Below are 144,179 nucleotides of genomic sequence, written 5' to 3'. Positions count from 1 at the left end.
ATTCTTTCTTTCTGCTATGCCATTTTGTTGGGGTGTGTAGGGTGCAGTTACTTCATGTATAATGCCAGAAGATTCACACAGATCTTTCAGGAAATTTGATTCATACTCTCCTCCTCTATCGGATCTAAGTTTTTTGATCCTTTTTTTCCAACTGATTTTCTACTTCATTTTTAAAAACAACAAATTTTTGTTCGGTTTCACTTTTTGATTTCAATAAGTATAATTTTGTATATCGGGAGAAATCATCAATAAATGTTATATAGTAACGCTTACCACCTCGACTATCAGTGGTCTTAAAGTCTGCTAAATCAGTGTGAATCAATTCTAGCAAAGTTGAAGTACAATGTTTTACAGTTGAAAAATATGTTCTAGCAAATTTTGCCTCAGCGCATGTTTCACATTGTTCACATGTATCATTAGACAAGTTTGGCAGCATATTCACGTTTTTCAGTCTGTTTAAACATTTTGTACCAACATGTCCTAATCTAGCATGCCAAACATTAACTGATACAGTAATATAAGCAGAAGAAGCATTCTAATTATTACGAGCAGTCAGAGAAGATCCAGATACATCAGAGTGATTTTTAACTATAGAGACATCTAGTACAAAAAGACCTCCACGCAGATATCCCTTCCCAATGAACTTCTCACAACGAGTCATAACCAGACGATCAGACTCAAAAACCATCTTAATTCCAACCTTATTTAGAAGGCCTCCGGAAATCAGGTTTCTTCGAAGGGAAGGGACATAAAGCACATTTTGCAACAACAAATATTTTCTAGAACAAAGCAGTAATTCTGCTTTTCCTCTACCACTTACCTTGGAAACGCTGGAGTTCCCCATGAAGACTTGTTCTTCTCCACCAGTGATAGGCTCAAAAGTTTTGAATAAAGCTTTGTTGTAGCAAAAGTGTCGTGAAGCTCCAGGTCCACAAACCATTCGTTTGGATTTTCTACCACGTTGGCCTCAGTTATTACTGCAGCTACTAAGTCAGCATATGATGTGTTCTCTGTGAAGTTAGCTTGGTTCTTCGGCCTCTCGTTGTTTGGCTTCTGACCATTCTGACTCGTGGCCCCTTTGCGGTGATAGCACTGGGCAGAACGGTGGCCTCGTTTCCCACATACATAACATTCACTAGTACTTTTCTCCTTTTTTCTGAATTTTCCCGCTCTTGGCACGATTGGAACTGTTATTCTTATAATTTTTCTTTTGGTTTCTAGAATTGTCACCAGATTTTGACTTGTCAAAACTAGAGTTAGTTTCAACAATATTAGCTTTAACATTGTCAGTAAGAATAACAGACCTTTGAACCAGGCGGTTTTCTTCCTCGATATTCACGCTATTTATCAGTTGTTGTAGTGTAGTTCCTTCAGTCATGTTTCATTTTGTTCTTGAAGTCCACCCATGAGTCGGACAGTTTGTCAATCAAGGAGTCACATAGGACAACTTCATTAACTATTCCACCTTCTGCTTTCATGTCACCGACTAGATTCTCAAACTCGTGTACCTGTTCGATTACAGGCTTGGTATCCACCATTTTAAAGTGTAACCAACGACCCACAGCATATTTGCATCTCCCCACATCATCAGCACCATATTTCTCAATCATTAAATCTCAAATTACTTTTGCAAATTTGTATTCAGAAAACATGTCAAACAACGAGTCACTTACACGTTGGAGAATGGTTGTCCGAGCAGTCTTGTTATCTTTCTCGTATTTGATGTGAACTGCCTCAGATGCTGATGAAGCTTGCGCGCGCTGATGATGACTTTGGGTCTTTGGATGCATATGTAGACTTCGGGTCTGTTGAAGCAGATGAAGTCGTGGTCTGCAAAGCAGGCTGTGTAGCAGCCACGTTAAACTTCGTAGGATCTTAAAAAAGGACGTAATCCACATCCTTCGATTCCAGGAGCATGATCATTTTTGCAGCCAATCTCATGTAGTTTAAACCACCAGTGAGTGGTTGAAATGGAGTAACATCAGACACAGTGTTTGCTATTTCTGACAATTTTTTACTCGACTTGGTGATAAATGCTTTTAACTGTTATGGACAGCAACATTGTGGGAATCTGGGCGTGGCTGGTTTGGAACGAAAAAGGATAAAGGTTCTTTATCGTGTATTAAACACTACCTTAAAAGCATTTACGACCAGGGATTGAGTCGCATGCTCTCGACAGGCATAACAGAACGAACAGGCTATCTCCCTGTTTACTCGCAGGCAACATTAATGAAGCAGGTTGCTGGCAGTATGGTTTAGGCACAATTTTGGCGTGAAAAGCAGAATAAAGGCAGCAGGTTTATATAGTAGTGAGTTGTAATAGCCCACCTCTCACCATCCACAATTGTAAAGCTATAAACTAGCAAAGGACCAACTCTGCACACTCATTCATTGAGTTGTGCGGACAAGGTCACAAGATGATCCACAAAAATAGGGTGAGAAAATTGTTTTGGTAGCAAAACGTTGACCCCACCGCGTGCCGGGACGGGCCGGCGGCGGCGGCGGCGTGCGCGCGGTTTACCTCCTTTCCCTTCTCATAACACTACAAACCATCTTAAAAGTCTTGGAGTATATAAGTAGAGAAAGAAGATGTTATTTAACCATTGTGGGACAACTTGGGTAAGCGACAAAAAGCCTTTCCCTTTAAATGCTCCCAACATGAGTCTGCCACACACACACACACACACACAAGATATATGTATATATATATATATATATATATACCGATGCTCCTTGATGCTAGAAGTGTGGGAGACATATCGGTCTAAAAGATAAGAATCCATGGAAAGCTAAATTGAGTAAAGAAACTTAACTTTGTCACTCTTTAAATCTCTTGGAGAATTATGTCTTAAAGACGTTAATCCAAAAGGTGAAAAACCTAGTAAACTTATTGGTACACCAAATAATCATAATACTGAGGATGTGAAATGACTAGATCTAAATATTTTTGGGAAATGTCTTAAACCTGATTGACTTAGAAATTTCCATGAACCTTTATAAATATGGAAGAAATTTATGAAAAGATTATAGTTGTTGACAACAAAATTGACTTTACAAATTGCTCTTGTTATATGATAATTTGGATCCAGAACTAGGCACCAGAAGTGTCCTGACTATTCAATATATAAAGGAACAATTAAGGCATAGCTCAACTCGCTAAAATAAATGTATTTTTTTTTTATAATACGTACACTATCCAATGTTAACCATGTAGGTTACAATGAATGTTTGTATGAAAAGGCCATCTCCCGTGGAACAATGTGGAGCTAGGAACAGGGAAACCAGGGTCTAGGTGCAACGATGTTGAACCACCAAGTAGAACCACTAGAACCACCAAGTAGAACCACCAGGATCTAGGTGATGTTGAACCACCAAGTAGAACCACCAGGATCTGGGTGCAACAAGGTGGAACCAAAGAATCAAGACTAGCCAGGTGGAACCAGCGAGTTTGCAGCCCAAAGGTTCACGCAGAGACTCAAAATTAGTTTTGAACAAACACAATATGCTCTCACACAATAGATGACATTAAGTTCTGCTACATTGGCAGTTGTTAGGCACATTGTAATTTATATTTTGATGATTCCAAAAGTGAAGAAGTTTAGTCCCCTAATTTTACCTAGGGTTAGAAATCCGAATGGAATTTAGCGAATGGAACTTTACCCACCAAAGAGTAATTAATCCAGAAAGTAAAATCAATTCGAGAAGTAAACCAAGGGATTTTTCTTCGAGCATCCATCCTTGTAAGGCTTCGAAGGGTAACTTAGAGAATAAATCTTACGAACCAGAAATTCAACTAACCGGGAAGTAAAATGAATTCAAAGAGTAAACCTACGAGAAGTCAAATTAGCCTTAGTCGTTTGAGACCTGCAAAGAGTTACATTACGAAGAGTCGAGCAGTCAAAGCTACGAGTAGTGAATGATGAAGAGTAGAAAACTTGAAGACTTAAAGACGAAGAGTTCAAGACCGGAAGGATTTGACCGAAGAGTGGAAGGGTCAACCTTAGCCGGATAGTAAGGGGACATGGAAAGTTAACTTAAAATGAGAAGTTAACTTCCGAGTAGTAAGGATTGACTAAGGAAAGTCAAATATGAATGGTTGCTAAGGTATGTTATAAAGAGTTGCTCTTCATAGAATAAAAAGGACATCTCGTACGCTACTGTTCGATTCTCTAAGCGAACAGTCAATAAGCTCAAAAGTGTAAGAAAAATATTACCAATACAAAAGGTGTCCTAGGTACAATGGCACATTTCTCAAGGAAGATTTCTCATAAAGGCTAAAAGAGTTTCTGTACAGATAAAAGGTTTATAATTAGAAACAAAACTACACCAACGGTTGGAAATCTGACAAAAGCAACCTACTATGCTCAACACATTGGATAAAAGGCATGTGAAATTTTGTTTCCCTCCAACGGACAAATTCTCAATGGTAGTCTATAAATATTTGTATTCAAATCTGAATGAGGGCTGGCAACCTTAGTAATCAAGTGATAAGTGCGATCTAGCTTACAAGCAAAATCTAGAAACCAATGAAAGTGAGAAAGCAAGAGCTTCAACAAATTATCAAGTTCAAGACTTCGACAACAAAGCGTGAAGATTCAATGCCGAGTCAATAGTTGGAGAAACCTGAACAATCTTGTGTTCAAACCAGCATTCTGTACTTGGTTTAGTAGAAAGAGGCAGAGTAACAAGTATAGCTTGTGAAAATCATAGGCATTTTATGCCGACTTTGTGATCAATGCTTAAGTGGTCTCTCATTGTACTAGTGATTATAGTTCAATCCTCCTGGGTGTTTAAGGAGAAGAGCAGACGTAGGTTGGGTTTTGGCCGAACCACTTCAAAAATCTCTCTCTCATTCTCATTATTTATTGTCATTTATTTTCAAGCTTAATAACCAATCAAATCCAATATTTACAAGAGAAAAATACGTGCAAACAAAGTTCAAAAAGGGGTAACAACCATTTTCTACTGTGTTACTTTGAAAAAGATTTCAAAACTATACAAGTGTATTCACCCCCCCGCCCCCTCTAGACTTGTACCCCTGCTCATCGGGACCAACAAGTGGTACCAGAGCTAGTAACCTTGAACTGTTTATAAAGTCTAGGAGAGAGAAAAAATTGTTGAGTTTAGGCATGAAAATAATGTATGATAATGAAGAAAAATAATAATCTATTGAATTTATAGAACTTAAATAGGGGAAAAGAATAAATAGATTTTAGATAGAGCGAGAGTGAAAGCATTCAGAGTTAGAAAGAAGAAAGTTTAAAAATTTTGAGGTTGAGGGATAGAATTCAACAATTTATATTTGAGAGAAAAAAAAAACTACAGAAGTCCTAAAATAAAGTCTATAAAAGTTCATAACTTTTTGAATGCCACCTAACTTTTAAAGACTGATTACGTACAAGTCATAATCGAATACCACCACACTTTTAAAAACTCTTTAAAAATCTTAATCGAATACCACCCAACTTTAAAGATTCCCTAAAATTTTGAATTGAATACCTTCACACTTTTAAAGTTTATAAAAGTTTTTAAAAGTTTATGAAAGTCATGATAAAATACACCGCCTAAGTCTTCTTAATGCGATATTAATGAGTTAGTAAAACTTTTTTTTTTCTTGTTAAAAGTAACATGATTATAATAGGCTTAATGATGTTGTCAAATAGTGATTAAATAGTTATGCAATTAAGTTATAACATATGAATTCATAAGTTTTTCTTGTGTATATGATTGAGACCTCAATTGTTGCTATACGCGAATTATTCATCTTGTAAACTCTTATTGATATTTTGAAATATTATTATTTTTCCTATAAGATTGATTAGATAATGAAATTTTTGCAATTAAATTCTTAAATATAGAGAAATTTTGTATCATACATAGTATATCAGCTTGTACATTTTAATTAAATCAATATAGATTTGGAATTAAAAATTAAAATTTATTTTACAACAAATAATGTTAAAGTAATTAAAGAGAAGACAATGTCTTCTTAGAATAATTATAATATGACATTCATATTATTTTAAGATCGATGTAGATTCAAAAAATAAAAGTTTTCACTTTTTTTAATATATAATTGAAATAAAAAAATCAAATTAAGTAAATATTATTATATTTTAATTCTTGCCACAAAGAAAAAATAAGTTGATCAAATAATATAAAAAATTGACACAAGTTCCATTTTGTGTACACTAATTTAGTATTATAATAATATAAACAATGCACATAATTGTTAGTGTTGTTTTTGTTATAATAATAATAATAATAATAATAATAATAATAATAATAATAATAATAATAACAATAACAATAACAATAACAATAACAATAACAATAACAATAAAAATAACAATAACAATAACAATAATAATTAAAATGTTAGAAAATATTTTGCAATGAATAAGTTAAGAATAATAAATACTTAACGGAATATTTCGTTACTAAGGTTTATACATAAATGAAAAAGTAAAAAGTGAAAGATAGTAACTTTAAAAATATCTTATCATACCAAGACTATATGGTCTAATGGTACCCGAGTTGGACTTCCATTTGGAAGGTTGTGAGTTTAAACCTTAGTGGAGGTGTTATTGGTTTTTTTGTGTTTCAGTAGGTTGAGAAAGTAACATAATTTTTATTCTTAATAATAATAATAATAATAATAATAATAATAATAATAATAATAATAATAATAATAATAATAATAATAAAAGTGGTGGTGGTGGTGGTGGCGGCGGCGGCGGCGGTGGTGGTGGTGGTGGCGGCGGCGGCGACGGTGGTGGTGGTGGTAATAATAATAATAATAATAATAATAATAATAATAATAATAATAATAATAATAATAATAATAATAATAATAATAATAATAATAATAATAATAATAATAATAATAATAATAATTCGGAAAATAGCTTGAAAGAGAAATGAGAGATAAGAGAGAGACGAGATAATAAAGAATTCGGAAAATGTTTTCCGACTAAAAATCTAAAAAGAAATTTTTTGCCAAATTTGAACGTTTTGTCTATTATTGACCAAAATGAATAATTTCTTTTGACTTCATTTTCTTTGGACACCGAAACACAAACAAATCCAAAAAATGATTTTCAAAAGCCATTTTTAAATTTTCAAAATCACCCACATTAGACATTAGATTTAGTAGATAAAAAATTAAAAAAAAAAAGGTATAAAATTTTATAAAGTATACCCTTATCTTCACCTTAGAGGAATTATTATTGAATTAATAACTCTATTCAACACGCAAACATTCAAACAAGAAACATTGTTCTTTGAGGGAAGAAACATTCTAGTTCTGAACTTTTGACATAGTTATAATTAATAATTAATTAGTACTTAAATTAATCACCTTAATACTGGGTAAAATCTAAGTTTAATGGTTTGGTTGTGATGTATGTTAATGATGGCTGCGGAGACTCAACTTTATACAAAGAAGTGAACAACAGCAGCCTTCTGCAGACTTCAAGTGCCAACTATGATTGCCTTCAAGTTTTATTATTCAAATTTTTTAAACAAATAAAAGAAAAAAGTTAACTTTTGAGATGTTTTCCATTAAAAAGCTAAAAAGTAAAGAAAAGGAACTATTGTCACTTTTAATCTTCTGATTATTCACTTATCATAGTCTTTAACTATTATTTTTATTTTTACATTTGATATACAAATATGCTTTTGTTGTTATATTTGGTCCTACTCTCCAAATTTTTTGTAGTCACCGAGAAATGTAAACTTTTCATCCGAAATTGTTATAATGACAAATTTTAACAATAGTACTATGTTTTTATATTTTAAAGGATAAGAAAAAGTTTTCCCCTTGTAGCAATTCTAGATAAGAAAAAGTTTACATTTTTCGACAAATAATTGATGGATATTTGGTTGATCGGATCAAATGGGACAACAAAAACATATTTAATACGCACCAAATATTATACAATTAATAATTTGAATTTAGAAGTGAATAATAGTTAAGGTAACAAAAGTGCAATGGCTCATCAAAAAGAAAAGAAATCGTTTCACCTTGGGAAGAAGTTATTCTTCAATCTTTCATGGGCTATTAGGAGATTTGTTGAGGTTCGAGGAGAACTATTACGTTTTCTTTATCAGATTATTTGTGTGAATAAAAAAATAATGTTATATGATAAATTTTTAAATTAAAATTTGTATCATTTGGTGTTATTGTTTTTATTTAGGAAAAATTGTAATTTATGCCCCTCCATAATATGTCAATTATCAATGTCACCCCTGAATTATTAGTAGTATAAATGTTGCCCCTCAAGGATTATGTTGATCGGTTACTACTGACCATCAATACAGTTGGATTGCTAAGAGCTCACCCATGAGTGCGAGTCATGCTAGATCTTTGCAAAGGCACTGGGGTGGTCGACAACGTTTTATCAACCAGTGAGCACAACCATCCCTTTTGCTCGGTGGGGAGTCGATATTATAGAACCGTTTCTTTTGAGCTATCTGGGCAAAGGAAGTTCATTATAATGGCTATTGATTATTTTTCAAAATGGATTGAAGTCTAGCCTTTAGCCACCATTACTTCCTAGTAGTGTGCCAGATTTTTGTGGCGTAACGTTATATCTAGGTTTGGGGGTTCCCGTGCATCTAGCCATAGATAACGGGATGCAGTTTGAGAGCCGGTATTGCCAAAGCTTCTTGGCGATAGTCAGGACCAAGTCTGTCCGAGTATTGGTGGCATACCCCTAGGGAACAGCCAGGTAGAGAATGCGAACCGGAATATCTTGGATGGTTTAAAGAAAAAAACTACACTGAACTGGTCAGTGGTGGGTTGATGTGATGCCTTACATTATGTGGGCATACCGGACAAGCCCTCGAGAAACAACAAAAGAAACCCCATTTACTTTGGTCAGTAGAGCAGAAGTGAGGTTTCTGATTGAAGCATGGATTGGAATGGTTGTGGAAGAAGGACCGATCGGAAGGGTTAAGATGACACGGGAAAGAGAAGAAGGAGAGAGGGAAGGATTGGGAGTAGAAAGTACAGCTCGGGGTGACTTCCCATGCCCAGAGGACCTGACTTCCTCGTTTGCGGGGGGCGGGGCGACGAGTCGCTGGTCGGCTTTAGCATCGGCAGCTCGGGATGACTCTAGTAAATCCCTTGGGAACGCATCGATCTCCCGGATGGTTTGTCATCGGTGGAGACTATGAAGGAGCCGACCTCGACCTCATCGTCATAGTCTTAGCCCAAGACGTTTTGGCTGTCGGAGTTTGACATGCTTTCTCCTTAAATAGTAAGGAAAGACATTTTAGTGTGAGGCTCGGATAAGACTACATGCAAAGTGCGTTTGAAACAAAGAAGCTTTAATGAAAATTTTTAAAGTGCGAAGCTCGGAGAAGTACTTACTGGTTGATTTCGCGATAGGTCGGAAAAGCTTGCGAGAACGAGAATCACAAGTGTAGCAGCTTGGTAAGCTCCGTTCTCAGATTAGCGAAAGAAAGCGTGAAATGCAACCCCTTAGAGTGTCGTATTTGTAGAGGGTAGTTAGGGGTAAAAACTTTTCAAATTTCAAAATCGGGAAAGAATCCTGAACGTGCGGCAATGACCGACACGTGTTCGTTGGACCCTGTGAACGGTGATCAGCACTCTGGCCGTTGACGTGTGTCGCACCCAATCCGTGAAAAGTTGCGGACTATATTCGAGTTGTAGCTCGAACCCTTCTTCCTGGACCATCGTTAGGCTCTGGGCTAGGGGGGCTTTTATTCCCCGACAACTGTGCTAATACGATGGTCGGTACTGGACCTTCTCTATGAGCTGAGACTGGTCCGACCAGCACCGACCTCATATTTGCACGCTCCCGACCACCTAGCTTACCAAGCTCCGTTAAGGATAACTTGCACTGTCAACTCTAACTTATTTGCATCCTGACCTACTCAGGCCGGGATCGACCTACCGACTAAGTTTCAATGGCAGTACGTAAGGCTTTCAGGAATATCAGAGCATGTGGCCAAGCCCCCTTGGGTCCAGCCTGAACCCGTGCATGTGTTCCACGTGCCGTGCATGCCGCGAGATAGGAACATGTTCTCTCATCTTCCCAATAAATACCGCATTTATTGCTGAGAGGGGGACTTTTGGCTACTTCGAGACGTTGAGGTTAAGCTCGAGAACCGTAAGGGATTCGAACCCAGTGCCAAGTATTCTGAGCTCTAGCACTTAAACCAACAAGCATTCCGAGCTCTAGCACTTAAACCAACAAGCATACTAGGCAAGGGATCCGAACCCAGAACTGACCCTAGAACCGTATATATTACATCAACTAGAAACTAAACTCAATCTGTAAAGTAACCTCAGGATAGTTAAGTTTCAAAAGGTTATGAGCAGTAATCATCAAAAGGTTAATCTTCGAGAAGTCAAGACCAGAAAGCTGGAGACCAAGAAGTAGAAGACTAGAATAATTGAAGAGTTGAAGACCGAAATGTTAATAGCCGAAAAGTGGAATGTCCAACCTTATTCGAAAAGTTAAGGGATTGAAAAATAAAACTAACAGAATAGTTAGTTACTTCCGTAAGGTAGTAGGATTGGCTTTCTGCAAAGTCATATCAAAAAGGTTGCTTAGGTTGTAGTGTAAATTAAATCTCCAAAAAAGTAATAGGTTTACTTTATTGATATATCATCGGACATTCCCTAAGCGAACAGTGATCAACATCAAAGTGCATGTCAAGCAAGAAGAATGTTACCAAGGCATTTGAAGTCCTAGGTACACATCCCAGGTTATGATTTAATTTGTCATTTAATGCTATGATTTTATATTCTCCTACACAAATACCTTAGTACTTAGGCAGATATTTTACAAGGAATTGAAAATTATTTTTCTCATCCTACAATATTGTCAATTCTCTCTTAAAATTCTTTGCACGCACATCCTACATTCGTTGTTCATGTTCGCTGAGGGTAGTTTAATTTGAGTGCGAGAAAAAAAGTTTCTTATATATATATATATATATATATATATATATATATATATATATATATATATATAGTCAAAAAAGAAGGGGGGGGGGGGGGGGGGGGGGGGGGAGGGCATTTGCTTGAAACAACACAAACTATTTTACCATAATTCATTTTATTCTAAGAGACTGACATTACAACAATCCTAGCACATCAATTTTTAAAAAAATTGTGTTTACTAACGACTTAATTTTCCTTAATTTAGTTCTTTTATGTTTAGGTGATTATTTTTGCAGATATTAAATCTCTTTATATATTCGCGTAATGTTATATAGTCTCTCCAACCGACTAGCGTTTCCGTAACCCAGTGTTTACTCACCTAATTGAACTACTTAAGTGTATCTTCTACTCTAATTCAACTGGGTTTAGTATTGAAGATGATGTACACTTTTAACTTTGAGTTAGACTTAAGTAGAGGAAGAAATCAACGTCAACAGGTACAAGTTGTTGACCCAATAAGATTCCATCACTTTGCACGTACTAACGTTTAATAATTCAACGAATTATTGATTACAATAATATTCCATGTTTTATTCTCCGACAAAAGTGATTTTTTTTTTAATTTTTATTTTATTTTACTAATGAACTTGTGATCTAGGGACATAAAATGAGTTTTTCAAATGGTAGATCATGATCGAGTTTGAGCTCTAGTGAAGGCGATATTGACTCTTTGTGCTTCAGTAGATTGAGAAAGTAATTATGAACAAATACTATATTGTAACAGAGTCAATAGTAGTACTAAAAAAATGATTTTTTATTTATTTTTTTATTTTTTAAGTATCATCGTTCGAAATTAAGTTAAAATAACCCTCACCTACCACCTCCACTCTGAAAACCTACCTTTGAACCGTTGGATTGAAATACACCTCTTACTGATGGGTGAAAAAAAAAATCATTTTAATCATCATAGCACCGTTATCTATTAAAGAGAATGCATTAAAATAGAAATGCATATAGTAACTTATTACTTTGTGGTCTATGAAGTTACTCTTTCAAATGAGAGGTTATAAATTCAAATTTTAGAAAGGATTCTATTGACTCTTTGTGTTTCAATAAGTTGAATAAATAGATATAAACAAAAACTACAATTTGACAGAGTCGATAATACTTAAAAAGAATATTGATTATTCATTACCCCCAGTGTTCCATTTTATATATACGATGTAATCACTATCCTATTTGTTGGTCAAATAATTCATTATTATTTTTTGTTTATGTTTACAAATTTCTTTAAATTTGTATTTTTGTATTTAAGAACTATTATTTTAATTCTAAAAATATAAATTTTATTAACTATAACCAAATAAAATATAAAATATAAGGAAAAATTAAATGGTATATAATTTTAATTTAATTAAATCTCATTGTACGAGTATAAGTTATATAAAATTGGATTGAGAAAGTACTTTATTGTAATTTAGAAATTAAAGATATTGTTTCACAAAAACTTACAGGGCATTTTGTCGGAGGAAATTTAAATTCAATTCCCACTTAATTCCCATCTAATTCCAAATACCACTAAATTTCTTAGTTTGGTTGGAAGGAATTGCAATTCCCTTACGGCACGTTTGGTTCACGGAATGAATTTTGAGGTAATAAGAATGCTATTCCATAAGGAATGGAATAGGCAAGGAATAAAATAAGAATTGTATTCTATTGTTTGGTTCGCGGAAGGAATAGACTTTAGGAATTATATTACAGTTTTTGGTTGATTTAATGAATAGAAATGAAATATGTTTTAAAAGACATAAATACCCTTATAAAAATATGTGATGGTGGTAGTGGTGGTGGTGGTGGCGGTGGTGGTGATGGTGGTGGTAATGGTGGTGGTGGTGCTGGGGTGGTAGTGGTGGTGGTGGCGGTGGAAGTGGTGGTGACAGTGACGGTTGTGGCAGTGGTGGTGGGGGCGGTGACGGTTGTGGCGGCGGTGGTGGTGGTGGCGGCGGCGCGGCGATGGTGGTGATGGTGGTGGTGGCGGTGGCGGTGGTGGGGGCGGCGGTGGTGGTGGGGGCGGCGACGGTTGTGGCGATGGTGGTGGTGGTGGCGGCGACGGCGATGGTGGTGGTGGCGGCGGCGGTGGTGGTGGTGAAATAGGATAAATTTATATATAGGATAAAAAAATTAGGTTAAAGAAAGGGGTAAAAAAGAAAATAGATTTTAAAATCTATTCCTGAGCGTTCAGTAATAGGCTAATACCAGGGGGGCCTAGTAATAGCTATTACCTTATTTGAGGTAATGGGCTATTACCAGGAATATTATTCCTGGTAATAGAAATGGTTACCAAACAAAGGAATATGCCTATTACTGGGAATGCTATGCCATTCCCGACATATTCTGTGAACCAAACGGGCCATTAAAGTGGAGGAAAATGTTGTTTTCTTGTGTTTGGTTCATGGAATTCATTTTTGTTAGGAATATAGCGGAATAATGCGGAAGCGAAGAATCAAAAATTGAGAATTATAGAAGTTAAATAATAGGAGAATATATAAAACGACAAATGAAATGCTAAAATGAGAAAAATATAAAATATATAAACTATATATATTTATGTAAATGCTGCGTGAGATAGACAAGGAAAGAGCATATATTGATGCAAGAATGAGCAAATTACAAGCAATAATACTACACTATTTATACATTCAAAATTGAGACAAATGTGCATGAAATGTGGAGTGATGCGGTAATTGTGGCATGCAGACATACACTATGGAGGCACGTGGACATCAACAATAAGAAATGGTCTCATTGATTTTGAGCCATACATTATTTCTAACAATCTCCACCTAATAGGATGAAATTCACTGTGAAAATTAACAACCGGAACAACCAACTAAATTCAAGCATTGTTTGAACTTAGTAATAGGTAGAGGCTTGGTGAGCATATCTGCTGGATTCTCTAATGTATGAATCTTCTGAATGGTTATATCTCATGCAGTTATAACATCTCAAATAAAATGGTATCTGACATCAATGTGTTTGGTTTTGGCATGATATGTATCATTCTTGGTGAGATGGATAACACTTTAATTTGACTATCTGAGAACACAACGGTTTGACCTTGTGAAACACCAAGTTTCATAACCAAACCTCGTAGCCAAGTAGTTTCTTTGACACCCTCTGTGGCTGCAATATATTCCGCCTCAGTCGTAGATAACGCAGCAATAGACTGAAGCGCAGCTTTCCAACTGATAGCACAATTACAAAGAGTGAAAATATAACTGGAAAGCGATCGACGTCTGTCAAGATCACCACCATAATCAGAATCTACAAAGCCCATAATGTCAGTAGATGCAGAAGAATTTCGATCAAAAATCAGCCCAAAGACGAAGTACCCTTTAGGTACCGTAGAATCCATTTAACGGCGTTCCAATGTTCCTTGCCAGGGTTATGCATGTAACGACTCACAACACTTACAGCATGAGCCAAATCAGGTCTAGTGCATACCATAGCATACATAAGACTTCCAACAGCACTAGAGTAAGGAACTTTTGACATATAACCACATCAACATCAGACTTAGGGCATGAACCAGATGATACCTTAAAATGTGCACCAAGTGGAGTAGACACAGGTTTACAATTAGACATATTAAATCGATCAAGCACCTTCTCAACATACTTTTTCTGGGATAGATAAAGTTTACCCGCTTGACGATCCCTGTGTATCTCCATGCCAAGAATCTTCTTTGCTTCACCAAGGTCTTTCATCTCAAACTCATTGCTTAGTTGATACTTCAAGTCATCAACCAGAGACATATCAGGGGAAGCAATGAGCATATCATCAACATAAAGAAGCAAATAGACAAAAGACCCATTAGAAAATTCTTTAAAATAGACACAACTATCATACTGGCTTCTTGAGAATCCTTGCCCCAACATACACGCATCAAACCGCTTATACCATTGACTTGGAGCTTGCTTTAGCCCATAAAGAGATTTTTGTAGACGGCAGACACAATGTTCCTTCCCAGGAACTTCAAATCCCTCAGGTTGGTACATGTAAAGTTCTTCATCAAGCTCTCCATGTAGGAAAGCAGTCTTTACATCAAGTTGCTCTAGTTCCAAATCAAAAAGAGCAACAAAAGCAAGTAGAACACGTATAGAAGTATGACGAACAACTGGAGAAAAAATCTCGTTAAAGTCAATACCTTCACGTTGATCAAAACCTCGAACAACTAACCGTGCCTTCCACCGTGCTTTCTCAACCCCAGGAATGCCTTCTTTCTTTTTGTAAATCCACTTACAGCTCAATGGGCGTTTACCTTTCGACAACTCTACCAGCTCCCAAGTCTCATTCTTATGGAGACTTTCCATCTCTTCTTGCATAGCAACCAACCACATGGACGAGTTGGCACGGGAAATAGCCTCAGAATAGCAGGATGGATCACCATCAACCTCCTGTGCAACTGAAAGCACATAAGCAACCAAGTGGGTTTCATCGTCACTAGCGTACCTAGCAGGTTTTTTAATTGTCCTCCTAGGCCAATCTTGGGCAATAGAGTACTCTCGCTGTGGCTCGCGAGAGGTGCGGTACTTGTAGATGCATCATCTTTAGTATTACCATTAGTGGTAGTAATACTCTCATTAGGCCTGAACTCAAACTCCACCTTATCACCAGTACTCTGCATCTCACCTGTACTGGAATCTTTTCCAGAAGAAAGTAGTGCATTTTCGTCAAAAGTGATATCTCGACTCAGAATGATTTTATGAGAATCAGGAGACCATAGACAATACCATTTTGACTCAGAGGCATAACCAAGGAAAATGCAATTGACAGCTCTCGGGTTTAATTTACCCGTACTGGAATGAGCATAAGCAGGACATCCAAAAAATCTTAAGATAGAGTAGTCAACAGGATTACCTGACCAAACTTCCTCTGGAATTTTGAAATCAAGGGATGATTGTGGAGATCTATTTACCAAATAGCAAGCAGTAGAAACGGCCTCGGCCCAAAAATCACGCCGTTTCCATAACCCAGCATTAGAGAGCATACAACGAGCTCTTTCCAATAGTGTCCTGTTTAGGCGTTCGGCAACACCATTTTGCTAGGGTTTACAAAGCAAGGTCTTTTGCCTGGCGATTCCATTTGCCGCACAGAAGTCATTGAAATCTGACTCACAGAATTCCAAGCCATTGTCTGTCCTGAGCTTCTTGACCTTTTTCCCTGTCTGAGTCTCAACAAGTATTTTCCACTTTTTGAAAATAGGAAAAGCCTGATTTTTGTGTTTCAAGAAATAGACCCAGACCTTACAGGAAAAGTCATCAATAATAGACATGAAATATCTATAGCCTCCCATAGACTGGAATTTAGTCAGTCCCCATAAATCGGAATGTATATATTCCAATACATCTTTGGTACGGTGTGTAGCAGTAGAGAAACTAACCCTCTTTTGTTTCCCAAAAACACAATGCTCACAAAATTGTAATTTACCAGTACCTGAATCACCAAGGAGACCTTTCTTGCTCAGGAGATGCATGCCTTTCTCACTCATATGCCCCAGACGCATATGCCATAGTTGAGTGAGATCTGCATCAGACATCGATGAGGATACCGCTACTGAACCTGTCACAGTACTGCCATGCAAGACGTACAAGCTTCCAGAACGAGAAGCTTTCATGAGAACAAGATAGCCTTTTATGACTTTCAGAACTCCACCTTCAGCTATGTACTTGCACCCCAGAGATTCCAAGGTGCCCAAGGATATCAGATTGCATTTCAAATCAGGAATATACCGAACATTGGTAAGAGTCCTGACAACATTATCATGAGTTTTAATCTGAACACTTCCAATTCCACTAACCTTGCATTGGGTATCATTACCCATCAAGACAACTCCACCATCAACTGGTTCTAGAGAGACGAACCAGTCTTTGTGAGGACACATGTGGAATGTACAACCAGAGTCCAAAATCCACTCAGTCTTGCTCCGTTTGTCACCGGAGCTAACAGATAACATAACATCGCATTCTGAATCACTTTTAACAACACTAGCTTCAGTAGACTTCTTTTCTCTCTCTTGCTTGTTTTTCAACTTGAAGCATTCAGTCACATCGTGACCCTGTTTCTTGCAGTACTTACAGGATTTGTTGGACTTACGCCCTTTGGACTTGGATCTAGATTTTTTATTGCTACTCTCTGTTTCAAGTGAGCGACCCCTTACAGTCAAGCCTTCACCTTTGTCATCAGACTTAATTTCAAAGTCAAACTTTTCTTTGGACAATAGGTTTGACTTAACATTGTCAAAAGTAAGGGTATCACTATTATTACCATACAGCATAATTTCTTTGAAATGCTTGTATGATTTAGGGAGAGAGACAAGCAATAAAACAGCACGATCCTCATCGTCAATTATGATATCAATATTTTCCAAGTCCAATAAAATAGAATTAAATTCATCCAAATGAGATTTAATTGAAGTACTTTCCGTCATACGGATTGTGTACAGGCGCTCCTTCAGGCACAGCTTGTTCGCCAGAGATTTGGCCATATAAAGCGACTCCAGCTCAGACCATAAATCTGACGTAGTCTTCTCACTCACCACCTCACGTAGAACCTCTTTAGACAGGCATAATTGAATGGTTGAACGTGCCTTGTCATCCAAATCTTCCCAATCTTCATCTGTCATTGCAGCCGGTTTCTTCTTCTTCCCAGCTAGCGCTTTCTTCAAACCGTTTTGGGTTAGAACGGCTTCCATCTGAACCTTCCAGATAGAGAAACTAATTTTTCCGTCGAACTTCTCGATATCAAACTGTGTAACAGTTGACATCTTTGAAAATAACTCTCAATTAAACTGCTCTGATACCACTTGTTAGGAATATAGCGGAATAATGCGGAAGCGAAGAATCAAAAATTGAGAATTATAGAAGTTAAATAATAGGAGAATATATAAAACGACAAATGAAATGCTAAAATGAGAAACATATAAAATATATAAACTATATATATTTGTGTAAATGCTGCGTGAGATAGACAAGGAAAGATCATATATTGATGTAAGAATGAGCAAATAACAAGCAATAATACTACACTATTTATACATTCAAAATTGAGACAAATGTGCATGAAATGTGGAGTGATGCGGTAATTGTGGCATGCAGACATACACTATGGAGGCACGTGGACATCAATAGTAAGAAATGGTCTCATTGATTTTGAGCCATACATTATTTCTAACAATTTTCCATTGAAAAATGAATTCCTCAAATTTGAGGAAAACAAAATCCTTGGTTGGACCAAGGATTTTGTTTTCCATGGAAGATGGGAAGAAAAAGTGAGATGGAATGCCTATTTTACCCTTGTTTACCTTTTTTTTTTTTAAAATTATATTACTTTTATTAATTTATAGGGATATATAAGTCTTTATACTCGTTATTTCTTACAATTCCAAATCTAACCAAACAATAGAATTAGTATTCCCAGTAATTCTTTTTCCACCAACCAAACAATGAAATTCATCTTCCTAGTAATTGTTTTTCCATGGAATTTCAATTCCACTTCCCTTAAAATATTTTCCGCGAACCAAACGAGCCCTTATTTTCATGGAATTAAAATCCCATGCCCCCCTTGGAATTTTAATTCCATGAATTTTAGGAAGAAAAAAAAAGATAATGATGAGACAAAATTACCCTCCCTTTTTTAAACCTGAAATCGATGCCTGACAACAACAATGAACATTTTGGACTTTATACTACTTATTCCCTTTCAATTCCCATGTATACCAAACATTAGAATTGAAATTCCCAGTAATTTTATTCTTGTAAACCAAACATTGGAATTTAAATTCCACTTTATTCCCAAAAATTCATCTCCCATGAAATTGCAATTCCTTTCCCGCGTAATTCCCCAATTCCAATCAAACGCCCCGTTATGTGAGTTTATTATAGATGAGACAAATCTTAAATATGTAATATTTTTGGCAAAATTTAATATGTTTTTTATGAGTGAAAGAATATTATATTTCACCAGAAACGATTATATTCTCATTAATACTAGCATTTTAAGGAACAAGTAATACTTATACGGGGAAATGTAATATCTTTTGATCGATAAAAAAAAAATAACAATTTTACTAAAAAATATGATATATTTGAGATTCACCTTCTCATGTGAGACAGTGCCGCATAAGGTCAACCATTGTTTAATTTTAAAGGTGTATTTTTGGCTCATGCTATCACATTTTTCGGTATCATATTCCAAGAAATATAACATTCCTTAAATAGTTGGAGAAAACATGATGCTATACGCCATATTTGGCAAACCTAGCTGAAAATGTAGCTAAAAGCTTAAAACGGGTTGAAAGCTAAAAAGCTATATAAGCTAGGAGTTGAATATTGAAGTGCTATTAAGCTAGATATTATGCTGGAAAGTGTTTGGTAAAATTAGCTTTTCGATAAACTAATAAATGTAAAAAGACAAAAAAATGACATCTTCATAAAATTTAAAATAGTTTGTTTACATATTAAACTTTAACATTTTGTCTTTAAAAAAAATTAACAATTTGAAATAAAATTATTAGCACAAATGCATAATCATGATCTAACATCCCATAATGAAGTTGCATTATTGTTGCGAATCTCCTTCATCTAATAATAATAATAATAATAATAATAATAATAATAATAATAATAATAATAATTGCGGTGAAATTGCGGATAAAGTAAAAGAGAAATGATTTTAATCGAGAAGGATAAAGGAGGTCATTTCTTTAAAATAATAAGGATAAAGATGAAAAAAAAAAAAGTTATGAAGCTACTAGCTTATTTTGAAACGCTACCTAAGCTTATTTTCAAAATAAGCTCTTACTTTAACCTACAAGTTTATTTTAAGAACATTACCAAACAGAGCTTATAACTTATTAGTAGCTTAAAATAAGCTATAAACTCCTAAATAAGCTATGTCAAACAAACTCATAAAGGTCCTATTTGGTAACATAATTAGCTTATCAATCAATTTTGAATTGTTTGATCACTATTAGTTATTTGACTTGGTTAAATAGGCAAATATGAGTGTTTGATTAATTAGTTTTTTGTAGCAAATTATTGTTCCAAAAAACTAAAATTCAAAAAGTTGCTCAAAATAATTTTTTCAATAAGTTTTTTTGAAAAAGTCATTTTGCATGTAATCGACTATCAACTAACAACTAATTTACCAAACATCTTTTTACAATCAGTTAATGCTATCAACTAGTCAAACTCACTAACACAATTAGTTAACAACTATCAATTAACTACTATTTACCAAAATGAAATAAAAAATGAACTACAAAACTAAAATTTCATACTCCCAAACCAAATAAGGACATACATTATTTTCTTATATACAGTAATACAAGATTTTTGAACACATAATGAGAATCTAATGGATGAATGCCCACACAATCATAAATTCATAATGACAGGTAAAATACCAATCACTTGCGTGGTTACATGGACCCTGGGCTCTAAGTATCTGCCCCGGTGTGTACAGAAAGTACATATATAATTTAAGTAAATTTCATAGATTGTTCGATATGTCTAAATCTTGTCCACACAAGCTACAATCAAAGCACTGCAGAAAATGAGGTGACAATAGAAAGCTAAGGGGAGAAAAGGACCTTATAGATATGGAATGGAAGGTAGGTAGATAGGTCCATTTATTTGTAATTAAAGATTTTTTATAATCTTATACCGACAGACAAACTAAATAGCACAACCCTTTCATGAATCATGCTCATTTCATTGAGGATTAGGACTTATGGTGCCGGGTCTATTTTGGAAAAATTATCAGCATTGAATGCTTAGTTCTATTCCATGAATTGAAGACATTTATATGTTTTAATAAAAAGTTTAATAGAAATTTTACACATTTAATTAATCTTTTAATGTAGTATAAATGTTTGTATTTATTATTCTAATTGGTTTCAATACTAAGATTAATAAACTAACAGGTTTTTAGTTTCCACTGGGTTCGGTCATAATACCATTCCTTTGGAATGATAATAAAGATGCCATTACGTTACAGAGTAGTTGGTAGAATGGTAGGTGTTTAGTTTCTTTATTGAGCATTTATTTTATTTTCAGTGATGTTATTGTTGTTGTTTTTTTGTTTTTTTTTTTTTAAAAAAAAAAAATTTAGGTGATTCCAACTTTGTTGGACTAATCCTAAGCACACAAGGGGTCCTCTAGAGCCTCTGAGGATGTAAATTATGAGTCGGGCAATCAGCCACCGGTAAGATCCTAGTCTTCATGTGGACACAATGAATCCCAATCATTGTTCTATGAACTATGGTCCACATAGTTGTGTGGACCACAATAAAAGTACATTATTTGTGTACATAAAAGTACATTTTGTATACTATCAAATAATGTACATTTGTACACAAATAATGTACTTTTAGTATATTAAAAATATACCTTGTATTTAGAGAAAGTATATTATTTGAGTACTGAAAGTATATTATTTTATATAATGTACATTTAGTACACAAATAATATACTTTTAGTATATCAAAAACGTACTTTTTTAATGGCCCACACAACACTGTGTGGACCATGGTCTACATAAAAATTTGCCAAGGAATCCAATCTAGACCTTTCAGAATTCTTGGGCCACAATAGATCTGCCTACTTTGATCATAATCTCAATACTGCCGCTGTCAAGTTTCAAACCTAGGTCTTTTCTCCCAAATACTACTTACTGGACTAGTGAGCTAAGCCCGTGCGTGCTAAATATCTAGCAAAACGTATTGCGTTAGATGGGAGAAGTTTGAGTTGCTTAAATATGAAGTCGGGAGTTTGAACCCATGACAATACTCTAGAGATGACTTATGATCCCATGAGAACACACCCAGTGGAAAACAAAGAACCAATCTTAACCTTGCATCTCTAAAAATTGGACGGTTGAGATCAAATTATTTTTTTTAAAAAAAAAATACTGTGACATTTTTGTAATTATTGTCAACTTTAAAAAAATGCGGTGGCATTATTGTAATTATCCCCAACATTACTGTACAACTTTTAATACTATACTATACACTTTTTAACAACATAATTTGCATTTCTGGATAACTTTCAAAGATATCAACGAAAAAAAGTAAATTTTAAACCTAAATCGTAAATGCTAAACCTTAAGCAGTAAAAAGTGAGCTATTAAACCAAATAAAACCAAAAATATCACTCATAAACTTTAAAATCTAAACCCTAAAGGGGGCGTTTGGTTCAGGTTATATAAGATAACCAAGGTTATATTTGCTTGGTAATATAAGATTCCCAGGTTATGTAACTTTCTCAAGGAATCTCAGATAACTTCCGGATTAAGTTTTTAGCTATTGGAAGGGAATGTGAGATACCCTCCAATTTCTTAGGTAATCTCACATTCCCTTGTCTCATTACTAATGTGGGGTTTTGGATGTTTTAATCAATTTATCTTATTACCGTTGTCTTATTTACATATCTTAGTTTTGAACCAAACACAAGAATCTAACATTCCTAGTAATCTAACATTCCGAGTAATCTAACATTACCTAAGTGCATTGTTGTTTTGCATTTTGCAAAATGCGATTTTAAATAGTTTTTTTCTTTTTTCAATTTTAAATACTAATCTCGTGCACTTTTTAACAACATATTGTGCATTTCTGAAAAATTCTTAGAAAAGCACAATATAGTGTTAAAAGTTATATAGTAAAGTTGATTATAATTAAAAAAATGTCACCGCATTTTTTTTTGTTATAAAAAATTTGATTTGATCCGTTCGATTTTTTCAAATGTAAAGCTGAGATTAATTCTTAGTTTTCTCTTGGGGCGTGTTCTGATTTGAACCAACACCCTCTTGGTGTACATATATAAGGAAACAGATCGCATGAGAACCCACACCTAGGAGAGAAATAGGAACCCATCGCAACCGTTAGTCTGGATAGATCTAAGGGATCAGAAACACTTTTAAAAAAAATGCGGTGAACTTTTTGTAAATATTTCAAACTTTGAAGTGTAAGTAAATTGTGTTAAAAGTGTAAGTAGCATTTCATAGAGTGCACCTAAGTGCAAGTAAAATTACTAAACATGCAAGTAAAATGTATTAAAAGTGCAACAATATTAAGTGCATGGAACGTTATCATTAGTTGCACTAAGCGTTATCATTAAGTGCACCAATGTGAAAAGATAAATCACTTGCACTATCTGCACTTTTTAAGTGATTTTGCTTACGCACTTGCATCAATTACTTGCAATTTTAACACATTACTTGCACTTAAAGTTTGCATTATTTACAAAAATATTACCACATTTTTTTAAAGAAAATTACATCTGACCCGTTAAATTTTTCAGATGGACGGTTATGATTGGTTCTTATTTCTCTCTTGGACGCGGGTTCACACTTGAGCACTCCAATATATATAGGTAGCTGAACTGCTGAAGTGTTATCCTTAAATTCAAGATATAATAATCATATAAAAAGTATGGTTGGTGAATTAGGTCACAAAAATTGTGCTGAACAGCAAAATCACAACTCATACATTGGGTGAATAGCACTCTATCTCACTAATAAGAAAAGAAGTTCAAAACTGAAAGGCGATAAGTCGGAAATAGACAAGAGGATATACAAAGCACCGAATTGGTCCCAATTCATTGGATTGGACCACATACATCTCCTTCTATATCTTACATGCACTTAGATTATGACTCAATATTTACATGGCAATACGAGATTGTCTAAAATGACTCAATATTTACATGACAATACGAGATTGTCTAAAATTTTCACGACTCAAATTGCAAATATGAATTTCTTAAAAAGTTCTTATTACTAAAAATTAAAACTTTTAAATGCGAATACATTACTCATTGAATTAATTCCACCAGAGATCCATTGTCTTTGGTGACAACTTCAAATTTAGTCTCAGACTATCGTTTTTGTCATTTAACATCCCAGACTATTATTTTTTTTGACACTTTTAGTCCTTTTCATTAATTTTCCTATTTTTAGTAAGGACATTTTTGTCTCTTCATATTTTTCTTTTGTTATTTTTCTAGTTTCAACTGGTATAATTGGTTTATGACTTTACTAAAAACCGGTTGAAAAATATGATTATTAAAAATCATAGGTTACCTAAAGTCCTAAACCGGTTAAAACCAGCAAAATATCAAAAAAAAAATGAAAAGACAAAAATGCCCTTATTAAATATAGGAAAAGTTATGAGAAGGACTAAAAGTGTCCAAAAAATAATAGTCTGGGATGTTAAATGACAAAAACGATAATCTGGGACTAAATTTGGAATTGTCACCAAAGACAAGGGACCTCTAGTGGAATTAACTCTTACTCATTTGATAAATCTCCTTTGTAAAGATAATTAGTCCCTTTAATTAGATGGGCTATTGCTCATCCAAAATACTAATGAAACATTAAATCAGCATGCAGTTTAAAACATTTTGTTAAGCGAAGTACTAATATAAAAGTAAATTGTTTTTATGAAAAATTCTACAATGTCAAAACGTATGGTACTTCTTGTTGGAAAAATAGCATAAAATGACATATTAAGTGGCTATTTTGTGGTACAATTATCAGTAGGGAGGGGGGGGGGGGGGGTGCAAATCAAATTCCAACTAGAAACAAGATCGAAAAGGCTTGATTCAAGCCCGAGCTCGTGTGCGCCGGCACCTGCGGACACGAATGTCGTCCGGAAATTGGCTAGCCTTGCGGGCTAAGTTAGGCCAAACTTCGGTGTGCATCGGTGACCACGAGAGGTGCACTCTCGGGTTGCACCACAGCACGAGAGATGAACTCTCGTCTTGCTGGTCCTTGTGCTCTCGTGTGAACCTGCACCCCAACGGTCTGAAACCCGAAAGTTCAACCTGTTGTGAAGATTAAACTCATCTGTTACGGAATTAATACTGTTTTAATTCCAATTTTAAATCTGAGTTTAATCTTAGTTAGTGGGTGGCTGTTACAGGTGTTACACAATTGGTTTAATACCAATTAATGGCCATGTTGAATGCTATCTCTCCAACAGTCCTATATAAAGAGAGGTAGGGCAGAAGCATTTTACACAGAACAGAAATCAAAGGAATTCCAGTACACTTTAGCTTCAAAACTTCTGCTTCTACTCTCTTCTTTAGCAGACCAGTGTTCATATTGTGCTTTGTTTGCTGGGTTCTTTGTTTAGGTGCTTAAACAAAGAATCGTAGCACGTTTTATCCTAGGAAACCTAGGCTTCAACGCTCCTAGCACTCGTGGGAGGTAGCAAATAAGGTTTTAAGAAAAAAAACAATATGTTCAAACTCGTGCTAACCTCTACCCAAATTGTTCCACTTTTTCCTTCCCTATATATTTTTTCTGTTTTTTCCTATAATAATAATCTTTCCGTAGGATTATTATTTTGGGATTTTTCCACCTTATTACCCAACAATCTTAAAACCATATATCCGTTTCCTGTTGGTTTTTCTCTCTAATTTCTTGAAGAAATGGAGAACCTTGGTGTGCCTATCGTTAATCCAGGGGAGGAGAATGTTGTTGAGAACAACAATGGTGGGAATGGCAACAATGTTGCTAATTCCCAAGCTACACCAGTGAACGTTGGTTCACAAGATGGTGGGAACACTGAGTGATATATTCCCATGACTCGGGTACCTTCGGTACCGAGTGGTTCGGCTGAAAGACCGGAGATGTTCACCGGTAGTGGATCGAACTTCAAGAGGTAGCAACAAAAGATGTTGTTCTACCTGGCAACTCTCGGCTTGGCGAGATTCTTGACCGAGAAGGTTCCCGAACTAAGGGAACAGGATGCCCAATCCGTGATGGCAGTTGGCTATTGGAAGGATTCAGACTTCCTATGCCGAAACTACATCCTGAACGGACTATGTGATGCGTTATACGATGTATATCGCAAGATTGGCACAACGAAAGCGCTGTGGGAAACCTTGGATCATAAATACCGAAGTGAGGATGCCGGCGCAAAGAAATTTGTGGTTGGCCGATTCCTTGACTTCAAAATGGTTGATTCCAAGACCGTGCTAAGTCAGGTAGAAGATTTACAACTAATCTTTGACGAAATCTTTGACTCTAACCCACGAGAGTGGTTCATCGATACTGGTGCAACAAGGCATTTGTGTTGCAACCGAGAAATGTTCAACACCTTTGAGACCGTTGAGGGCGAGAAGGTTTGGATGGGAAACTCTACTCAGTCTGCTGTGGAAGGCGTGGGCAAGGTGGTTCTGAAGATGACTTCTAGGAAGGAACTGACGTTGAACAACGTGTTGTATGTTCCAGAGCTGAGGAAGAATCTGGTGTCTGGCTCACTATTGAACAAGCATGGCTTTCACATGGTGTTCGAGTCAGACAAGGTTGTTTTGTCTAAGTTAGGAATGGTTGTAAGCAAAGGTTATGTAACTGATGGGCTTTTTAAGCTCAATGTAATGCCTATTATCATGAATAAGAGCAAAGTTACTTCCGTTTACTTGCTTGAGTCTTCCAATTTGTGGCATGGTAGACTAGGTCATGTTAATTTTAATTCTATGCGTAGATTAATTAACATGAACCATATTCCTAATTTCAAATTAACACAAATAACAAGTGTGAAATTTGTGTTGAGGCAAAACTAACGAAAGTACCTTTCAAATCGGTTGAAAGGGAAATCGAACCACTAGAATTAATCCATAGTGATTTGTGCAATTTTAGATCGATACAAACGAAAGGTGGTAATAAATATTTTATCACGTTTATCGACGATAGCACACGTTATTGCTATGTGTATTTGCTTAAAAGCAAAGACAAAGCCTTGGAAAAATTCATTCTTTATAAGAATGAAGTTGAAAACCAACTTAATCGTAAGATTAAGAAAGTTAGAAGCGATAGAGGTGGTGAGTACGAAGCACCTATTGGTGACTTCTGTGGGAGTGTAGGTATAATACACGAGCGTACGGCACCTTACTCACCTCAATCGAACGGTGTTGCCAAACGAAAGAATCGTACATTGAAAGATATGATGAATGCGATGCCTATAAGTTCAGGCCTACCTCAAGATGCTTGGGGTGAGGCGATTTTGACAAGCAATTACCTTTTGAATAAGGTACCCCGCAAAAAGCTCGATAAGACTCCTTATGAGCTATGGAACGGTAGGAAACCTTCCTACCAATACCTGAAAGTGTGTGGGTGTCTTGCCAAAGTCTTGGTGCCAACACCTAAGAAAGTAAATATAGGTCCTAAGACGGTGGACTGTATCTTTATTGGCTATGCACATAACAGTAGTGCTTATCGGTTCTTAGTACATGAATCCCTTAATCCGGACGTACATAAGAACACGATAATAGAATCAAGGAATGCATCTTTCTCTGAAAATGTATTTCCTTGTAGGTCCAACGAGGAACCGCGTACGTCAAAACGTACGTTTGACGAAGCTATGGATAATGATAGTGGGGAATCCGAGAGAGAACTCGAGCTCGAGCCGAGACGCAGTAAGCGGGCGAGAGTTGAAAAATCATTTGGTCATGATTTTCTAACTTACTTGTTGGAGACGATTCGAGTACTCTAACTTGTTTATTAGAAAATGAACCTGATTTTCTAACTTGTTTGATAGAAAACGAGCCTCGAACGTATGTAGAAGCTGTGACTTCTACAGAAGGACCAATGTGGAAAGAGGCTATTAAAAGTGAAGTGGATTCTATTTTACAGAATCACACTTGAGAACTTGTTGCTCTTCCTCCTGGTAGTAAACCCTTAGGATCCAAGTGGGTCTTTAAAAGGAAGATGAAGCCCGATGGTTCCATCGAGAAGTATAAGGCTAGGCTTGTAATCAAGGGTTACAGGCAACGCGAGGGCCTTGATTACTTCGACACGTATTCTCCCGTGACAAGAATAAACTCCATTAGGATGATACTTGCCATAGCCGCGTTGCGAAATCTTGAAGTTCATCAAATGGACGTTAAATCCGCTTTCCTAAATGGCGAATTAGATGAGGAAATCTATATGGAACAACCCGAAGGGTTCGTAGTTCCGGGCCAAGAAAGGAAAGTGTGTAAGTTGGTTAAGTCGCTATATGGTTTAAAACAAGCGCCTAAGCAATGACACGATAAGTTTGACCCTGCGATGTTGACTAATGGGTTTAAAATAAACGAAAGTGACAAATGTGTCTACGTTAAGGAAACGATAGACGGCTATGTCATTCTTTGTTTATACGTAGATGATATGCCCATCGTTGGTAGTAACAATCGGATGATCAAGTCTACCAAAAACATGTTAAATGCGAGATTTGACATGAAGGATATGGGTTTGGCTGATTTAATCCTCGGGATTAGAATCATTAGAAGACCTGATGGTTTTGTGTTGAGCCAATGACATTATATTGATAAAATCCTTGAAAAATTTAACAAGGATAATTATCAAAGGACTAGGACGCCATTAGATCGAAGCGTTCATTTAACCAAGAACCACGGGGAGTGTATTTTTCAAGTAGAATATGATCGGGTTATTGTTAGTTTGATGTATCTTATGAGCTGTACTAGGCCAGATATTGCCTTTACGGTTAGTAAACTCAGTAGATATACGAGTAACCCCGGTGCCATGCACTGGACGGCAATAGTGAAGGTTCTGAGATACTTAAGGTATACTCGGGACCTTGGACTGCACTATGGGAGATATCCTTCTGTACTTGAAGGGTATAGCGACGCTAGCTGGATATCCGATATTAAGGACTCTAAGTCCACGAGTGGCTACGTGTTTACACTAGCCGGTGCAGCCGTTGCATGAAAATCCTCTAAACAGACCGTGATAGCTAGATCCACGATGGAATCTGAGCTGATAGCCTTGGACAAATGTTCTGAAGAGGCTGAATGGCTACGCCATTTTTTAGAGGACATTCCTAATTGGGAAAGACCTGTACCTCCAATGTGTGGGCATTGTGATAGTCAAGCCGCAATTGGAAGAGTACAGAATCATATGTATAATGGTAAGTCTAGACATGTGCGTCGTAGACATAATACCATTAGACAACTTCTCACAACTGGTGTTGTCTCGATTGACTACGTAAAGTCAAAAGACAATATAGCGAATCCGCTAACCAAAGGGTTATGTAGAGTAGCTGTGGAGAAGTTGAGACGAGGAATGGGTCTAAAGCCCTTGGTATAAAGTTCTATAGTGGACACCCAACCTAGTTGGCACCTAGGTTCAATGGGACAACTAAATTATGGAACGGAGTGTGTCACTGTGGGGGTCTCGAATTCTCTACCACTCCTCGTTAGACACAGTGGCTCCCGCACAAGGTTAGCATGTTAAATGCTTTAGTGATTCGAATATCGGTTGACATGTGTGAGTATGCGGGATACTCGGAAAAGAATCACCTATGTGAGAGAGAAGTGAGGGTCGCTTCAAAGGAGAATTGATGGGCACAATTCTTCACAAACTCTTGCAGAACCAGGAATGGTGACCCACAACCAAAATTGGCACAATCATGAGAACAAAGCATGGTTGGGAGGTTCCTGTGTGTGATATGTCATCGTCTACACAAACGGCAGTCGGTTCAAAGACATCGCGTTCTACCGTACAGCCAGTAGAGTAAATGTATCTTCACAAGGGAAGGTTCAAAGGGTGTGACCCTACCTATCCTATGCAGGGATCGACCGTTGAACACAATTGTTTCCGATTTTGAAACTACTCCGAAAATCAATTTTCATTCATGTGGGGGATTGTTGGAAAAAAAATAGCATAAAATGGCATATTAAGTGGCTATTTTGTGGTACAATTATCAGTGGGGTCCACTTCTGATTTGGGTCGGGTCAAAGTGGATTCGAGTTCTTCATAGTGAGACGAAGAGATTGATATATTGTACGCTCAAAACGGATAATGGGTGAATGAGATATTGATTATCAAAGTAGACCCATTTGAGTTTGGAAAAGAAGGGAAAAGTGAGCTTTGTCCCATATTACTTTGGAAAGAGGATTTGCCCCCTTATATACTAGAGCTCTTTTGGAGCTTGTAGAATTGTATAGCATAGAGGCTCTCTCGCGCGGAGGGGGGGGGGGGGGGTGCAAATCAAATTCCAACTAGAAACGAGATCGAAAAAGCTTGATTCAAGCCCGAGCTCGTGTGCGCTGGCACCTGCGGGCACGAATGTAGTCCAGAAATTGGCTGGCCTTGATTCAAGCCCGAGCTCGTGTGCGCCGGCACCTGCGGGCACGAATGTAGTCCGGAAATTGGCTGGCCTTGATTCAAGCCCGAGCTCGTGTGTGCCGGCACCTGGCCTTGCGGGCTAAGTTATGCCAAATTTCGGTATCATTTTCCAACTGATATAGTCACTTGGTTCAGCCGAAACCGAGAGCACCACTCTCGTGCTACAGAGAGCACGAGATGTTGTGATTCAAGCCCGAGCTCGTGTGCGCCGGCACCTGCGGGCACGAATGTAGTCCGGAAATTGGCTGGCCTTGCGGGCTAAGTTATGCCAAACTTCGGTATCATTTTCCAACTGATATAGTCACTTGGTTCGGCCGAAACCGAGAGCACCACTCTCGTGCTACAGAGAGCACGAGATGTTGTGTTTTTTCTGTAGCACGAGATGTTGTGGTGCACTGAGAGCACAACTCTCGTGCATCGGTGACCACGAGAGGTGCACTCTCGGGTTGCACCACAGCACGAGAGATGAACTCTCGTGTTGCTAGTCCTTGTGCTCTCGTGTAAACCTACACCCCAACGGTCTTAAACCGGAAAGTTCAACCTGTTATGAATATTAAACTCATCTGTTACGGAATTAATACTGTTTTAATTTCAATTTTAAATCTGAGTTTAATCTTAGTTAGTGGGTGGCTGTTACAGGTGTTACACAATTGGTTTAATACCAATTAATGGCCATGTTGAATGCTATCCCTCCAACAGTCCTATATAAAGAGAGGTAGGGCAGAAGCATTTTACACAGAACAGAAATCAAAGGAATTCCAGTACACTTTAGCTTCAAAACTTCTGCTTCTACTCTCTTCTTTAGCCAACCAGTGTTCATACTGTGCTTTGTTTGCTGGGTTCTTTGTTTAGGTGCTTAAACAAAGAATCGTAGCACGTTTTATCCTGGGAAACCTAGGCTACAACGCTCCTAGCACTCGTGGGAGGTAGAAAATAAGGTTTTAAGGAAAAGAACAATCTGTTCAAACTCGTGCTAACCTCTACCCAAATTGTTCCACCTTTTCCTTCCCTATATATTTTTTCTGTTTTTCCCTATAATAATAATCTTTCCGTAGGATTATTATTTTGGAATTTTTTCACCTTATTACCTAACACTTCTTACATTAAATATAATGTAGGTTCGGTAATTCATATTAGTTTGACGACTCAATATTTGTGCATTTTACATGTACTCAATAAGTCTTTGGTGTTATCTCATTAAAATATAACTCGATATAATATATTAATAATGTACAAAATAAAATTTTTACAATAGTTGTACCTATTAACATTTTTAAAGATATGCTTCTTGCCCACAATCTACCACTCAAAAATCAATTGAGTTGTCTGTGCGGACTCAAAAAAATGTTTCTAAGTCAAGTTGTTGATGGGTCTTAATTAGTGTCATGGTTTTGCTTGACAAAGTTAATTGAAGAGGTTTTAATTAACTTATTTTGAAGCCAAGCACCTTATGCTTAGATGATATACATGTTAGTATAACATGACAATTAGTATAATAATATTTCTATGTTGTATGTTCGTAAAAATATTAGTATATTGTATATCGTGAGAATAATTTGTTTATGGCATACTAATTGGTGTAACTAATATATTATATATTGTATAATATTTGGTACATGGTATGCTGAGTGGTGTATAAGGAGTAATGTTATACATATTGTGTACACTTGGATAAGTGTAAATTAAGGTGTGAGATTTTCAACAAATTATTTTGGTATAAAAATTATATAAAAATAATGTTCTAAGGGGTTATTTTATTTTCCAATTATTTTTTGTATGTGTTATGTGCTATGTGTAAAAATATGTTACGGGGTGAAGTGATCAATCTTACAAGCGTTATGCTGAATTTGTGTGTTTCTTTGTGTACTATTCTTTAACTATTTGTCCATGTGATGTTGCATGCTTATTGACATGGGAGCGAAACACTTATAGATTTCGTTATTTATTAGTTAGTTAGTTAGTTAGTTAGATTGTTAGTTCATTTAGATTCAATTGTTAGTTGGTTTTTGTATTAGTTCATATCTTCGGATATTATTTTCAATAAATGTTTTTTGAGCCATAAATCTTGAGTTGATGAGTTTTGGTTTAGCCTTGCGTTTTGATATAGGTAGTTATTCAAGTGTGGCGGTAGCACTCCTTTTCCATTTTGTTTTGTTTTCGCTTACACAAGTGTATACTAAAGTAATACAAATACAACAGTACACACTACCAACCTACGAGAATTAGTACTATTAAAGAAAAAACGCTCCGCATAAGTCGTAAAAACAGATCGTGATTCCGACGACGATCTCCGATCGTGTTCTCTAATCGTGGCAACCTCTCTTAGTAGTGGCCAAGGGAGTTTCTCCCTAGCAATCTAGGGTTTTTTATATCGATAATGGATTTCCCGGTTTTGGTATGTGCTATTGCTGTGTTGTGTCTATTTCACTATCCTAGTTTCATCATGGATTTGCGACAAATCGAGAAACGCTGTGCGGATCTGTCAATTGAAGAGGAGGAGATCAATGCTGTGGAGGCACCGGACATCCAACAGGGACCGGATGCTGCGATCGAAAACAACTTGGTAGGCCGTTTCCTTACAGATCGGCCGATCAAACACGAATTTATGAAACAGGTCATGGCTTCCGTGTGGAGGCCGGTTATGGGAATGCATGTCGCCACACTCGCGGATAACCTTTTTCTCTTTCAGTTCCCTCACCCGAGGGATCTCCAAAGGGTTCTGGACGATGGGCCGTGGACTTTCGAGAACCATTTGTTGATATGTGAGCAGGTCCGGGCGGAGATCAATCCAGAGGAGGTGAAACTGGAACATGTCTCGTTCTGGGTTCAGGTTCACGGGCTGCCAGCGGTCTACGCATCCATAGAATTCCTGGAACGAATCGGTAATTACGTTGGCACCTTCATCGCCGTTGATCCGATGAATTTTGGAGGATCATGGAGAAGTTATCACCGTATTCGAGTTCGGGTTCCCGTTGAGCATTCCCTGAAGAGGCGGATGAAACTGATACGGAAGGATGGTTCATCGGAATGGATCTCGTTCCGATACGAGAGACTCGGGACGTTCTGTTTTTGCTGTGGAGTCTTAGGTCACTCGGACAAATTCTATCGCCGGGCGTACGAAGAAGGCATTCTCCCGGAGGAGTTTCCGTTCGGCGCATGGATGCGAGCAGGCCCCAGGCGTCAAGTCAGGCCGGTTGGAGCCAAGTGGTTGTTATCATCCCCATCTATGCCATCGACGGGATCGCCAACTGACAGTCCAGGTATGTCGTCTATGGCCCTGACGTCTATGGAGGAAGGCGGGGGTTTGCATGGTGATCTCAAGCGCCGCAGAGGGGATACAGAGGCGTTAGTAAATGTGGCTGAGGAAGATGTTGCGATGGTGGAAGACCCAAAAAACTTGCTGCCGGAGTCTAGAGGACCAGGCTCGCCAAGCCAAATGAGTATACTCAGCTGGAACTGCCGGGGAATGGGTGGCACCCGGACAGTTCGAGAAATCTTGGGCCTGGTGTCCAAGCTGCGACCTTTTTTCGTCTTCCTCATGGAGACGAAGGTAACATGTCAGAAAGCAGAGGAGGTACGGGTAAAATTGGGTTTCGAAGGAATGTTGAATGTGGACAAAAGGGGTATGAGTGGTGGTTTGGTGTTGTATTGGAGGGATGCAGATGCGGCATCCTTGTTAAGCTATTCTCACAATCACATTGACATGGCGATTTCAATACCGGGACAGACTGCATGGCGGCTAACGGGCTTTTACGGTAATCCAAACAGAGCCGAGAGACATATTTCTTGGAATCGTTTGCGGCAGCTCAAGGACAGATCTACGTTACCTTGGATTGTCGTTGGTGATTTCAACGACATCACAGGTCTATCGGAAAAGAGGGGAGTCCATACGCAGCCGGATTATTTGATCGATGGTTTCAACGACGCTCACGGGGATTGCCAGTTGAACGATTTGGGGATGGTGGATGGCAGGTTTACTTGGAGTCGTGGTAGAGGAACCGCGGCTTGGGTGGAGGAGAGGTTAGACAGAGCAGTGGCTACGGTGGATTGGGCAGAGCTATTTGAGGAGACGCTTGTCCGAAACATTTTCACGCTGAATTCCGATCACACTACGATCTTCGTCGACAATGAGACGAGACCGGTGCGTGCGGCTAAACGTGAATTTAAGTTCGAGTCGGCATGGTTGTTGGAGGAAGGGTGCGCGAAGGTTGTGGATGAAGCATGGCGACAAACCTCGGGGTTGACGTTCCAGCAGAGAATCGCGATTTGTGGCCAGCGATTGGGGAGATGGGGGGTGAGCATTTCCAGAGATTTGGGCATCGAATTCGTCTCCTGCGTAGTCGGCTTGAGAGTTTGAATGAAAACCGCACACCTGAGGCGGTCGCGGAGTTCCAGGAAGCGGAAGGGGAATTAAAGCTATTAGTTAGCCAAGAAGAGATCTTCTGGAAGCAACGTTCAAAGCAGCTGTGGTTGCAGCATGGTGATTCGAACACCAAGTATTTCCACAAAGTAGCATCAGGCCGCCGTCGTCGAAATCTTTTGTTACGGGTGAAGGGTCAAGACGGGAGGTGGAGGGAAGATGCAGCTATGCACTCAGAAATCCTAAGGTATTTTGAGCATATTTTCTATTCCAGTGCGAGCAATCCAACTCTTGTTAATCGTGTACAGCAAAGGGTATCGGACGAGATGAATGTCTCGTTGATGCGCCCGTTCACGATTATTGAGGTTAAGTCTGCGTTATTTTCCATGGCTCCGGAAAAAGCGCCTGGGCCTGATGGCATGTCGCCGGCCTTTTACCAGCATTTCTGGCTAATGCTCGGGCATGATATGGCAGTATTTATTCTTCAATGTGTGGCCGACCGGCGTTTGCCCGAGGGGATTAATGACTCAAATATAGTTCTTTTACCAAAGAAAAAAATCCCGGAAAGGGTCACGGATTTGCGCCCAATTGCACTGTGTAACGTGGTTTACAAAGTGCTAGCCAAAATGTTGGCGAATAGACTTAAAATGTGTTTGGAGCAGGTTGTGTCGCAATCGCAAAGTGCCTTCGTCCCAGAGAGGCTATTAACTGACAATATAATAGTGGTTGGGGAAGTTGGCCATTTTTTGAGACGGAAAACTAAAGGGGTGATGGGGTGGGTTGCGCTAAAGCTTGACATGGCGAAGGCGTACGATAGGATGGAGTGGAATTTTTTAGAAGGAATGCTTAAGGCATTGGGGATTGACCGTAGTTGGATTGAGTTGTTGTTGATGTGTGTCACCACTGTTAGGTACACAATTCAGGTGAATAGGTCGGCGGTGGGTACTGTCCGTCCCACTCGGGGAATTAGGCAAAGGGACCCACTGTCGCCGTACTTATTTATTATATGTGCAGAGGGGCTCTCTGTTTTGTTGCAACAAGCGGAGGCGAGGGGTGATATCCACGGGGTGCGTGTTGCTCGGGGTGCCCCGGCTATCACACACCTTTTTTTCGCTGATGATAGCTTATTATTCTTCAGGGCTAATCAACACGAATTGCTAAAGGTCAAGGAGTGTCTAGATCTGTATTGTGCAGCCTCGGGGCAACTCATTAATTTCGACAAATCGAATGCCATTTTCAGCTTGAACACACCAGCCACGATGAGGCAGTTAGTCACTAACAGTCTGGGAGTAAATGAAGCCACTGATCTAGGCCGGTATTTGGGACTCCCGTCAGCCTTGGGCCGAAATAAAACGGCAACATGGGGTATGTAGAAGAAAAGGTTCGGGAACGTATTGGGTCCTGGCAAAACAAACTCCTCTCGAGAGCCGGGAAGGAAATTTTATTAAAAAGCATTGCTCAAGCCATGCCTATTTTTACAATGTCAATATTCCTGCTGCCACTACGGGTTTGTGATAACCTTGAAAAATTGTTTAACAGGTTCTGGTGGGGCGGTGGTGGAACGGGCACGAGAGGAATTCATTGGCTGAGATGGAGTAAGTTGTGTGAGCCAAAATCAAAAGGAGGGTTTGGCTTCAAATGGTTACACGAATTTAATGTGGCCCTTCTAGCAAAGCAAGGGTGGCGTATTTTGGTCAATCCTGACTCTTTCGTCAGCCGGCTTTTAAAGGCTAAATACTTTCCTAAATGTGATTTTATGAAGGCAAAGCTGGGTAGTAATCCAAGCAACATATGGCGTAGCATTTTCTCGGGACAGGAGGTGTTGAAGTTGGGTCTTGCCCGGCGAATTGGGGATGGCCGTGACACCAACTTATGGGACTGGCCTTGGCTATCGGATGCTTCCAATCCCACACTGTACACCCCACGCATAGAAGAATTAAAAGATGCTACAGTTAGTGGTTTATTTGATGCGCATGGGGTTTGGGATTCGGATGTAATACAGGACATTTTTTGGGAGGAGGATGCTCAACGAATTATTGCCACACCGGTGAGTCCAGTGTTTCATGATTCTTGGCGGTGGTTGGGGGACTCAAGGGGTATGTACTCGGTAAAACAAGGATATCGGCTCATCACTAACAGTAGGGTGGTCAACAATATTGCAGGTGAATTCCAAGCTTGGAATAAAATTTGGTCGCTACCAATTCCTCCGAAGGCGAAGAACGTACTGTGGCGATGTGCTAGAGGAGTGTTGCCGGTCCGGGACACTCTTAAGTCGAAGCATATTTGGATAGGTGGAGGGTGTCCTCTTTGTGGATACGTAAGGGAGACGATGGAACACTTATTCTGCGAGTGTGCCTATGCGGCGGCTTTATGGAACCAGGGCGATGTGCTACAAGGAAGGTGCATGCAGCTGTTTATGGACCACTGGTTAACAAATTCAACAATGCATGAATCCATTACATTGGCGGCAATTACGTGGGTGGTGTGGACTACAAGGAATGATGTTGTGTGGCATACCATTCAACCGTCCGTGACAACCATGAGGTCTCATCTATCGCGATTGAAGGCAGAATGGGAAGACGCGTATCAATGTTCTTTGCGGCGCGACGTAACGGAGCATGCGACGATCTGGAAACCACCTTCAAGCCCGTCGGTGAAGTGTAACGTGGATGCAGCCACTTTCTCGGATGGGGCAGGCTTTGGTGCTGTTATTCGGGACCACGCTGGACGTTTTATCGCTGCAAGGAATGGAAGGATTACGGTCAGCCGCGAACCTTTGTTGGCGGAGGCAATTGCTGCAAGGGAGGCTTTAAAATGGCTCAAAGAATCACAGTATCATAACATTATTCTCGAGTCTGATTGTTTAAATTTCTGTACCGCGTTTAATTCTTGTAGTCGTAATTTTTCTTATTTGGATGTAATTGTGAAGCAATGCGTGTCGATTGCTAATGACATTGGAAACGTTAGTGTTTGCCATGTCAGGAGGACAGCGAATCAGGTGGCTCACGAATTAGCAAGGGCAACCGGTTCTTCTTCTGTCTCCGGAGCGTGGGAATTCATCCCGCCGGCCTGTATTTCTGGTTTACTAAGTCATTAATGAAGTTGTGTTTTTTGGTTTCAAAAAAAAAAAAAAAGTGTATACTATTTTGGAAAGAGAAAAAAAAAATTGCACTTTTATTCACTGTCTTTGGTTTTGGGGAATGGTGGTGTCACAACTACAATAGTGAAGATCAGATCAGACAGAGGCTTCGAGTTCTTGAACAAGGTTGTGAAGAGTTTTTGGGAGGAGCAAGGTATTCAACATCAGTTGAGTGTAGCAGGAAAACCTCAGCAAAATGGTGTAGCAGAAAGAAGAAATCGCACTATCAAGGAAGCCGTTCGTACAATGCTTACTGAAGCTAAGCTGCCTAAGCGTTTTTGGGCAAAAGCAACCAACACAACAGTCTTTACTCAGAACAAGTGAATAGTACAAAGACAATAACATAAAACACCATATGAGCTTTGAAATGGCAAGAAGCCAAATGTCATATATTTCCACACCTTTGGGTGCAGATGTTATGTTCATCACAATGATTGAACATATCATAAGACCTTTGATGAGAAAGCGGATGAAGCAATATTTCTCAGATACTCATCAACCAGCAGAGCTTTCAAAATATTAAACAAAAGAACCATGGTGGTAGAAGAATCAATACATATTGTATTCGATGAACCTAATAACAGTTTAGCTGAGATTATAGAGGAAGTTGCAGTAGACCTGCAACAACTTAGTGTGAAAGATAAGACAACAACATAGCTACCAAGGCTTATACCAATGTCTCATGATGGTGAAGATGAAGTTTAATGTTGAATCAGCTCTACCTATAGTAAGAGAAGTATCAGTCGAAGTTGAGATACATTCAGTTTAAGGATAAGCAGGGTATGAACAACTAGCAGATGTGAAATCAGCTGAAGACACAGAAGTAAGAACGAGTGTTCTTGAGAATCTCTGTCCATATCTTAGATGGCTCAGGGACAATCCACTAGAATTGGTTATAGGAGATGTTCGTGAAGGAGTACGAATTAGATTAACAAGACAGAGTGAAGCTATGTGTGCATGCTTCATCTCTCAGCTCGATCCAAAGACTGTAGATAAAACATTAAGTGATTCAAATTGGATAGAGGAAATTCAAGATGAGCTGAATCAGTTTGAGAGCAATCAAGTCCTGGAACTTGTTCCAAGACCAACTCATCAAAATGTGATTGACACTAAGTGGGGTTTTTCGCAACAAAATGAATGAAGACGGAATCATTGTGAGAAACAAAGCAAGACTTGTAGCCAAGGGTTATTGCTAAGAGGAATGTATAGATTTTGACGAAACATTTGCTCCAGTAGTGCGTTTGGAAGTGATCAAAATATTCTTGGCTTATGCTGCTCAAATGGACTTCAAAGTTTATCAAATGGGTGTCAAGAGCGCATTCCTAAATGGTTTGCTAGAAGAAGAAGTATATGTTGTGCAATCTCCAGACTTTGAAGTTAGATCAACTAAAGGGAAAGTTTTCAGATTGAAGAAGACTTTATATGGTTTGAAGCAGGCACCTAGAGCGTGGCATGATACGTTATGAAGCTTTCTCATGGAGAAATTTTTTACAAAAGGAACAATTGACAAGAATATCTTTAGATCAACTAGCAAATGAAAATCACATCTTGCTAATACAAATCTATATGGATGACATATTCTATTTACATACCAACCCAACTCAACTTGTATGCACCAATATGTGAAACAGGACCGTAATTAATTTCCTATAGTCAATTTTGACTTATTTGACCACTTTGACTGTTTGACTTGGTCAAACAACCAATATGAGTGTTTGGTTAAATAGCTTTTTGCAATAGCTTATTGTTCCAAAAAGTTAAAATTCAAAAAGTTGTTCAAAACCGATTTTCCGATAAGCTTTATATAAAATAAATTATTTTCTCCAAAACACTGCTCAAGATTATTTTTTTTTTTGAAAAAAATAACAAGGCTGTGTAGACGGGTCCCGTTTCTCTCATGGTCTCTTCACGGTACTAGGCAACGGGGGCGCTTGAGCCTGTCTACGGGGTTCATAAGCACGTTGCCTAGTACTGTAAAGGTAATTAGCAATGAGACATGTGATTACCTCATGGGCTTCCTAAGCCTGTGAACATTTTTTATTTATTTATAGAAATTATATATTATTATTGTTATTATTTTTTAAACATTTATTATTATTATTATTATTATTATTATTATTATTATTATATATATATATATATATATATATATATATATATATATATATATATATATATATGCAAAATGATTATGAAAATTTTTTTCCCTCCAAAGTGTGAAAGCATTTATCATTCACATTAATTTATAATAATTACAAATCAAATCAACATCAACATAATTATGAAATTAGTCAGCATAGTCAACATATCATTAATTTTATAAAATATTGCATATATTATATATTATATCTCTATCTATCTCTATCTTTATCTCTATCTCTATCTCTATCTCTATATCTCTATATATATTAAAACAAAATGATTAGGGAAATATTTCCCCTAATCATAATCATCATAAATAATTAAATAAAAATGAAAAGAAAATCAAAGTGAATAATAAGCAAAAAGATTTTAGTGGATATGAGAGTAATTCACAAAATTTAATTTAATTTGAGTAATAATTGTTGATCTATAATTGAAAATTAACATTGCAATAATTATGTTATGTTTCTAACATTAATTGATTGGAGATAAATTTAAAATTCAGAATCTATATTTACATGAACATCTACACCTACTTCAACACTATAAATAAACCATCATCCACAGGACCACAACCAATGCTACAATTATGTTTTGGTCGTGGCTGGAATTGGGAGGATGCATATGGTTATGGCTAGAATAGGGAGAAGAATATTTATGGGAGTTTAGATCTCTTATAGAGCTTAATACCATGCGATCTGGGTAAGATGAATCAAGAAATGCGCAGTAGACATGAAGAAAAAGCTGAGGATAAAAATCATACCTTGCTTATGAACTTGGGCCGCCTTCGATTCTTGGAGCTGTTCTTTCTTGGAAGCAGAGGCAACTGTTAGCCGTAGCTCATGAACGCGAAGAAGAAGAAGCAACTTACGTAAAGAGACTATTTTGCCCAAATGAATAAAAAAATTAAAAAGGTTTAAGTTTTTCCAGTCAATTTCCACCGGTGATTTAGCCGGAAGGACCAAATCTGCTAAAGAAAACATAATTAAAGGACTAAATTGTTAGTCTTAAGAGTCATGGAGCGAAATTAACACGCCCCCTATAGTCATAGGACCAGTAATTTGCTCATTTGTTAAATTAATAATAGTCCGTGCATCGCATGAGACACTTTCTAGTACGTTAAAATAACATAATACTCTCATACCCTTAAAGATCACTTTGCATATAATTAACTATCAGCTAATTTAACAAACATCTTTCTATAACAAGCTAATACAATCAGTTAGTCAAACCCGCCAACTCAATCCGTTAACCGCTATTAGCTAAATCAAATAGCTATCAACTATCACCTAACAACTATTTTTCAAACACCCCAATGTGTTTGGCACTAATCTAGCCAATTAATTGGTATATTTAATTTTGAGTATCCCTCGTGAAATCAATTTGAATACGATTATATACATTATATTTAATATAAATGCAATGAACAATCAAACCCAATAAGTGTACATGGCTCTAGATATCTAACACTTTCTCCACAACTTAAAATAAAATAAATAAATAAATAACAATAATTTCATAGTTTTTTTTTTTTTCTAAAATATAATTCCCGTATTATGGTAGTGACTTTCCTGGAAATTTCAATTGCAGATAATGTCGAAAACATTTGACTTGTACGTTACATGGGCGTCCAAGATTTTGGTCAGATCGTAATCTGAATTTTTATATTTTGATCCAACAAATCCAAAAGGTGGTGATAGACGACAAGAATATGATCCCAAAGGTTCTCTGAATCTGAGATAATTGTCATGCATGGTTATACTTTTTTATTATTTATTTTGGTAGATATTTGACTAATAGAAAACAAGTGAAAATGACAAGGAAACATTTTAATACCGAAAAAACAACAAAGATGACGAAATCTGCATTACTTTTTCCTATTCGAATACCAAATGCAGAGACACCATTCCTAGCCCTAGGGGTACGGTGACTCTCCCAAGTGTTGATCGATGATATTTATTTATTTATTTATTTTTTATACATTAGGTCTCGAACTTACGCTAGATTAATCCTAAGTTCTCAAAATTTCTGTCCAAAAATTGTTGGCTGGCGAAGGTAATAAATTGCGATAGTTGCCCGAGCAACCTCCCAATCAATTCCTATCGTTAGTTCTGCTTATAAACGATTCATCTTCACACTTCGGACAAATAGAACTTTACAACTATAATTCCTAACCCTCTAATTATATAAAGAATCAAGATCAAATGAGAACAAGTCTTCTCATTAAAATCCTGAATTGATTTTAAGTTATTAACCTATCTGGGTTGATTTAACAGAAAAGCTTGGAAATCTAAAAAAAGTGCAATAATATTTTCATAAACATTATATTCTTGTTGTGCACTAGGGCAAACTAGATACGTAGAGTGCACTTAAGTCTAAAAACAATGAACTCAAGTTTGTTTGCACGATAAGGTGCCCTGATATGTCACAACAAACTTGAGTATACTAATTTTATGTGACAATGCACAATCAAACTTTACCCAATACACATCCAAAGTTTGTGATAATAATTATGAAAATAGTACCGTATTTTTTTTCACAACAAATGCATAGTTAAGATTAGTTCACACTTTTTACGGAGAGACATGTTCTCACTTGAATATACACCTATATATAGGGGTTGATAGTATCTGTTCAAACATCGAGGCTCGATCTCATGACCTCCCACATAAAAGAGATCACTACATGCCATCTGAGTACAATATGTTTGGCTATAGAGATTGGTTTTAGGAAAAACAAGTAGGGATAACAATTCTACCCACACTCAATGTGCTACCTACATCCCCACTACAATATGATGAATAGTAAAATACACGCATAATTTGGATAATAGGTATGAGGATGAGAGAAATTGCACAAGTGCAGTGGCAAGTGTTGCGGAGATATCCCCTCTCCCTCCACACACATTTTATATATATATATATATATATATATATATATATATATATATATATATATTACAAGGATTAGTGGAATGTGAACCACAAATAAAAAAAAAATCTCTAAATTAACTGAAGCACTATTCATGAGGTTTATGAAAATGGGGAGGACTAGGAAGAAATAGAGGTACATATTACTTTATAAATATAACATAATTTATGTATTAAATTTAATACAATAAAATGTATTTAATACAATAAAATGTAATCTACATGGATTTTTTTAATCTTTGATTCTTTTTTTTTTCCGAGATGGCGGTGGGGGTTTGGGGGAGATGTGATGAATTTAGTGTCGATATTTAAAATTATTTTTTTGTACTAAGTCGAGGATTTAACTACTAATGTGAAAATAATTTGAATCGTTCTAATATAATCGTCAAAGATCTGAAGCACTAATCCTGAACTATTGTATATATTTTTGGGTATTAAGGTGATGACCTACCTTCCTAAGTAATATTAAAGTTTGTAATTATTTTTCGGACTAAATATCAGCCAAGGTCCCTCCAGGTTAGTGGTTCCGCCATCAATAGTTCTAAACTTTCGTTTTGACCCTCCGTCATCCTCCGAATTTAAAAAATGACCTCCGCTAGTCCTTCCGTTAAGTTTCTCCGTCTCAACCGTGAAATCTTAAGGGCATAATAGTCTTTTTGTTTATTCCCCCAAATACAACCGTGAGCCCTTGATGCCAACCCTCTCTTCGCAAATCGCTGACGCCCTCTCAACTCTACGCCTCTGTCGCTGTGTCTCTTCAATCCGCCCCCTGTCGCCCGTCTGTCTAGTTGTTCGCCTCACTTCTTGTCGCCGACAGATTGTAAGTCAACTGTGATTCTTTTTCCTTTTCACAGGTGAATGGTCACCATATCATATATATTGGCCATTGATTCAAAATCTTGATTTCTAGTCGTGAAGCATCACCCCTCTATCAGTGTTGATCCTGAGGAGATCACACATAGCTCTCATCTGATTTGCAGTGTCTACACTCTTTGCATTCCCCAGTGAAAATAGGTAGCCCATGGTCCCCTGGTGCTAGTTCTGCCACTCCCTCTCCTACACTCTCCACAATCCTAAAATCCCACAAACAAAATCAAGAATTTAATTGCAAAAACATTACATCTGAGTAACCATAATTCTTGATTAATGAATAAAAGCTTACCCTGCGGCCTCGTGTCTTAGAATACGAGGAAAGACAGAATTTTGCCCCTGCAAGACCCCAAAAAATAATCATTTTTTAAAAGGGAAATCAAAATGCAATATATAAAGAAGGGTATGAGATTTGTGCAAGTATAGTATACCTTGGCTTCCCAGAAGTAGACATCAGTGTGGCAAAGAGAAGTGAACAGAGTCTTGATTCGGACTTCCATTTTCTGCGGCGGGGCGACCTCTACCTTCCCTGCTTTCCATGCCACCGCAGCTGCAACCATAAACCCAAATCAGATATACCATTAGCCTAAATCTGAATCACCCCCAGCAGCTCAAATGGTCCTAGATTGTGGACCAAAAACTGAGCCACCCATGTATTATCAAGAAGATGAAAATGTAAAAAAGATAGAACCTTTGCATTGAATGACTTGCCCAGCAGTGCATGCCATTTTTGTTGTCCGAGTGTTTAAAGCTGACAATATGTGTCAATGCGAATTGAATCGGAATGTTGGAATCGAATGAGAGGGCCGTCGGCGATTTGCGAAGGGAGGGTCGGCATAAGAGCTCATGGCTGTATTTTGGGGGAAATAAACAAAAAGACTATTATGTCCCTAATATTTCATGACTGAGACCGAAAAACTTAACGAACGGACTAGCAGAGGTTAATTTGAAATTCGGAGGATGACGGAGGGTCAAAACGAAAGTTTAGGACTATTGATGGCGGGACCACTAAACTCGAGGGACCTTGGCTGGTATTTACTCTAAGATTACATGTTTGGTAAGTACTTCATATACTTTGTAAAACTACATATATCTTATTGTTTTTTATTATATATATAAAAAAAATCTTAATTGTATTGTAATTCAAATGTAGTATGTCATACAAAGAGGAACTGCCACAGATATTATGTGATGAAATTCATCTTGGAAATTATTTCCACTCAAGGATACAAAGGAATGAATAAGACAAGTAATTTAATAAAATATCTTTCTCATTCAAATTTTTAATACTATCTTATTGATTATTTATCTCTTTTTAACTTTGTAGAGCATAGAGAGATTTGGAAGATTGCCATGCAATCAACAAGAGATTATATTCATGAAGTTAGAGACATATTTCAAGTTGCTTATTGATGAATGGGTTATACAATACTTCATTAGTACATTAAATAATTGATGTTGATAATTTTAGATTCAAATTATTATTATATTATTAATTAGTATCAATTGTAAAATTTATTAGCTTGATTAATTGTGATATTTATTAGTTTGATTAATTGATAGATTTATTATCTTGATCAATTGTGAGATTTTGAATGTTGATGTGAATTGTAAAATTGCACAGATTTTGGGAGAAAATTATAAAATAAATTTAAAATTTAAAAAAATTTATATACGACGTCGATTTTTTTACTAAAAACCGACATCGTATGTTTTATTTAAAAAAATTAAAATTAATATAGGATGTCGATTTAAAAAAAAAAAAAAAAAAAAAAAAAAAAAAAAAAAAAAAAAAACTAACATTGTATATTACTCCCTATGTCCCATTTTATGTATCTGGTTCAGTTAACGAGGCTTGACTGAAGTCATTTTTAATCCAATTTTTCATTATATTAAGTTTAGTATTAGTATACAAAATTTATATATTTAGAAACTACACTAAAAGTACTATTAAACCCAACAAATCAAATTTAAAAATAAGTAAGGAATAATAAAGAAAATAAACAAAGAAGAAAGAGTTGATTAGACTAATGAATAGTTATAAGTAGGACAGAAAAATGACAGAGGGAGTAGTTTAAAAAATATGCGATGGCGGTTTTTAATAAAAAAAACCGACGTCGTATTTTTTATTTAATTTTTTTAAAAAAATATACGACATTTATTTGTTATAACCGACGTCGTATCATTTATTTATTACGTCTGTCAGAATGACGTCAGCAAAAATCGACGTTGATTGTCTCCAAAAATTGACGTTAAAAATGTTTTTTGTAATAGTAACACATACGATGGACTGACAGAATAAATAAAAAATCTAGTAAGAAAGTCCATTTTGAGTTAAATATGTGTCAATATAATGTAACGAAATAAATATGCTACGAATTGAAACTAATATTTGGAAGATCAATTTCATAGTTCACAATCTCTCCCTTTAGCATATATCGGTCAAAATTAGATATATTCTCTCTATGATTTACGTTCTCTCCTTTTGATGAACATGAGTCAAAAAATCATTTTCAAAGATAGCACAACCGAGCGATAATTCAAATATGTCTATCACGAACAATTAATTAATCGAATCTAACGAGAGAGAGAGAAATTGTCAAGCTACTAAACAATGCCAATGAAAAATTTTCAACCCATGAATGGTACCATCAAAACATATAGTTACGTGGTGTGGAAAGAAGAGGAGATGAGAGATGTAGATCAGACAATATCTCCCCCTATGCCTGCAAGCCCAAAAATAAAGTTTGAATAAGGAAGTTGTGGAATAATGTTGAGCAATCGTTATGTTATGGACCCGTGTCCAGCATACATTGTGGACACGGTAACGATGCTGTTAGTGGCATCGTTATCTTCCAGCATTTTTTTTTTTTAATTTTAAATTTCAGACCGCTTCGTTATAGGAGCATATGTTCATAATTTTATTACTATATGTTCATAATTGTAAGTTCATAATGTCAGAGCTCTGTGTTCATACTTCCATAACTGTACATTCATACTTCTATAACTGTACATTCATAATTCTGTAACTATACATTCATAATTCAATAACTGTAAATTCATAATTTTTGAAGCTCTATATTCACAATTTTAGAGCTCTATGTTCATAATTTTATCACTATATATTCATAATTGTAAGTTCATAATGTCAGAGCTCTGTGTTCATAATTCAATAACTGTACATTCATAAATCTATAACTATACATTCATAATTTCATAACTGTACATTCAAAATTTTCGAAGCTCTATGTTCACAATTTTAGAGCTCTATGTTCATAATTTTATCACTATATGCTCATAATTGTAAGTTCATAATGTCAGAGTTCTATGTTCATAATTCCATAACTGTACATTCATAATTCTATAACTGTACATTCATAATTCCACAAACGAATAACGCTGTTAACGACGAGACAAAATCAATTTTTCTTTTAACTGAAATGCCATCGTTTTGGACTCGTGTCCACAATGCATTGTGGACACGAGTTCACAGCATAATGTTCCAATGTTGAGCATCTGGGCTTGTGACGAATTTGTTGCGAGCTTGTTATCAATGTTGAATTTCTCAATTGTGAGCTTTCTCACAACAATTAGAACATGACAGGAGTATTATTGGGCGGATTATGGTCCATACAATTATTTGGATCCGAGAATATAAATAAAAAGTAAATTATTTGAATATATAAAATATATTATTTGAATATTGAAAGTACGTTATTTTGTATAGTATCAAATAATGTATATTTAATACAAAAATAATGTACTTTTTAGTATATTAAAATGTACTTTATATTCAAGAAAAAAAATATATTATTTGAATATTAAAAGTATATTATTTTGTATAATGTACATTCAGGGACGGAACCAGAAATTCGGTTGAGGCCGGGGGGACGAAGAAGTAGGGACGGATTCAGAAAATTTTTTCAGTAAAGGCGAAACATTAAAACAAAAGAGATAATTTAAAAATAAATAAATAAATTACCTAAGAAATATAGTTATAAATATTGTTGAAAATGAGGGAAAATAAACGCATCGGAACTTTATAAAAATATTCATAACAAAATATGAAACATAATTAATTTGATAAAATAATTTGAATATAAATTACACATCTCATTATTAATATAAAAAAATGTTTTTTATGTGTGTGTGTGTGTGTGTGTTCAAACCCTTGACCTTTACTTGCCAAAAATGTGTTCTACCAACTAACCTAACTCATTTTTTGTTAATATTTAATATTTTTTTTATACTAATACTAAATCATGTACTATATATACATATATACATACAAATATTATATATGGGGTGGGGTGGGGTAGGGTGAGGGGGGCAGCTGCCCCCTCTGCTCCCTTTGGCTCCGTCCTTGTGTACATTGATCATTATACAAATAAAATGTATTTTTAATATATTAAAAATATATTTTTTATGATCTACGCAGCATTGTGGGGCAATAGTCCATATAATAATTTGCGGATCGTTATACTGTGCATCCGTGTGCACCATGCGACGTCGTTTTGACTAAAAACGCGCGTCCCACTTAAAAAAAAAAAAATCAGTTTCGATTTCCCTCAACAGCATTATGTTCTTCATTCATTCTAGATTTTTAGTTCATAGATTCTGGATTTTTAGTTCATTAATTCTGGATATTAGACGTAAATCAAAATTGATTTTTTTTTTTTTCATTCATGTTGGATATTTAGTTCATTCATTATGGATATTTAGTTCATTCATTATGGATTTTTAGTTCATTCATTTTGTATTTTTAGTTCATAGATTCTGAATTTTTAGTTCATTGATTTTGGATTTTTAGTTCATTGATTCTGGATATATAGTTCAAATTATGCACAAAATAATGTTGTTGCTGGGAATCGAAACTGAATATTTTTTTTAAAGTAGGACGCGCGTTTTTAATAAAACGACGATAATTTGCCATAATTTGGCAATTTATATCCTGCACCATGGCGCGCGTTGCATTGTGCGCAGATGCAAAACAACGTCGTTTCAATTTTATTTTATTATTTTGAAATTTCGCCACCCAGTGTTTGGCAGTTAATTTTCCTTAAAAAAAATCTTATGTTCAAAAATGTACACAATGTTATACTAGAATACACATAATTGTATAGTATACATGAATGTACATAATTATATAACAAAATACACATACTCTTTTTTAAAAGATAATACACATAATCTAACATAATACATAATAAATATAAACTTTTAACATAATACACATCAACTCTTAACATAATACACAAAAAATTTCCTGATTCGGATGTACATAATTATATAAAAAAAAAATGTACATAATTATATAAAAAATGTACATAATAAAAATATACATAATTACATAAATAAATATACATAATCATGTCAACTTCCTACCGCGCCTCCCAAAACAACGTCATTTTGGGAGGCGCGGGGCACACAACGCCGTGGTGCAGGGTATAACGATTGCATAATTTGCCAACATGACATTAATGGGCTTTCAAAAGGAATAATTTTTGCACTTGTGGGCTTTTTTGTGTAACATGTCATTACTGGGCATGAAAATAATTGCTCATTTGTTGGCGTCCATTTTCCGGGCAAATTATACCGTGAATTGTAGTTCAGACATCAAATATGCACTGCAGTTTCATTTCAACACATCTACAGTATCATTTTAATATAATTATAATTTCGTTTGACAATATACACTCAAATATGTGAAATTATTATTCAGTTTCATTTTGTATAAACTGCAGTTTCATTTCAACACAACTACAGTTTCATTTCAATTCAATTACATTTTCATTTAATAATATAATAAAAATAATACGTGAGACAATATCAATTTAGATACACTATAGTGTTTGTCGTTCCACAGTATAATTAGGGATGACAATTTCAATCCACCATGTGGATATCCACCCCGCAATGATCGGATTTTTTTGGGTGGTGGATCGGGGGTGGATCTTAAAAAAGTAAACTCGCGGTGGGTCGGGTTGGATTCAGATTCTATGTACAAAACCCGCCTAGAACCCACTCAACCCACCATGTAGTTATTTATAAAAATATTTATAACTTCTTGTAAATTTTTAGTATTTTTTATATAAAAACTACTAAATTTATTTTTTAAAATGAACAATTTAGTTATTATATTTAAATATTTCTATTATTTTATGTTTTATATAACTAATGAATTTTATTATTTATTATGTGTAGGTAATTTAAATATTATTTTTTGAAAAAATAATAATAAGATTATAAGTGGTGGGTACCTGTAATGGACACCCGCACCAGATGGGGGTTGGGGTGAATTTTAAAAAAGTTCACCCGATGCGAGTTGAGGGTGGAGATGGGTGAAGAAAATATAAGGTGGGTCGAGCGATAGATGTAGTCCTCCCCGACCCACACCCGATCCATTGACATCTAAGTATAATTGCTGCATTTTCTGTGCACACTCAGGGACAATATACTCATTTTGAGTTCTGTTTTGAAAAGAGTACACAGATTTAGCTTTTTCCACAACAACAAAGACGGGCCCAATTGGAGACATTATTTCATGGAACATGGTCCACATATTTGTATGAACCATAAATAAAAGATACATTTTTAATATACTAAATGTATATTATTTATATATATATATATATATATATAAAGTATATTATTTAAAAATACATACGACTATATTATTTTTATCAAATTTTAAATCATTTCATAAAACTCTCGAGCATTAAGAGTTCTCTAATGCCAAGCAATTGACTATGAGATCATATTAGTCAACCTACATTGGTGAGAGAGAATCTAAAAAAAAAAAAAAAAAAAACAAAACAAAACAAAGCATGTTTTGGGTTTGATTTGACCAAATCAAGCATTTGCATTATTTGAAATTCGTGATACACCTAACCCAACTTCTTGTGTCTCATGCAAACTAACCAAAAAGAGTTTGCAAGTATGAAGGATTTGGTTTGAGTCTGAAATGCATTGACAGTGGAGCAGTTAGGATATATGTATATATGATTATATTGATTCATCAATAATGCAATTGGAATTTTCAGGTTTAATTAATGATTTTAAAACTGTTCAGAATGGGGTGGTTTACATTTCCCTCATTGTGCCTCTGCTCTTTCTTCTTCTTCTTTTTTTCGTTTTTCTTTTTTCTTCGATAACTGAAGATTTTCACGGCTTCGCCAGACACCGCTACTGGTACACGGTGAGGTTCAAACTCACACCACATTGCTGATAGCAAGACTAAATGTTGATTGAAGGACCATTTTAGCTAACCCAATGGAACTTTTGCTTTTTGCTTTTTTCGAGTGATAAGAAAAATGTGTTGTCATTACTCGAAGGTGTGTGTTGTGTAAACTCTTGTATATTAGTTTGCAAATCACATAATTAGAAAGGTCAGGCGCACTAAGAAGACCCTATGGGACAAGCTCAACCAATAAGATAGTGAGAATAGTCGAACTCGTAAACTTTAGGCGCACAAAAAAAAATTCATATTTGAATCCTTACTTTTTGAATAGAAATGATACTTTAGTTTTGCTAAAATGAAACTACAGTATGTATAAAAAGAAACCGAATCACATGTCTCACATGTTGAATGTATATTGTCGAATGAAACTGTAGTTACATCAAAAAGATATTGTAGTTGTCTTGTAATGAAACTACAGTATGTATAAAATGAAACTGAATAACAGTTTCATATATTTGAGTGTATATTGTCCAATGAAATCGTAGTTGAATTATAATTATATTTCAGTGGTGTTGTAATAAGATTACAATGTGTATAAAATAAAATTCAATAACATGTATCACCGACAAGACTATTGTATGTATAATGTCGAATGAAACTATAGTTGAAACAAAATAAAACTGTAGTTATGATGAAATAAACTACAATGTATATAAAATAAAAATTAATATATTATACAAACATAACTAATTACACGGAACGGGTGTCGTTTCTTTTCATTAAAATAAACGACACCATTTTGTAATGAAGGTCCATGCATGAAAGGAAAACAACCATAAAATTACCATCATACCAACCGTGCATTAAATAAAAACACCAAACAATTAATTAAATAATTAATCCTAACCGTAAGATGATAAAAAATGAAGAATCCAGATTAGACCACAAGTTCATATGGGAAGAGTGATTTTAATTTGAATGCAACTATATATCTAAAAACATAATAAATCTCAATCAAAGGTATATTTATTATTTATGTCCATGTTTTTTATGCTAATCATTTTGTACATTGTGCTTTTAGAGTTGTATTATATAATTTTTTGGACAAAAATACCCCCGTCGTTATAACTTCCGTTATCTTTTCCATTATTGTTACCATGCACATGTATCCACCATATAGTTTCTTATATTCTTTAATGATAATAATATTTGTAGACATTATATATTGGATTATCATAATAAATAAATTTGATTTCATATAGTTGGTAGGGTTGTATTAGTTATTTTAAAAATATAAATATTGGGCATAGGTTTTTGCACATCGCGCATAGAAAAGACTAGTATATGTGTGTGTGTGTGTGGGGGGGGGGGGGGGGGGGGGGAGTTCCTTAGACCACAGGTTCTAAGCCTTTCTGTGAGAACATGTGGATGCACTATCAAGCCAGTACCAATGCACTGTAAAGCATTTTCAAATGCTCTAGGGTTGACAATTAGGTAGTCTGGTACATTACGAATGCTCTGTCAAGTATTTCCAAATGCACTAGAGTTGAAAATAAATGAGAATTATTAGGACTAGTATTAGGATTCTTGTATTTGAGTCATAGTATGACTCCCTATTCTAGTCTCCATGTGATTCCTCTTGTATATATATTCCCCTTACATGTACATTGTATGAAACATTTCATAATATACAGTTTCCTACAGTTCTCATCTGGTATCAGTTAAGCTAGGGTTTTTTCCTCTATTCCAATGGATGACGAATCTGCTAACTCCTTCGAACAGATCGTTTCCAATGCAGCTATCACGTCTTTCGCTAGCCCTGCTGTTACTTCGCTTTCTACTGCTCATCACTTTATCAGTATTAAGCTTACCCATAAAAATTATATGTTTTGGAGAACTCAAGTTGTACCGTTTCTTGACGGACACGATCTCATGTCCTTCGTTGATGGGACCAATCCCAGTCTCGCGGCGTTCCTCCCTGCCGTCAATGTAGCCTCGCCCGCTCCGAATCCCGAACATGCTACGTGGTTTTGGCATGATCGGGCTCTTATGTCTATGTTGATTTCCTCTCTCAGTGAAGAAGTCATACACCTCGCCGTTGGAGGCCGTACGTCACGGGAGGTTTGGGAGTCAATTGAACAGTCCTTGGCTTCCGCATCTCGTGCCCGCTCGTTAAATCTCCTTGTCCAACTCCAGTCTCTGAGCCAGGGAGATTCCACGGTTTCGAACTATATTTGTCGTGCCCGTGTTATTTTGGAGGATCTTGCTTTGGCCGGTAGGCCGATCGGGTTGACGAGATGAATCTTTATGTGTTCCGGGGTTTACGGCCAAAGTTTCAAAATCTAACCGCTTCTCTTTCCGTCCGCGGTACCGTAACGCTAGGCGAGCTGGCCGACTTTCTTGGTGCTCAAGAGTTCATCCGTGGTACGGCTCCTGGAGCTCCACCGGCAGCCTTCGCCGTTCAGCGAGGCGGGCAGACTCGTCGTGGAAGCCGCGACGGACAGAACAACAACCACGGTGGCCAGCGTGGAGGTGGCAACGGCAGGTCGCAATCTGGCCGTAGCGGTCAGCGTGGACGCGGCGGCAAGGCGGACCGCCGGTCTGTCAGATCTGTGGTCGTACAGGACACTCAGCTTTGGCTTGTTATAATCGTTATGGTCGTCCTCCACAAGCAAATTTGACATATCAGAATGACCACTCAGATGGTTCTCAGGCTTGGATTCCGGATACTAGAGCAACCAACCATGTGACTCCAGATATTGCAGCCCTATCTACATCAGAAGAGTACACAGGTAATGACACATTGCGTGTGGGTGATGGTAAGGCACTTCCTATTAGTCATGTAGAACATGCTTCTTTTAATACCCCATCTCATTCCTTTCAATTGTCTAATATCCTTCATATTCCCAGTCTATCTACATCTTTATTATCTGTTCAAAAATTTGCAATAGATAATAAGGTGTTTTTTGAGTTTCATCCGTCTTTTTTTGTTGTGAAGGATATCAACACCAAGGAAATTCTACTTAAAGGCAATTGTCATGGGGGACTTTATAGACTTCCAAATACCGTGTCATCTCCATCAACTTTTCTTACAGCTCGTATATCTCCGTCAGCGTGGCATGATCGTTTAAGACATCCACATCATCGTGTCTTACTTCGTATTCTTCAGTCGTGTTCGGTTAGTGGGTCTAATAATTCTAGTTTGTGTAATGCATGTCAATTGGATAAATCTTCTCGATTCCCGTTGGCACGTGTTGAGTCCTCCAGTTCTAGTGTTCTTGATTTAGTATACACAGATATTTGGGGTCCAGCCCCTCTTTTGTCAATTGATGACTATCGTTATTTCGTTATTTTCGTGGATGATTATATTCGCTACACTTGGTATTTTCCCATGAAATTAAAATCTGATTTGTATGTCATCTTTGATAAGTTTCGCACAATGGTTGAACGACTTTTTAACAGAAAAATTAAAGCCATTCAGTCTGATCTAGGAGCCGAATACAAAAAAATTGCATCATTCCTTTACTCAATTAGGCATCTTTCATAGACAATCGTGTGCCTACACTCATGAACAAAATGGTCGTGTCGAAAGAAAGCATAGACACATAGTTGAAACTGGTCTGGCTCTTCTAGCCCACGCCTCTGTTCCGTATAAGTTCTGGGATTTTGCCTTTGAAACTGCAGTTTATTTAATTAACAAAATTGCATATGTTGTATTAAATAATCTCAGTCCCCATTTTAAAGTGCATAATTTCAATCATTCATACTCTTTTCTTCGTGTCTTTGGGTGTCTATGTTATCCATATCTCAGGCCATACAATCGTCACGAACTCTCATTTCGGTCCTCCCCGTGTGTTTTCCTAGGTTATCCTGAGTCGTTTCGGGGGTATAGATGCATGGACTTACAGACTAACAAGGTTTATGTGTGCAGGAATGTAAGGTTTGATTAAACAGTTTACCCTTTTGCTACTAAAAATACTATGCAGACATCTCCATTGGTGTAGCATCATCCATGGGCTGAATCGATTCTCCGTCCCGCGGCTGCCGTTTCTACGTCTCTCGGCACGGCTGCCGTCCGACCCAGCACCATCGACGACGACCTCATGCCGCTTCCAACGTCGCATGCCGCCACCGCCGTCGCCCAAGCGTGAGCCAGGCGACCAGGCGGACCAACCCATGAAACGCCCTCGCGGTCGTCCTCGCGGGAAGACGGTTAAGTCCACAGTTCGGACTCATGAGATGCACACTCGGAGCCGCTCTCAGGCTCCAACATCAGCTTTAACGGTTCAGGTTTGTCTTTCAGATCCTACTTGTTATACTCAAGCCGTTAAATATTCAGAATGGTGTGAAGTTATGGATCAAGAATTTAATGCCCTCCTACAAAATCAGACATGGCAGCTTGTGTCATCTCAGTCAGGCATGAACATTATTGGGTGTAAGTGGGTTTTTCGTACGAAACGAAAAGCTGATGGCTCCATTGAGAGACATAAGGCAAGACTTGTAGCAAAAGGATTTAATCAGGTGCCTGGTCAGGACTTCTTTGACACATTCAGTCCAATGGTTAAACCAACCACATTCAGGTTGCTTTTTTCTCTTGCTTTATCATCTGGGTGGTCTATTAAGCAACTGGATGTTCATAATGCTTTCTTGAATGGAAATCTCTATGAAATTGTGTATATGAAGGAACCACCTGAGTATATTGATGCTTACTATCCGGATCATGTTTGCTTATTGAAAATGTCACTTTATGGATTAAAACAAACACCTAGAGCCTGGTATAACCGTTTGCACACCTTTTTACTATCTGTTGGTTTTCGGGCATCCAAAACGGACGTATCCTTATTTTACTACTCTTAGGGTTCTGATTGTGTATATATATTGGTTTATGTGAATGATATACTGATATGAGCATTTTACACTCATATTTTAGCTACATCTTTATAATATTTTTGCATTAGTTATTTATAATTATTTAATAATTATTTAATTTTAGAGTTTAATAATTATTTAGTTAAATAAATGTTTATAATAATATTTAATTTTAGAGTCCATGCATTTCTCTTGTAGCCCAATTGATTGGTTTGATTTAAGAATTATTCTAAGTCCCATTAGTAATTTAACCTATTTGTAATTAAAACAAAATGAAATCAAGGAAGAAAAAGAACAAAACAAACTAAAGATTATTTAAACAAATGTTCCTAATCTCTTTCCTACAGGAGCACGGCGCGGCAGCAGCGGAGAAACGAAGTCTTCATCGACCGATTCTTTTGGCGTGCGACATTTGTCGAAGAATTCATCAATCGCGACTAAAAATTAGGAAAATGAGCGTTAGAAATTATTCTAGAAATATTATAAATAGAAGAGGGCAATAGCATTGAAGACACAATTCCACGTTCATTCTTCCCTCCTCTATAGTATTCGTTGAAGTTGTTATCAATGTCCATTTGTGGCTAATTTCTAGTTGGTTTAGTGAATTGAAGCCCCGGAGTTCATAACGCTGTAAGGTTATTTATTTAACTTTATTATATATATCAATGTTTTTATGCATTTTGAGTATTAAATATTCTTCTAAATTATTTGAATAGTTGTATCATTTAATTGCTAGGGAGGCCTACTAGTTATTTATTTGATATAATTATTTGCTATATTAGATAATGTTGTGCTACAAATTATTCTAATATTCAGTAGCAACTGAGGTTAATTATTGACGGCTTAGTGATAATTGGTCTCGGATAGAATATTTTTCTAAATTAAATGCAACCGCTTGTGCTTGTGTTATTTAGTTTGTCGGTTTTCCTAGTTCCTATTGCTGCTACTAAATTAAATCTATAGCGCTTGTCTTAGATTATTTAGTAGTTAGGGGTAATTAAACCGCTTGTGCTTTATTTACCTACAACTAAGGGAAAACAGAAATGAAATAATTTCACGACAAATATTCAATTGCATATTAATTACTTTATTAATCAATGATCAATGTTGAATTCCGGTGGTGGATCTTTACTAACCAAGGTCTCCTATTATAAGTGTTTTCGATATATTATTTTCATTGCTTTATTCGTTCAATTAAATTTCTTGTTTATTTAAATTCTCTTTTATTTTATCTTTGTTCTCGATATATTCCAAACCCCCCTACCTTTAATTTGAGCACATATTTTAAACTAGTTACTCCTCGTGGGATCGATCCTTACTCCCGCTACTACGTTTGTAAGGTTTTAATTTGGGAGCCTACGACAGCTCACCATATACTTATGATCGACAACAATACGAATCTAGTTACCCACCTAGTTTCGAAACTCGCTACTGCTTTTAAAATTAGAGATCTTGGTGAGCCAAGATTTTTTCTTCGAATTGAGGCAGTCAAATGCAGTGATGAAATTTTGCTTTCCCAACAGAGATACATGCATGATATTCTAAAACGTGCTGGAATGGAAGAATGCAAACCATTGTCTACCCCCATTCCCACGTCGAAACCCGTGACAACCAGTACAGTGCTGCATGATGATCCAACACAGTAAAGGAGTTTAGTTGGTGCTTTACAGTATTTAACTATCACTCGTCCTGACCTCTCCTTTGCAGTCAATCAGTTGTGTCAACATATGCATGCCCCTACGATTACTCACTGGGAACAACTGAAGAGAGTTTTAAGGTATGTGAAAGGAACTGTTACTTTTGGTCTACGTGTCAGGCAATCATCCTCAAGAGAAATTCATGCCTTCTCTGATTCTGACTGGGCGGCTGTCCAGAGGATAGAAAATCCACAAGTGGCTTTGCTGTTTTCCTTGGGTCTAATCTCATATCATGGGTCTGTAAGAAGCAAAGAACTGTTGCTAGATCTTCTACTGAGGCTGAATATAAAGCTCTAGCGGATGTTTATGCTGAGGTGATTTGGATCATGACCCTTCTACGCGAAATTCATGTTCCAGGTATTTTAGTCCCTAAATTATGGTGTGATAATCTCGGAGCTACATATATGTGTGCCTATCCCATCTTTCATGCTCGCACCAAACATGTAGAAATAGATTATCACTTTGTGCGCGATAAAGTTGCTGCTGAAGAAATTCAAGTTAACTTTATCTCAACAAAAAGATCAACTTTCAGACATATTTACCAAAGCATTGCTTGGTCCTAGATTTTCTTTTCTCGGAGACAAGCTACAAATTACAAGTTTACCATGTGCTTGAGGGGGAGTATTAGGACTAGTATTAGGATTCTTGTACTTGAGTCATAGTATGACTCTATATTCTAGTCTCCATGTGATTCCTCTTGTATATATATTTCCCTTACATGTACATTGTATGAAACAGTTCATAATATACAGTTTCCTACAGTTCTCATCAGAATCAAGTAGTGCATAATACATTTCAAAATGCCATAAGGTCCATTGATACTTGCATGATTGTGCATCCGCATATTTGCACAGGGTAAGTGGTCTGCACCAGATCCAATATATTTCAAAAAATGTTGGTAGTATTGTTTCTTAAAATAAATGGTTCATATTATTTTGATTTTAGTTTTTTTTTTTAATGATTTTCCTTATTTACCCTCTATTATATTATTTTCTTCCCTTAAATAACCTAAATTCCGTTAGTATAAACTTTAGTAACAGAATATTCCGTTAACTATTTATTATTTTTAACTTACTCATTAATTTCTATAAGAAATGTCTTAGGTTCGAACTTCATCCCAATTAGAGTTGGCATAAATGTTAAACATATACTACGAATATGTTAAAATGTATTTTAAAAAATATATAATATAAAATTTAACATAAACTTTGGTCAAATAATTAGTCCGACTAAATACATAACATTCAAAGTTAAGCATCAAAGATTATAAATCAAGAACTTTAAAAATCATTTGATTTTTATGCATTTAAAAAAAAAAAAAAAAAAACAAATTTAGGTTAAGTTTTTTTTTCGTTTAATTAATCTTCTTTTGATTATTTAGATGAGAACAAAACTTAATATTTCAATTATACTTTTGCATTATTGGTATGATTTAGGTCGTTATGGTATTAATTTTTTTGAATGTATTTTTATAGTGGTACAATTGTACATTACATTACAAATATTATACTATTATTTTTTATTGGACAAAATTGTTCTTACATCATTGTCAGACCTGTGCGACATAACTACAAAGTTGTTGATCATAAATACAATTACACCTGGACTCTAAAACGGTAGGACCATTTTCCAAAGAATTAACAATTTTGACATCCCAGTGGCTCCAATTAAATAAGTTTACACATCAGAATTTTATCAATGCATGAAAATTTCTAAAGAAATTTGTAAGTTAATTTTTAGTATATCATCATAACAATATCTATTGTAAATTTGTAACTATATATTTTGAATTATTTAGTATCATACTCTATTGACAAAAATTGTAACAATTATCATGGACAAACTCTCCAAACAATTTGTCTCAACAACGAGTGTAAATTTTAAAAAAAAAATAAATAAAAAATCAATGATTTCATTATTGTTGATGAAAAGTATGTATGCCATTTTATTACTCTTATTAAATTAAATAAATTAGTAGCTACAACAAAAAATAATACATATGTATTTAATTAATTTAGAATTAGATGTCTATAATGCATTTATTTTTTTAAAAAAAAATTATTCATTATAAAAGATTTAAAAAGAGATATAATTTCATTAGTTATATTAGCCCTGTTTGGTAAATGGTTGTTAGCTGTTAGCTGATTGTGTTAATTAGAGGGTATAACTAGTTGATAACATTAGCTGTTGTAGAAAAGTGTTTGGTAAATTAGCTGTTAGCTGATAGCTGTTTGGTATAATTTCTTTTCTGAAAAAAGCTAATTGAAAAAGTTGTTTGGAGTAGCTTTTTGAATTTTAGCATTTTGGAGCTGCAAAAAGTTAATTAACCAAACACTTATATTGATATTTTAACTAAATCAAACAATTAATAGCGGTCAAATAAGGCAAAATTGGCCTATAGGCAAAAATAATTTACCAAATAGGGCCATTATCTTTATTTTCTACAATTCAAAGATTCATTACCTTCAAATTTATTAATTTATTATATTTACTACATTGTCCATTGTCTTTTTTTTTTTTACATTATCTTGTAATTAAATATCAAAGTTATAATACAAATATGTTATATATATTTATTTATCAAGTATTTTATACAAATATAATCAATATTAATATTTTAATTTGTTCAATACTTTCACATGATAACCTACGACACGCATCTCACAACGCATGAAACATGTAGGGGAAAAACTACCACTACCAAATATCAATAGGTGCTTGTAAGATAAAGAGTTAATAGTACAACTAAGATCTCATCATATACACAACAAGGCAAATCTAAAGCTTCCTACACCATAATCTTATTGCACGATAAATTCATCTATATATGCTACCACCAGTAACCCAATTGCACATGACACACTACAAATTAAAAAAAAAAAAAACAAAACAAAACAAAATGTACTGAAGATGAAGACAATGACAATGTTACCCAAAAAAAATTAGAGAAATGTAAACCAAAAATAGTATTTATTTAGACTATCGTTTTTAGACTATCATTATTACAAAGTTGCAAACATTTATTTTAGTGACAATATAATCAATCTCTCATATATTATCTTGCATTTATATACTTTAAATTACTGATTTAAATAAACAAATTTAATATTTATTTACCGCATGAACATCTCCGATATAATATTGCATTAATATACTTTGAAATACTTATTTAAAAATAATCATTAGGTAGGTATTACTCCTAAAAAAAAAAACAGTAATAGGATAAAATTTGAAATGAAGAACTAACATTGTAAGATTATTATAGTCAAAGAATGTTTTAAGTAATTTAGCCTTATATTTGCATGTCCTTTGACATCTTTTAAAGTGGAACAAATATACAAGACAAAACAGGAAAGCTACTCCACCAAGCAAACCACATTCTCAAATTCTGCACAAAATATTTTCCTTTATTTGTGCCAGGCCATTGTATACCTAATAATACCTATACAAATCATGTCAACCAAATTATTTGAAACCATAAACTTCATCAGCATATTATTAAACCGTTGTACCAAATCGTATAACATATATATAATATTGTTTCTAACACCTATTATATATCATCATCCTTTCTTACTAATTAACTACTTATAAATTAGCCGACCCAAATATAAGTTAATCAAATCAAGACATGCCGAGTAATACAAGATTTAAAGTGTTAAAAATGTAGCAAACTAGCAAGCATTACTAAACTTGATATGATAACCTCAAGGTCTCTAATTTTGTGATTGGCCAGAGTCATAAGGCCAAAACTGAAAATTAGTGAGGTATTATTGAGGTAATACCATATGAGGTCTTCCGAATATAGTGGTTTTGTCATGTTTAGTCCTAAACTTTCAAATTGACTATATGTGGTTCTTCGACTTTCAAATTCAACCATTCGTGGTCCAAATTAACCATTCATGGTTCTTCGACTATTAAATTATAACCAATAATAGCCCTTTCAAGAGGACCATGACTGGTTAAATTTCGAAACTTGAAGAACTATGGGTGGTTAACTTGGACCACGAATGGTTAAATTTGAAAGTCGAAAGACCATAGATGGTCAATTTGAAAGTTTAAAACTAAACGTGACAAAACCACTATATTCAGAGGGTCTCATATGGTATTAACTCTTACATATTATTGTATACTTATGGTTTGGAATAAAATAACTCCAACAAAGTCAACAACTGTAACCATATGTGTATTTGTTAAGTAAAGAATGAAAATTAGCAAAGTTGCAGTTGGAGTTGGAGAAGTGCAGGTTTGAAACAAGTGAAGGTGGTTGTGGTAAGAAACCAAAACACAAAACAAGACCACTTAGACAAGTGCCAAACTAAACCACCCCAAACAAAGTTTGAAATCTTTCTCACAAATTATTGTAACCAACCTCAACCCCACAATATAATCCTCCCCTATATATATTTACACCCCGCCCCCTAATCCTAACTAGATTCCTCCAAAGAAATCTCAAGTTTTATCTCTGACATACAAGGAAAGATGGACACAAAGAATATGTTGTTTTCATTTGTTGTGTATTGTTCTCTGGTCTTATCCTCCTCAGCTCAAACATGCAGAAACTACACTAATTTCGCGAGCAACAAAGCCTTCACCTCTTGCACTGATCTTCCATTCTTGAAATCATTCCTTCACTGGACTTATGATCCTGCTTCAATGACTGCAAGAATCGCGTATCGACACAGCGGGGTTTCGCCCTCCAGATGGGTTGCTTGGGGGATCAATCCATCTTCTCATGGAATGGTGGGAACACAGGCTCTCATAGCTTATCAGGAATCTGCAGATGGGAGGATGAAAGTTTACACGGCGCCTATCGGCAGCTACCAGACTGGGCTGCAGGCTGGGGACTTGAGCTTCCCAGTTTCAGATTTATCTGCAACATACTCTGATAAGGAAATCACCATTTTTGCTACTTTGAAGCTTCAAAACTTGAGCAGCTCTGCTACTTTAAATCAGGTCTGGCAAGAGGGTCCGGTTTCGGGTGGTTATCCAGGAATGCATGACACTTCTGGTTCTAATGTTCAATCTATGGGGACTCTGAATCTTCTCTCAGGACAATCTGGGGGAGCAACAGTAGGATCAGGAACAGGAGGTTCACAATTAAGGAAGAAAAATGTAAGCCCTAGCCCTCCTTATACTCTCACACATTTTCGAGGGTTTGGATAGCTCTGATACCACTTTATTAGAATTAAGCCCTTAAAAGCTATAGCTAATAGGGAAGACCCAACTTTATTTCGTCACACATTTTCAAGAGTCTCTGTTGGACTTGACCTTCTATCGGCCTCTGCCCAACAATTCCTTTAACCACATGGTGCTGGATTTGGCCCTTACCGGCTTCGGCCCAACAAATCTAGTGTGGATTGAGAATTTGGGTATTTGACCAAAAATTTGCTGCAATATCTTTATCCATAATTATAATATATGATGAGTTGAAAATTGCAGATTCATGGACTGCTAAACACAGCAAGCTGGGGAATTATGATGCCCATAGGTGGTTTATTTGCAAGGTACCTAAAGGTGTTCAAGTCTGCAGACCCTGCCTGGTTTTATCTGCATGCTACTTGCCAGATTTTAGGTTATATCGTGGGTGTCTCCGGTTGGGCCACCGGTCTCCAGCTTGGAAGTCAGTCCCCAGGTGTTCAATTCACTGCTCATAGAACCATTGGCATTGTACTGTTCTGCCTTGCTACCATCCAGGTATTTATTATATTGCATCCTATAGTAATTAATTTCTTGATTAAATAAATATTATCAACTTTATTGTACGGAGGTCGGTAAAGCATCAAGTCCATGTCCATGGCTAAGGAATGGTTGGACAGATGCTGGTGAAGGACCAAGTCCAATACCCTGGGCAAAATTATGCAGTGGAACTGTGTCCACTTTGGACACGGTTCCAAAACGGTTCATAATTATGAATATATATTTCAAAAATTATGAATATATAGTTCGATAATTATGAACATAGAGTTATGAACATAATTATGAACATATAGTTCTGTAATTATGAATATAGAGATTCAATAATTGTGAATATGAAGTTCAAAAATTATGAATATATAGCTTTATAATTATGAACATATAGATCAGTAATTATGAACATAGAGTTCTGTAATTGTGAATATAGAATTCAATAACTATGAATATGAAGTTCAAAAATTATGAATATATAGCTTTATAATTATGAACATATAATTCAGTAATTATGAACATAGAACCGTGTCCACCTTGCCAGTTCCACAGCATAACAATTGAATACCCTGCTTTTCGAAAATGTGATGACGGCACGTTTATAAGGAAATAAAATTGTGTCTGTCTTTGCTACTAACTATAACTTTTGACGTAGGGGTAAACACTTGATCCTAACAAGTGGTAGGCACTAGGCAGGTGTTGGGAGTGGAATTGCCAGAAATAAAATTGCGTCTTTGCTACTAGCTATAGCTTTTGGCCGGCTGTAATAGTAAGCATTTGATCCTAAGAGATTGTAAAGTAATGAAAGTATATATGTTGCAGGTGAGTGCTATGCTTGTAAGGCCAAAGAAGGAGCACAAGCATAGGGTGTACTGGAACATGTACCACCATGTAGTGGGATACTCCATCATAATCCTGGGCATAATCAACATCTTCAAAGGAGTGAAGATATTGAGTCCAGAAAAGAAATGGGAGAGTGGTTATGTTGGGATTCTTGTGGGGCTCGGACTGGTTGCTGCAACATTGGAAGTTTGTACATGGTGTGTGGTTATCAAGAGGAAGAAGAAGTCACAAAATGTTGATGACAAAGTCCCAAATGTGTATAGCAATGTGTACAATCATGGGTATAATGAATCAAGGCAACACACCAGAGTATAGATTTTTTTTTTTTTTTTTGGTTTGTCTGAAAAGTATTTTCCTTGGGTTTATTATTGTGTGTATGAATATATATGCCTGTCTAATATATTGTGTTAGTGATGAGTATTATATTTTTGGGGACTTGTGAGCCTACATACTTTTAGATGTCATTTCTTTCTATTTGCTTCATGTATTCTTTTCTTTTACTACTGTAATATTTATGTATTGCAGACTTGCATAAATGGTTTTTGTCCTTTTTTTTTTCTTAAAATATTATTATTATTATTTTTTTTTTTTTGAAGGTTTGATTGGATTAGACCCACCATAAATTTAGCTACAATTCAGGTGATAGGTTCAATTAAATGAATAAAGGTTAAGAAAGTCTTTTTTAAATTTATAGAAATAAGTATAAAATTTAACAAGTTAGAACATAGACCCAAGCACCCTATTGTTGCAATTGGATAGAGAACTTGCTTATCTAAGAAGTTGATGCATGGATGTCCAAAAAAAAAAAAAAAAAAAAAAAAACTATTTATAGGAAGGAGGGGGTGATTGAGCCCACAAATAAGGGACTTTTACTAACAAGAAACTTCTAAGAAAAATATTTAAATTTGAAAATTGGAAACACGAAAACGCATTTACTATGCTATTTTGCAATTTTCAAAGTTGAGAAAAGTTCTTCATTCAATAAGAAATCAAAAACACACTCAAAAGATGTTCTCTTATTGTAAACATACGAGTGAACAGTAATAAATAAATAAATTCTTGTGAAGTCAAAAGTCTTGTTCCGACCACTTTTGGTATCTGGAAAAACCTTTACATTCTCCCCCTAATATCCCCAATGGTTAAAGATGCTCTAAATGTAGACACTACTTGCCTCAAGCGAGGTTCAAACCAATCACCTCCCACATAAAGGAGCAACCGAATACCAGTGTACTACAAGGTCCTTTGATTAATTAATCTTCTTTTGATTATTGAGAATAGAACTTAATATTTCAATTATACTTTTATCTATGCATGAAAATTTCGAAAAAATTTGTAAGTTAATTTTTACTATATTATTATAACAATATCTACTATAACCTTATATTTTGAATTATTTATTATCATCGTCCGATGTCTAATCAAAAGTAAAAATAAAAAATAAATTAGTAGCTACAACAAAAAATAATACATACGCATTTAATTAATTTAAAATTATTCATTGTAAAAAAAAAAAAAAAAAAAAAAAGAGATATAATTTCATTAGTTGTATTATCTTTATTTTCAACTATTCAAAGATTCTTTACCTTCAAATTTATTAATTTATTATAGTCACTATATTGTCTATTGTCTTTTTACATTATCTTGTAATTAAATATCAAAGTTATAATACAAAATATGTTTTATATATTTATATATATATATATATATATATATTACCAAGTATTTTATACAAATATAATAAATAATATTAATATTTTGTTCAATACTTTCACATGATAACTTACACACATAAAGCAAATCTAAAACTTTCTACACAACAAAGCAAATTTAAAGCTTCCTACACCATAATCTCATTGAATAATGAATCCTTTTATGCTATCACCAGTAACTTAATTGCACATAACACACTACCAATAACTAAAAAAAAAAAAAGCGGAAGATGAGGACAATAACAATTATACCCAAAAGAGAATTAGAGAAATTTTTTATTTAGACTATCGCTTTTCTATTACCATTATTATAAAGTTACAAACATTTATTTTTGTGATAGTTATATATAATCAATCTTTCATATACTATCTTGCATTTATATATTTTAAATCACCAATTTAAATAAACAAATTAAATTCAATATTTATTTACCTATGCATGAACATCTTCTATATAATATTGTATTGATATATTTTGAAATACTTATTTAAAAATAACCATTAGGCATTATTCCATTCATGCAAAGTGTGTAGAAAAACTAGTATTGTAATAATAGTCGTGAAACCCAAAAAAAATACTGTAATAATAATTGAAACTCTCACCATCTGTGAAGTCTAATCTGTATAGCTTGATTTTCAATTTGAAAAGTCTGAAACTGAAAGCATCAACACATTAATTTGACAAATTTTGAAAGTTTGACAGAAAAATCAAACATCATCCACTTAACATAATTAAGCACCATTGATGAACAAACACGGATGCTTGCTGCCAATTACAAAATCCATACCGCTAGAAGAAATGCAACCCCGTAAGTACGACAATCATAGGTACAATCACCTACAAAATAAACTATATTCCAATGTCTCAACTCCCCGAGTCCTAAGATTTAAACTCCCTTGTCGGTTTTATGTGCAACACAACACAAGCCCTCCTCTGCTGTCAACCTATAATTGCCTTCTTCCATATGATATGATTCACAACCAAAGCACATTTAATCCCTCCCTGCATTCCTCCGCAACACCAAAAAAAAGGCTTTAAAATCACTCATTCTTGATTGAACAGTACTTATCCCATAGTGTTTGGGACTTTGCAATTTCATTCATGAGGTTCTTGAACTTGTGGCTGTAATCCCCTCCGCTGCAAATCATACAACAATTATCAAAAATCAAGTCACTGTCCTCCACTTAACATCACACACTTCTTTCTTCTATCTTAGGAGTGAAAATTTAACTAAACAAGTTTCTAGGCTAGATCATATTTGTCACCTGAACTAGGGTTTCCAACCAAAGCAAAATTCTGCACATTCAAGTTACCATATTTTGTATCACATATTCAAACTATGCTTACCTGATACGATTCAAGGATGCAATCGCTCGGAGGGCACTCCGAATCATGTCTTCATTGCGGTCTACCTCTTGCTTGACAGCATCTTGTTTGGGTCTAAAATTTATAGTTTTCTGGAGAGGATCCACCAAAGAATCTAACACTGCAAAGAAATAAAATTTCAATTGTAATGGCATTTTCACAAAAAAATTACTGAAAGATATATATATATATATTGCAATTTTTCTTTAGAAGCCCCCACTATTAAACCAGTAAAAGAAGAAAAATTACCTGCTAAGACAGCAGACGGGCACTTCTCTGCAAGTTTTGATAGGATGAGGTGGCATGGCATTTTAACATCATAATGATCTGGAAACAAGGTAAAGAAATAATGTTACAACTGCCTAAATTTTGTGTACCATGGATAACTTGAAGACTCACTCTATCAGGGCATCACTATCAATAATTAGCAGCACAAAATATTAAGAATTAAATAGGCTTAATGTCGATTTTGAAGGAAAGAAAAAGGCAGATGCATCTTGAGTAAAAAACTCACCATCAAGACCAGATTTAAGATATGGAACAATAAAAGATGAAGGATTCACTTGGTCAAGACAAGAGTCCAACAATGTGTCCATGCACTCAAAAGCAGCCTTCCGCAATTCAAGCCCATCATCCACTGTATGCTTGAAAGGACCTAAGTCAACTGTTCTGATCAATTCTTTCTGCACAGAGGAACAGGAAACCCATGAATAACAAATCAAAAAATTTAAGGAATTTCCAAAGCAGTACGACATTGATATTCTTGGGTACTGGGAAATGCATATCTAAAAATGCAGTTTTCATGAGTACTAATAGAATCATCCATCATAATTGTGTCAACAGGTTAGACATCCTAACCCAGCATGAAATGCAAGTAATGTAGCTTACATTAGGTATTTAATTACCTTAATTGTAGTCTGATCATAGAGAAGTGGCAATAATTCTGGCAGGAGACCCTTTATTAGGTTAGGCTTATTATGAGCTGCAGTACTCAAGGCTAAAACAGCAGCACGCCTAACATGCTGCAAAGTCAAAGAATAAGAATGAGATAAACAGCTACAATAACAAAAAACAAAAAATATACAAACATGAGAAATGTAAAAGCCCATGTGTTTTTATATATAATTAATAAGAACCACCTGCTACAAGGGACTAATAGATCAAGTCAATAACAGTGTTCAGTTATACTAAAAATTGATCAAACAGCACTATCAAGTTACCCGGTCATCATCCTTGATGAGCATGAGGAAGGATGAGATTTCATTTGGCAAAATTGCATCTATCTTCTCAGGCCTCTCAACTAAAGAATATTTTATGGCAATTACTACTGTTGCTCGGGTGAAAGCAGCTGGATTGGTAGTTCTTTCCTACATAAAGTCAATATTAGATGTTAAGACTTTGCTTCCACGAGAATGTAAACTACAAGAAATACTGCTCGCTAAATATAAAAGCTGAACAACTTTATTTTTCTATACCTTCAGTGCCGGGACAAGCTTTCCAGGTTCAATGAGGGCAATTTTGCCGAGACACTCAGCCACCACATTGCGAACACCCTCTTCCTCACTTTCACAGTGGTTGAATAGCAGATGAAGTATCTTGTCAACACTAGAATCCTGGAACTCAGCTTTGTCCACAGATTGTCTTACTATTACCTGTTTAAGCATGTCTCAAAATAAAGATTAGAGATCATCCCATAATCCTATATACTTAATAGAGTGGAAACTTCTTATAGGAAAGAATATTCTAGTGCACTGAACATACCTCCTTCAATGAATGGAGAAGTAGGTACTGTTTCTTTTGCTGATTATCAATTTTGTCAAGGATAAATGGTAAATATTTTGGTAAGTTACCAACAGCAATATTACCAAGAGCATAAGAAGCAGCTGATTTTATCTCTTCAAATGGAGATTGGAAGGACTCGATCACAATATTCTCTATATGAGAATGTGAGCTTAGATCTTTCCTTCTCCCAATCTCTCCTAAACATAGCAAGGCAAGGTGTTGCTTGGCCTGAAAATAAAAATAAAATCTAGAAGGGATTAAACAGCACTTTAATGGATGTGATAAAGTAAAAGTGCCAGTAATGATATTTAATTTTTTTTACCAAAAAAAAAATCTATTGAATACCTAAAAACATATAATCAGTATAGCTCAAACAAAAATATTCTACAGATGACACAAAAGGAAGGCACTTGTTTGTTATTGTATATTTACAAGTCCATGATAGATTTTTACAAAATCACATCTTTTCCCCACTTGCATTTATATGGTTGAAAGGATATCAACTTATTTACACTGTAGGCAAGCTTGAATGCAGACACTGCTAAGATACTTTTTATGTACCTTCTGACAGACAGATTGTCATTCACAGATATTGATATTGTGATTCCATCTACAAATATTACAGAAATTCCTAGAAAATGCAGAAACATATAGCGCTTACCGAATTAGTACTGCTATCTACTTTCAGGATCTCTGTAAGCATGTTTACAGTTGTCGAACATTGTTGATCCCCTGCAGCAAGGCAAAGAACAGCTACACACTGAGCAATAGAAAATAAGGCTTGTTTTGCAACACCACCAGACTGGGTAGAAGGTCTGGCAGTTGATAAGAGAGAATCTAGTAGCTCATCGAAGCTTGTATTTGCTGAGTAAACCAAAGCAGCAAAGAAGTTTTGTAGAGCCTGCAGCAACAATTAAACAGAATTGGTGAAACCCAAATCTCTACCAAACAAAAGCAGTAGTTACAAAGCAAAATATTCATCATCAGAAAGGCTTACCAAGAGTGCTTGGCCCTGAAGCAGTGAACTTTTCACTAGAACCAGTGCCTGAGGAAGGACTTTGTTTCTCACAGTCAAACCAACACTAGGGCTTGACCTCCTGTCAGCCATTAAGGTGCAGCAGAGCTCCAGTGCTAGAGCAGTCATATGCAAGTCTGAGTCACTGAAGTTCAAGTAGGATCATTCAATTTGGTAATGAAACTTTTAGGTTAGACAATTAAAAACCAGAGTGAATGAAGAGCAAATTGCAACCTTATCAATGATGAAAGTTCCACAATAATAATCTCATAAGCAGCTGAACCAATTTTATCACCATATGCGACAATGAGAGTGTTCAGTGTCCCAAGAGTTGCCTGTCTAAGTGCTCGGTTTGCCTGTTCTCAAAATTTTTAATGTAATTTAGATAATTTCATAAGTCAGAAGTACATGGTCATGAAATCAGCTTCGGGTATTGACTGATTGATATTTAAACAAAAGCTGTTTTCACCTTCCGTAAGAACGCAGTTAACTCTGCAATTACTTGCTCTATAACACATGACAGGTCTAGATGCAATGGAGAAGCAGCTATGACCGCAAAAGCCTGTCAACAAGTAGTACATTGTTGGAACAAATTGACTTGAGTGGATCTTTGACAGGAAAAAAGGGTGAAAAAGCATTTCAGGCATAGCAAATGTCTTCTCAACAATACCAGTGACACAGAAATAGTATTTGAAGTTATAAAAAAAAAAAAAAAAAAAAAAAAAAAAAAAAAAAAAACAAACAAACAAACAAACAAAAAAACACTAGCAATATGCAGTCAATGCCAAAGATAAAAACACAATTATTAGTACCCACCAAAGATTATGCAGCACATCCTTAAAGAGCTATAAAGAAGCTCAAATGCTCAAAAAGTTAGATTGAGAGTACTGATCAACCATTCACAACTAGAATGAGGCAAACAAATACAAGAGTTAAGATCAACCTTCACTGCAGTTAGCCGAGTTATTTCATTTCCCATTCGGTCAACGAGCACAGGAAGGCATGCGGGTAATTCGGTTTGCAAATGGTCACCAAATGTTGAAACAACAAGCCCCATGCAAGTAATGGCACACTCCTTAACCTCCTGGGAGAGGAACACACTATGTCAGTGTACTATTTTGTATAGGAAATTTCCATGTTCGAGAGAATTTAACTAACCTGATCCTGATCTTGGTTAGTAAAACGGGCCATAATGGCATTGTATATGGGATGAACATAAGGTTTGAAGTCAAAACCATAACCCTAAAAAAGAACAAATTTCTTTTAGTGGTTCAGAAAGAAAAGTTTTAAAAACCTTTGTCAAATGAAAATATAAGAAACCTAACCTGAATATCAGGCCGCAAAACACGAACAAGTTCACCACACACTCTCAATGCTTCTGCTGTAACTTTGTAATATCGCTCACCAATAGCAGATATGACAGGGCTAGATATGGCCTGGTAAACATTAAGGAATAACACTACTCAGAAATTATAGCCTTGCTCATTCATGTTTTTTTAACAAATGGAGAAGTGCTAATGCGAATTACTCAGAAGTCACATTTTACAAGCTACAGAATGGAAGAATACAAGCATTGCAGATATCAGCCAGTAACACTACATTATATAAGTATTAGGTTCACATTAAAAGAAAGCAAGACAGACACGGAAAGAAGCGTAAATTTCAATAAACAAAATATCTGCATAGAAAATGTTGAATTTTCAATTTAGACCTTCAAGACTTCGGTTTTTGTAGACCACTTGAATCCTATTGACTTGGATCTAAGATCTCACAAAGAAATCATCAGTTGAAGACACTTCCAATGTTACTATGTTACCCAGGGAAGTTTAAAGAGAATATACCTTGTTCGCTAATTCATCCTTGATAAGTATTTATAACCAGGAATCAATTATGATAACCTTTGTATAAGTTGTAACACAAATAATCAACTTTTTATTGTAAACAATAGTCATTAAACATTTTTTCTCAAGCTTTCACCATTCAAGATACTTTCTCTTAACTCTATATAATGAGTATTAACCATAAGTATATTTAAATCACACTTCATAAAGATAAATATTAAGGGTCTCATAACTTAGGCTATGTTCTAAAACTTTATACGCATAGATGAGATCATATTGATGCAGAGAATTTCACAAATGCAAATTCAGTTTCCTCAAAGCACATATGAAGTCTAGAAGCAATACCAAGTCATTACCTTAATGTGTGGATGGAAAACAGGAGGGCTATGTGAAGCCAATACTAATCTTGTGAATATAAGAGCTTCAGTCTTTAAGTTTGAGGTAGATGACTTGTCCTGATACAGTAATGAAAAAATGAAAATAGTTAAAATAAAAATAAACAAATAAATAAGAAGGGAGAGCAGAAGACTAGGTACAAACCCCTCAAGCAGACAACTTACACATAATGCCTTTTCAATCCCAGGTATGAGTGATCCAATATGCTCTGCAAGGCAATCAGGCAGCACAATCACCAGTTCTTTCAAAACTGAAAATGCACCGACCTGCAGGAAGAATGGAATAAGCAATTGATGAAGGCCAGTAGCAAAGAAAAAACAATATGGAGTATAAATTAGTAAGAACACACACCTTTGTTTTCACAGATTTCTCCCGAAGCTGCTTATTTACAGATCTAACAATTTTGGGAACCTCTTGGTTCAGCAACCATCTGGGACTGCATGACAAGCCGAAGAGAAATTATTCAATGATTATTCATTTAACCAGTGTCATCATTACTGGAAGTTGTACTGAGAAAACTATGCATTCAGGAAAGCCTTTTCCCTAAAAAATGAAAAGGACTGTTAGTGTAAATGTCAGCAGTTTTATATGTACTGAGAAAACTATGCATTCAAGAAAGACTGTTACCTAAAAAATGTAAAAGACTGCTAGTGTAAATGTCAGCAGTTTTATGAGTTGGAGCCACTAGAGATTGTCAGCTTATAGTACATATGCAGGTAGAAACATTGATATATAATTACAATGAAAAGAAGATTAGAACTCAAGTCTAAGGATTTTTATTCATTGAGGCCAGAGGTGGAGATAATCTTGCCTGGATTGGTTGAAGTCTGTCTGTCCCTTTGTTACATTTCCCGTTTGCCGCAGCAACTCAATGAATGTATTGAACATGTCCATCTGCAGAATAACTACTCAGAAAGCCGAGAATAAACCATCAAAGAAATCAGTCAAATGCTCAATTTCACCTTGACATTTTCTTCCCTTTCTTTAAACCTGTCAATTAACTTTGGGCAAGCCTAAACAAAAATAAAGTTAGGCAGTTAGATATGTTTACTTACAGTTAACAAAATTACCTTCTTTCAAGAAGACAAACAAAAGCTAAAGAAACAGTTCAGAATGTACCTCCTCATATAGCTTGGAAATCATTTCAGGACGAGAAACAATTAGTGCTGCCAAGCATTTAGCAGCAGCTCTTCTAACCTTCCAGCTGACATCTTCATCGTCTGTGTATTCATCAGCACTCTCACTACAATTCAATGAAGGATCATACATTCAGCATAAACTATCAAGACTAACTAACAATATCAGGGCTTAGCAAGCTCCAATTAATAAGAAATGTCTTACTCATCCTCCTCTTCCTCCTGAATTTCATTATCAGTATCTTCTTCCATATTATCAGTGAAATTGGGATCATAACTGAGAAATTCCAGAGTAAGATGCAAAATCTGATCACAATAGGGAGAGATATCCCTGTGGCACCTTAGCAAGAAACTCTCAAGTGCCTGCACAAAAAAAAAAAAAAAAAAAAAAAAAAAGACATTTCAAATCCAGGTCTATAATCACTTATAAAGAAGAATGCTTGATGAAACCGATAACAAATTATGGACACAAATTCAAAAATAAGAACCTGTAAGCTATACTCCCGAAGTTCCTCATCATTCTCAGATGCAGTAGTACAGTAGTTGATTAGTATTGGAACTGTATCAGCCAAGTGGGGACCAAAACGATAGCCAACAGCACGGCTTATAAATCACAAATCCAAGGTTTAGTATGGAGGCACCATGCAAAATAAAAAGACAATACCAACAATATATATTTTAAAAAATTCATCTAGTAGTGTCAAAAGATCCATCTCAAGCAAGTAGGGGCAGAGCTACATATTCTTATGGGGGCACCTTTCCCCACCAAGCTATGAAAATTCATACTATACTATGTATATATCATAATTATAACAAATTCTATTATGTACCCACAGTTTATGATAACACCCACCACTCAACTTCAAATTTAAATTTTATCAAAAAGTTTTCCCCCCACTCATTAAAAATTCTGGATCTGCCACTATTGTAAAGGATTATAAATTCTTAGTACCAAACAGTACCTAAAGCCTCAATTTATGAGCATATTATACATGATCAAGCAAGTAACTTTCACAGGAACTGAATAACAAGAATCTCCAGTCCTAGTCATATATGCGACTTAGAGGTTAGAGCTTCCCTTCATCCAATTTAAATGTACTTGTGCATTAGATATCATAAACATAAATCAAAACAAATCACATGCAGTGCAAAAACAACCAAATTATTGTATGAATACAGAATGTGGTATATGGCTACCTTAGTGCCCCAATCATCTGAATGTTAGTTCGTGTCATCTCAGGCTTTGAGCTCTTGTTTCTCAAAAGCTTTACAACTTCAACAGTAACCTTTGCCAGCAAATCATCTGATAAGCTTGATGCCAAAGATGCTGATGGAAAGAAAAGAGCAAACAGATGAAATAAATGCTTTAAGAGTTAAAATCTAATCAACATATGAACCAAGTCTCAAAAAAAAATCTCATCCAGCATAAACTTACCTAGACATGAAACAGTTTTCTTTCTAACACTAGCTTGATTGGAACTTAGCTGAGGTAATAATGCACCCAGCAATACCTCATGATCGGATGTAATCAGAGTTCCATACTTGTGAAGAACATCACACAATATGTCAAGACATTCACATTTTATTTCTGTGTTCATCCCCTGAAAAAAGAAATTCAAGAAGACACCACAGGTAAGTTCGAATGCTGATTAAGTGAAAAGTCTACTTTCTGGAAAGTGGAAACAGAAGCACCACAAATTCAATACATATAGTAAACAAAGAAATGTTTATCTATTTGAGAGTAGTTATCAACTCCCTCAACAAAGTATAAACCAACAACAAATTTACAAAAGACACGTGGGATAGCAATTTTGTCACAACAGTACAGCACAAAATGAAAGAAAAGAAACACAATAACAGAGTAAAACCACATAAAACTAGTCATGAACCAATGCAAACATTATTGTTTAACCATTTGGTTGTAAATTTGAACACGAGTCTTCCTATATTTGCTCATGCAAGAAGACCCTATATATTTGGAATACCAATTAAGATGATTTTCAAGAACTTACAGGAGCAGTTATTCCCTTTATCAACTTAGGGGAGATGGAGACAAGAATAGATTGAGCAACAGATGAAGGAACTTCAGAAACAATTGTCTTCAATGCTATGCTTGCAATGTCTCTGTGTTGTTCTTTCCCATTGAGCAGTTTATCACAAAGCCTGTCTGTCATGTCCAAGACTTGTTGCTCGCGAACTTTCTTCACAAGAGGTGCAAGGCTGATCAATCAAGTAACAAACACAATCCAGTGAAAATTGTTTTATGGATTAGTTTTATAGAGCCAAACTGAACTTCAATACGAAGACAGCATATCATTTACACCTGTGCCCTATAGGATAGTCAAAGAGAGAGGCAAATACAATGCAGATTACTTGCCCATACAGTTACATATAAGGTAGCTCAAATAACATGACATGACTACATGTCCTTGACAAGAATATGGTTAATGCCGGGAATCAACTCAGAGAAGGTCCCCTCGGACTGACAATTCCTTTTGCAAATATAGTATTTACGTATCCAAATACATGCAGCTGGTTCACTATAAATGCTATGCTAACAAATGAAAATGTGTAAAAGAAATAGTATACAACTCAATATTGAAAAAAGAGAACATATTACCAACATTGTCCACCCATTTGTTTCTTCTTTTTTAATTCATGTTCGTATTCCTCCAGAAAAGATTTCAAACAGGATCCTATCTAAATGAATAAGCCACTTCAACTAGCTATTAAGATATATAGAGAAAGTTTTGTCCCATATTTGAGTTGGTATTAGGTAATATTGAAATCTTTAAATCAAAAAGAATAATAAAATGTAAAACTTCTGTAATGGGAAAAAATCAAAGGTAAAGTATCTTCCAAATAATTTGACAATTAGAATCACAACTTAGCATCTAGGAAAAGAGGCTATGCATTTTAGGACATCGCAAACAAGAAAATGATTAGGTAGTGCTTCGTTTTCTTTTGGATAATAAGGGTGTAAGGTTGGGGGGAAAAAAAATTTAAAGGCCAGAATACACCTGCATACATGTGCATCAAAAACAATATTGTTAAAACAAGTTAAAAGTAAAAAAGTAGGGCAGACCATTTTACAGCCAATCCAGAAACATCACCAGCTGCATCATCTAGCTGCTGCAAAACAACATTTGACAGCTTTGCTTCAAGTTCAGCATCAAGTTTAAATCCCTCTTTGTTCAGTTCATTTAGCAAATCAGAAGTTGCCATGTATCTGTAATCCTTATCCTTCCCAGTCATCTGCAAATGAGCTCAAATTAGGGCATTACAAAAGCAATAATGAAGACAGTACAAGCATATGGATAACAAGAGGACCTTAATAGAAATTAGAAATGGCAACCCAGAAAGTTGGATATCTACCTTCTCAAGTATCGTAGTTATGGCCATATTTGCCATTGTTGCAAACCTCTATAGATGTACTTTTCCTGAGATTCACCAAAAGGTGATAACAGCTTGTTGGCTGTAGACAAAGAGAAGAAAGTTAAATACCAAGGGTATGATCAAACACCAAATAACAAATAGGCAATGAAGACACAAGTGGATAATCTCATAGCAAAATTATAGATAACATTTAACTCACAAAAAATGCATGTTATGATCAAACCCCAGTTTACAACTTCGTATTGATAATATCACAGTGGTAAAGATGAAAAAGGGAGCCATACATAACATTGACAGCCTAACACACAATGGAAGGGTCAAAGGACACAAGAATGGGGAAAAAACAGTTAAGTATTGTGATTTAAATTTACTATGCAAGACATAATTAGATATGATGAGGCAGTCTTTTATGGATTTTGACTTCTTAACCCAGACAACTAAAGCACATAATGTATATACTACCATTCCCTTTTTTTCTCAATAATTGTCCATCAAATACCTAAAATGTCTTCAGAATGGAGAAATACCCAAATCTATGTCCATAAAGATACCTAAACCCATAACCCAATCTAAGTATTCTCTTGTACGTATCATATATACAAATATGCGAGCATATAGAAACACAAACAGGATACAATCGAGCAGCAACAAGTGGATTGCATTACTGATTAAGAGGAAAAATTGGCAGAAAACACGCCAGAGTGAAAGCAATTAAAGCCCTAATCAAATACTCCGATGCAAAAGAAAACCCTTAACGCTAAAAACCATTTCTTCACAATGTGCGATAATCGGAGGGGGTTGTAAACGGTGAGAAAGCTTACTTCGCAGTGGGGCTGTGGATGAGGACCTCACATCCAAGTGGCAAGCGCCGAGTGCGTGTAGGTATAACGTAAAGTGTGCGGTATGATCGATCCGTATTAGGGTTGCTTTTCGCCTTAAACCCTGTGAGGGAGTGATGTCAGAGAGCAGAGGCGTGGCGGAGTGAGTTACCCAGTGGCTCTGTCACAATACTCGGAGCAGACAACGGCATTTTATAGAGTGAGAAAAGGGTGGGGGAAACCGATGATTCCTTTTCCATATACGGGTTTGGGTCGGGTTCCTGTATACCGGTAGTTTGTGGAATACTTTCTTTAGAGTTTTTTTCTTTTTTTTTGTTACATTATATTTTCAACTTTCCGTTCATGCTATACTAATTTTAGAATCATTTACTCGTCGGAAGGAATTATTTGCACGGAATTTAAAATAGGGAGATTTCTTTTCTGGGATACAAACCAAGGAAATCATCTTTATTGATGGTGGCATTGTTTAATAAAGCGATAGAACTAACCCTTTAACAATTAGAAATTAAAATTCAGAATTCAAATCTATATTGCTTAACATCTAAATTCTTAAATCCCTAATTAATTTCCCTATTATATTCGATGTACCTGTGATTTGTCGCTCCTCCAAACTCAACCAAATTCGACGCTCGACGACGAAGCCAAGCCCAAGGTCGACGATGTCGCCCTCCCCTGCGAATCTGCGAAGAAGACGACAGCTGATGCCACATCCAGCCCCCCCTGCGAATGCGAATCTAGGTATGTCTTCTTCATTAAGTTTACTCATTGATTCTACTCCGTGAAAGCTCTGATTCTTGATTATTCGACTGAAATCTACTGTATTTGGAATTTTGGATTGTGAAGGCTTCAATTTGTTCCATCTAAAGCCGCGTGAGGTGCATCACTGTGGCAGTGAGTGTGAATTTGAAATTCTTAGATTGTTAATTTGTTATTGAGGTGCAGCACTATAGCACTCTGCAAATGGGGCGGCCGACCGAGGGTTAGAGAAAGGGTAGTAGTGTTTTTAGTTAAGACTAGGGGTGAGCAAAAAATTCGTACCGACAAAAAACCGACAACCGAAAATTGAACCGCCTGAATATTTCAATTTTTGGTTCAGTTTCGGTTATTAAGATTAAAAAAATCGATTATTTCGCTTTTTCGGTCGGTTATCGGTTTTTCAAGAGAAAATCGAAAGCCGGCCTAAAATCCAAAGATTAATTTAAAGAAAAAATATAATCTAACCTTATCCCATTTACAGTTTGCAAGTGCATTGTCTATCACAATAATTTTAATGACTTATTAGATATTTAGATTGCACAATATTTGTTAAGTAATATAATCTAAAAACATAATAAGTGTTTTTAAGGTGCTTTGTTTGTGTGCTTAAGGTGCGTGATTTGCGTACTTAAGGTACGTCATTTAATGTTTAAGGTTAGGTACGACGTCAATTCTACACTTAAGGTGCGTTCTTTTGTGTTAACCGCACTTCCGCATGGAAAGTTATTTTCGCGCCTAATCTGGTCCCTATATATACGCAAATTATGTCGTGCAACCGTGTGCACCACGCATGGTGCACACGGTTGCAAAATGGCGTCGTTTTGATTAAAAATGACACGTTCGACTTTTAAAAAAAAAAAATCATTTTTGATTGCCGTTAACAACGTCATGTTGTGCTATATATCCAGAATTAATGAACTATATATCCAAAATTAATGAACTATATATCCACACCAAAAATGGTGCCATAAAAGTAGAGCTGTCAAAGCGGGCTGGCGGGGCGGGGCCCGCCAAAGCCTGCCTTTTGGAGGGGCAGGCTAAAAAGCCCGCTAAGAATACGGGCATAGGTAGGGCAGCCCACGCCGCCCCCCATAGGCCCGCGGGCCCCAGCCAAAGCCCGCCTTTTTTTTTTTTTTTTTTAAATCATGTGTGATGTGTCTCTAAAATCTAAACTCTAATGTGACTATGTTAATAACTTAATTGATATCTACTTAAAACACTTATTCATAAGAAAATAACATGAATTCGTTCATCACAACATGACAACAATGACACCAACAGGGGTAAGTATAATTACCGAAAAACCGATAACCGATAATTTCGATTAACGGTTATAAGGCAAAAAAAATTGATTATTCGACTATTCGGTTATTTTGCCTTATAACCGTTAATCGAAATTATCGGTTATCGGTTTTTCGGTAATTATACTTACCCCTGTTGGTGTCATTGTTGTCATGTTGTGATGAACGAATTCATGTTATTTTCTTATGAATAAGTGTTTTAAGTAGATAGCAATTAAGTTATTAACATAGTCACATTAGAGTTTAGATTTTAGAGACACATCACACATGATTTAAAAAAAAAAAAAAAAAAGAAGACGGGCTTTGGCTGGGGCCCGCGGGCCTATGGGGGGCGGCGTGGGCTGCCCTACCTATGCCCGTATTCTTAGCGGGCTTTTTAGCCTGCCCCTCCAAAAGGCAAGCTTTGGCGGGCCCCGCCCCGCCAGCCCGCTTTGACAGCTGTACTTTTATGGCACCAAATCCGTGTTTATCTACCTTTTATGGGAGAGAACCACATTTTTTTTTGATTTTTTCTGGGAATATAGAATTACAGCTACATGTTGATAGAACTTGTATATATGGTAGTGGTTCTAGACTTCTAGATAGTAATCACACCAAACGTAGGATGATGAGATTATGACCTTACGAAGACTCATGGTTGCGACAATGGAATCAGAAAAGCAGGTAATCACAATTATAGCAATGGAGTTGAAGAAGAAACAATCACGTCGTGTGGAAGCCAAATGTCAATTTTTAGCTTTTATATTTTAAACTAGTATTTTCTATGCCCAACGTGTAAAAATATATGTCCAATATTTATATCTTTTAAAATAATTAACAAATCCATACTAATTAAAATCTATATGAAACCATTTTTTTATAATAATCTATATCTATATCTATATACATATAAAAGCCATAGGGATTCAGCCAATTAGATTTCAGCATTTTCCCGCCCAAGAAAAACGCAGCGTTTAGATTTTTTTTTTTTTTTTTTTTTTTTTTTGTAAAGTGTTTGACCAATCAGAGAGTAGGTGTCAGGCTATATTTGTAGGGGAGTGGCCTATTGCGTCTTTGCAGAGTTGGTACTTTGTATCCACTCCTATTTGTAGAGTAGCCTATTCAATTCACTACCTCACTTGCACGCTTATATATAGAAGATACATGTTAAAAGACTTCAAATTCAACTTAAATACAAGCTGTAAAAAAAAAAAAAATTCATATTTATGGGATCAACGAAGAAGATGTCCCCGGGATTGTTGGTGCGCAATTTTGAGATGTGTGCTGAACTACAAGTTTCAGCCTCCCGTCGATGTGCCGCATCCTCAAGGTAAGCTTTTTTCAGTTATCTTCTTTGATTGAATCATCTTTTGCCAATTTTTGGGAACGAATCTAATGGACTTTTGAGTTTCTGGAATAGATTATTCACCGGAAGGATATCCCAAGGATGCTTATCTTCAACCGTTTACCCGCCCCAAGGTTACCCTCCTCCCTCCACAGTACGCAGCCCCGCCACTTCAGCAATCTGCAGGTAGCTTAGGCTGCTTGGAAGGATGGTAAACTTTTCTCAATCCACTTATCTATGTTGAATCAGAAACAAAAAGTAAAAAATAAAGGTTTAAAATTAATTAGAACACTTTAATCAGGAAAACAAAAAGGCATAAGACTCTTTTATCAATAGTTGGTGCAAGATTTTGAAGTTCCTTACCTTTGATGTCCCAGATCTAGAAGTCATCTTCCCAAAAATAATAGACTATTTCCAGAGAATTATTATTAATTTTTTTAACAAACTAATAAGATGCAGCAATTAGAAGATTATGACCTTATCATGATAGATGAAATAATTCACTCATCTGTTAGCAGAGCTAAGCTGAACCACTTAAAAATTCAACATTGAAGCAAACAAAAAAAAAATCACATGTAAAGAGTTAAACACTTAACACCCACACCACCATAAAAATCAAATAAGGAGAAGGTTAGAGCTGTTAAGCCATGTTATTATTATTATCTTTTGTTGTTATTAGTTTTGTATTAGAATTAGTCAATAAGTTAATTATAGTTGACTAGCCTATTGTGTAGGAGTAGTTTACGACTATCTCTCTACTTTAAGTGTTTCAGTTGTAACCTCTTTCAGTTAGAATGAACGATCACTTTCTCATCTGGTATCAGTAGACCAGGATCCGTTCTCTCTCCAATTATCAATTTCCACCACCACCGTACCCCCTCCATCCCTCACCGAAATATGTCCACAAATTCCTCAGAGAGGACGGTCACCGCCGCTCCCTCCGCCGTGCCGGCCGCCACCGCCAACCCCATGTTGGGTGCGCACCACTTCGTCTCCCTGAAGTTGACGATGCGCAATTTCCTGTTTTGGAGGACGCAATTGCTGCCCTTCCTCCGCGGTCAGGACCTCTTAGGGTACGTGGATGGCGAGATCCCGTGTCCTCCACCGGTCATCGATGCGGCTCCAGTCTCCGGCGAGTCAGCGTCCGTCACCACCACTCCATCATTGATCCCGAACCCTGCGTACAAAGCATGGGTAAAACAAGATCAATCCATAATGTCATTACTCATCTCCTCGCTATCGGACGAGGTAATGCATTTAGCGGTCGGCCATGGCACTTCCCGAGAGGTGTGGGAGTCGATCACCACGGCTCTGAGCAGCTCCACCCGCGCTCGGTGCCTGAGTCTTCTCGGCCAGTTCCACTCTCTTCGTCAAGGGAACAGCTCCGTCACCGAGTACCTAGGCCGCGCTCAATTGTTGGTCGAGAATATCACGTTGGCCGGCAGACCTATTTCGTTGGACGAACAAAACTTGTTCGATTTTAGGGGTCTGCTCCCGGAGTACAGGGCGATGGCGTCATCGCTTGCAGCGGCCGGGACTCCAGTGACTATCTCCCAGATATCCGATCACCTGCAAGCCCAGGAGTTCATTCACTCCGAAGATTTTCCGGCGGGGTCTGACGCCGGCTTCGGTGCTGCTCCAGTGGTGAACTATGCGGGGCGGGGCAGGCGCAATAACGGTGGACGAGGCTCCGGCAATGGCCAGGGCTGGGGCAATGGTAACCGTGGACGAGGCGGCAATCGTGGATGCGGCCGGAATAATCCCCCACGCTGCCAAATCTGCCGGAATCAGGGGCATACGGCTGTGACATGCTACCAGCGGTATTCCGGTCAGTCACAGCCACAGGCCCACGTCGCGGTGACCGGCGACGATGGTGTCTCGGGTGGATCCGCCGGCTGGTTTCCCGACACCGGCGCCTCGGTTCACGCAACGCCCGACTCCAGCTTGCTAAATCAGTCCGAAGAGTATTCGGGCGATGATGTCCTGCGCGTGGGTAACAGGACAGGTTTGACAATTACTCGTGTTGGTCACGCATCTATACCATCAAAATCTAAACCATTAAAATTGTCTAATGTTTTGCTTGTCCCTGAATTGTCAGTTCCTTTACTCTCAGTACAGCAATTTACTAACGAAAATAATTGCTTTTTTGAATTTCACAAGAACTGCTTTTTTGTGAAGGATTCCACAACTCGGACAGTGCTGCTTAAGGGGCCCACACTGGGTGGCCTATACAGACTCCCAGTATCGTAGTCACACTTCGTGTTTCTCACCTCTCGAACAACCTCGGACGTGTGGCATCGCAGACTTGGCCATCCACATGCGAGTGTTCAAAGTCGTGTCCTAAAATCCTGTCCAGTTTCGACTAATAAAGCTTCCGCGTTGGAGTCTTGCAAATCGTGTCATTTGGGAAAAGCTGCTAGATTTCCATTAGATAGGGTCCCGTTCAGTAGTAACAATGTATTAGATTTACTATATACTGACATTTGGGGTCCATCTCCTGTAATATCATCTAGTGGCTTCAGATATTTTGTACTCTTCGTGGATGATTTTTCACGCTTCTGCTGGTTTTATCCCTTACGGATGAAATCAGATATATATAAAACTTTTGAGTCGTTTCGAGTCATGGTAGAACGCCAATTTTCGCGTTCTATCAAGTCCATTCAATCAGATTTTGGGGGGGGGGGGGGGGGGGGAATACCGAAAATTACATAACACCTTTGTTAATTTGGGTATAAATCACCGTCAGTCGTGTGCATACACACACGAACAAAATGGGCGGGTCGAACGCAAAAACCAACATATAGTTGAAACAAGCTTGGCCTACTGGCCGAAGGTTCAGTCCCGTTACAATATTGGGACTACGCATTTGAAACCGCTACCTGTTTAATAAATTACCTACCCTCTAGTGTCCTACAGTTTCAAAGCCCATATACCCTGCTACATAAAGTGTCACCCCCATACACCTTCCTTCGAGTATTCGGGTGTCGTTGTTACCCTTATCTACGGCCTTATAATCGGCACAAGATAGAGTATCGTTCGGCACCCTGCGTGTTCTTAGGTTACCCGTTGTCCTTTAGGGGATATAGATGCGTTGATTTAACATCGGGGAAAGTCTATATCTGTCGCCATGTGCGCTTTGATGAAAATGTTTTCCCATTTGCAGACATTGACAAACAAGCCAGCATCACCGAGACACCACCAGCTCTACCGTGGGCGGCTAGTCCTGTTTTAACTCAGACTATGCCAACCACATTGGTTCCAGCGTCACCCGCCAGTCCGGTACCCTTAGCCCGAGAGTCTCCGGCTCCCTTGGCCATTGAAAGGCCTATACCAACTCGAAGGGCTAAGGTTCGTAAAGCTCCAGTCAGGGCTCGAGACCATGTAATGCGGCTGCGTCGTATGACTCGAGGGACAGAAGAAGAATTCCATGCCTTACACACGTCCACTAATCCAACGTGTTACTCACAAGCCATTGGGCACCCACAGTGGCGTGAAGCCATGGACCAAGAATTCAACGCCCTGTTGCATAATAACACTTGGGCACTTGTTCCAGCAGACCCTAGTATGAATGTAATTGGGTGTAAATGGGTTTTTCGGACCAAACGCAATGCGGATGGCTCGGTGGAACGCTATAAGGCCCGACTGGTGGCCAAAGGGTTTAATCAGGTAGCCGGCGAGGATTTTTTCGACACTTTCAGTCCGGTGGTTAAACCGACTACCGTCCGCTTGTTATTCTCGCTAGCTGTTTCCCATGGGTGGACTTTGAGACAGCTGGATGTCCATAATGCCTTCCTCAATGGGCACTTGGCAGAGACTGTTTATATGAAACAACCTCCAGGTTATGAAGATCCTGTACACCCAGACCATGTGTGCCATCTTCAACGCTCTTTATACGGCCTGAAACAGGCCCCTCGGGCGTGGTTCAAAAGGCTGCATGACTATTTACTCTCTGCAGGTTTTCTCTCGTCGAAGACAGATGTGTCTCTTTTCCATTTCTCCACAGGATCATCACGGGTATATCTACTGGTGTATGTAGATGATATCATCATGATGGGGAATGATGCACCGTTAATCACGACTCTACTCAATCGGCTATCAGACACGTTCAAGATTCGGGATCTTGGTACACCCAGTTTTTTTTCTTGGTATTGAAACGGTGAACCTAGATTCGGGCATGATGTTGTCTCAGCGCCGTTACATGAATGACATATTGACTCGTGCCGGCATGTCCGACTGCAAACCTCTTACTACACCCGCTGCCGTGACTCAAGCTGTTACACCTACACAGGAACCGTTTGACAACCCTACTCAGTATCGTCGCATAGTGGGAGCGCTTCAGTACTTAACAATCACAAGACCGGACTTATCCTTTTCAGTAAATCGGCTGTGTCAATTCATGCACTCTCCGACCGTGGATAACTGGATGCTCCTGAAACGTGTGCTTCGGTATATTAAGGGTACACTAACCTTTGGTCTACGACTCTTTGTGTCCAACTCATCTGCTATTCATGCCTTTTCAGATTCAGACTGGGCTGGCTGCCCCGTAGACAGGAAAAGTACAAGCGGGTACGCCGTGTTTCTCGGGGATAATCTCATCTCGTGGCTATCCAGGAAACAGCGCACCGTCGCCCGCTCCTCTACTGAAGCTGAGTATAAAGCTTTAGCGGATGTCTCGGCTGAGGTCACGTGGATAGTCTCACTGCTTCGAGAGTTGGGACTACATGATGCTAAGTCGTCTACGCTGTGGTGTGATAATCTCGGGGCAACTTATCTATGCGCCAATCCGATTTTTCATGCCAGGACGAAACATGTAGAAATTGATTATCATTTTGTTCGGGACAAGGTAGCCTCGGGGGACATGCAAGTCAACTTTGTTTCAACCAAAGACCAGCTCGCAGATATCTTTACCAAGCCGCTACCCGGGCCGCGGTTCACTTTGTTGCGTGACAAGCTCAATGTGGTGATGCACCCTCCTTGAGCTTGAGGGGGAGTGTTAAGCCATGTTATTATTATTATCTTTTGTTGTTATTAGTTTTGTATTAGAATTAGTCAATAAGTTAATTATAGTTAACTAGCCTATTGTGTAGGAGTAGTTTAGGACTATCTCTCTACTTTAAGTGTTTCAGTTGTAACCTCTTTCAGTTAGAATGAACGATCACTTTCTCATCAGAGCAATAAATGGCACTACTTTTTTGGTAGATAATAACACTATATTAGATCTAAGGCTTAAATGGAGGATTTTAAACGTACACCAAAGTTTCAAAAGCAAGACTTCTAAAGCTCCAAGATGAAACCAATCATAATCAAGCAAAAGATTAGCAGGTTAGTTCTTTTCTTTCCATTTTCTTAAATTCATATTTAGTGTCATTATTTACGGCCCGTTACAATTATTTATCCAAACTGTTTTTATCTTTCTTAGCATTCTAGCTTCTTTTTTTTTTTCCTTGTGTGATTTAATTTTTACTTAAAATTGGCTTTTTTAACTTACATATATAGTGATACTAGTCGCAGGCACGCGCTTTGCGCGAAACGTAATGCCCAACGATCAATTAATGTATTTCAATTTTTAAATGAAAAAATATATATAAATTTTAATAATTATCGTATGGCAAAAAAAAAAAAAAAAGCATACATAAATACATTATTTAGGTAGCAACATGATACAATTATAACTCTAAACATGATCATGATCATGATAAATTAAACATTAATAATACATCATTAATAACAAAATGTTGTATATAATATATAGACTATTTTAGTACTCTTTTTGAACATTACAACAAATTTGAACTATAGATTAATTAATTCAATGAACATATTATTGGTGGACATTATTTTTACTATATTGGTGGATGTTTTGAAAATCTCATATTCTTCTCCCAAAGGTTGAATCCCCAACCCTTAGGGTCTCCCACACCCCGTTCCAATAGAGCATTTGGGAGGATGTAAATCACGGTAACTCAATGGTTCAGTAGACAAGGCAAAATGACGGTGAAAATCTCATATTCTAAATGCACAAAGAATTGGTTTAAGGGATATATTTATGAAAATAACATAAAAATTAATTTAAAAATCATTTTAAAATTAATTTTAACATAAAGAAAAATAAGAATATATAATATGTAAACATGTTATTTCACCCACCCACCGTTGACTATTTTCAAATCATAGCATTGATTATTATAATTTCTGAAGATATTAGCAATCAAATTTCTGAAAAAAATAATCATTTGTAAATCATGGCATCGAAGTAATAAAGCATGCACATTAGCATGTAAACGCATAGAAATCTTTTGGAAGCATGTAAATGCAAAATGGTGCAGCAATGGAAGATTCAAGTGTCGCATATTTATCGAGAATATAGTCGAGCTATAAATTGAGTAGTTAATGTTTCTATCCAGCATGCTCGGGATATAAAGGTGCTTAATTGCCTTCATCCAAATTGCCACTTCTACTCTACTCTCAAATCTCAATATTGATGAAATTTAAACAGAGGGCTGTTGCAGGAATACACCTGTCCTTGTAATGTAAGAACAATTCTCATTACCAAAATCACAATACTATCCTAAAACAAGTAATAAATTGGAAAAAAAAAGAGTAAATATAACAATAGAGCTGGTTCTGAGGATGTTAACTCACAAATGAAAATAGTACCCCATTGTTAGGAATATTTTGTAAATTTTGATGAGCCGAATGTATTTTTGAAAAATCAAGTAGTCCCCATTTTTATTCTATTTGAGTCAGTTTAAGTCTACAGAGTATGGTGCACCTATATCATGCAACCCATGTACAAGTCTGGAAAGTCACAAGTTGATTTTAGATGTTAAGCGGGATTATAGCTTAACACAATTATGATGCGAATAAGTCACCAAGAATCATGTTAGAGGAGTTGGAAGAAACGCATGTGAGCTATGCTAAGTGATCCTAAGTTCAAATATCAAGTGAAGCGTTTTTAAACTTGCTTGGGAGACTAGCTTGGACCGTATGAGAGACTAGCTTGGACCGTATGAGAGACTAGCTTGGAGACTAACTGGGAGACTAGCTAACATGGAGACTAAGTAAGGTAAATGCACAAGTCTCACAAAAGCCATGCACCAGATGGAGAAACACACCAAGTATGGTGGACCAAGCTTAAAATCGAAACAGAGCATCTCACCATGAACAACTATGAAGTTTTTACAGAGGTTCCAGTATATTATTTTACAAGGATCATGAAGGAGAAAATATCTAATATATTTTCATCTGTACATCAAGTTTTTACGGTGGAACCGGAGACGCTCAAAGAAGGCTGATTCACGGAGAAATTATTTTATACTCAAGCAAGAATCAGCAGATAAATTATTTGATCAACTTGACATGTCAGAGCATTTATGAAGGACAAGAAATATCAAGCTTGCCGCGCCGAACTTATTCAAATTTTGGAGGCTACAAAATTCAAGACACGGCAACGGGCAATTTATTCAAATCATCTGACAAAAGGAGAAATGACATCTACCTAATATTTCAGATCAAGTTGACAATATTATTTGATCAACTACAATTCAAAATGGACGATCGAGATCGAAAGTTGATCAACGGGCAAATAGCTTTCACTGGCTATAAATTGTCCAAGCAGACTTGAAGACAAGCAGCGATTAAGAAACACTTGAATTACGAAAAAGAAAAAGAGCAGTATACGAATAGCAAAGAATATCCATTCAATCATCAAGTGATATATTGAGCTATACACGATTAAATTCAAGTCTGAGTGAGAGAAAAATTTTATCTCTTTGTAGATTTCTCTACTGAGTGTAGAAAGAGGGCGGAGTAACTAGAGAGAGTGAAAAACCCTGGTTGAGTGTAGCTTTGTGCGTAACACTCGGTGTAAAGGGCAGAGTAACAAGAGGAGCTTGTGAAAACCCTGTGAGGACGTAGCTTTGTGCGTAGTTCTCGTGGTGTAGGAGTACAGCTTGGTGCGAAGTACTCGGGAAGGCGGAGTAACAAGAGGAGCTTGCGAAAAACCTTGGAGGAGTGTAGCTTTGTGCGAAGCACTCGGAGAAGTGTCGTTGGACACTTAATTCACTATTGTATCTGGGTGATCGAAGAATAGTGAATTTCCTCCTTGAAGTGAAAGGAGAAGAGTGGACTAGGAGGATTACACCACCTCTGAACCACTATAAATCTCTCTCTCCATTTACATACTGCTCATATATTTTGTGCATGCTTATTCTAACTGCGAACTAACCCGATTACGATTTATCGCATATCTTTATCTGTCTGGGTTTGATAGTTCCCACGTATGCATGCAAGCCAAACTTTACGTACATCATCTTTGAACCATATCAAGTGTTTCTAACGTGTTGCATGTTTTGAATCTCTCATTGAGCACCGCACTATTTAAGCATAACACTTTACCGTTATATATTCCGCTGTGCACTCTAAGTTGTTTATGTTGTTGATGCTTGTTACTTAGAGTTGAAATTACCAAAGTGTTATTTGCCTTGTGTGTTTTCGAAGAAAGTTGAAAAGTTAGAGAAGTCTATTCACCCCCCCCCTCTAGACTTCTCGCCACCCTTTCAGGACCAACAAGTGGTATCAGAGCGGTTGTCTATTTGAGTCAATTTTGATTGGTAGATAGATCTCAAAATCTTCAAGATGAAGAGAAATATGGCTCTTGCTCAAAATTTGCTTTTCTCACTTGATAAATTTGATGATTGGAAAATACGTATGCAGGTGCACTTATCTGCTTTAAATGCTGAAATGTGGGAAGTCATCACCACTGGTCCTATCCAAATCATGGAAGCTAATACTGCTACCCCACGAGATCCAAATGCTCTACGATATATTCCAAAGCCAAAAATGGAATGGACAAAAGAAGATAGAGGGCGAAATAACTTGGACAATATTGCCAAGGATATTTTGTTCAAAACGGTCGATGACACAATATTCCCAAAGATTCGAAAGTGCACCACAGCAAAAGAAATATGGGATACTCTCATTAGTATCGGTGAAGGCGATGAACAAGAAAAAGACAACAAACTAACCATTGCCATGAAGAGGTTCGAAGATTTCAAAATGCTACCGAACGAAAGCATCACCGACATGGAAGCTCGATTGATCAAAATCCTTGGAGAAATCACGGATCTGGGAAAGACCATTACCCAGAAAGAAATATCGCTCAAACTGTTACGCGGATTACCTACAAATTGGGATATGAAGGTGACCGCAATGCGCAATCATAGAGATCTAAGGACATTATCTACGGATAAACTCTTTAGTGATCTTAAAGCGTATGAGTTCGAAATGAAGACACGAGTCGAAGAAGAACGTGATGAACGAACATCCGCATTGATGGCCGAACAACCCTCAACATCAAGGTCAGTAGGAAATAATGATTTTTTAACTGACGAACAATTTTCCTTATTTGTTAGGAAATTCAAGAAGTTCATGCGAAAGAACAAAGGATCACCACAAGGAAATTTCTTTCGAGAAAATAGAAGATCAAGAAGGGAACCGGTCGAAGATAACACAAACGTGTGTTACAATTGTAGAAAGCCTGGACATTTTATGGCCGAATGTCCACACCCCAAGGCGGACAAAAATACGAATACTTCTCCACAAGTGGAATACAAATCCAAAGAGAAGAAATTCAAAAAGGGCAAACGGAAGACACTAATAAGTGATCCGTTAGAAGCAAGTGAATCCGAAGAATCATCTAGCGACGAGAGTGATTCATCACAAGAAGATACGGCGCTACTATGCCTAGTGGGCAAAACATCCGAAAATGAGGAATGTTATATGGCGCGTGAAATCGACGAAGAGGTATCTTCTAGCTCTTTTAGTTCCGTTGACACTTCTTTCCAGACTCAAGAATCATTTCAAAGTCTTATGGAAGATTGTCAAAAGGTCATGGCCACTCATACTCAAATCAAAGAGCGCAATAATACGTTAATTCTTGAAAAGGAAGAAATGTCACAAAAATTGCAAAATGCTCTAAATGAAATGAGTAATTTGAAAGCCGAAAATGTTCGACTTCAAGAAGAGTGCAAAGCTAGAGAGGTTCGAGAACATAACCTTCGGGAAGTAATCGCATCATTTACAAATTCATCCAAAATAATGGATAAAATGGTAAACATGCAAAAACCCGCTGGAGATAAAGCCGGACTAGGCTATGATCCATCATGTTCTCAAACCCCTGTGAAACTGACTAATTCTACTACTACTTTAATTAATAAAGTTCCAGTGGTAAAATTTGTGAAAAGTCAGTATAGCACAATGAGACAAGGAGTTGGTAATCAAATAAATGCCCAGAAAAATGTTGCAAGGCCGAATCCAAAAATTAATATCTCGGATAGGCAACAAAATTTTAAAAGGCAAAAATTTGTATCTCCAAAGAGAGCCAACGAGTCTAGTGCAACAAAACCTCATAGGAATAAGGGAAGAATTCCGAGAATTGGGGCTGAGAGATTATATCCCTCAGAACAAGATTGGTCGCTTGAAGACAAACCATGGACCAAGTCCAGATTTGCTCTTTTTTCATAGAATCAAGCAACTATTTGCTTCCCAACCCGCACCAAAGCATTATTCGCAAGTGCGTTATGATTATAAAGTCTTTAATGGTTACAAATCACCTACTCTTGGATCAGTGGGATCTAGGTGGATTTGGATGCCAAAAATTACTAACACAAAAGGACCCAATCAAGCATGGGTACCTAAAAATAATTAATCTTTCTTGCAGGAAGTTTGGTATTTCGATAGCGGTTGCTCTCGACATATGACCGGCAATAAAGCTAGTCTAGTTGAGTTCAAAAGCATCGAAGGACCAAAAGTAGTGTTTGGTGGAAACGATCGATATGGAATGACAAAAGGAATCGGCGCAATTGTGAAAAATGGTCTACGAATTGATGACGTATCTTATGTCGAAGGATTAAAATTTAACTTGTTTAGTACAAGTCAATTTTGCGAAAAAGGATATCTCGTAGAATTTTACAAAGGCAAATGTCAAGTCAAGGACGAATCTACGAATGAAGTCGTACTCGCTGGATCAAGAAAGAAAAACATGTATGTTGTGGATTGGAGTACAACGAAGGAATCTGTATGCTTGATGGCAAATAATTCGAATGAAGCTTGTTGGGAATGGCACAGAAGGCTGAATCATTTGAATTTCAAAACCTTCAACAATCTTGCAAGAAATAATCTAGTCGAAGGACTACCCAACATTGTGTTCAAGAAAAATCAAATTTGTGATGCATGCCAGAAAGGAAAACAAATCAAAGCATCATTCAAAGTCAAAGCTCAAGAGTCAACATCAAGACCCTTAAGTCTACTGCACATGGATTTATTTGGTCCAGTAGACCCAGTAAGTATAAGTGGTAAGAAATATACTTTGGTTGTTGTTGATGACTTTTCCAGGTACACATGGACAATATTCATCAAGAAAAAGGATGAAGTCTTATCAAAGTTGTCTGAGCTATTAAAGCTACTACAAGTCGAAAAGGACATGAAGATTGCAACAATATGAACCGATCGAGGAACAGAGTTCGTGAACAGAGTGATTCAATCTTACTGTAATTCTCAAGGAATTTTACATCAATTGTCTGCCGCACGAACACCGCAACAAAATGGTGTAGCTGAAAGAAGAAATCGAACACTCAAGGAAGCCGCACGAGTCATGATAACGGTCGCTGGACTACCAAAAAGATTTTGGGCAGAAGCAATTAACACGGCGTGCTATACTCAAAATCGCAGTCTAATCCACAAGTCTTATAACAAAACACCATATGAATTATGGAAAGGGAGAAAACCCAATCTCACCTATTTTCATACATTTGGTTGTAAATGTTTTGTACTTGTTAATGGAAAGTCTCAATTAAAGATTTTTGACGAGCGAGCGGATGAAGGAATATTCTTGGGATATTCATCTACCAGCAAGGCATATAGAATATTCAACAAATCAACAATGGTGGTAGAAGAATCGATTCACGTTGTGTTCGATGAAAATCACGACAATAATGGCAAAAATGGTGAAGGTAATCGTGATTTAATTAATTCTAATGACAATTTCGAAGATAATGTGTTGCAGGAAGTAGAAGAATCAAGTGATATGGGTTCTCACCAAATTGAGGCAATATCCAATGTGATACCCGAAATATCACGTACAACCGAAATTGCACCCAGAATTCAACAAGAAGAAATTCCAGTAGATGAACAAGAAGATATTCCCGTCAACAATTCGCAACGAATGGATTCACACCAAGTGATTTTGCAACAAGAAGGAAACTCTGAGAATCCAATGAGCTTTCAACCGAATCGAAAATGGCTAAGAAGCCACACACATGACTTAGTCATTGGAGATCCGAGGGACGGAGTAAAGACGCGATCATCTACTAGGAACCAACAACAAGACGCAATGTTCTCATGTTTTCTATCACAACTGGAGCCAAAAGAAATTGATGAAGCTTTAGCCGATCCAAGTTGGATAGATGCCATGCAAGAAGAATTAGATCAATTCAAGCGCAACGACGTATGGAAACTTGTTCCAAGACCAACGCACCAAAATGTAATTGGCACTAAATGGGTCTTTAGGAACAAAGCAAATGAAGACGGCGTCATTGTTAGGAATAAAGCAAGATTAGTTGCGAAGGGGTATTCATAATAAGAAGGCATTGATTTTGATGAGACATTCGCCCCCGTCGCACGACTCGAAGCAATCCGGATATTCCTAGCATATGCAGTGCACAAGAATTTCATTGTATATCAAATGGACGTAAAGAGCGCATTTCTTAATGGCTTACTTGAAGAAGAAATTTACGTCGAACAACCACCCGGTTTTGAGGTAAAAGACGTTGGTGATCAAGTCTACAAATTAAAGAAGGTATTGTATGGGTTAAAACAAGCTTCGCGAGCTTGGTACGACACCTTGTCAATGTTCTTAATTAGTTGTGGATTCACCAAAGGTCTAGTCGATAAAACCCTCTTTAGAATTCAAGAAAATAATCACATTTTATTAGTACAAATTTTTGTTGATGATATTATCTTTGGAAGTACTAATAAATCTTTATGTGAGAAATTTTCTAAGCTCATGCAGAACAGGTTCGAGATGAGTATGATGGGAGAATTAAATTACTTTTTGGGACTGCAAGTCAAGCAACTTGAAGAAGGAATTTTCATAAATCAAGCCAAGTACACAAGAGATCTTATCAAGAAATTTGGCATAGATGGAAAATCCTCAGTCAAAATTCCCATGAGTACATCTAAAAAATTGGATAAAGATGATGAAGGAAAAGACGTCGATCAAACGATGTATCGAGGGATGATTGGATTGTTACTATACTTAACCGCAAGCAGACCGGACATATCCTACTCGGTTGGCGTATGTGCAAGCAGGGTTGTAAAAATTGGTGTAGGCGCCCGCCTAGGCGCTAGGCGCCTCTAGACCGTGGCGATTTCCCCCCTAGGCGCCCGCCTAGGCGTCCGCCTAGCGCCTAACTCGGCCGATTTGGCCGCATAGCGTCTAAGTTAGTCGAGTTAACTCGTCCATTTCGGTTGAGTTAACCTGATCGGCTCGGCCTATTTTTTTATTATATATATGTGTGTGTGTGCGCGCGCGCATACATATATATAATATGACATATATACACTCGTAGACTAGTTTGATACTTTGAATCTTTGGATGATTGAAGTATTTGAGTATTTCATGTTTGAGTATTTTTAATTTTTAATATTGTTTTAATGTTTTTTTTTTTTTGAAAACCATTGTTTTGATGTTATGACTTATAAATTATCATTAATTCATTTATTTGGATGTGTTATTTGATTAAATGTTGAAAACAATCTCATTAAAATTGTCAAACTGCAAGTCTACCACTGTTTTTTTGGTGCCCGCCTAGCGCCGCCTAAATTCCGCTTAGGCGCCGCCTAGACCGCCTAGGCGCTAGGCGCTGTCCGGACGCCCGACTAGCGCCTAACGCCTACTGCAACCATGTGTGCAAGATTCCAATCCAAGCCCAAAGAAAGTCATCTGATTGAAACCAAGAAGATATTTCGATATCTCAAAGGAACAATCAATGTGGGATTATGGTATCACAAAGAAGGAGATTTTACACTAACTGGTTATTCAGATGCAGATTTCGCAGGTTGTAAAATAGATCGAAAAAGTACCTCAGGGACATGCCAGTTCTTAGGGGGAAGATTGGTCTCTTGGTTCAGCAAAAAGCAAAACTCCATAGCTACGAGCACTGCTGAAGCCGAATATATTGCAGCTGGGAGTTGTTGTGCACAAATCTTGTGGATGAAGCAACAATTATTGGACTATGGGATTAAGTGCGAAAATGTTAGCATTTTATGCGATAATACAAGTGCAATCGCCATAACCCAAAATCCGGTGCTTCATTCGCGAACCAAGCATATCGACGTTTGACACCATTTTATCCGAGACCACGTCGAAAAGAAAGATTTGAAAATCGATCATGTTCCCACGGAGAATCAAATTGCCGACATTCTCACAAAGCCGTTGTGTGAATCTCGTTTTGCAACTCTAAGGCATGAAATGGGAATGATCGAAATGAGCTAAGCAATTTCTAAATTCCTTATTTTTGATCCGCACTGTGCATGTTGCATGTGAATTATGTGATCTACGTGCTTAATTTAATTGTGTATGTACGTGTGATATGTGTTTGGTTGTGTACATGTTTTCGTAAAATTTATATGTGACTAAATGTGTTATAATTTTATCTTACGAAATCTGCGTACCTAAATTTGCGATTTATTTATGTGATACGTATGTCTATTTAATTTGTCACGTTTTAGCATAATTGATTTGTGTAATTTGTTTGCTAAATGTGTTTAATTAAATTAATTTGATTTAAGTATGTAATTTAGGGGGAATGTTCTTTTAATTGGGTTAATTTTGTTAAGTATATGATATTATGTGCCTAATTGGGTTTGCATGTTAAAGAAACTAATTCTGATGAAAAATTGCCCATATCTTGAAATTCAATTGTCAAAAAGGTTAGGCCCATTTGCAAAAGTCAAATGTTTTAAATAATTTAGGAACTTGCAATTTCTTTTCAGATATTAAGTATCTGTCTGATCAATTTATTTCTTATCAGTTTCAGATAATATCAGCTTTATTGAAATATGAAATCGAGACGATAATATTTATCTGGAATATATTTATTGCTCTAACAGATTATTTTCGAGTTTTTTTTTATCTGATTTGCTCCAGGTTGGCGGTTATTTGAAGCACAATTTTTGGCGCCATGTACTCACAAATGGAGTATATAAATCTGAGCTGGCAAATTTAAATCACGTGGAAGGTCGAATTTATCCTCAAGGAGATCAATACTCTCTCTCTACCCACTAGAGGGCAAAAGAGTAATTTCGCACTCTTTCTCCCTCAACTCTAACGGGTAGAATTGGAATTCAAGAAGAACACAAATTCTCACCTTCCTTCTCTCTCGCCGGCCGGAAAAACGCACAAGAAGAAACAAAAAATCTCTCAATGCTCAAACACCCACTCTAAAACTTCTACACAAAAATCTTCTACACACAAAAACCCATCACCCAAACCCAAAAACCTACCCAAATAACCTCTCTATCCAAATACCCATTCATCTTTATCCTTTTTCGGACCTCACTGCCGAAACACCCAATTTTCACCCAAAAAAAAAAAATTCCTAAATTCAATTTCTACTCAATGGATGCCAATCAAGTGGATGTGGAGACAATCACCACCGGAGGAACAAGGAAGTCTAGTCGTGTGCTTAGTGGAATGATCCTTGATGTCACCGACTTCAATAAGCAAGTGGAGGACAAATCTATTGGGGTAAAAATTATCAACTCTCTCGAATCTTGTGGGTTGTTAAATTTTTGCACTTTTAGATATGTTGGTTTCTATAAAGATGAGGTGACCGAATTATACATGAATGCTAGAGTAGAAAATGGCTCAATTATTTCTATGATCAAGGGTGTTGATGTAGAAATAAAACTCGAAGATTTTCGGAGAATGTTTAACCTTGTTGAAACGAGTTTGAGGGTAGAAAATCATGTGCATGATGTCAATGCCATTTGGGCCGAGATTCGCGATGCTAACGCACCGCTATCTCCGAAGATTAATGGCAACAAGAGGGATTTAAAGAAGGATTACGGGTTGTTGTTGGATATTATTCATAAATGTGTAGAGTCCCGGTATCATTGCCGTGATAGGTTGTCGGGGGATAAGTTGTTGATTATGGACATAATTTTGAACAATGTTTGTGTGGATTGGGGTGCTTTCATGTTTGGGAGGTTGTGTGAGTCTATAAAGAAAGCCAAGCCTTTGGTGGATGGATGGTTTCAACAGGAGATTGGTTACGGGTTTGCCGTTGGTGAAATTTTGAGAACCAAAAATGTTACCCTTACCAAAGCCAAACACATTACAAACCATAGCTATCTCTTTCGGCCACCCAATTCGAATGAACCAAAAAAACACACCTTACCCACAAGCTTACCAAAACTCACCCGAAAAAGAAAATTGCCCAACCCCTTCCAAAACCTTAAACAATATATCCGAGAACCTAGCAATGAAGGATCAAACACCCTTGCCGTTCGATCAAATGAAGAACAATCTAGCCACCAAAATTCAAGACCCTTACCCACTCAAAATCCGAACCCTCCTATCCTTGAAAGTCACGGGTTTGTTGAGGAAAATAGAGTGGAAGTTGATGTTGTTGTGAGTGACTTAGTTGAAGTTGGAAGTGATGATGAGATATCAACAATTGGGGCGGATAATTCACTTTTGGAAGAGTATAAAAGAGCACTTGAATGGATAGCATGGAGATTAGGAGACCATAACAAGTTGGCCGAAACAATAGGGCCAAATACTTTGGAAAGAGAAGAATTGGTGTTGAGTTGGTTAGGCTCACGTGACCTTGCTAGAGCTACCCGTCTTTTGGTGATTAATTCTCGCTTTTTGACTAAGCTTGCCAAGAAGAAGAGAACCGAAAAAGGTGTTATGGTTGAAGCCACATCCGAAGTGCCTATAGGTGAATTTGACCCAAATGATATTCGCCGGGCAACCGTTTTGTCTTTGGAGGATAGCCGAAGAGGACCCGGAGAGGGATCTTTGGTGAGGAATGATGATATAGGGCTCCCGGAGATTGATCCGTATCCTGCAAATGTTGGGGATGAAAATTTGAGTTTTGAGTCTTATTTTCCACATCCCGAAACGGAGGTTACGGGGTCCATTCATGAGGAAGGAAATGCACCAAGTCAGGGGATTTCTTTAAACTTGGATGAATCAAGGAACTTGCCTACTTTGCCACCTTCTTATGAGTTCTATGATCAAGATCATCCAAGAAATCGGTCTACTTTGTTACTTTGCTACAACACCGAAGAAGCCGAAGCCAACCTTGTTGATACAATGATCACCACACCACAAGATGATTTTGCACACCCTTTGCCGATTCCAATCCCACCCATACAAAGTGAACAAACGTTCAATGCTCAAGCCTTAAGGGAAGAGATTGTTGGGGATGTTAAGTCAATTCTACAAGAATCTACGGGTGGATTGAACACTAAAATGGATGCAATGGATACCAAGCTTGATGGTTATCACAAGGAGATGGTGGACCGTGCTCAACAATTGTTTAATAAGCAAGGCTTATTGAAGAACGAAATTGACACGGCAAAGAATGAGTTGAAGAATGATGTAATGAAGTTGTTCAATGAAATGGGAAAACATGGGTCCGAGACTACTTCACGGCTCAAACTTTTGGAACAACAAGTGCAAGGACTACTTCAATAATCACGTATCAACATGGACCTTCTTGAAGGAGTTCGTGACAAGCAAGATTCTTCCACCAAAAGTTTTCAAAGATTCGTGGATGCTGCCGAAAAGGGGGAAGGATTAGCACATCATTTTGTGCCACAAGCTTATGCCTTTGCACAACCGAGAGCTCCAAGAGGACCACTAGTTGAACTTGTTCGACCGACGTCATCACCAAGAGGTCAAAGCCGAGGGACGTCATCACCAAGAGGTCAAAGCCGAGGGACGTCATCACCAAGAGGTCAAAGCCGAGGGAGCATGATGGACTATTTTAAAGAAACTCGTCCTAGCTCGAGTTCAACCTCTCATGGTGTGTTGCCACCTACGCCGATTACACCAATGCCACCAATGCTGAAGCCAATTGCTACAAGGATACAAAAATTGCAAGAGCTTCAAACGGAGTTCGGACACCGAAGTGAGCAAATGAGCGATGGCCGAACACTTGATGAGTGCATCTTTTGGCATGAAGCTGGAGTGTTGAAAGGATACAACATAAGAGAAGCTTATGGCAACTACATCACCGGACAAGTGACCGCACCTTATCAACACAAAGGACTCGAAAAGGACTTCAAGAAATTGAGAGAATTCATCAATGCCAAGTTGAAAGGGAGGTAACAAATTTGGTTGACAAATTCGATTTTTGGTGTATAATATATTTTAGCTAGCACACTACTCTTTGATATCATATCTATGCTAAGCTAAAATGGGTTGAAAATGCATGACAATATTTCGTACCATACTAGTATGTGTCTTAGTTAATTTATTTTGTGTTTTTATGTCACAAGATTTTAATTTGGACTTAGAATTAATATTGTAAAATGTATAAAATGAGGATATAAAATTTAGGGGGAAGAAAAATTCAAGCTAAAAGAAAATTGAACACCCCACGATCAAAGTCTCATTTATACGGTTAGGTTGTCCGAATTTTAAAATCTCTAAGTCACAATTTTTGTTAAACCCGTCAATTGGCTAGTCGAAATAAAAGCAATTAAAAAGAAATTATTTTTCAAAATTGACAAAGCCAAAATGACTTGGGTATAAGTTTCGGCATCATCAAAAAAGGGGAAATTGTTAGGAATATTTTGTAAATTTTGATGAGCCGAATGTATTTTTGAAAAATCAAGTAGTCCCCATTTTTATTCTATTTGAGTCAGTTTAAGTCTACAGAGTATGGTGCACCTATATCATGCAACCCATGTACAAGTCTGGAAAGTCACAAGTTGATTTTAGATGTTAAGCGGGATTATAGCTTAACACAATTATGATGCGGATAAGTCACCAAGAACCATGCTAGAGGAGTTGGAAGAAACGCGTGTAAGCTATGTCAAGTGATCTTAAGTTTGAATCTCAAGTTAAGCATTTTTAAACTTGCTTGGGAGACTAGCTAATATCGTATGGGAGACTAACCTCCACCGTATGAGAGATTAGCCCAAACCGTATGAGAGACTAGCTCAAGTGTATAACCTCCACCGGAGAGACTAACCAAATGGAGACTAGCTAAATGGAGACTAACTAAGGGAGACTAGCTAATATGGAGACTAAGTAAGGTAAATGCAAACACACCAAGTATGGTGGACCAAGCTTAAAATCGAAACAGAGCATCTCACCATGAACAACTAGAGACTAAGTAAGGTAAATGCAAACACACCAAGTATGGTGGACCAAGCTTAAAATCGAAACAGAGCATCTCACCATGAACAACTATGAAGTTTTACAGAGGTTCCAGTATATTATTTTACAAGGATCATGAAGGAGAAAATATCTAATATATTTTCATCTGTACATCAAGTTTTTACGGTGGAACCGGAGACGCTCAAAGAAGGCTGATTCACGGAGAAATTATTTTATACTCAAGCAAGAATCAGCAGATAAATTATTTGATCAACTTGACATGTCAGAGCATTTATGAAGGACAAGAAATATCAAGCTTGCCGCGCCGAACTTATTCAAATTTTGGAGGCTACAAAATTCAAGACACGGCAACGAGCAATTTATTCAAATCATCTGACAAAAGGAGAAATGACATCTACCTAATATTTCAGTTCAAGTTGACAATATTATTTGATCAACTACAATTCAAAATGGACGATCGAGATCGAAAGTTGATCAACGGGCAAATAGCTTTCACTGGCTATAAATTGTCCAAGCAGACTTGAAGACAAGCAGCGATTGAGAAACACTTGAATTACGAAAAAGAAAAAGAGCAGTATATGAATAGCAAAGAATATCCATTCAATCATCAAGTGATATATTGAGCTATACACGATTAAATTCAAGTCTGAGTGAGAGAAAAATTTTATCTCTTTGTAGATTTCTCTACTGAGTGTAGAAAGAGGGCGGAGTAACTAGAGAGAGTGAAAAACCCTGGTTGAGTGTAGCTTTGTGCGTAGCACTCGGTGTAAAGGGCAGAGTAATAAGAGGAGCTTGTGAAAACCCTGTGAGGACGTAGCTTTGTGCGTAGTTCTCGTGGTGTAGGAGTACAGCTTGGTGCGAAGTACTCGGGAAGGCGGAGTAACAAGAGGAGCTTGCGAAAAACCTTGGAGGAGTGTAGCTTTGTGCGAAGCACTCGGAGAAGTGCCGTTGGACACTTAATTCACTATTGTATCTGGGTGATCGAAGAATAGTGAATTTCCTCCTTGAAGTGAAAGGAGAAGAGTGGACTAGGAGGATTACACCACCTCTGAACCACTATAAATCTCTCTCTCCATTTACATACTGCTCATATATTTTGTGCATGCTTATTCTAACTGCGAACTAACCCGATTACGATTTATCGCATATCTTTATCTGTCTGGGTTTGATAGTTCCCACGTATGCATGCAAGCCAAACTTTACGTACATCATCTTTGAACCATATCAAGTGTTTCTAACGTGTTGCATGTTTTGAATCTCTCATTGAGCACCGCACTATTTAAGCATAACACTTTACCGTTATATATTCCGCTGTGCACTCTAAGTTGTTTATGTTAGAAAATTGGTGAATAAATCGATACACAAAAATATATATATATAAAATATATATTTGTCCCCAAAAAATGGAATTTAATTTATATAAAAATAAATTCCAACCAATTTTGGTACGAAACCAAAATTACATATATATACCGCGTATATATATATATATATATATATATATATATATATATATATATATATATATATATATATATATATATTAACCAAATAGGGATTTATTTTATCAAAATAATCCCACCACAACTAGTACGAAACTAGTATACGGGACTTAATTTCCATGAAATTAATCCCACCACAACTAGTACGAAACTAGTACAAGGATTTAATCTATCCGAGATTAATCATACCACTTGGTTCGAAACCAAGAACAAAAAATAAACAGGATACGGGTTTCTAACCTGAGGTTTTAACCCAACGAGAAGAAACAAGAAGAAGTAGAGGAAGCCCGAGTCGTGTGTACACACACTCTCCTTAAAACCGATTCGCCGCCTCCCGAGGGTGCTAGGATCGTTGTGGCGTCAGTCTCCCAGGATAAAACGAACTACGACTTTGGCGTTCGAGCACTCCAACCCAAAGCCCGACGAACTAGAACACAAGTTGAGCACTCCGATGTTTTATGGAATTATGTTGGCAAACAATTTCCTCTTTGAAACCAAGAATGAGAGTTGAGAGAAAAATAAAATGTTTTGAGACTTTTTAAAATCATGTGTGTAAACATTCTGCCAACATAACAAGCTTATATAGGAGAAGGGATTTAATAGCATCATCATGGCACATTAACCAACATAAATCCAAGATTTAATAATTGGATAATAACGTTTGAAACGGTCGTAATTATTATCGTAATAATTCCAACGGTCACGAACTTAATACGCGATTAATTCGTACCGACCACAACGACCCGTTTCAAAATATCTGAGTGACCGAGAAGTCCGTAAAAACCCGAAGGTTTAACGAATTGGGATTGGAAACCACACCCGAGTGGTCCACACGCACCGAAACGGTGCAGCACGAATCAATGCATATAGCATTGACTCGTGCTCAGCACGAAAGTAGCTCACGAAAGGAGAGCACGAAAGGAGCTCACAACTCCAACTTTCAGCATGAAACTAAAGCTTATAATTAAGCTTTCAATTTTGCATGCACTTTCGTCCAGCATGAAAGCATAGCACGAAAGGTGCTAAAAATCCCAATTCACTAATTAAGCAACCAAAGCTTAATTACACTTAAGCTCTACAACTTTTGTGCAGTGCAACGAAAGTTATTAAAATGCTTATTTCTAATTAGCATTTAAACTTAAATTTTTGACTTCTCTCCAAATAGGTTCACTTTGAGAATCAATTTCTCATTCACCTATTACCGATTTTGAGCGTACATTATATCAAATTCTTCGTCTCACTACGAAGAACCTGAATCCACTTTGACCCGACCCAAATCGGAAGTGGACCCACATATATTTGTACCACAAAATAATCACTCAAAATGCCATTTTTAGCTAAAAATTCCAACAATCCCCCACATGAATGAAAATTGATTTTCGGGACGAGGAAAATTCGACATGAACGTGCTCAACGGTCGATCCCTGCATAGCATAGGTAGGTGTTACCCTTTGAACCTTGCCTTGTGAAAATATGTTTACTCTACTGGCTGTATGGTAGAACTTGATGTCTTTGAACCAACTGCCGTTTGTGTAGACGATGACATATCCCACACAGGAACCTTCCAACCTTTGTTCTGTTCTCATGGGTGTGCCCGTTTTGGTCATGGGTCACTTTCCTGGTTCTGCGAGAGTTTCTAAAGAATTGAGCCCATCAATTCTCCTTTGAAGCGACCCCACTTCTCTCTAACATAGGTGATTCTTTATCGAGTATCTCGCATACTCACACATGTCAACCAACATTCGAATCATTAAAGCATCAACATGCTAGCCTCGTGCGGGAGTCACTGTTCTAACGAGGAATGGTAGGGAGTCCGAGACCCCCACAGTGACACGCTTCGTTCCATAATTTAGTTGTCCCATTGAACCTAGGTGCCAGCTAGGTTGGGTGTCCACTACAGAACTTTTATTCCATGGGCTTCAAACCCATTCCTCGTGCCAACTTCTCAACAACATCTTTGCTCAACCCTTTGGTTAGCGGATCCGCTATATTGTCCTTTGACTTCACATAGTCAACCGAGACAACACCCGTTGTGAGTAGTTGTTTAATGGTATTGTGTCTTCGACGTATATGTCTAGACTTACCATTATACATATGACTTTGTACTCTCCCAATTGTTGCTTGATTATCACAATGCACACTAATTGGAGGTACAGGTCTATCCCAACAAGGAATATCCTCCACAAAATGGCGTAGCCATTCAGCCTTTTCACAACATTTGTCTAAGGCTATCAGCTCAGATTCCATCGTGGATCTAGCTATCACGATTTGTTTCGAGGATTTCCAAGAAACGGCTGCACCGGCTAACGTAAACACGTAGCCACTCGTGGACTTAGAGTCCTTCATATCCGATATCTAGTTAGCGTTGCTATACCCTTCAAGTACAGCAGGATATCGTGTATAGTGCAGTCCCCAGTCACGAGTATACCTCAAGTATCTCATAACTCTCACTATTGCCTTCCAGTGCGCATCACTGGGGTTACTCGTATATCTACTGAGTTTGCTAACCGCAAAGGCAATATCAGGCCTGGTACAGCTCATTAGATACATCAAACTTCCAATAATCCTAGCGTATTCTACTTGAGAGATACACTTTCCACGATTTTTGGACAGATGAATGCTAGTATCTAATGGAGTCCTAGCCACTTGATAATCGTCCTTGCTAAACTTTGCAAGGATTTTATCAACATAATGAGATTGGCTTAACACGAGACCATCAGGTCTTCTCACGATTCTAATCCCAAGGATTAAATCTGCCAAACCCATATCTTTCATGTCAAATCTTGAATTTAACATGTCCTTGGTAGATTTGATCATTCGATCGTTACTACCCACGATGAGTATATCATCCACATATAAACAAAGAATGACATAACCGTCTATCGTTTCCTTAACGTAGACACACTTGTCACTTTCGTTTATATTAAACCCATTGGTTAACATCGCATGGTCAAACTTCTCGTGCCACTGCTTAGGCGCTTGTTTTAAACCATATAACGATTTAACCAATTTACATACTTTCTTTTCTTGTCCCGTAACCGCAAAACCCTCAGGTTGCTCCATATAGATTTCTTCATCTAACTCGCCATTCAAGAAAGCTGTTTTCACATCCATTTGATGTACTTCCAAATTCCGCAGTGCGGCTATGGCAAGTATCATCCTTATGGAATTTATTCTCGTTATGGGAGAATACGTGTTGAAGTAATCAAGGCCCTCGCGTTGCCTGTAACCCTTAATTACAAGTCTAGCCTTATACTTCTCAATAGAACCATCAGGTTTCAACTTCCGTCTAAAGACCCACTTGGATCCCAAGGGCTTACTACCCAGAGGAAGATCAACCAGTTCCCAAGTGTGATTCTGTAGGATAGAATCCACTTCACTCTTTATAGCCTCTTTCCACATTGGTCCTTCCGTAGAAGTCACAGCTTCTACATACGTTTGAGGCTCGTTTTCTAACAAACATGTCAGAAAATCCGGTTCATTTTCTAGTAAACAAGTTAGAATATGTGTATCACATTCTAACATGTACGTCAGAAAATCTGGACCAAAGGATTTTTCAATCCTAACTCGCTTGCTACGTCTAGCTTCGAGCTCGGGTTCTATTTCAGACCCTCCACTGCCGTTATCCACAGCCTCGTCGAATGTTCGTTTCGACGTACTAGGTCCCTCACTGGACCTACACGGAAATACATCTTCGAAGAACGATGCATTCCTTGATTCAATTATCGTGTTCTTATGTACGTCCGGATTATGGGACTCGTGTACTAAGAACCGATATGCACTACTGTTATGTGCATAGCCAATAAAGATACAGTCCACCGTCTTAGGACCTATCTTTATTTTCTTAGGTGTTGGCACCAAAACTTTGGCAAGACACCCCCACACTTTCAGGTACTGGTAAGAAGGTTTCCTACCGTTCCACAGCTCATAAGGAGTCTTATCGAGCTTCTTGCGGGGAACCTTATTTAAAAGGTAGTTACTTGTCAAAATCGCCTCACCCCACATACTTTGAGGTAGACCCGAACTTATCAACATCGCATTCATCATCTCTTTCAATGTGCGATTTTTCCGTTCGGCAACACCGTTCGATTGAGGTGCGTAAGGGGCCGTACGCTCGTGTATGATACCTACACTTGCACAGAAGTCACCAATAGGTGCTTCGTACTCACCACCTCGATCGCTTCTAACCTTCTTAATCCTCCGATTAAGTTAGTTTTCCACTTCATTCTTATAAAGAATGAATTTATCGACGGCCCCCGTCTTTGCTCTTAAGCAAATACACATAGCAGTATCGTGTGCTATCTTCGATAAACGTGATAAAATATTTATTACCACCGCGCGATTGTATTGATCTAAAATCACATACATCGCTATGAACCAACTCAAGTGGTTCTGTTTTCCTTTCAATCGATTTAAAAGGAATTTTCGTTTGTTTTGCCTCAACACAAATCTCACATTTGTGCTTATCAACTTGAAATGCAGGAATATGGTCCAAGTTAATTAATCTACGTATAGAATTAAAATTAACATGACCCAGTCTACCGTGCCACAAACACGAAGACTCAAGTAAGTAGGCTGAATTAATAACACTTTTATTAATCGTGGTTATTGCATCAAGCTTAAAAAGCCCATCTAGCACATAACCCTTGCCTATGTACATTCCTGATTTCAACAAAACAACTTTGTCTGACTCAAACACTAACCGGAAGCCATTCTTGTTCAACAATGAACCAGAAACTAAGTTCTTTCGTAGCTCCGGTACATACAAGACGTTGTTCAGAGTCAGCTCTTTCCCAGAGGTCATTCTGAGAATTACTTTGCCCATGCCTACCACAGTAGACTGAGCAGAGTTTCCCATCCATACCTTCCCACAATTAGTCGTCTCGAAGGTAGTGAACAACTTACGGTTGGAACACATATGTCGGGTCGCACCCGTATCAATGAACCATTCCGTTTGGTTCGAACCAACCAGGTTTACCTCGGTCACCATTGCCGAGAGGATGATTTCGGACTCATTCTGATTGAACCGCACCACGTTAGATTCAGAATTACAATTCTTCCTCTTAAGTGCTTTACAATCAGCCCACTTGTGGCCCATAATGCCACAATTGAAGCATCTTCCGTAGAATTGCTTCTTGAAGTCCCTTCTACCCAAAGGCAACAAATGGATACTAGGTTCCACTTGAAAGGCTTCACTCACGATCATTCCTTCGTCAACTTGACTTAGGACGATCCCGGAATCCACCATCTTGTATTCAAGTAATCGGCTAACGACAAACATTTTTGCCTTAGCGTCATCACTCTTATACTTTAGGTCTAAAGATTCCCACAACGAGTCACACAAACCATTCAAAACATAGTTTAGACATAGGAAAACCAAATATTTCCAAATCCTCACTATGTTAACGGTTTGAGCGTTAGACTTGTGTTCCTTTTCACTAGGAACCATCTCGGTCAAAAACAATGACATGCCGAGAATTACAAGGTTGTACAACGTTTTAAGTTGCAACCCTTCGAAATTCAACATCTTGAATTTCCATGGTCTTTCGACCAATCCACAAGGTACCGTCCCATGTACCTTCATCGTAGGGATATACCCTTTGATGCCACCACAAGTCTCCGAACCAAAGTTCACCGAGGTTTCGGAAAGTGCAACTACGTTGCCGATCCGACCAATTGAATGTGCACCATGAGCAACATTCACGGTTCCACCCCTCGTGGAATCCATCGATTTAATCACCAAGAAATTAGTCGGTTTTAAGATTGTTGGAAAATTAGTGAATAAATCGATACACAAAAATATATATATAAAATATATATTTGTCCCCAAAAAATGGAATTTAATTTATAGAAAAATTAATTCCAACCAATTTTGGTACGAAACCAAAATTACATATATATACCGCGTATATATATATTAACCAAATAGGGATTTATTTTATCAAAATAATCCCACCACAACTAGTACGAAACTAGTATACGGGACTTAATTTCCATGAAATTAATCCCACCACAACTAGTACGAAACTAGTACAAGGATTTAATCTATCCGAGATTAATCCTACCACTTGGTTCGAAACCAAGAACAAAAAATAAACAGGATACGGGTTTCTAACCTGAGGTTTTAACCCAACGAGAATAAACAAGAAGAAGTTGAGGAAGCCCGAGTCGTGTGTACACACACTCTCCTTAAAACCGATTCGCCGCCTCCCGAGGGTGCTAGGATCGTTGTGGCGTCAGTCTCCCAGGATAAAACGGACTACGACTTTGGCGTTCGAGCACTCCAACCCAAAGCCCGGCGAACTAGAACACAAGTTGAGCACTCCGATGTTTTATGGAATTATGTTGGCAAACAATTTCCTCTTTGAAACCAAGAATGAGAGTTGAGAGAAAAATAAAATGTTTTGAGACTTTTTAAAATCATGTGTGTAAACATTCTGCCAACATAACAAGCTTATATAGGAGAAGGGATTTAATAGCATCATCATGGCACATTAACCAACATAAATCCAAGATTTAATAATTGGATAATAACGTTTGAAACGGTCGTAATTATTATCGTAATAATTCCAACGGTCACGAACTTAATACGCGATTAATTCGTACCGACCACAACGACCCGTTTCAAAATATCTGAGTGACCGAGAAGTCCGTAAAAACCCGAAGGTTTAACGAATTGGGATTGGAAACCACACCCGAGTGGTCCACACGCACCGAAACGGTGCAGCACGAATCAATGCATATAGCATTGACTCGTGCTTAGCATGAAAGTAGCTCACGAAAGGAGCTCACAACTCCAACTTTCAGCATGAAACTAAAGCTTATAATTAAGCTTTCAATTTTGCATGCACTTTCGTCCAGCATGAAAGCATAGCACGAAAGGTGCTAAAAATCCCAATTCACTAATTAAGCAACCAAAGCTTAATTACACTTAAGCTCTACAACTTTCGTGCAGTGCAATGAAAGTTATTAAAATGCTTATTTCTAATTGGCATTTAAACTTAAATTTTTGACTTCTCTCCAAATAGGTTCACTTTGAGAATCAATTTCTCATTCACCTATTACCCATTTTGAGCGTACATTATATCAAATTCTTCGTCTCACTACGAAGAACCCGAATCCACTTTGACCCGACCCAAATTGGAAGTGGACCCACATATATTTGTACCACAAAATAATCACTCAAAATGCCATTTTTAGTTAAAAATTCCAACAGTTTATGTTGTTGATGCTTGTTACTTAGAGTTGAAATTACCAAAGTGTTATTTGCCTTGTGTGTTTTCGAAGAAAGTTGAAAAGTTAGAGAAGTCTATTCACCCCCCCTCTAGACTTCTCGCCACCCTTTCGGGACCAACACCCATAGGATCACAAGAGAATGTTCCAAATCATCAAATTTGATCTATAGATGTGGCTTGATTGCTTAACTAAGTTCTTGACTTCTTGTATGCACCACTTCGAAAATGTAACACCCCAGATTTTCAAGACTTTTTAAAACTTGTATCAAAGGTGGAATCTCATTAAATCTCAAGAAATAAATACAAGCGTACGGGGTGCTATGCCACACCTGGGCTAGAGAACCCAAGTGCACAGACTAACTAACTAATATCTTCAAAGCGTAATTACGTAAACGTGGCACGCAGGCCAAAAGGGGAAAACTATCTACTTCTATACTCCAAGTTCTAGCGCGCTCCAGTGACTTAATCTTTTGTGCCTGAAAGCCAAATATATCTGTTCAGCGAGAGATGCTGGTAACCCACTCCAACGCGTTGAAATACAATACATATAGAGATATATATAGATATACGAAAACCATTTTGAGCATGAAGATATATCCTACGAACTCTAGCTTTGAAAACCGGGAATGACTCGACAGATAAGGCCAGACACAAGCAACAGTTATAACGAGCATATGCAGTCCTCAACACATAAGGCAGATAAGGCAAGACATAAACAATGATCATAACCCAACATGAACAATCCCCAATATAAATCCCATAGTCACATCCCCCAAGACACTCGTAATCACAACTCATCCATGTCACAACACATAACACACTTTGTTAGCGCCACAGGACCAATCGCATGCCCATACATGAGGGTCAGCGCATATAGCTCTGACACGGCCCCGCAGCACCCTGCCCCGTATCGCAACACGGAGGGGTCGATCGCAACCGACCGATGAACCGCAGCTCATCATAGTGTTTGATCGCAACCAAACAGTGGACCGCAGCCCAAGAGAATGTCATCTGACCGCAGCCAGGAAAAAGGACGAACCGCAGCTCGTATAGAAACGTTTGATCGCAACCAAACGGTGGACCGCAGCCCAAGAGTATCAATCTGACCGCAGCCAGCTTCTGAACCGCAGCTCAGGATAACCAATCCGATCGCAACCGAATTGGGGTAACACACACACATAACACATAGCAAGCACATGCAACCCACATTACACATTAGGAAGGGGGAGAAAACGTATAACAAAACCTATGCGTGATCCATCACATACTAAGAATAGTCCTAAGGGGTTCATACTTCTACCACCTAGGTCAACGGGATACCAATTCAACTAGCACGCAATATAATAGACTCGTAAACCTACGAACGACACCCGAAATATCAAACTAGACATAGGCACGATGAACGGAGTCCGTTGGGACACTACGGGGATCGGGGGAACATCAAACGGGGATGCCGGGATCCCGAATTGGGGAAATTTCCAGCGGGTAGCCGGTGGGTGGGGGGCCACCCGCCGGCTGCCCGCCGGAATTACTGTTCCGGGCAGCGGGTCGCCGGCGGGCAGCTGCCCGCCCGCCGACTACCCGCTGCCGGGCGGTGTTTCACGGCCGTGGGTAGGTGGCGGGTCCCCTACCCCCCACTGACTCTTTTCACACACTTTACGCCCCGGGAACCGTTGTGGAACCCGAAACCATGCTTAGACACTTTCCAACGCAATTAACGACAACACGTAGACAATTAACGAATCAAATACAAGAAACGAACGGCACATAACCTATCATGCTTTTCTAAATATAATCAACACCCAAACATGCGATTTCCCCACCCGATAATCCAAGAGTAAGATCATACGATACAACCTAGGTTTCTAATCACTTTTATATCAACAAGAATACGGTTCGTCTTCTAATTGCAAGATTCGGTAAGAATAACACATAAACATCAAGAGCATCACACAATTATCAAGAACAACACATAATCATCAAGAACTCCATATAATCATCAAGAATCTCCCAATATCAAGATTATCAAGATCCCTCATGGGATCATCACGTCAAACATCAATAATCATCATCATATCTCGCCAATACACAATAATATGGGGGAAACCTAAGGGGAAATCATAGCTATGAAAATAGGTTTTGTTGAGACATGGGTTACCTCTTAGCCTTAATTAATTCCTTGGCTATGAAGGATCTTTCTTTAAGCTTCCTTGCTTTCTTGATTTCTCCTAAGGGGATTCTTGGAGCTCTTTTGGGGTGGTGGGGCGTTAATCTTGTGGGGAGTTCTAGGTGCCTCTTAAGTCCCCTATTTATATATTTAGGAGTCCTAATTAGGAACTAATATTATAGGCTTGCTAATTCTATTCCTTTTGGAACTAAGGATTGAGTTTAGGGGTTGGGTTTATATATGAGGGCCCATGGACTATGGTGGGCTTTTTTCCCTAATTAATCATTATAATTTATTCTTTCTCTTGGGCTATTGATTAATTAATTAAATGGTTTTAGGGGTCGTAACACGGGGTGTTACAGAAAATCTATATCAAATTGCAAAATGTAAGCCTAATCAAACTAATGGCGCATGACGATCTTTGTCTCGCTCTTCCATGAAGCATGTGATGACTGACCCTTCATCTTCTTATTCTTCTCCTTGTCTTTTATGGTCGACCCTTCTTTCTTCCCCGCCTCTGTATTTGCGTCTATAGCATGACGATCACCACACATGGGGCAAACTATTCCTCTCGAATGTGAGTATGTCTTAGGGATCCCACAACTGCCACAAGTCAAGCATATCCTATGTAACAATGTGTTAGATCAATAATGGAAATGTAAAAATAACTTTACAGTAGCAAGTTACCATTGCAAAAATATGCTCATTAGATGAATTTATCATTTCCAAACTGCAAGTTATCACTGCTACTTAGATCCACCAAGTCTTTTCATTATTATTCACCAACTTTGAATCTCCCATGACCCATGATTTCTCAAAGATAATTGCAAACAAACAGTCATCTAAAAAAAGGCATACTAAAGAATTCTAAATAGAGAAAATATTTGATGCACCGCCGATGTGTAGGTGCTAATGTGCTATACAACGGCGGTGAATCAGAATGTGCACCTAATAAAAATTTTGACTAAATCTTTTTATGCAAATTATAATAATTCTTAATATATTACTCTATAATTACTTTCTTTTATGAAAAACAATTGTTATAATCATTTAAAACTAAAGAATATTAATCAAATTAACCATGCCTATCTCTAAGCCCTGATTTTGTCTTCACACTAAACGCACAGACACACCGTCTTCTTCACTGTTCTTCGTGTTGGGTTTCATCATAGGCCTTCTTTCTATAAAGGCAGTAAGGCACCGATTTTTTTTTTTTTTGAAGGGAATAAAGGCACTGATTTAATTTGTAGATCTTTTGTGCTGCAAGCTTGCAAGGTTTCTACTCCTCATCGTATTCCAATTTCCATGCAAACTAAACTTCTTAATGTTCCTTCTTATCCATGTCATCTGTTTATTATCTTAAAAGCATATGAAAAAACTCAACACTACGTCACTACCAATTATCAAGTGGCGCGTTCTGATTCACCCACCGTTGTATAGCACCTATACATCGGCGGTGCATCAAATATTTTCTCTTCTAAATAATAGAGAAATACTATGTTAACTCTCACGGAAAGTTTGGACCACTGATTAAAGATACAAGGCATAATTTAATTCAAGCTCAAACTCCAATTTTTTTCCTAGTGGTACAATCAAGATTTTTCAAGTTGCATTTCAACTATAATTCCTTATGATGCTAACATCTTTAGCCTAAATTGTTGCAAATTGAACCAGTTTTCTGTAAAATGAATACATATAAGAATTCATAAAATTTAACTTAAGTGCAAGCTTTACAGCTAAATTAAATTATATTGACTTAAAACTCAAATTATTATAGCTAAAAACTAAGTTGTTATTAAAAAGAAAAGCATTTACCATAAGGTAAATCGTTCTTATCTCAGTTGTTCTTACGGCAATCGTGCCACCAGCACTCGTTGTCGGCGTCATTAATAGCTTCCTGAAAACTGTTGTTTAGGAACTCCGACGGTCCTAACACCAAAAATAGTTTCGAAACACAAAATCAAAACTTAAGTTGGATTAAGCACAAATGGCAAAAAAAAAAAAATATTTCAGCTTCAATAGACCAACACAAATCTTACTTTGGAAAATACGTCGAGAGCAGGGGAGGGAGGAAGACGAAGAAGGGTTAGGGTCGAAAAGAGGCTTGTATCGGTTCTGGGGAATGTCATCGTCATCTTCGTCCTTGGACTTGTCGTAGCCGATTTGCTCTTCTCCTTCTCCGGTGTCGCTTTCTTATTCCTTGGCAGCGGGAGTAGCTTTGCAAGAGAGTCAGAGATCTAGTTTCAGCTACTCCGATTGTCAACGGGATAAATATTGTTCTTGTAGGGTTTTTCACTGCCCAATATACTCAATGGCAAACTTGAAATTTGTTTAAAAATTGAGGGCAATTGGAACAAAAAAATAAATCTAAATGTTAGATAAAAAATTGCAGCCACATGATTTAAGATCAATTGCTAGTAGGGGTGCCATTTTTGAGGGGTAATTGGCAAACTCCCAAATATAGATATAGGGAGTTATACTAGTGTGTTTTAGTGTTAAAAATTTATGAAGTTTTTAGACTTGATTTTTAAACTGTCAAAAGTTTTTTTGTTGGATTCAGACCTATGTTAAAATGTAATTAAATTTTTAAAAAATATAAGATGTAAGTATCTTGATTAGTTTATATACATTATGTATGTATATATGTATATGTATATATGCAAAAGAATAGTTAACTATTTAAAAAAAAAACATTTTTACCTGTTTTTTTTTCTCTGTTTTTGTGTCTCTACTTATACTGATTTTGTCCATTAATGATAATATTGTGATATTTTTTTAGAAAACTTGCATGCAAATGGTGTAAATATTAGATTTTCCAGTCCAAATCATAAGTTAGGACTGCAACTAATGTGGATGGTAAGTGTGGACTGCAACTTGAGAAATGAGAAACAAATTGACAATTATAAGTAACATGTACACATTGACAATGCCATGGTACAAATTACAGAAACAAATTGACAATTGAGGATTCAGCCTTTTGGGGTAAGAAACAAATTGACAATGCCATGGTACAATTACACAATACCCAAGACATACATGTAGGAATACCTTTCCCATACACTTATACCTATACCTAAGCATTTAATGTGGATGGTAAGTGTTGACTATTATATACTAATGTTTGATTGAGACTTCTTAGCATGTGTACTACTTGGTATCTCTATATATACTTCATTTAAGAATGCAACATGTACACTATATATTCATTCCAAAAGAGAACTTCTGCAAGTTTTTAGCTAACAATTACAACAATGAAAAAATTGAATAGCTCAATTATCATTTGTGGAAAAAGAAAGCTTGATGTTGAAGATAAAGGTAAAAATGAAACATACCTGTTGTTCTTCATTAAAATTGTAACAAATGCTAACTTACTTTTTTGGTTTGCAATACTCATCTTCTTTGCTTTCCATTTGTGTACTATATCTGCACCAATTTGGCTCCCTTTTATCTGTTTTTTGGTCTGTGTATTGAGAGAGTGTAAATGCAGCACTCTCATGTACACCTGCAAATGAATAGTATACATATTATAATTTTTTTTAATTTATTAGGTTGGCAAGTAATTACATAATACCCAGAAAATCGCATGAACAAAAAAAAAGTTGTAAATTCTAACAAAGTCTCTACTACTAGAAGCTCTATCCCACATTTAGACCACACTCAAATATTTTTGAATTCAAATTCTTTTATTTGCTTAATCATAAAAAAAAAAAAAAAATACATCCTGGCAAATGGGTACAACACAAATTTATTTTCCTAATAAATCTGAAAGTAAAAAAAAAAAAAAAAAAATTAGATACAGATATATAGTTTTGAGGTAAGAGACTACTGACCTTTATCGTATTAGTGTTTGGGCCTTTAAATCCAATTTTATGAACTACGAAATCTGTATGCATGTATATCTACCGTGCTTATTTGTGCTTTTTCGTTTGATGCTGGTCACTGTGGTCAGATGTAGATAGATCTGTAAACAAAGAATTAGGGTTTATGATTAACGAATTTAAATGAAATTTTTTCTTGGTATGTAATTAAAACGTACCGTGAGAAAGAATCTTTATCTATATCCATGGAAGACGATGCTCCTTAATCAACACAGTCTAGGATTCAGATTGTACGGAATATTTAGAAGATGTTTTGGGATGGTGAAGCGAGGGAATTAGAAGAAGCTAGGTAGTCTTGGCGTTAAGGAGGAGACTGAAAGACAGGCATGCATATGGTAGATTTAGGGTTTGATTTTTGTTTATATATATGGACTGATATGGATTTGGGTTGGGGTTTGTTTTAGGCTTCTGAGTTGGGTTAAATAAACAAAAAAAAATTATATATTTAAATACATGTATATTTTGGGCTAGATTTTTTTTTTTTAAAGTAAATTATATTATATTTTAAATGTTATGATTTTTTTATCATTTTTTTTGGTTAGAATGAACATGTAAACAAATTATCTTTCTAATGCTATGATTTTTTATCATTTATTTATAGCTTGGAATGAAAATGCTAAGTACAATTTTTTAAAAAATTTATTTTAGTTAGTAAATTAATTTATGTTCAGTTGATGTAGAAAATATTCATGATCAAGTTGTGAAGATCGTGGTTTGAATGGATCTAATTTGTGGTGGGAATCATTTGTATTTTTTAGTGTTTTACAGAAATAGTTAGTTTGGATTATGAAATTTTTTTTTTTTTTTTTGGTTAGATTTGAAATTTATAAATATATTTCATTTGTATGGAAGTATTCTTTAGTGTTTGTATACATTTCATATATAATTTTTTGTGCAAAGTACTGAATTGTATGAATATAAAAATGCATGATTTGTATTTAAAAAAAATACTATATACAAAATTATTCATTCTACTATTTAAATATGCTATCTTTTTTTTTTTGAGAATTAATTTTAATTCATTTTGTTTCTTTACAAATTCAGAAAAGGTTCGACCTGATTGTCTTGAGATTAGGTCCCATTTGATTTCAAATGTTGCTCAAAGTTTGGATATTATCAATTGTTATTTTACTATTAATACGAAATAATGGCCACAATGAGAATGAGCATTTGTTTCCTTATATTATTCTACTATTGTCGTTTTTCAATAGTAGGGAATACCCCGACCGACATGCCTTTGTCCTTTTTCTTATTGTTTTGCAGGTAATAGGTCGGACCTTTTCTAGAAGAACCCGGTCGGCTCTCGACCGGCGTCGTCGACCCCGAGCGGTAGCCCTTAGGCGAGAGTGCTGAGAAAAGACACGTGGCAGCGCCAGGCGTTGACAGGCAGGGCACTCGGGAGGATGACACATGGTTGCTACGTGGGAGGCATGCCGGACGGCCGGACTTATGTCTCCGGCTCCGCGGCTATAAATACCCGTCGACGTAACAGTGTAAAGGACTTTTGGACGATCGATAGGTTGTTATCAGAGACTCCCGACCGCAGTCAGTCGGTACTTGGAACAGCCAGTTAGATTGTACTTAGGACCTTTACGTGATCAATAAAATCCTTTTACTTGCTTTAATTGGTATCGTATTACTGTTTAATTACCGCACACGTGGAATTAACACTATCATTTTGGCGCCGTCTGTGGGGACCCGTGCAACAAACCTAAGCCTACCGAGCACCGGTTCTTTCCTCTCACAATGTTTCCGTTCATGCAGAACCTCAACGACTACGACCAGGCTGACGCAGCTAACGACAACCAGGGTCAAGACGTCGATCTCAATCTCAACCTTTCACCACCACATCCGCCAGTTCACCACCCAGCAGTCCAGCACCAGGTGCAGTACGTTCAGCCGGCATACCCGATGCCCGGCCAACCGGGATATCCCACTCCCGGTCAGCAGTACCCCTATCCCGGGCAGTATCCATATCCTACGCCTCCTCAGCCTTATGGATATTGGCCCGGCCAACCGATGCATTATCCATCCCCAGCCGTATATCCACCGTTTATGCCTGCGTACACGGCTCCATCCGCCGCCCCGCCAGTATACCCGACCGTTCATGTAGAGCCGGAGCATCAGCCCACTTCCCGGGCTCGACGCTCGGCTCGTTCGCGGTTGGGTTCGGGGGGTGCTGAAGCGATAGAGGTACCACGGCAGGCTCCACAAGCAGAACCGGAGGTTCCCGCCCGAGCGGAAGACCCCGAAGAGATTGAGCGGGAAGTAGCTTTTGATCATCTTCAACCGGCGATGCGACAACGTTTGGAGCCGGGCTCGAGCCGGCGAACAGAAGACATGCTGATGCAGGACGTCAGCCAGGAGGCTTCGTCTGGGCATAGCGGGTCAAGATCTCACCGTCGACGACGCGCTCGGGAAGCAAACCAGGCTCAGATGGCTGAGCTCAACGAGACCCGAGGATTGCTCTACAACCTCCAAGCGGAGTTTGCTCAGTTCAGGAACGAGCATCCCATCAGGCCCCCGGTCGACCAGTCGTCCTTGTTGAGAACGCCCTTTACAGCGGAGATAATGGCCCAGCCATTCCCGCTCGACTTAAAGGTCTCCGGGGAGAAGAGTTATGATGGCCGTACGGACCCTGAGGTCCATGTCAACGATTTCTACGGCAACATGATGTTAAAGGGCGTGTCAGACGCCGTGATGTGTAGAGCTTTCTATTCCATGCTCACCGGTCGGGCGGCGGAATGGTTCCGAACATTGCAGCCAGGCTCCATCGCTGATTTCAACACCCTGGCGATCAGGTTCGTGAGAAAGTTCATCACCTCCAAAGTGGTGAGGAAGCCCTACATGTATTTAGAAAAAGCCAAGCAGCTTGAAGGGGATAGCTTGACCGATTTTCTAGTCAAGTGGAAGGCCGCAGTGGCGGAGGTGGAGCCCATGGATGATCTCACAGCCATCCACATGCTCCATATAGCCTTCTGTGCCGGCTATCTTTATCAAGACTTCATTCTTCACCCCCCCCCCCCACCACGTATGAGGAGGCCCTCAGAAGGGTCACGGATTATGCCAATGCCGGCGAGACCAATGCAGTGAAACGCTCGTAGGAGGTCGGGACGTCGTCTCGTAAACCGGCCGGCCGGGCGGATCATCGGTCGGGTGATGACCATCCCCAATCCCGCACCAGGCCAGGTGAGTTTACGGCGCTCAACCGATCCACGGCAGAGGCCATGCAGTACGCGCAGTCCTGCAATTTGATTAAACTCCCCCATCCCGGGCAAGATGGTTCTGACAAGACCAAACACTGTGCATATCATCGTTGGCCAGTCATGACACCGAGGAGTGTACCCACTTGCGCCAATTGCTAGAAGATTTGCTCAACCTCGGCAAGTTGGACAAGTGTGTGGGGAAAAGAGAAGAGACGAAGAAAAACACCGATCGGAGAGACAAACGGCGTTCTCATCACCGTTCCGATCGCTCTGATCGTGATGGACGCTCCGATCGGTCGGGGTCCGAGAGGCGAGATGACCGAAGGGACCCCGATCCCCCATCAAGCAGTAGACCGGCAGGCAAGTTGACGATCCACGTCATTTTTGGTGGATTGGATGACGCCTCCCGACCGAGGGAGAACTGCCCGGTCGCCATAGTAGATTCCCGAGACACCGGGAAATGACAAAAAATGGAGCCCATAACCTTCTCTCTTGAAGATCAACCTAGCAGCGGTGACCACGGCATGGAGGCGCTCGTGTCACCATCGACTTCAACGGGACGGACGTTCAGAGGGTTATGGTGGACACTGGGAGCAGTGTCAACGTCTTTTATTTGGACGTGTTCGAGAAGTTGAAGCTGGACAGGCGCGAGCTGACCCCGGTCAGGATTTACCAGGGCCCTTATCTACCCCGAAGGAAAAATTATGCTCACAGTCGAGATCGGCACTCCACCGAAGTCGATCAAAACCGAGATGGAATTTGTGGTGGTCAACCTCCATTGCGTCCACAATATCATCTTGGGCCGCCCCGCCATCATGAAGATCGGTGGGATAATTTCAATGCCTCATCTTTGCATGAAATTTCCCACTCCAAATGGGGTCGGTGTTGTCCGGGGCCACGTTCAATCCGCCCGGAAGTGTTACACCCGTGCGGTCAACAGGCGTGACTCTGGCACGTCTTCCCGGGTGAACATGATCGTAAAGGAAGTCTCCAATGACCGGAAGGAGCAGCCCGAGCCTTCTGAGGAGATAGAAGAAGTTCCCCTGTCCGACGACCGACCGGACAAGAAGATTAAAATTGGCAGGGCCCTTACCCCCGAGCTCAGAACGGAAATACTGGCGATCTTACGGGAGTTCGCTGATATCTTCGCGTGGGGGCCCGAGGACATGCCCGGGATCGACCGGACGGTCATTTGCCACAAGCTAGCCGTCGATCCCGCAGCGAAGCCGGTCGTGCAGAAACCCGGCACCTTTCATCCGATCGCCGCGAGTTTGTTCGCGAGGAAGTCAAGATGATGGCGGCGATCGAGCACATCCGACCGGTCATCTATCCCGAATGGGTGGCTAACATCGTCCTTGTTCGTAAGCCCCCGGCGTGGAGGATGTGCATCGACTTCACGGATCTCAACAAAGCCTGCCCTCTCGACCCGTATCCACTACCAAGTATCCATCAAATGGTCGATGAGACGGCCGGGGCTGAGTTGATGAGTTTCATGGATGCATTCAAGGGATACCACCAAATAATGATGCACCATGAAGATGAAAGCAAAACAGCCTTCGTTACCCCGGACGGGCTGTATTGCTACCGAGTGATGCCGTTCGGCCTCCGCAACGTGGGAGCGACCTACCAGAGGATGGTCAATATGCTCTTCGCTGATCTTCTAGGCCGAACGATGGAAGCGTACATCGACGACATGCTGGTTAAGAGTCGGGACCGATCCGACCACACTCGAGATCTCCGGGAGTGTTTCCAGATCATGAGGAAGTATCAGTTGAGGCTGAACCCAACAAAGTGCACATTTGCGGTTTAGACCGGGAAGTTTCTCGGCTACATGATGACCAGAAGAGGGATCGAGCCCAACCCGGCCAAAGTTAAGGCAATCCTAGACATGCAACCACCTTCAACCGTTCGGGAAGTCCAGCAGTTGACCGGTCGGTTGGCAGCGCTTAGCCGGTTCCTCTCCAAATTAGCCGAGCGCGCTTTACCTTTCTTCAAGGTATTGTGCAAAGTTAACGGGTTCGTCTGGGATGACGAGTGCCGAGCGGCTTTCGACGAGCTGAAGGAGTATCTTATGTCACCAATTGTGTTGTCGAAGCCCGAGCTCGGAGAAGTGTTAGACGTGTACCTCGCCGTGTCTGATCGAGCAGTAAGCGCAGTTTTGTGCCGAACCGATCCAGAAGGGGTCCAGCGACCAGTGTACTATGTAAGCCACGCGCTACATGGTCCCGAACTCCGGTACTCCCGGCTTGAGAAGGTCGTCTACGCCCTTTACATCGCCGCGAAGAAGTTGGCTCCTTATTTTCAGGGTCGAGCAATTCGCGTGTTGACGCCGATCAGCCGATCGGACCATTCCTCCGCACTGCTTCGTCATCCGGTCGCCTAGTCAAGTGGGCGTTAATGCTGACCCAGTATGCAATTGAATACCGACCAAGACCAGTAATCAAAGGTCAAGCCCTTGCAGATTTCTTGGTTGAGTGTACCGCTCGGGATACCCGACCCCTTGAGGTCGCGAACCCTGAGGCCGAGTGGTGGACGTTAGCTACTGATGGGTCGAGCAGTAAGAAAGGGGCAGGAGGAGGAGTGGTAGTCACGAGCCCGGAGGGATTCAAGGTCTACTTCGCCCTTATGTATCAGTTCCATCCGACCAATAATGAGGCCGAGTACGAAGCCTTTGTCAACGGCTTACAGTGTGCTCGGGACTTGGGGGCTGATTATATTAGGGCTCAAACGGATTCCGCGCTCGTGGTCGGGCAGGTACTCGGTGACTACGAAGTGAACGGCGAACGACTACAACAATACCGAGACCTAGCCATGGAGAAGCTTGCTCTGTTCCGAGGGTACACCGTTCGACACATACCCCGATTGGACAATGCCGATGCAGACATCTTGTCCAAATTGGCTCAAGATGCCCCGGAACACATGTCGAAGATAGCTCGGATTCTGGTGATCCCGAGGCATAATATACATCGGTTGCCGGTCAATCCTATTCAACCGGCGGAGGACAATTGGATCACCGACCTGAAGGAGTTCCTTGAGCACGGTCGGCTTCCAGACGACCCTCAGCGTGCTCGGAAGGCCAAGCTTAGAGCCCCGAGGTTCCAAGTCTTGGACAGTCATCTCTATAGGCGATCGTATGGAGGTCCCGTTATGCGTTGCTTGACCGCATTTGAGGCCGATATTGTCATGAAGGAATTGCACTCCGACATTTGCTCTTCCCATTAAGGAGGTCGATCGTTGGCAAGAAGAATCATGTTGATCGGGTACTATTGGCCGTCCCTCCAGCTGGATTATGAGAAACTCGCTCGGGATTGCGAGACGTGCCAACTGTTTGCCCGGATGCCTGGACGACCGGCCACCTTTTATCCGGCAGTAACGACTGCAATTCCTTTTGCAAGGTGGGGGGTGGATATTTTGGGACCATTCCCTCAGCTTGCCGGCCGGAGAAAATTCGTCATTGTCGCCATCAATTAATTTTCCAAGTGGATCGAGGCCGAGCCGTTAGCCACGATCACATCTTAGCAGTGTGCTCGGTTCTTATGGCGCAACGTGGTTTCCTGCTTTGGCGTGCCCGTGCATCTCATCAGCGACAACGGCCGCCAGTTTGTGAGCCAATATTTTCAGAATTTCTTAGCCACGATCGGGACGACCCACGTCCGATCGTTGGTGGCTAACCCGCAGGGAAACGGACAAGTGGAGAACGCCAATCGGACAATTTTGGAAGGTCTGAAAAAGAAGCTACACTCGGCAGGTCATAGTTGGGCCGATGAGTTGCCCTACGTTCTATGGACTTATCGGACGACCCCGAGGGAAGCAACTTTGGAGACGCCGTTAGCCCTTGTCTATGGAGCTGAAGCCCGACTCCCGATCGAGGCTTGGATCCCGACCGCCAGAGAACGTACATACAATGCAGAGGAGAATGAGCACTCAATGGTCGTGAATCTCGACGGAGTCGAGGAAAAGAGGGAGTTAGCCGCTCGGCGTATGGCCGAGTATCAGAAGCGTGTGAAGAGTACTAAGGATGTTCGGGTCAATCCTCGTTATTTCCAGGTGGGGGATTATGTGCTCCGTCGACGGGAGGCTAGCCAACCGTTGGAGGGAGGAAAGCTTGCGCAGAATTGGGAAGGGTCGTACGTCATCAACGCAGTAATACGGCCAGGGACATACCGACTGGAAACGACAACCGGTCGGGTAATCGAGGGGACTTGGAATTCCGAGCACCTCGTTATGTTTAGGCACTAGCCTATTTTTTGTACATTTTGACGAAGTGGGGGCTCAACCTGCGTGTTGGTCTCATTTGTCGTTTCTTTTGTAAATTACTTGTAAATATTTTCCTAACCGTCTGCGAACGGGACAATTCAATGTATATACGATCGGTAATTGCTCGACCGTTTGCATACGACGGCCCGATCGGTTTTCTCATCGTTTTGGTTGAAAGTTTCAGTTCTGCTCGAGCAGCGCTTGATCGGGACTCCGCACCTACAGCCAAGGGGCTCTGCGCTCCATACCATCTCTCCCTCAGTTTCACTGAAAGGGGTACCTCATATGGCTCTAATAGCCTCCCAAAGTATGGCTCTAATAGCCAATCACAACTCAACCGGGCGACAATATCGACCGGACTAATTGCGCTCCTCTTCGGCGGACATCTAGGTCACGCCACCGATCGGGAAAGCCAGAGCTCACAGCATATTTCCCCAATCCGTCCAACTTCTGTCCACTATTGCACCCACTCGTGCCTCGAGCGCACAATAGTGTGGGGGCTAGGACTAAGGAAGTACAAAGGCCTACTGACCGGGAACACCCCGAGCAGAAAGGCCAGATTTTCAAAATTAAACTATCGACAAGGCCAAAAGGTCGGGATAATCCCGAACGGCTAGGCCATTAAGCGTTGATATTATCAGGCCAAGAGGCCAATCGGTCAGAATGTTCACGACCAGGCCGTTAGGCCACATGGTCGGGCTTACGATTAGCATATATGCAAACAAAACAAAGTGTGAAAGAGACGAGCGACAAGACTTAGCAAAAAGGAATTCTAATTAAATTTAAAAAGGAGCCCGGTACAAAACGGGACTGGGCTCCCGATCAGGTCACCTTAACAAAATAAACGAAGAAATTACAAGCTCTATTTCTTCGCAGCCTCAGCATCGCTCGGTTGGGCGACTTCCACCTCGGACGGCTTGTTGGCAGCGGCTCCGCTCGGCTCGGCAACCCCTACTTCGGGATCGTACGGGTCTAGTCTGGGATCAGCAACGGCGGACGGGAGGGTGGTCAAGACGATCTCAAGTTCCTCGCCCTCGAGCGATTCCCTCATGTTAGCTTCGGTCCTCTCCCGCATGTTACGTTGCCCCAACCTGTAGGCCCACCGGCCAAACGCCCAGAAAAGCTCATCCCCGACCATGTTCTTGCGTATCTCCCGGATGAACTGCATGCCCGGCTCCACTTCACGAAAGAAGTGCTTGACTGCCTCGCTCGGGTCGGCCATCCGGGCCTTTAGCTCGGTGTTTTCCTTGAGCGCTTCTTTCAGCGCCTCCTTGTCTTTTTGCGCCGCCTTCAACGCCGCCGTTCGGTCGGTTTGAGCCTTCTTCAGAGCGATCTCGGCCTTCTTCAGGTCGGCCGACAGGTCGCCCAGTTCCTTCAGCCGCCGATCGGCCACCTTCTTGAAGGCTGCGGCCTCGTTGGCCAGCAGCGCTTGGCCGTGGAATGCTAATCCGATCCGGGACGCCTGCAAAACGAACAAGTTAGCTCGATTGATAGTACTTGCAATTAAAGGAGGAACAGGAGACGTTCTTACCTCGGCTAGCTCGCGACCAAGCCTTTCGGCCAGCTGGGTCGGGTTCAGATTGGCCAAATCTATCTCGATCAGCGTGAGATTGCCGATCCGCGACAAGATGGAGGCGTCGACTACGATCGACCCGACCGCGGGAGTCGGGCTAGTCTGCCTTTTTTGCCGTTTGCTGGGGGCTGTCTCCCCGGCCGTCTTCTCCGCCACCTTTTCCTTCCCCCTCTGGCTAGTTACCCGGGTAACCAGAGTGTCGGAGGTGTCCAGTATACCCCCTTCGGCGGTGGTGACCGTGGTAGCTGAGCCCACAGGTCGGGCGGTCGGGATGGTGCCCCCTCTGGACGACCCAGCGGTCGTCGTCTTCTTTTTCCCGAGCGAGAGCTTCGGTCGGGGAGGGGACTTCTGGGCTGCATCGTCAAATCGTTTTGACGCCATATCTGCAAAAAAGAGCAAGTTAGTTAGATCGAGAGCGATGTGCCGTTCGGGGAGTTAGGATCGGGAGAATTAGTTAGGGTTAGACCTTTCTTCTTCCGTTTGCCCCGAGCGGGAGCCTTTGCAATCGTCACGCCCATTAGTACGGGCAGGTACTTCTCCGTCAGGTCGTACACCGGGGCGGGTAACTGGGCCGCTTCGTAGCTCTCGGCCGTTTGGAAGATTTTGTACTCATGGATCTCGCTCGAGATCCAAGACACTGCTTCCTGAAGAGCTGGAGTCTCGACCGGAGTAGCTTGCTTCCGGAAACGCGTGCTCCAAACCCTGTCGACTGGGAGGATCCACGGGTCATACTTGACCGAGAAGATCCTCTTCTTCCATCCCTTATTATTCCCGGGCAGACTCGCAATCGAGCAGATTCCTTCTCGGGACTGCACCATCAGAAACCCGCCTCCATAGTTGCCCGAGAGAACCTTCACCTGGTAGATAAAGTTGAAGAGCTCCATCTGCAAGCCACTTCGTGCCGGGTGCATATTTGTGGAAAACAAGCGATGATCCGGTGTGAGTTCGGGCAGATTTGGGCCGGCATGACTTGGTAGTAGCCCAAGAACGCGGTCAGGAGGGCATAAAACGGAAAGGCGATCGGGGCCATCAGGGAGTCGTAATGCATCCCGATCCATTTGCCCTGATGGCGGTCGATGATGTTCCCGAGCCGACGACTAGTGTCGAATTCTACCCGGCCGTTGAGTCTTTCCGCGATCCGCGCTGCTTCTCCTTTGGTCAGCTCACTCATCTGCTGAGCGACGCTTTCGCTATTCAGGAATTCGAACCCGTCGTCCGCTGGTGCGGTCGGTTCAGCCGTCTCTTCCTCGACCGGCTCTGATGCGTCCCCTTGATCGCCCCTTCGAGGGACGGTCTCTGGGTGATCCCCAATCACCTGGGTTGGCGTTTCCCTAACGCCCTCGTTCGGGAGACCTCGTCCACTAGTTGAGGTCCCCGCACTTTCTCGGCTCGAGCTTCCAGATCCGCTCGAGCTGGACCCTGACATCCCGGATGAGCTCGATGATTCCCGTTGCTCGGGGGCTCGCACGGGAGCTTTCCCCGGTCGTTGGTTGACCTCTGGCGAGTAGGACATGATGTCCACTTCTTCGTTGCTGATGTGTTCAACCTCCTCGTCATAATCCGTGATCGAGACGTTTTGGCTGTCAGAGTCAGACATGGCGACTGCCTAAAGGTCGGTCGGGATTAGTTAGGGGCTCGGACGGTTTGGGTCGGAAATGTCTGGAGCCTATGCTATTAGCGTTAAATGTAAAAGCAATAGATAAAAGCTAAAGTATAGACGACTTACCGGTTGATAGTACTTTGCTAAAAGAGCTTGGAAGTTGTTTGCTCGACTGGCTTGTTGAAGCGTTCTGCTCGGGACTCTCTGAGGATACCGATCGATTCAGAAGGTTGGAGAAAGTTCAAATGGAGTCCTCAAAGGCCTATTTATAGGAGGACATTTGGGTGGGAAACCAATCAACTTGCGCGACGCGACCGTTGCTGACTCCGAGGTGACCGTTGTGGTCGCAGAGGCCGGCAGACGTCGGCACGTGGCGCAAGGGAATGACACCTGGCCGGTCGGTTTGGCGGCAGACGTTTGGGCTTCTCCATCCCGTCCCATTTTTCCCGAACGGTAAAAAAGGCACGGGCTGGGGGGCTCTTGGTAGGGAATACCCCGACCGACATGCCTTTGTCCTTTTTCTTATTGTTTTGCAGGTAATAGGTTGGACCTTATCTAGAAGAACCCGGTCGGCTCTCGACCGGGAAGTGCCCGACCGGCGTCGTCGACCCCGAGCAGTTGCCCTTAGGCGAGAGTGCAGAAAAAAGACACGTGGCAGCACTAGGCGTTGACAGGCAGGGCACCCGGGAGGATGACACGTGGTTGCTACGTGGGAGGCATGCCGGACGGCCGGACTTATGTCTCCGGCTCCGCGGCTATAAATACCCGCCGACGCAACAGTGTAAAGAACTTTTGGACGATCGATAAGTTGTTATCAGAGACTCCCGACCGCAGTCAGTCGGTACTCGGAACAGCCAGTTAGATTGTACTTAGGACCTTTACGTGATCAATAAAATCCTTTTACTTGCTTTAACCCAACGTGCAAAAACATATGTCCAATATTTATATCTTTTAAAATAATTAATAAATTCATACTAATTAAAATCTATATGAAATCAATTTTTTTTTATAATAATCCAATATATAATGTCTACAAATATTATTATCATTAAAGAATGTATAAGAAAATATATGGTGGATGTATGTGCATGGTAACAATAATGGAAAAGATAACAAAAGTAGGGGTATTTTTGTCCAAAAAATTATATAGTACAACTCAAAAAACATAATGTACAAAATGATTAACATTAAAAACATGGACATAAATGAGAGATATAACTTTGATTGAGAATTACAAGCTCAAGGCTCTTGATGCAACCTCACAGTCTCCATCCATGTCTCCCTTTAGCGCTTCTTCATTCTTTTCCTGAAAAAAAAAATAAAAGAATTCACACCCTTTAGCACAAGCCCTCTTGAGGGCATAAATTGATCTCCTATTGTTCTCAGATATCAGTCAATTGAGCTTAGGGGTTAACTAAATTAGTATAGGAAAAAGCAAGCATACTGCTTTATCGGTTGATGTCATTGCATAAGAAAGTCTCTCCGACCCCCCAGCATTTCCTTGAAGAATTTTTGCTCCACTAATTTTTCAAAAAAATGCTTCTTTAGCTCTTAATTTTAGTTTTTTATGTATTTAGATGGTTTATAAAATCTTTTGAACAATTTTACAACCACTTTCGTAAATAGTTTCTAAGAAATAACTATGGATACCTTATGTTTTATTACTAAATTTTAAAAAAATTTAATTTTTAATTTTATTTTTAATTAAAAAAAATTAAAAATTAAAAAATTAAAAAATCGGCGCCTAGGCGCCCCCTTGCCGCCTAGGGGGCGTCTAACGTTTTTTGCAACATTGCCTGGTATTGATTCATACTATAATTTTTTGTTATTTTTCTTGTAAATTTTCTAATAAAATTAAGAAAATCTTGATTTATTTGGCTCATTTCTCTCGTTTTTCCGAGTTTGAGTTGATACTCTTGATTCATACTATAACCTGGTATTCTCTTGATTCATACTATATTGATTTCTTTTGATTGTTATTTCTATTATTCATACTATAACCTGGTATTGATTCATACTAAGAATCTTGATTTACTTCTTAATTTAGAATTTCAATATTGATTCATACTATTTGGGTTTAGGGTTTAAACTAATCAAACCCTTATTCTTCACCAATAAAAAATTGGAACATAAAAGAGAATTCAATGACTTGGGAGACATTTAGCTTTTACTTCCTCTCTGAACAGCCCAAGGTCACTTCTCCTCCATCATAAACAGTCCACCATCACCCCCACCCCTGAGAAGTCCAATATCATCACCTTCAATTCCTGGATACTACACCCATGAACCAAAGATACCCTTGAACTACCATAAAGCCCAACTTCAAAAACTTGCACCCTAGCCATTGTATCATATATGACTATTGCAAAATCTTCATCCCTATCCCTGTTTTCTTTTACATCTCTGCACCATGCATCTATATCCACCTTTTCAAAAGTCAAGGCCTTAGTTTGCTTGTTAGATTTCCCAGAACTGGCTGTTCCTCGGTGTTGTTCTGATTCCCTTTTTCTGGACATGGCTTCCTGCTTTTCTTCCTTGGTGTTGTTCTGATCCTGCTTTTCTTCCTCGGTGTTGTTCTGATTCCCTTTTTCTGGACATAGCTTCCTGCTTTTCTTCCTTGGTGTTGTTCTGATCCTGCTTTTCTTCCTCGGTGTTGTTCTGATTCTCTTTTTCTGGACATGGCTTCCTGCTTTTCCATCTACTGTTATTCCTTAATTTGAATTTGTGTGTTTCTTACAGTTATTCATGGGGAGAAACAACGAAAACAAGCTGATCGAGAAGGAATGCAGTGGTTGCCGTCAGAGGTGGGAGGACTGGGACGTGCAACGTCTGACAGAACATCATATGAGATGTAAGCCACTGATAGAGATTAGACCCAAAGCAACTAAGAAACACGCAATCCGAGAGCCAGCAGCTGCTATTGCGCCGCAGACACCACAGAAGATGATGGACGCTGCACAGAGGGAACGTGAGGCAATGGCACAGAGACGGCTTGCAGCTCTTGTTATTGCACAGCAGCAGCCAAGAGACTGATCAGGACTAAGTAGCCAGTCAAACCTGAAAATGCTATCATAGTATCTAAGACTTTCATGCTATCATAGTATCTAAGACCTCTTTCCTTTAACAACATGCAATTCAATTTTAGCGTGCAATGCATCTTCACAATTCTCTGAAAGGCCAAATTGAAATGGAGATAACAACATATATAGCAACAATCAATCAAGAACAATCAACACCAAGCAATCTATCAATCAAAATTTCAAAATTTTGGGGAAAAATTCGTGGGTAGGGCACCTACCCAAAAATAGAGCAAAATGCACCTCCAAATCAAGAAATTGAAAATAGAAAAGAGTTTTGAACTTGTAGCTTTAGGGATTGATTAGAGTGAAGCAAGTGGGGCAATCGGACTTTGGGTGTCTAGGGCGAGAGAGTTGCGAGAGAGAGTGTTGGAAAAATTTGAGAAGAAAAGGTTGTTCATGTTTTTTAATAACCTGTACTGTGTCGTCAAAAATTTCTAGTAGCCTTTTTTTGGAAATTGGATGAGCTCGACGCGTAAAAAAATTTCAGTAGGTTTTCTCTCGAATTGGCCTGGCTCGACGCGTCGAGTCTAGTCGAAAAATTCCACAGGGCTCATAGCCTCATATACACTAGAAAGATGATCAAAAAGAACCTAAGTTGGAGGGAAAAAGGTTGGGAATTTGAAAATCTGTTGCAAACTTTATTGGAAGGGCACATGTTAAAGTGATTGTGAGTAGTTATTTTGAAAACTAAACGAATAACTACACAATGAGTATTATAAGCTTTAAAAAGTTTGTCCTCTAAATAAATTGTAAATAAAGCGTTTAAAAAAAATACCTATGTATTTTTCCTAAACCACATATCCCCATTGACAACATTAGAACCCGCAATGAGAAAGTCAAATTCTGAAGCAGCAGGCGAACTAATGGTCTTGCCATCCGAATCCTCAAAAAGAGAATAGAAATCCATGGAAAATGTGTCGCTTTGCGGTGTTAGATGAAGCGCAATAACTCCAATTAACAGAGCGGCTCTAAAACGAGTACCAGGAATAGCACTGCAAGCATTAAACAGAAATTTCATCACAACTGTAGCATTTGGGGGTGTTAATCAAGTTGAATTGGAAACTGGACACTTCATTTGACTCTTTGGGGGAATGATAACCAACTAAATATGCTATACGTATATCCGAGATCTATTGTGTTTCTGCAACGATTAGTGGAAGATGTTACCTGAGCAGCAATGGCGAAGCGTCGAAGTAGAGCAAGTGGAGGCGGACGGCGGAGGCAAAGCAAGCTGCAGCCTGCACGCGGATGTGGCGGAGCAAGGGTTATCAGTTATCACAGTGAAGAGCAACGCGTAGCGGCGGAGCACGGGAGCAAAAAGCCAGAAGCTAAGGTGCGTCGATTTAAAGTTTTAGGTGCAATTATTTTTACTTCTTAAGGTGCGTGGTTTTTGTGCTTAAGGTGCGTCAGTTGTTGAAATTTAAGGTCGTCGGTCTAAAGCTTTAGGTGCGTGATTTTACTTCTTTAGGTGCATGATTTTTCCTTCTTAAGGTGCGTCAGTTGTTGAAACTTAAGGTACGCTATTATAAAACTTTAGGTGAGTGGTTTGTGTTTTTAAGGTGCTTTGTTTGTGTGCTTAAGGTGCGTCATTTAATGTTTAAGGTTAGGTACGACGTCAATTCTACACTTAAGGTGCGTTCTTTTGTGTTAACCGCACTTCCGCATGGAAAGTCATTTTCGCACCTGATCTGGTCCCTATATATACACAAATTATCCGTGCAACCGTGTGCACCATGCATGATGCACACGGTTGCAAAAACGGCGTCGTTTTGATTAAAAACGACGCGTTCGACTTTAAAAAAAATTCATTTTCGATTGCCGTTAACGACGTTATGTTGTGCTATATATCTATAATTAATGAACTATATATCTAAAATTAGTGAATTATATATCCACACCGAAAATGGTGAAAATCCCGTCGATTGGAGTTTTTTTTTTTTTTTTAAAGAAAAATTGATTGGTGGAGTTAAACGGTGCCACTAACAACACCGTTACTCCACCATGGTGCACACGATTGCACATCATAACGATTGCTATATATATATATATATATATATATATATATATATATATATATATATATATATATATATATATATATATATATATATATATATATATATATCCGTTTCTCGTCGTTCCGCACCCTTCCGCAAAAAGCAACTCTGTTATTCAGTTTCATTTTGTATACACTGCAGTGTCAGTTCAACACAACTACAGTTTCATTTCGATATAACTACAGTTTCATTCGATACTTATAGACTCAAATATGTGAAAATATTATTTTATTTTATTTTATATACACTATAGTTTTATTAAAACACAACTACATGATCATTTTGATATAATTACAGCTTCATTGTACAATATAGACTCAAATATGTGAAATGTTATTTAGTTTCATTTTATATACACTGCAGTTTCATTTCACCACAACTACATTATTATTTTGATATAACTACAATTTTCATTTGACAATATAAAAGTAGTACGTGAGGCAGTATCGATTTAGATATACTGTAGTATCAGTTGGTAATTAACATACAAAAAAAGCGCGCTCCATTAACACTAACGGCGCGCCGTTTCTTTACTTAAAAAAACTGCGCCGTTTTAACGGCGGTACATGAGCACCACGGTCCACGATATAATGACTATACCTTTTATGGCACCAAATCCGTGTTTATCTACCTTTTATGGGAGAGAACCACATTTTTTTTTTCGATTTTTTCTGAGAATATAGAATTACAGCTACATGTTGATAGAACTTGTATATATGGTAGTGGTTCTAGACTTCTAGATAGTAATCACACCAAATGAAGCCTCATGGTTGCGACAATGGAATCAGAAAGGCAGGTAATCACAATTATAGCAATGGAGTTGAAGAAGAAACAATCACGTCGTGTGGAAGCCAAATGTCAATTTTTAGCTTTTATATTTTAAAAATAGTATTTTCTATGCCCAACGTGCAAAAACATATGTCAAATATTTATATCTTTTAAAATAATTAATAAATTCATACTAATTAAAATCTATATGAAATCAATTTTTTTTATAATAATCCAATATATAATGTCTACAAATATTATTATCATTAAAGAATATATAAGAAAATATATTGTGGATGTATATGCATGGTAACAATAATGAAAAAAATAACGGAAGTTATAACAGTAGGGGTATTTTTGTCCAAAAAATTATATAATACAACTCTAAAAGGATAATGTACAAAACGATTAACATTATAAACATGGACATAAATGAGAGATATAACTTTGAATGAGACTTATTATGTTTTTAGAAGAAAAAAAATAAGGCATTCTCTTCCTTATTTCCTTGTAAAACAAGAGGTTGATCCTTATATTTCTCTTTTACAATTCTTCTCTTTATGTACAAAAAATTCAAAAATAAAAATTACAAGCTCAAGGCTCTTGATGCAACCTCACAGTCTCCATCCATGTCTCCCTTTAGCGCTTCTTCATTCTTTTCCTGAAAAAAGAAAAAGAATTCACACCCTTTAGCACAAGCCCTCTTGAGGGCATAAACTGATCTCCTATTGTTCTCAGATATCAGTCAATTGAGCTTAGGGGTTAACTAAATTAGTATAGGAAAAAGCATGCATACTGCTTTATCGGTTGATGTCATTGCAGAAGAAAGTCTCTCCGACCCCCCAGCATTTCCTTGAAGAATTTTTGCTCCACACCCAGGAGTGTCAAGTGATCCCACAGCCTCTTCATCAACCAAGACCATATCAACACCATCATTTCCTGGCCTGGCATCTGGAACCTGCATACAAGATCAAGTGTTTCATGTTTAATAATGTATTACAAATTACAATCAGTCAGTTTCAAGGTTTTTCATGTCAATGAGAAAGAGTTTCAATCCAAGTGATATGCAACTTGAATGCCGATAAAATTGAAGCTCAATGGAGGTAAGGACATCAGGTATCTGAAAAGGTATATTGACTTCTCCAAAATAAGGTTCAATGAAATTAGGAAGCCCATATCATACCTCAAACATGGCTTCAGTCAGAATACTTTCTAAGATAGATCTTAAACCACGTGCACCTGTGCTTTTTGCTATCGCTTTCTTCGCAATCATTTTCAATGCATTATCAGTAAAATGAAGCTTGACCTGTAACATAGAATCAAAGTCGTTTCATGAAAACATTTCTTTTCTGTATTCCACCCAAGTGTAAACGTATAGTTACTGAAATACAATATGGTCTTTGTATCTGCAGCAAAACCTTACATTATTCAAAGCAAACATTCTCTTGTACTGTTTGCAAAGAGCATTTTTGGGCTTCATAAGAACCTGCAAGAAAGAATATATTAATAATCCATCTTAAAGAAAAAAGGCAAAAGAAAACAAATATATTTGATTATGATCAGCTTTCTTCTGTTTTTAACCCCTTCTCTGCTCCAGAAGTTCCTGATACAGATGATAAGGCACAAAAACAAAGTGAATTCACATAGATTTGTCTGTTTCTAGAACAATTTCCCATAAATGTTAGGCAAATTCTCCTGTGAGACCATCACACCGGTCTCAATCTGTGTGGGTCAGGTCAGGATAATTTGGGTCTTATGCCATATGGGCTTAGTAATATTATTTCCTGCAAACTGTCTATTACAGTTTTGCTATAAAGTATTATTATATATATTATATATATAAGTCTTAAAATATTGATTTTATTTGCAATTCCGCTAGGTACTATGTTGGCACAAATTAAGAGCTTGATACTTGATTCAAGCTAATCACAATTAACAAGGATAGTTCAACTACTGGTGAGCAATAAAAGGGTGGCATCAAGCTTGTGCTACAAAAGACTTTACGCAAACAAATTTGCATAGAGCTTAAAAACTTCATAAGCTATTCTAAACCTGTATTATATTTTTACATATACCAAAAGAAAAGAAATCTCTGCAAGTTTATTTTAGCCTATGCTATGATCCCTTTACAACAATGTTAGCTTCTTTCCAACTTATCCACAACAACACAAGATTGAACCATTTCTCCAAGAGAATTTAATAAGGCCCTGCTTATCCACAAAAACACAGCTCGAGCTAACCTGTTGATAATATAACTCACCCTTTATTCAAATATAGTCAGGTCAGCTATGCCATCCACTTTTCAAACCCACTAGCATGCATGTCTTAGCATTGTCACCTATCTCCCATAACTATCATTACTCCTTATAAGGAGGGAATCAATAGACCTACATTGAATACACCAAATCATCTTTAATTAATTCAGTCATTTTCTTCAATTTGTGCAACTTGCATCTTACTTTGAATTTTTCATTTCAAACATGTAACCTGTTAAGCTTCATATTCCAAATTACTATTCTTCAAATTGGCTTATCCAGAGCTCTATAGGGACACATCAGAATGTAGGGCTGAAGTTCTCTTATATGGCCTTTTATTTTGGGAGTCTAAAAAAAACTCTCATTAAAAGCTAATAATCATAACAAACAAATAGGGAGGAAAAACTCAAAACATAGAACAAACCTGAACAAGTTGGTTTTCATCTAGAGCAGATAAACTAACAAAAATTGGAAATCGTCCAACAAACTCAGGAATGAGGCCATATGCAGTGAGATCATTACTTTCTACCTGGAAATTCAAGAACCACAATAAGGAAAATCCCCCATGCATCTCAATTTAACAAGCTTTGATTGTGAAAGATATTAGGTATCAAGAGAAATCTCCTCACAGATTCCAACAATGACGATGCCACTACAGCATTTGTAAGGGCACTAAGGCTCATATTTGTACGAACTGGAGCTCCAAACCCAATTGAAGAGTCTTGTCGCCTGGGACAAAAATAATAATCAGGTCAACCATTCATGTAGAGATATATTTGTGCATTTAACACATTAGTATATATACCTGGTCAAGTAAAATACTTTTAAAAAATGGTACTACCTCTCTGAAATTGTCTTTTCCAGTCCAATAAAAGCTCCACCACAAATAAAAAGGATATTTTTTGTATCTATCTGTCAAAACAGTCATTAAAAATCAATAGGTTTCAAGGAAAAACTGCAGAGAATTCAATAACAGAACAGTGTCATTAGTGTGTGATTTTGGTATCATCAAACTACAAAATTGAAGATGGCTGTCAAAATATCCATAATACTGAAGATATGAGGTTCCCCAATCAAGAAGCACAAACCACTGATGCTATGGGCCTTTAGAAATGAATTTTCTGTTCTGTTAAAATTTTACTTGTGCTTGGGTTGGATTTGGAGACAAGTTAGTATAAATATGTTATATGTACTTCCACATTTCAGAATGAAGTACTTTTCATGGACCCAATCCAGATGCAATCTATATGTCGAAAATTGTACCAGTGCAGCCATGAGGACAAAAAAGGAACTCGAGTCCATTTTATCTTTTCAACATTACGTAAGTTGTACATTAATATTTTCCTTTCACGTTTCTATTTACCCACATCATGGACAGAATAACATCCCACTGGGATAAAATTCAAATAAATCAAGTGCGTGCAGGTATCCAAAGAGCTGAAAGTGAGAACTAGACTAGGCATTATGAGAGCCATGGCATCACATAATTGTCATTCACAAGCAATTTCAGAAGTAAAGGGAAGTAAGAGGAGATGGGTCTAGATGCAACACCTGAATACTGTCACCACGAGAATGTTTCCGTGCTCTATTATCAGGTACATTTACAACCTGAGACAACATAATGTATGTAAAACAATCAACAAGGAAATTAATTAGAAATAAATAACCAGGCTAAACAAGCAGGCAGTTTGTACTTTGTAGGACACTTCATACCTTAACAAGATGAGTTTAAAAAATTAAAAGGAAGTGCAGCCTGGAAACTAGAGCAATGCTTCCTTAGAATTTTTAAAGACTACAGGATACTCAAAATGAACAGAGAAGACAAATTCGCTGAACTTACAGTTCCTTCCAGCATTTTAAGCAGACCCTGTTGAACACCCTCCCCACTTACATCTCTGCCGATGTTTAAGCTCTCAGCCTATACAGATCATATGAAACGATATTTATTTATGATAGCATATAACTCAAGTCATAAACACTTAAAGTGAAGTATTAAACAATAGATTGGGGCCCTCAATCTTATTGTGGGAGGTATATAGTAATATTCTGCAACCTTCTTAGTTATCTTATCAACTTCATCAATATACACAATTCCATGCTCAGCTGCTTCTACATCAAAGTCTGCAGCCTAGGAGAAAACAATAACAGCAAGAAGATTATCTAGGAATGCACAAACAAAAATAGCAAAATGTTGCAAACATCACAAATGAAAAGCCATATATCTTTTTGGGGGAAAAAAAAAAAGGACCCTTGGGTACAAATCACAAACCTAATTGAACAGAATATGAAATTCATTTGATAAAGTATATCAACAACACATGCAAAAAAGTCAAATAATTTCACAAGCTGCAAATAGAGTGTACATGAAAGAGTACCATTAAATGAAATCCAATGCAGACCATAAATATATTTTCTTATAAAACAAACCAACAAACAATGAAACAAAACAGAAAAAGCCAGCAGTAACAACTTTATTTGGTAAATTTCATTTGAATAAGCTTTTTACAACTTTACCAACAAACAGAATTGTCAAGAAAACTGAAGAAAAATTAGAACATCTCTTAGGTGTGCTAAGGTCATTTCTTGATCAAATGCAATTTTAACTGAACTATGGTGAACACTATGAATTATGAAATACAACCTAGTACAATTTCTTCACTCAAAATAAAATCTTTATCATTAAATTTCATCTCAACAATGTCAAACACCTTTTATTTTCATATTTCACCAGTCACAGACATTTCAACATATCATGATATTTCAAAAGAACAAAAATATAACCCAAAAAAAACATGAAAATTTGTAATATGAATTTCTTAGCTTTGATGAAAAGAAATGAAAAAAATAAACTATACATACCATGAGTAATTTAAACAATATTGATTCCACATCCTCTCCAACATAACCTGCCTAGAGTTGAAGAGAAGTTCGGCTTAGCAGTATTAAAAGATCAATGAAAATTGCATGTCAATCTCTGTTGACATTGATGTAGGATTCTTGAAACTGAAGAAAACAAAAGCATTTATGCATCATCTTAAAATTCAAAATAAGAGCAGAATGCAACATTAGAAGCCATATCATTACATATCACACTCCAACAAATTGAATGCTTCATAACAAATAGCTATAAAAAGGTGAAGCTACAGCAAACCTGCCTGTGTCAACGTTGTTGCATCTGCAATGACAAAAGGAACATTTACGAGACGAGCTAGTGTCTTTGCAAGTAACGTCTTGCCTGTCCTTTCATTGATGAAAATTATACAAAGTTAAAATTCCAAGATATATATTATGAACAACTCTGTATTTCTTACTGAAACATGGATTCATGGAAGAAACCATACTAGAACTACAGGAGAAACCCAGGTTGAGAATTAGATACAGATACTGGAGCTTAAATTAGAGAGATACTCAGTTTAAAAACATTAAGTCTTATACCCGAGCCAGTTGGACCCATCAATAACACGTTGCTCTTATCCAACTCAACAAAATCACTTTCAAAGTTTCCTTGTTCATCTACAGTTTTGCCTGATTCTCCACCTGCCCTGGTATTTATGGTATAGTAATGTACTAATGTATTAGTAGTATCCTGGAAATCAATCCACCATTTTAAGGTAAATAGCTAATGATAAGTGATGAAAGGTATGTGAGCAATCTATTATCATGTGTAAGAGAAATCACATTTCAATTCAAGGAACCAGGTTGTCCTGGGAATAACAATGTGGTGTATTATCTGCTATGTAGGAGTGGGAACATAACCAAGAGATGAACAAGGAAGCAGACTAGGATTCAAAAAATCAAGTACTCATTAAAAAGACAAATAGAGTGTATTAAAAGAATTACAATTTGAAGTACATCAAAGCAGAATCCTAATCCCTTTGGACTTCATTATTACAAACATACAGATTACTTTTAAACACACAAATTAGGAGGACATTGTTGAGTGACAAGAAACTTTCTATCATGGATGCAGAAGACTAGTTTTAAATGCTATTTCCAGTCTAATTAAGCTTTCACGTTTAAAAATCTTAAGGAATGTATCCACAAAGTGTCTCCCATAGGAAAAGAGAACATCCAACTCACATTTGGGTTGAGGAGGCATCATATATTCTTTTGTAGTGATTGTAAACTGCCACAGAGAGCACCTGCAAATTGCTTACTAAGCTATAAGATCATGTCTAACTATTGAAAAGTCAACCAAAGGTATATTTCTTTGTGAGTGGGATAAATTCATTGCATTCAAGAATCAAGATCAAGATTAGATAATCTCTGCACCTAATCAATAATAAGCAAATCATTACAAGATTATATCACCAATATATCCTCACCTTTTTGGCTCTCTCTTGCCCAACTACAAACTCATCAAGCCCTTTACATATCTCTTTCGGAGTTGGCAACTTCTTCACCACATTTAACCCAGTCCACTCACCGGCAGACCCCTCCATACTCTCCTCCACCTCAGTCTCACTACTACTGCTACTACTACAACTATCACTAGTACTGCTACTTTCCCCAACATCACTGCTACTATTATTACCACTGTAAGTCCTCAACTTCTCCCAAATCTTTCCCGCAGCTTTTCCATTCTCGCTGCCAGCGGCCGTGTTACCGTTATTTTCCCTCTCCCCTACCCCACCCTTAACCTGCCCAATCTCAATGAAATTCCCCTGCAAGGGCTCCAACTTGGAAGGCCGGAAATAGAACGCAGTGCGGCAATGGGGGCACAAATTAACCGCCTGATAAATTCCGGTCTCGCCGGCGGTGATCGATAAAGGTCGATTGGAGAAGAGTACGGTCATGGGCTTAGAGCAGCGCGGGCAGTTCACCTCCGCCTTCAAATGGTCGTAGTTGTCGGAACTCCCTTCCCATTTGCACCTCCGCTGAAACCCTAACCCTAACCCTATCACCCGAATCGTAGTGGGCGGAGGAGGGAGATGCTGGCGGCTAGGGGTTGAGAAGAAGGGGAGTTTCAGAGGAGGTGTGAGGGAAGAGGAGTTGGAGGGGAATTTGGAAGAAGTGAAGGAGAGAAAGGTAATTTTAAAAGTGAAATGGTGGCGGAGCTTTGTTTTGTTGTACCTAAAAATTGCAGACATTTTTCTGTGTTCGTCTTCTTCTCTTCGATTCTGGCTTGCAGGCTGCAGCTATCGAGCTGAAGAGCAAGAAGGGGGGAACTGGGAAGGGTTATAATTGGAATTTCAATGTGAGACCCGACGCATTTAGCATGAACCCAAGATTTGACGGGCCGAAAGCTGTGGTTGATCCTTTGGGAATCTAGTCATTTCAAGGAGCGTTATGTCCTGGACCGTGTCTACCATTTACACGGTGGTGGATACGTTGTACATTCATAATTTATATATTATAGATTCATAATTTCTATATTACATATTCATAATTTCTGTACTCTAGATTCATAATTTCTATATTGCACATTCATAATTTCTGTATTGTAGATTCATAATTTTTATACTGCATATTCATAATTTATGTACTGTAGATTCATAATTTCTATAGTGTAGATTCATAATTTCAAAATTGTATGGTTATCAAATTATGAACACATAGTTTTCAAATTATGAATCTACAGTACAGAAATTATGGATGTGTAGTATAGAAATTATGAATCTACATTATAAATTTTATGAATTTACAATTTAGAAATTATGAATCTACAGTATATAAATTATGAATTACAGTGTAAAAATTATGAATGTACAGCGTATCTACCATACACATGGTGAACACGGGTCCATAGCATAATTTGCCTCATTTCAAGCAAAATTAAAAAATAAAAAATAAAACAAAATAAATAAATAAATAACTTAATAGCATTTCTACTTTCACTGTTCATTTATAATTTTTTTTTAAACAATCAAATACTTTCATTAATTCAAATCAACATAAATCGTTAACAATAAAATACGGAGGGGATGACACCCACTCCTAACGCACAGACATAAAACAAGCCTCCCTAGCTAGGTTGTGGGCTACACTATTTGCAGTATGACAAACATGATAGATAACAACGTCATTAGATGATCGAAGCAAATCTTTAACACCAAAGAGAACAAGATCACAAGAAGACACGCTTTGTTCTTGATTCAGGCTCTGAATGATTTGAAGCGCATCGCATTCAACACGTATATGATGAATTTGAAAACTTAAAAAATGACTTTTGACAAAATAAATAAATACCTTAATGTTCATTTATAATCCATTTGAAAACTTAAAATATCACGCAAGAAAAGGAAGAGGGAATAGACAGAGAAATTATTATCATCATCAATCTCTGTACAGCATTACAATGGTATATATAATCTCTATCATAATAGCCTTTAGGACTCTTACAGCATTAGGAATCCTACAGTATAGCCTTTAGGACTCTTACAGCATTAGGAATCCTACAGTATTAAGAATCATATCATCAATATAAAGTCGGAATAATGTCCACATAAGGTTTTACAATACTCCCCGTTGGACATGATTTTGCCATTGTCATGCCTCGTAAAAACTTGCTAGGAAAATCCTGTGGGAAAAACCTAGACAAAAGGAGTACATATATATTCATGCCTCGTTAAAAACTTCACTAGGAAAACCACGTGGGAAAAATCTAGTTGAAGAAAAGAGTACATGATATTTGTAAGAACATATATTGTACTGATTGCCTCATTAAAAATCTTAACTTAAGAAAACCATGTGGAAAAAAGAATACAACCATAAGCCTTGAAGGCATAATCGGAATAATCTTCAAGATTTTGGGATTTGTCTACTTAACCAATTATTTTGCAACTTTTCCTCATTTACATTACTATATCATATTCATGCCTTGTTAAAAACCTCACTAGAAAAACTCAGTGGAGAAAAATTAGTTGAGGAAAAGAGTGCATGATGTATGTGTATTATTGTTTTAGATTAGCTGCCTCATTAAAAACCTTAGATTTAAAGAAAAACTCTGTGGGGAAAAACTTAACTAAGGAAAAAGAGTACAGCTGTTAGTCGTCAAGACCCACTCTTCAGAATTGTAAAATGATACTCCCCCTCAAGAAGACAATCTTCAAATCCACAAATAAAATATATATCCAAAATTGTAGAAATGGATTAGTCAAATCTTCTGGATTGTCACTAGAGTGAATATCTTGCACAATAATTTTGTGACTCTTTTAGAGCTCGTATTGGTTGAATTTTAACGCTATATATGCTTTGTCAAATATTCTTTAACATACTCATATATCATTTGTACAACTCAAGTGTTATTGTCCTCATTTGGAACATTTGGGGTAATTCATTGTTTAACAAGTTTAGAATTTTGGCATCACGGGGATCAAACATATATAATAGCCAATACCCAAACACCCTATCAAAACCATACATTTGTTTCTCATATAAATGTCAAACTCTTTTGTAACTCGGAATATATATTAAACACTATTCCAATATTTCATTGTAGAAGGAGCCCTAGATGTTGCTAGCAATTTTATCGCAAATATCATGTCTGTTGAGATTATGGAAGTTCTGGTTCTAAAAGGTGCTCCAACGACAAATGAAGTAAAGGACGGTTAAGGTATCCTTACTGAGTCTAAACGGTTCCTTATCTACTTCAAGAGATTATTAGGCAACCTATAGTTTGACAAAACCATGATACTTAACCATATAGACAGGTGAAAAATAGGCTAACTGGTGTATAAAATTCATTCAAAGAAAAACTCGATCTTCAAGTCAAGATAATACTTAGCTTTCACAAGCTTTTTATTTCAAAATCTCCGTCTTTAGATATGGGTTGACATCATCAAGCTCTTTATATATTTCATTGATGTTTACACCATCAATATTGACTGAGATAATAAATAATAAATAAGTTCATTATCAACTCTTTATCGAGCACATAATGGTACATATTATTCCTTCTTAATGAGGATAATAACTCCATTCGCAACTCTTTAATAATGACACATAAAATACATATTCCTTCTTTGAGAGGAAAATACTCAGCCAATTCTTAAGTATTTCAAGTCATATAAAGACCATAATATTTTAATGTTGCAATTTTCACTTTTTCTCATTTTGAGAACTTAAAATCATTCGGGGACTTCTGAAATTAATATTAGTTGCATATCTAAGTTTATTATTTTGCCAATAATATTATGTAGTGGGACTTAATGCCATTTACCGTGGGAGAGTTTCTTTGATTAGAATCAATCAAGGGTATCTGTGTGAACGCATAAGGCTACAAACTCGCTTCATATCATATCACCTCGTTATTCTTATTTCTCTTCCATGCACACACCTATTTGTAACTTTCGGGGTTAACACTCAACGGTGTGTTGTTATAAAGAGAATATATATTTTAGCGAGTCGAGTTATGCCTCAATTGCTCCTTTATACGTTAAATAGTCATGAAACTTCCGGTGCCTAACTCTGGATCCAGATTACCATATAACGGAGCAATTTGTAAAGGCAATTGTGTTGACGACAACTATAATACTTTCATAAATCTCTCCCATATTTATAATTGTTCATGGCAATATTTAAGTCAACCAGATTCTAGACATTTCCCAGAACTACTCAGATGGTTGTCCCGCATCCCTAGTATTATGTTTGTTTGGTGCACCTATGAATTGACTAGGGTTTCTCGTCATCTGGACGAGCGTGTCTCTAAGGCTAAATTATTCAAGCTTTTTCAAGAGTGACAATGTTTATTTACTAGATCTAGTATTATGATTCTTATCTCTTTTCACCGATAGATCTCCTATACTTATGGCGTCAAGGAGTATCAGTAGATTTATTTGGTCTAAGTTGGGGAAGGTACATGGGGCCTAGTCACTCTTTTATGATCAGTATGATCAATAGATGTATTTGGCAGATTATTTGCTAATATCTCAAATAGATCTTCTGAACTTCCAGTTCAGTTTAACTAGTACATGAATTTCTTAAACAAAGAAGATCTCTCCATTCAATGGAACTTCTCGGCATTTCATTAAATTTGAGTTCATCTCCCCCTAATGCCGTGAAATGATCTTCATGATTTATGCAGTCAACGTATCTATTGATCTCCTATAATGGGCTCTAGGTATTCAAACAACAGACGGAAGTTTATAGCCCACAGAGATATGCTGAGGTGGTGATAAAGTAAAATGGACTACATACTAAGACTAGAAACGCAGATCGGGAAAGAATAAATTGCACTTTTGGTCCTGTGACTATTAGGGTACTGATAATTTGAGTACGTGACTTTTAAAACTCTCAATTTAGACCTTTAACTATGCAATTATTAACAGATTTGGTCCTACCGGCCAAATTGCCTGCCAATTTTGGCAGGAAAAACATAATTTGGCTTGAATTTATTTTTGATGAGGGCAAAACTGTCATTGCAAGTGAAATGAAATTTGTCTTTTCTCCATTTTTATGTCTGTACAAGACGAGACGAGAGAGGAGCATGAACGTTTAAGCACGCATACAATTTGTTGCTCAGATCAACCAATAATTTGTAAAAGAAATGGATCTTAATTTGATTGAACAGAAATCATATAACTAGCTCTTGGATTCTGCTTTTCTTCATGAGAGGCTGTATGCGCCCCCCCCCCCCCCCCCCCCCATTTGTGACAAATCTTGGAGGATGAGTTGGTAGCAATCCTCCACTTTCTCCTGCAACATATATAACAACAACAAATATTATTTCTGGGACGATTCAAGATTGTGAAGATCAGAAGGCACATATTAATAAGACCAAACCTGGTTGATTTTGAGGACACCCAGAAGTTGGTTTTGGTAGTGGTCGGCATTGCAAGGCGCAACTTGACGAATGGCGTGAAGCATGGTTGAAGCGGCCAATACAAAGGGCAAATAGCGTACCAATCTTGAATCTATAAACCCAAAATTAATACTTGCATTTGGATGTGGGCGGCGGCGGGCAATGAAAATGAAGAGCAAATTAAAAATTTAAAATCTACAAACCCAAAATTAATACTTGCATTTGGATGTGGGCAGCGGCGGGCAATGAAAATGAAGAGCAAAAATTACAAATTATATTACATACCAAGAATGAGAGAGATGGTTCTTCAATCCAAGTATTATATTACATACTGAAGAACTCCCAGTGAAGATGGTTCTTCAATCCAAGTCTCCTTATAATGTGATCAAGAAATGAGAGTGGGGTAAATGGGTTCATCCTCCATTTCAGCGTCGACAGCACCACAAGCTCCATTCTCTAGTCTTCGCTTCAAACACATATTTTGCATCCTCCTAATTTCACTTGCAATGACAGTTTTGCCCTCATCAAAAATAAATTCGAACCAAATTATATTTTTCCGGCCAAAATTGGCCGGTAATTTGGCCGACAGGACCAAATCTGCTAATAATTGCATAGTTAAAGGTCTAAATTGAGAGTTTTAAAAGTCACGTACTCAAATTATCAGTACCCTAATAGTCACAGGACCAAAAGTGCAATTTATTCGATCGGGAAATATTTAATTCTACCATATACTATGAGTATGGGGGAATAA

The 144,179-nt window shown here is 37.9% G+C and overlaps 4 protein-coding genes and 2 long non-coding RNA genes across 11 annotated transcripts; 1 reads left to right on the top strand and 5 right to left on the bottom strand.

Moving 5' to 3' along the window:
* Positions 1–43,617: 43,617 nt before the first annotated feature.
* Positions 43,618–44,343, bottom strand: LOC109185589 (alcohol dehydrogenase 3-like). 2 transcript variants are annotated; one of them, XM_019335527.1, is made up of 4 exons: positions 44,242–44,343; positions 43,982–44,100; positions 43,843–43,889; positions 43,618–43,753 (listed from the first exon to the last, which is right to left on the bottom strand). In XM_019335527.1, the coding sequence occupies exons 1-4, from the start codon at positions 44,276–44,278 to the stop codon at positions 43,633–43,635; spliced, it is 324 nt and encodes a 107-aa protein (XP_019191072.1). In that variant the 5' UTR covers positions 44,279–44,343; the 3' UTR covers positions 43,618–43,632. The 2 variants fall into 2 exon arrangements, with proteins under 2 accessions (XP_019191072.1, XP_019191073.1); XM_019335528.1 differs by having other exon boundaries at positions 43,982–44,151; positions 44,200–44,265.
* Positions 44,344–61,744: 17,401 nt separating this feature from the next.
* Positions 61,745–79,861, top strand: LOC109185611 (cytochrome b561 and DOMON domain-containing protein At5g47530-like). Of its 2 annotated transcripts, XR_002054994.1 has the most exons (4): positions 61,745–62,411; positions 62,739–62,993; positions 63,807–64,265; positions 79,851–79,861. XR_002054994.1 is itself a non-coding variant. In XM_019335559.1 (3 exons), the coding sequence occupies exons 1-3, from the start codon at positions 61,779–61,781 to the stop codon at positions 64,140–64,142; spliced, it is 1,224 nt and encodes a 407-aa protein (XP_019191104.1). In that variant the 5' UTR covers positions 61,745–61,778; the 3' UTR covers positions 64,143–64,383. The 2 variants fall into 2 exon arrangements, 1 of the variants encoding a protein (XP_019191104.1); XM_019335559.1 differs by lacking the exon at positions 79,851–79,861 and having other exon boundaries at positions 63,807–64,383.
* LOC109185610 (cullin-associated NEDD8-dissociated protein 1) lies at positions 66,149–77,494 on the bottom strand. The gene is made up of 29 exons (XM_019335558.1): positions 77,290–77,494; positions 76,448–76,547; positions 76,158–76,327; positions 75,085–75,292; positions 74,508–74,673; positions 74,270–74,399; positions 73,561–73,675; positions 73,278–73,435; positions 73,056–73,179; positions 72,899–72,949; positions 72,748–72,830; positions 72,288–72,372; positions 72,101–72,202; positions 71,897–71,995; positions 71,025–71,135; positions 70,858–70,941; positions 70,643–70,783; positions 70,169–70,261; positions 69,934–70,055; positions 69,682–69,844; positions 69,346–69,585; positions 68,664–68,912; positions 68,378–68,554; positions 68,123–68,269; positions 67,808–67,924; positions 67,417–67,585; positions 67,152–67,229; positions 66,885–67,023; positions 66,149–66,674 (listed from the first exon to the last, which is right to left on the bottom strand). Exons 2-29 carry the CDS (start codon positions 76,481–76,483, stop codon positions 66,578–66,580), a joined length of 3,654 nt encoding a protein of 1,217 aa, XP_019191103.1. The 5' UTR covers positions 76,484–76,547; positions 77,290–77,494; the 3' UTR covers positions 66,149–66,577.
* Positions 79,862–80,495: 634 nt separating the features above from the next.
* LOC109185612 lies at positions 80,496–115,210 on the bottom strand. Of its 2 annotated transcripts, none has more exons than XR_002054995.1 (4): positions 115,049–115,210; positions 114,916–114,973; positions 114,385–114,472; positions 80,496–80,923 (listed from the first exon to the last, which is right to left on the bottom strand). It is a non-coding gene; the product is annotated as an uncharacterized LOC109185612 (long non-coding RNA). The 2 variants fall into 2 exon arrangements; XR_002054996.1 differs by having other exon boundaries at positions 80,496–80,884.
* LOC109185613 lies at positions 112,694–113,289 on the bottom strand. The gene is made up of 2 exons (XR_002054997.1): positions 113,052–113,289; positions 112,694–112,941 (listed from the first exon to the last, which is right to left on the bottom strand). It is a non-coding gene; the product is annotated as an uncharacterized LOC109185613 (long non-coding RNA).
* A 16,706-nt stretch (positions 115,211–131,916) lies between the features above and the next one.
* LOC109185644 (CLP protease regulatory subunit CLPX2, mitochondrial) lies at positions 131,917–138,903 on the bottom strand. Of its 3 annotated transcripts, none has more exons than XM_019335608.1 (15): positions 138,012–138,892; positions 137,767–137,828; positions 137,122–137,228; positions 136,838–136,921; positions 136,546–136,592; positions 135,740–135,814; positions 135,527–135,604; positions 135,238–135,294; positions 134,528–134,598; positions 134,316–134,415; positions 134,111–134,215; positions 132,855–132,917; positions 132,615–132,737; positions 132,228–132,389; positions 131,917–132,092 (listed from the first exon to the last, which is right to left on the bottom strand). In XM_019335608.1, the coding sequence occupies exons 1-15, from the start codon at positions 138,774–138,776 to the stop codon at positions 132,018–132,020; spliced, it is 1,974 nt and encodes a 657-aa protein (XP_019191153.1). In that variant the 5' UTR covers positions 138,777–138,892; the 3' UTR covers positions 131,917–132,017. The 3 variants fall into 3 exon arrangements, 2 of the variants coding, with proteins under 2 accessions (XP_019191153.1, XP_019191154.1); XR_002055008.1 differs by lacking the exons at positions 131,917–132,092; positions 132,228–132,389 and adding exons at positions 133,692–133,818; positions 133,919–134,034 and having other exon boundaries at positions 132,712–132,737; positions 138,012–138,903; XM_019335609.1 differs by lacking the exons at positions 131,917–132,092; positions 132,228–132,389; positions 132,615–132,737; positions 132,855–132,917 and adding exons at positions 133,374–133,818; positions 133,919–134,034 and having other exon boundaries at positions 138,012–138,903.
* Between the last annotated feature and the right edge of the window lie 5,276 nt (positions 138,904–144,179).

Source organism: Ipomoea nil, unplaced genomic scaffold (assembly GCF_001879475.1).
Source record: "Ipomoea nil cultivar Tokyo-kokei standard unplaced genomic scaffold, Asagao_1.1 scaffold1334, whole genome shotgun sequence".
Lineage (NCBI taxonomy): Eukaryota > Viridiplantae > Streptophyta > Magnoliopsida > Solanales > Convolvulaceae > Ipomoea > Ipomoea nil.
The sequence above is the reverse complement of the archived record's forward strand: the minus strand, read 5'-3'. Positions and strand labels throughout refer to the sequence as shown.

Excerpts from the sequence above, each read along its gene's own strand:
- LOC109185589 (XM_019335527.1), bottom strand. The coding sequence starts at position 44,278 with ATGGCATGCACTGCTGGGCAAGTCATTCAATGCAAAG. Across the intron at positions 44,101-44,241 it reads GCAAGTCATTCAATGCAAAG|CTGCGGTGGCATGGAAAGCA; the intron begins GTTCTATCTTTT and ends TTATGGTTGCAG. Across the intron at positions 43,754-43,842 it reads CTAAGACACGAGGCCGCAGG|GATTGTGGAGAGTGTAGGAG; the intron begins GTAAGCTTTTAT and ends GTGGGATTTTAG.
- LOC109185611 (XM_019335559.1), top strand. The coding sequence starts at position 61,779 with ATGGACACAAAGAATATGTTGTTTTCATTTGTTGTGTATTGTTCTCTG. Across the intron at positions 62,412-62,738 it reads CACAATTAAGGAAGAAAAAT|ATTCATGGACTGCTAAACAC; the intron begins GTAAGCCCTAGC and ends TGAAAATTGCAG. Across the intron at positions 62,994-63,806 it reads TCTGCCTTGCTACCATCCAG|GTGAGTGCTATGCTTGTAAG; the intron begins GTATTTATTATA and ends TATATGTTGCAG.
- LOC109185610 (XM_019335558.1), bottom strand. The coding sequence starts at position 76,483 with ATGGCAAATATGGCCATAACTACGATACTTGAGAAG. Across the intron at positions 69,586-69,681 it reads TTCAGGGCCAAGCACTCTTG|GCTCTACAAAACTTCTTTGC; the intron begins GTAAGCCTTTCT and ends TTGTTGCTGCAG. Across the intron at positions 68,270-68,377 it reads AGCTTGTCCCGGCACTGAAG|GAAAGAACTACCAATCCAGC; the intron begins GTATAGAAAAAT and ends GACTTTATGTAG.
- LOC109185644 (XM_019335608.1), bottom strand. The coding sequence starts at position 138,776 with ATGTCTGCAATTTTTAGGTACAACAAAACAAAGCTCCGCCACCATTTC. Across the intron at positions 136,922-137,121 it reads GATGGGTCCAACTGGCTCGG|GCAAGACGTTACTTGCAAAG; the intron begins GTATAAGACTTA and ends ATGAAAGGACAG. Across the intron at positions 132,390-132,614 it reads TGACTGAAGCCATGTTTGAG|GTTCCAGATGCCAGGCCAGG; the intron begins GTATGATATGGG and ends TCTTGTATGCAG.